General features: G+C 41.0%; 3 protein-coding genes and 1 pseudogene across 4 annotated transcripts; 2 read left to right on the forward strand and 2 right to left on the reverse strand.

Moving 5' to 3' along the window:
• Positions 1 to 6,071: 6,071 nt before the first annotated feature.
• On the forward strand, positions 6,072 to 6,190 carry LOC116690421 (uncharacterized; annotated as a pseudogene).
• A 371-nt stretch (positions 6,191 to 6,561) lies between these two features.
• On the reverse strand, positions 6,562 to 68,490 carry pdzd2 (PDZ domain containing 2). The gene is given in 29 exon segments (XM_032516005.1): positions 6,562 to 7,010; positions 8,207 to 8,341; positions 8,452 to 8,722; positions 9,887 to 9,988; positions 10,708 to 10,825; positions 12,412 to 13,900; positions 13,903 to 15,141; positions 18,922 to 19,066; positions 19,345 to 19,865; positions 19,868 to 20,224; positions 20,227 to 20,253; positions 20,543 to 20,708; positions 21,337 to 21,440; positions 21,655 to 21,742; positions 22,603 to 22,735; positions 23,173 to 23,290; positions 24,375 to 24,597; positions 25,818 to 25,891; positions 26,019 to 26,133; positions 26,938 to 27,057; positions 28,914 to 29,062; positions 30,573 to 30,672; positions 32,795 to 32,935; positions 33,952 to 34,084; positions 35,520 to 35,665; positions 43,456 to 43,972; positions 44,685 to 45,160; positions 47,617 to 47,961; positions 68,123 to 68,490. Coding segments are annotated over 28 exon segments (7,494 nt in total). The 5' UTR covers positions 47,737 to 47,961; positions 68,123 to 68,490; the 3' UTR covers positions 6,562 to 6,843.
• On the reverse strand, positions 66,856 to 88,063 carry si:dkey-3h3.3 (E3 ubiquitin-protein ligase DTX3L). Of its 2 annotated transcripts, none has more exons than XM_032516024.1 (5): positions 87,757 to 88,063; positions 85,902 to 86,903; positions 85,085 to 85,302; positions 84,370 to 84,450; positions 66,856 to 66,866 (listed from the first exon to the last, which is right to left on the reverse strand). In XM_032516024.1, the coding sequence occupies exons 1-4, from the start codon at positions 87,760 to 87,762 to the stop codon at positions 84,381 to 84,383; spliced, it is 1,296 nt and encodes a 431-aa protein (XP_032371915.1). In that variant the 5' UTR covers positions 87,763 to 88,063; the 3' UTR covers positions 66,856 to 66,866; positions 84,370 to 84,380. The 2 variants fall into 2 exon arrangements, with proteins under 2 accessions (XP_032371915.1, XP_032371914.1); XM_032516023.1 differs by lacking the exon at positions 66,856 to 66,866 and adding an exon at positions 79,509 to 82,799.
• golph3a (golgi phosphoprotein 3a) lies at positions 70,660 to 81,110 on the forward strand. The gene is made up of 4 exons (XM_032516025.1): positions 70,660 to 71,460; positions 74,416 to 74,547; positions 75,683 to 75,797; positions 78,096 to 81,110. The coding sequence occupies exons 1-4, from the start codon at positions 71,251 to 71,253 to the stop codon at positions 78,518 to 78,520; spliced, it is 882 nt and encodes a 293-aa protein (XP_032371916.1). The 5' UTR covers positions 70,660 to 71,250; the 3' UTR covers positions 78,521 to 81,110.
• Positions 88,064 to 144,179: the final 56,116 nt, after the last annotated feature.

The raw sequence follows: 144,179 nt of genomic DNA on the forward strand, positions 1-144,179 counted from the left end.
ATTTTGGGGTCCTATAACACTTTGGACAATCCTTGAGATTTCAGTAATGTAGTAACATCAAGTTGTATTTAATACTAGGCTGCAGCCAACACTCCTTGAGCAGCTACTTTATCAGAAGTATCTGTTTACTGCGTTGTAGGTAATTTAAATCCCGATCAGGAATGGTGGACTCACTGACATTAAAAACAGCTGGTAGCCTAATTACAGAATGGAAATACATGATGGCAATGCAGAGAAAGGCATTACAAGCTTCTCTGTCCAACGACTGTTAAACTGCAACCAAGCAAATACGATGGTCAACAATTTGCCTCAGACACACGAGACCAACCAGAAGTTCTGGGCCCAAATCTGGTTCCCACACCATGCGTTTTGCATTCCTACTCACAAATCTGTTTTAATAAAGACACACACACACAAACGCAGAGATGGATGATGGCAGCCATTATTTTTTTTAAGAATTGCTAAGTCTGGGGTTTATTTTACAAAATGTCAAGTACTTCAAGCAGGATGAGGAAAAATGGCCTCCCTGGTGGAAAAAGCTTCATTCAAGGTATTTCACACAACCACTGTTACATGTTATCCCACACCATGGTGTTGGTGTATGAATTGATTCTATAATGGTTTTTGGTGCCCCCCCTGGCAACACCATACAGTGTTCTCAGTCCACACAAAGTTAACCCGATCTGTGCTGTCCACCTGCCCACTCTCTATGTTCCAGGCACTTGTGCTTTTCCGGAATATTTCTATAATCCTTGCTTCTACACACACTGTAGTTTATGTTGATTCAATATCACACCAACACAACACACACACACACACACACACACACACACACACACACACACACACACACACACACACACACACACACACACACAAGTTTGTCTCACTATCTTTGTGGGGACCAGTCATTGACATAATGCATTCCCTAGCCCCTTACCCTAACCTTAACCATCAAACCTAAATGCCTAACCCTAACCCTCACCCTAACCCTAACCATAACCTAACTCTAACCCTAATCCTAAAACCAAGTCTTATTCCTCAAACAGCCCTTTAAAGTTGTGGGGACCAGCATTTTGTCCCCACAAAGCTGTCAGGACCCCATAAGTATACTGTATTCCCAGTTTTTGGTCCCCACAAATGTTGTTAAACCTAATACACACACACACACACACACACCACACCACACACACACACACACACACACACACACACACACACACACACACACACACACACACACACACACACACACACACACACACACACACACTAGATGTGGTTTAACCCTCCTGTTGTCCTCTGGTCATATTTGACCCATTTTCAAAAAGTTTCTAAATCCGAAATGTGGGTTTTCTTTAACCAAATTGTAAAAAGAAATAACGTGGATGGTTCCATACGACGCTCCTCACAAGTGAAATAACCGATCAGTTCACTATTTCCGTTGAATTTGGGTGTTTTCTTAATTTTTTTTAGCATTTTAAGAAAAAAAGACTTTGACAGAAAAGTGACAGAAATGTAGAGAAAAAACTTGGTTAAGTAGGTCCATTTTTACTGTACTGACATTACAGAAGTCTCACGTTCGCATCTTGTATGCTACTTGTCGCAAAGTGACGCATGGGCAAATCAAATCTGCACTCGCCTCACATTGGGGAGGGACATGTGACTGGTTGTCATGACAACAGCTTGTCATGCTGCCCCCAAGTGGCCGGAACATCAACTATCGCAGCTTTAGTCTTTTCAACAAGGTGTATGTGCTGTTATATTGTACTTATATGTTTATTTATGTTTTTGTTCAGCATTTATTTTTTCCCATTATAGTGTCCTTTACATTTATTGTTTATTATAATGATATTTGATAATTAATATGTTTTTGTAAGCACCATCCACCATCCTTTTCTGATTCTGATTCAGTGTAGCGGGGAGTTATTTTGCACTACTTTGTAAATCTTAATTTGAGTAGTTTAATCTATAATAATGTGTTATATTTTATAGGTTTTGAGTGTAAGTGTGTCTGAATTGTCAAAGTAGCTAGAAACCACAGCTGTTGAACAAGAGTATGCAGTTAAAAGTAAGAGTAGAAGTGTAAAGTAGCATACAATAGAAATATTAAAGTAAAGTATGAGAACTGTACTCATGTGCAGTACTTGATTAAATGTGTCCTACTCAGTTACATTATACCTGGTCTCTCTCTATGTCTTGCACCTACAGTACCTTACAGCACCGAGGACTAACCCTGCAGAGTGACTGATTTGTGTGCAGTTCCACAATGAAAAAATAACATTCACTTCAGCTCAAATCCTCCGCTCCAGCAGCAGCCTTGCAGTTATCGTGGCTCATTAGCATGTGTCACTAATGACTCACCGACCAAGACTCAGAAGACACATTTTGTTTGCTGGCCAGTGGATTGGAATTTGCTGACGTGCATGCCAATGGTTTCCACAGCTCTCATTACACTTAAAAATCATTAAATCATTACATGAAAAGGTAAAGTATTGTACTGAATGTAAAGCACAATTGTGTGCTATCTCATCTGAAATGTCCAAATTACACCAATGAGCACCGCTAGCACATATTCCACAATTATGGTCATTAAGCTGAAACCAACACCTTGTCATGTAATGACATCTTTCAGCTTAGTCAGTGGGAGAATTTTCCAGGATATGAGATGACATCCTGCTGCACAAATACCTGCAGGCTCTGCTCTATTTGTGTATACTGCCGTGTTTTTCTGGCTACAAATGTTTTTTTTTTTTTGGCGTAACGACTACACCATTTAAATGTTAAGTGCAGTCTGCATGTCACATATGGCCAAAAGTATATTGCCAGGTGAAATGGTTTTCCCAGTTTGGTGTGGCACCAAAGCATCACTCAGCATCAGCGTTGGACCTCACTAATGCTCTGGTGTCAGCATCCAACATCTAATGTTATAAGCAGCAAATTGATACACATCAGGACTGAACAATTTGGAGAAAACAAATGCGATTGCGATTTTTCTGACAGATATTGCAATTACGATTGCGTTTTTTTTTACTTAAAGGGTCATATTATGCCTCATGATATAATTTTTTTTCTGTGGCTGAAATGTCCACCGACTTCCAGCCATGTAGTATAGTTGAGGTCCTCCTTTGGTTTTTAAGAACTACTTATTAAGCTGGTACAAGTTGCAATTTAAGATGATGAACTACTTTAATTCTGATCATTGATATTTCAATTTAAATATTAGATATTTTGCTCATCAATCAGATACAAATATTGCTTGTTACAGTCTGAAAAAGGTGAGATCCCTGGCAATCTTCTGTAGATATGTCCAGAGAGCCAGCATTTGTTTTTATTTTTTTATTCTTAACTTATTTGTATGATATGATCGTATATACTTGTTATCTAATTATCCCTGCACGTCTTGATATTTAAATCTTTTCTTTTCTTATTTTCATTTGATTGTATTTTTGTTTGATTTTGCACCTTGTAAGGAGGTGAGATCTTGAAATGAGATGCCGATCTCAATCGGATTTACTGATAAAATAAAGTATATATACATTGCATTCAGAGGGACATCTGATTATGTGGCTGGTGGTCAGAAACTTTCCCCATCCACACGATAAACAATTCCTCTGTAGGGTTGAGGAAGGCAGAGTAAGGTGGAAGGTAACATGAGCTGTAACCCACTCTGTGGCTGGAAGAGATGCTGAAATACCACATCTTCCCCTAAAATGTCTCCTTTCCTCACCTGGCGCTAGTGTTTCCTATAGAGGTCATCAATGAATGAAAACAGGTGCTCAGTGTGGTATGTCCCAATCAGGAGTTATCAAAAACTATTTCTATGTAGATGTTAGTGTTGTTCCAGAGCAGTGCTGTGAATCTATCTATCTATCTATCTATCTATCTATCTATCTATCTATCTGTCTGTCTAGCAGAATGTTTACTGTGGTTTTCTATCTGTTTGGTTTTGCAAATTAATATATGTTTTTTACCATAGTATGTAATCATGTGCAAACTGGACTATAAGTACACAGAGGTTTGGTGATGGTTGATGAATTTTAAAAGACGTGCTCATTGAATGCATTTTGTCTCAAAGCAATAAAAAGTGGTCCACAGTTTGCTCAGCTGTGCTGAATGAGTGACATTTGGAACACATGAGACTTATTATTTACTTACTCATTGATACAGTGATGCATGTTACCAATTAAAGTAGAAAACTGTGACATGTAATAGTGGGTGCCTGCAGAAACAGTGACACTGACATCCAGAAGTTGGAGCGGTTCCTCAGCTGTCTGTGTGCTTTTACTGACATCTGGTGGTCATGTCTCACACTTGGACACTGTCATTTCGTCTGCTCTAATGTGTTTGATACGTGTTATTTATGGTGATTGTATAGAAAGAAGCTTTCTATGGGAAAAGTAAAGACAGAGAATGAATGCGCAATCCCATCAATGCAAATTCAGGGGATGTTTGGAGTCAGATTGATGATGATCGAGATAATGATGGGATCTCAGGTGGTGTATCCCAAAAGTATCTATCAGAAAGAAACCAGTACGCTGTAAAGACTGGATCATGTGTATAGCAATTGGTTAATTTATCAATTTGTGTCAAAGTCTTGCAGAGTGCTTACAGTGGGAAAAAAGCGCCAGTATATACTCCTATTATCTATAGTTACCTTACCTAAACCAATCTGGTGTTCTAGTGAGGATTTGTGGCAGCAGGACGGTGGTGTGTGTGTGTGTGGTGTGTGTGTGTGTGTGTGTGTGTGTCAGCAGGTGTCAGAATAACGAATCATCCATTATGTTATTTTATCATTCTAATAACTGTCTGCCAATTATTCACAACATCTTGCTGAGAAAGGTGTGTGTCATTGCAGCAAAATTATGTACAGTTTATTTTACTTCAATCTGAACATTTCATCAACAAAAGTGACTTCTTTAAAAAAAAAAAAACTGGTGCAAACCATGCTCAACCAAGTCTCAAGCTTTAAAGGGTTATTTTACTTCAACTTGGAAAATCAGCCGATATACCTCTCTAAAGGCCTCTCCTGTCCCTGTGGTCCGCCGTCAACACCCCCATTCCTCCCAGCTGTCCGGATCCCCATTCACTTCCATTCATTTTGAGGACCAAGTCTAAATTTAATTCGACTGAATTATAAACAAACAATACAACAATATCATTCTGTGTCTTTTCCGGAGGCAAATGCACTTGATTTCATCAGCTAATATTGCCATTTTCAAATTAAGAGTACACACTGTAAACAAATAAACGCATGAATTATTTTAGCAATAAATACGGAACAAAATAAATGAATAAAGGAATAAATAAATGCTGAAATACAGAAGTTAGCAAGACCCAAACAAGCAATTCCACTTGCATCAGGATGAATGAGCCTCTACAACCTGTAGAACACACTAGGCTACTAGTGTAATTACTGTACCGTATGTACTTTGTAGTCCAGTATTCTCCAACCCCAAACTGCGTATATTCAGCAGTTTTGAGAACCCTTAGGTTTAACCATCTATAAATCGCTTGTGGGCATAACTTACAATTGCTTCCAGACCTGCCATACCACCCTGAACACGTCCAGTCCCGTCTGAGCTGAGCCGGGTCAGTACTTGCTTGGGTGGGAGACCACCTGGTAATACCTGGTGTTGTAAGCTTTTCATTCTCATCAGCAGAGGGCAATGCTCCTTCTGTAAAGGAGACAAGCAAACCGAATGGAGGATGCACATTTACAAGTTTCAACAAAACAGAAGCAGTAAATAAATACAGGAGTACCAACTACATGAGAAAAAGTATTAATGAAAATACAGTAGCTATAAATAAATGAACAAATAGCTTACAGAACAGAATAAATAAAGGATTATATAAATGCTGAAATACAGAAGGTCAATAGAAAAGATTCAACCTAGGCTAGTTGAATCACTATGCAAAAGATAAATGTAGTTGAACTACCAGCAAGCTACTGCAAAAGGATACACTAGTGTAATGACATGTACTCTCCAACCCCAAACTGTATATTCTACAGTTCTGAGACCCCTTGGGTTTAACCATCTACAAATATCTTGGGTGCAATGTGTATAATGGCTTACAGCCATACCACCTTGAACGCACCCGATCTCGTCCGATCTCGGAAGCTAAGCAGGGTCGGGCCGGGTTCAGTACCTGGATGGAAAACCTCCTGGGACACCCGGTGCTGTAAGTTTTTTATTCTCATCTTTCATCAGCAGGGGGCGCTGCTTTTTCTGGAGTTCTAAAAAGTCAGTTTCACAGGAACTCCTTCAGTGATGTATACTTTATTAATCCTGCAAGGGGAAATTACAATGTTTTCCCTCTGTGGTTATTACATACATTACACACACATGCTCAGTACCTATACATGCACTAAATGGAGAGAGGTCAGAGGGGAGGCGCCCCTGGGGGTTTTGGTGCTTTGCTCAAGAGCACATTGACAGTGCCCAGGAGGTGACCTGGCATCTCTCCAGCTAGTAGATGTCCTATAACACTTTTTTATGAAAATTTGTTATGGACCCAAGTTAGCACGAATGATAGTGTATAACCACAACCAGCCGTAGATCTTTTCACATACTGACTTTATTTAAAAAAAAAACAGTTTTATTTAGTATTCCAAAGTTAATCTATTGTAAACAAACTGCACTTCCCATCTGAAATAAATCATAATACAGCAATGTACACCCCAATCGTTAGTGGTCCATCCAATCTGACCTGTTTCTAAGTAGAAAACACATGTAACACAAAAAACTCCAATGAAGTCTGTCAGAAAATCCTCGTTTCCACTGTTGACCACACCCTGTTTTCACATTGGTCCTTGTCAGGAGTTTTCTTTTTCCTCGTTGGTTAAAGTCGGGTCCTGGGCTTGCGGATGAGGAGGTGGTTCGGCCCCTCGTTAGAGGCTTTGATGATTTTCCAGGCGTCGTGGTGCATGAGGCCCTCCAGAGAACAGCCGTTGATGGACAGAACTTCATCGCCAACGTGGACACAGCCGGACAGCTCCGCCGCTCCTCCTGTCGTACGCAGTTCAAGATAAAGATCCTTTAGCCATGTTTCCATCCTAACATTTTAATGCAAATTAAGTAATATAGAATGAAAAAAGGCCTTTAGAAACAGTCAAATGTGATTCAATTTCATGACTATCGACACAAAGTTTGCATGTTCGATCTCATCCGATTTCCTCCTAATTGGTAAACGGCTTATATGTTAAAGTTGATGCAAACCAAATATATCATGATTTGCAATAAGGTTATAGATAATTTTATGGTTGTAACCTGCCATAAAACGAAGAAGAAGAAGATTAATCCTTGTGTTGTCTTCCTGTCAACCATGAAAAAAAACAGTTATGGTCACTTTTTTCAACATTATTATCACTTTTCCAAGATTTTGGTCCCTTTTTCAATGTTGTGGGGCTTTTTTATGTTTTTGCCAAAGTTTTAAAAATATTTCTATTGTTGACAATTTCAGCGCTTATCTTGACGGCGCATTTTTTGTGCAAAAAAAAACAACCAAAAACTGAAAACAGGTCAAATTTGACCCAAGGACAACATAAGTGTTAAGGTAAGGTCCGTTTTCTTTGCAGACATGGCGGATGTCAACAAAGACAGAAGTGGACAAACGGGGAGACGACAGACTTTTAAAATTGAATTTAGGAGCAAAGTATAACGGCTAATTTAGATAGTTGTTGTCTGGCATTTATGTGCATCTGCATCATCACAGCGATGTGATAGGGTCATTGTTGTCTGATTAGAGCCTGATATGTCATCGGCTGGCACATAAGCACTATTACAACTTGTGCAGTATTCATTTGTAGGTGATGACGTCATCCATTTTGGCTAGCAAATGTTAGCTTGAATGTTGTGCGATTCTGTGCGAAAACAAATGGAAACACTTTGAAATGTCTGAAATCAATTCCAAATACCAATCTGATTGGTATCTGAATTTTTGATTGCTTAAAAGCCGTAGGATGGAAACACACATTCACCGGTTTCATTGGTATGAATGATTTTAGCAATGTTTTTAAATATACAGTACATCCATTATTAACATTTTGGCGAGTGTTATGCTTTAAGTGGTGATTAATCCCCTGGACTAGATTGCTAATAGACTGTGAATAGGCATACACCATTACAATGTCCCTTCATTAGATTTTAGATGAATATTCAGCTTTAACACTATACTTTATGAGAGACTTATAAATAAATGTCACCTTTAAAGATGCGTTTGACAATAAGAGGCCTGTCTCCGTGGCTTGAGGACTTCCCCCCTTCCAGACTGAACCCCAGGCCAGCAGAGGACTTGTGGAGCTCCACCGTTACAGCCCCGTCTGGACCCACATCCAGCACTGAGAAATAGCCAACACTTAAACTTAAAACAGTATCTTATTAAATATTTATAATAAGAGTGTACTCTTTTGAACCACACTACTGCCGCCATGAAGACGAGGAACCTTACCTGCTCCAGCTTCCATAGACTTCTGTCTGGCAGAACACATCCTCATTGGCTGGCCAAGTGAATCATGCATATCAGAGACACTCGGCCCACTGTCCTTGTCTCTCCAAATGACTACCAAGGCTTGTTTGGACAGCCTGGCTTGATGAAGGCAAGACACAGCCTCTCCATGGGTTTTACCCCCTAGACTTGTGCCATTTATGGATAAAATGTTGTCACCTCTCTGGATTGTGCCTTCGAGGCTAGCTGCTCCTTTGGTGAAGACCCGATGGACCTGAAAAGAAAAGGTATATGTTACAGTGCTACCATCTGCTGCAAGTAAGCAATATTGGCAAGAACTAGACTATTCAAACAAGCCCGTACTTTTTTTTTTTTCAACCTGGACTCTATTTTCCTGTTTTTGTGTCGTAGTGACTGATGGGAACAACGATCTTTGACATTGGTCCAGTGCAGACGGCAGCGGTGAAACAAGCTACAATGTAAGTTAACCCTCATGTTTTCCTACATCAATGTTCTTTTTAATTCCCCAAAATAACATTATTAATTCCCCACAATGCTCTTTGCCAAGTACAAATCTCTACTTTCATTAATTATGGGGCATCTTATTCAATTTTATAGCATTTGAAAAATAATTAAAGTGTTTTTGAAATAGTATAGAGTAATAGTTGACATATTCCAGTCTGGGATTATCCATCAACATCCATTATTATCCCTTTTTCTGACATTGTTGTCACTTTTTCAATGTTGTGGGTGCTTTTTTTTTGATGTTATTGCCAAAGTTTTTTGATATTTTTATTGTTGAGAATTTCAGCGCTTATTATGACGGCCCATTGTTTGTGCCAAATTGTTTTACTGAAAATGGGTCAAATTTGACCCAAGGACAACATGAGGGTTAATTTTAGTCTAGATAATTCCTAATTGCTACTTTTCTAACTCAAACATTAGGTATAATTTCTTATAAATGAGGTTTATTGACCATGAATTCCAAAAAAAACTGTAAAACTAGTTAATAAGTTAGTATTACGTAGTGTTGAACATTGAAAAAAGGGTCAAAAGTGATGAAAAAAGGACAAAAACATAAGAAAAAGTTAAAAACAATGATGAGCATCAACAGAAGACAACACGAGGGTTAATAGAGCAATTGTGCAAAAGTGCTCGTTTTGCAGGTACAGGTTCGGATTAATATTCTAAGTGTCATTATTGCCAAACATCTTATGCCAGACCGTACAAACAAAAGGACAAATATAGCTTGTGTGTGAATTATGAGTTAAAGATCCTACAGTGTGTCTATGATTTGAAATTCCCCCCGGTGATAGGATCAAATAAGACGATAGCAGCTTGCAATGCACATCAAGATTCAACGCTGAATGATGCCCAGCGCTGCATTTGAATTTGAAGTAAGCAAGCAAGTTCCTGAGCCTCTACATCCGGTACGTACAGTGATCGCCTTCTGCTCCAGGTCGACTCCACCAGCGATACTGAACCCCAGCCCTGAGCCTTCCTCTTTGCTCAGGAACACCAGCTGGGTGTTATCGTTAACCTGCAGAGAGAAGAAACCGAGTCAATGTGACAAAAAAAGAACCCAGACAGCAGGACTGACACAATGTAGCCCACAACAGGAAGCAGCAACCTTATAGTGCAAGCGTAGCTCAACCAATGGCGCACGAGCACCAGGTCTGTAAAGAAAATTAGTTTTGAAATTCTAATTAGGTAATTCATGGCAAGAGATAAAGTATATAACAAAAAGAGTCAGCTAATCATTCTCTGAAATTAAAGAAAATCACAACCCAGAATTCCATGTCTTTGTTATCTTCCATTTGTTTGGATCAAATTCTTCAGCTTTACAGTACATCACGATGATTATTTCCTGTAAATAATAATGCCTAAAATTAGAACAACAAATGGATTTACTAGCAATGTCTTTAGCACGGCCTGTAATTTGCTGCAGTTTGATTGACTTTTTCCCCATCCGCCAAGACCCGCCCTACTCTGCCTCTGATTGGCTAGCAGTCAGAGAAAAAACACACTGCATGAGCGGGCTCCACTGGTGGAATGTAACTAAGTACATTTACTCAAGTACTGCACCTAAGGACACATTTTAGGAACTTTACTTGAGTCTTTTCTTTTCACACTGATTAAAAAGACCATTTTAAAATGGATCTTACTATTTGAAAGGTTGCCGAGCCTTGTGCATTAGATAATAAACTACATGTAAAATAGTTTCCTGCAAACGTCTGTTGGTCAGCAGCATAGAGTTACCTCTGAGAGGGCCTGGGCCTCCTGCAGCAGGGCCGACACGTAGGATTTCACCGGCGGGAAGGTCAGCAGAGTCTGCAGCTTATGCCGAGCCTCAGGAGACGCAGCCAGCTCCTTTAAACTGTCCACAAAAGGAGTCAATGTGTTTCCTCCACTGATTACCATTTCAGAGAACTTTTTTTCATCAAACATGGTTTTAATAGAAAGGAACACAATGAAATTAAAAGATGCTTGTTATGCTATTGGTTGTCTTGTCTATTTTATACATGCAAGAAAATAATCTATCAGTCTTGAGTGTTATCAGACAAAATGGGAATGAAAAAATCAAGGGAGGACGCAAGCTTACTTGAAACCGAGGGGTAGCGATATACATTGTGCAACAGGCAACAATGGCTGCCGCACTGACCAGAGAGACCCGTAAATGTAAGTATTATCGGCTTAAATAATTGATTTAAAAATTACGACAGTCTTGTTTTGTGGTCTATGCAGTCCTGTGCATATATACTTGCAACCATGTTCTTAACCATGTTTGCTACTGGATGCCTAAAATTTCCTTTGGAATGAATAAAGTATCTATCTATCTATCTATCTATCTATCTATCTATCTATCTATCTATCTATCTATCTATCTATCTACTATCTATCATCTATCTATCTATCTATCTATCTATCTATCTATCACTTTTGCTTAATAATATTCTTAGTCTTGTAAAACCAAACATTTTTTAGCATGTCATGAATTATTTCTAGGATTTTGTTTTGGTTCCTCTAATCCAGGGGTGGGCAATTCATTTTTACCGGGGGCCGCATGAGCAACCCGAGCATTGCTGGAGGGCCACATCGACAATATTTCAATTAAATTTTGCTCAATATTATTTTTGATCAAACGTAAGATAAATATTAATAAAAATAATAATTTAATTTAACCTAACTTAACTTTATACAAAAGCAGATTGCTTTTGATGGTTTTATTTAAACTCTTAATCCTTAAATAATTATATTAGGCTATGTGAAATTAAAATAAGAAAACAAAAACAATCATTGAATCACTGCAGTTTATTTTTAACTTGTTCAAACTCCTCCCTTGCGTGCTCTTCACCAGACGGATTCCGTTATTTATCCTCGTGCTTCGTCGTGTAGCGGCGATTCAAATTATAATCTTTAAACACAGCAACCTGTGAACCACAAATTAAGCACACGGCTTTACCTCTAATGTTTCTGTAAAGAAATACTTGGCAGTCCATAGGCTCGTTCGAAAACACGGCATTCATCATCAACTTTTCTTTTTTTAGCGTAAGCGGACATCTCGGGGGGGGGGTAACCGAGCATCACTTGTCGCTGTGCACCTTCACTCACAGGTTACGCACGGACATACGTCCATAAATAACACTTTTCAAAATAAAAGCAGGACATTTGTATTGCACACTCGACATAGATATATATATATTTTTTTCATTTATTTTGTAACTTATGATTAGCCTCACGCGGGCCGGACAGGGACGCACAAAGGGCCGGATGTGGCCCGCGGGCCGTAAAATGCCCAGGTCTGCTCTAATCTCTCATATTCTGACTTCAGTCTGCTACAGTGTCTTGATACCACCACTGGGGGCACCAAAGTCAAACATGTTCAATTCCTAGACATAGTGGCGTCAATGTGCTTTGAACATAACAGTTTTTAACTGAGCCAGTTTTAATCAAACTCCCTACCTGATTGACCAGCCAGGCTCATGTCCATGGCTCTCTGCGGTTCCTTGAGGAGTCTTTTCCGTGGATCCAGGATCCCCTCGGCTCACCCTCTTCACACCAACTGTTACGTCCAGGGTTGCAGCAGGTGGACAGCTCTTAGTCACTGGGGTTCCTGTGAGTAGAGCGGGATAGCTGCCAGGCTCAGTTGTATCTACAGCTGTCCCATGGTCTCTGGTAAAGTCCTCTGTGCATAGGTTTTCCAGTTCTGGCATGCTGACAGCCCTGAGCTGCCGCATCCTGCAGTGGGCAAGTTTCCCGTGTTTCCTACGCAGCACCTGAGGGGTCTGTGGTGCTGTCCCATCTAGACCTTTTTGAACTTGAACATCCCTATTACCATCAGTCAGGGGAGCTGTGTCACAGCTTGAATGTGGAAGCTCAAGGTTTATCAGTGTAATGCTAGATGGAGATTTACCAAGAAGAGGTGAGCAGGGTGTGGTAGGGAGTAGATTCTCCACATAAGAACTGAAGCTCTTTTGCCGTGCCCGGGAGTCAATAGAATTAACCAACCCCATATAACCAGCAATCCTTTGGTTAAGTGAGGCTCTATATGCCAGAGCATAAGACTGAATGTCACTGTTTTTAGCCACTGGCTTATCAAAGTGAGCCAGGTTTTCAAAGGACTTTATCTTATGTCGTACAGAGAAGGGATTGTAGTCTGCAGACAAGGCAGTGTCCGTGGAGAAGCTTTGCCTTTCCATTGTCTTAATGTACATTCTGGATGCGCTGGACTGTAGGGTTTTACTTGTCTCCGCAATACTACTGGGTTTTGAGACGTTACTTGTAGTTGAATTAGTTTCATATTTAGGAGAACACAGTGAATTAAATACTGTGGTACTGGCCATGCCATTAGTTTTTTCTACAGTGGGGTTGGCAGGAGAAAGCATCGGTGCTAATCTTGCATAAGTGCCTCTTAGAGGGGATTTAGAGTCTTTTGAATTCACTGCTTCATTGTGTGCCATAACTGGCGGTGATGTAGCAGATAACGAAGCCAGTCGAACTTCTATAAATGTTCTCTGAGTAGCAGGGGGGTGGGATTGGCTCTGTGATTTGGCTGGGGCTTTGGAGCCCAAATGGATGTCCTTCTCTTTGGCCAGTTGTACAGTTTTTAATGTGCTACCTGAAGGGAACGGCTCAGATGTAACTTGCCATATGTCAACTTCTCTGTGCATGTCAAGACAGCTGTTGGTATCAGGCTGGTTATTGGTCTTCAAAAAGCTGGACACGGTTGCCGTTGGTGGTAATTTTGTTGACGGGTTCAAGGAAGCATTGATGTTTAAAGGAAGTGGACTTCCACTCCTGGCAATTTTTTGGAGATGCTCCTCCGGTGGTTTCTTCTTACTCTTAATACTTGGACCCTTTAATTTGGGAGAACTATTGTTTGGTCCGATATGAGTTTCAACCTGGAGTTTAACGTTACTATTCCACATAGCATGGTCTAAATTATCAAGAGTTGTAGCCCAGAGGTCTTCTTAAGCAAAGAGATAGCATGTGGGGTTAAATTTGTTCTACACTCCAAGACTTCATCTTTGTTTGTCATTGGTGCTGACACTCTTTTATCCAATCTGCTGATGTTTGAACCCAAGGTCTCTGATTCCATTGAAAAATGAGGTGTTGGTATATCCAAATGTTTCAATAAAGCTGAGGTCAGTGAGGCATCTGCATGCACATTTTCAGTAGTCCCTTGTGTGGCACTGCGGCTAACTGGAGGGGAGGGGCTGCTGTAAGTGCTTAGACTTCCAGGACTGGATTCCACACATGCTTGAACTTTGTCACAGGGTTCAGTGGCATTATTATTGGGGCACTTTATAGAAGACATAGGTTTTGCATTATTGAAAGATTGGCATAGTTGCTCTGTAGAGGAGAGCGCTAACACCTGAGAGAGCTGCGAGTACTGGGAAGTTGTAACTAAGTTTTCTTTGTTTGTCAGTGTGACATCAGCAGAGACACGCAACACACCAAAGCTCTGGTCCAGGTTTGCGTCCAAACTGCTAGCATGCTGAAAAGATGAAGACCCATTTGATGACTGGCTTAAATTTGAGAGTCCACCAGCATCAGGTTGCTTGGCATCAAATGAACAAAGCTCCACTACTTCCTCATCTGAGAAGGGCTCATGAAGACTACCACCACCGGCTACCGTGGTGACCATTACACTGCTGTCAGTGGTGGAGTTACTGTCATCATCACTTTCATCTTCTATGGGGTACATACACTTAGAACCAGCATCATCAGGACTTTTGGGACGTGATTCATTGAAAACAGCTGAGCTGCTTTCCTTTAGTTGGTTCGCAGGATGTGCTGTCTCCACAGGAGACATGGCACCTTTTTCACTTCCTGGATTCAAGATGGAACAGTCCAGGGGACCAGACTGTATTGGAACCTGAATGCCAGCTTTCTCAGACAGGGTTACTGTCTCTTGGCTTGAACAGGACGACACCAGCTCATTAGATAATGTTGTGAAGGGGGATTTGGTTTGTGTGTTATCACTGCTCACTTCTGATAAAATGTCATCTATGTTGGTGATGGGTATTTGGAAGTTGTGAACTGTTTGGCTTGTGTGGTTGGATTTCCCAGGACTTGCACTTGTAATTTGTCCAACATTAGAAGTCCCCTGAACAGATCTGGCTGGGTTCAGTCTAGTGGCTCCATCACTGCTCCCTGATGACATTATCAAACTGGACAGTCGCTCTACAGCTGGGACCAGAAATGAAAAAGTAAGCTTTTTAGTTAGAACTGAATGACAGAGAAGCGTTAATCATTTGACATAACATATGCATGTTTTTCCAACATGGTAAATGACTGAACTTATATAAGGCGCTTTTGTACCTTAACGAACAAAGCGCTTTACACTCGGCCTCTCGTTCACACACAGACACCCCTACGACAAAAAACACTCTAAAAACTAACAACGCTATTTTATCTTGCAGGATATTGAGGTTACATAAATGTTTTGGCATAGAACAAAATTATTCAAGAATGTCCAGGGAGATGGTTTTTCAGTAATGCTGTGTCAATGTGATCTTCATCTACAAGGTCCATAGCACTGAGCCATTCTCCACTGAATAATTCTTATGCTACATTTATATTGCTACGTTTTGGATTAAAACTCTACGTTTCCCCCTCTCATTCCTCCCACTCTGGCATTTCCAAGCCCCTAACCTGGAGACATTTGGAAACACTTCTGCGGGTTGTGTTTTAGTCTCAACGGGCGCAAACGGAGACTTTTGTCAACACCAACACGAACGCAGACGTTTCTCCTCTTGATTTGTTCTTATCGGACACAAATTCTCGTTCTCTGAGACTAAGCTACTAATTTTACAATGGCAACATGGCAACGCTGCCTCCTGTTCATGCCCGGTACACCAGAATGTTGAGTTATGAGATTTGGACGCGTTAGTTTAAACGGAGATTAGTTCTTCTACTCACTTTTGGCTCAAAACTCAGCTTAAAATCCAAAACGTAGTGGTGTAAATGTAGCCTTAGTTTACGCCCTACAATACCCAGAGCATTTAGAATCCCCAAATCTGGATGTCCTATACTATAGTTATGTAAACCTTAAGGTCAGTCACAACATTTAATTATTAATAATTTCATTTTAATGTATCGGTTTACCAGAGGCCATGAAAGCCTCACAAGCTCTGTGAGATATCTTGATGATGAAATAAAACATAAACCGAGGCAAACACTAAACCTCTTCAAAGACAGGGTTGATTACACATTTTCAACTTTTCAAAAGATTTTATATTTTTACACCAGAACAATAACATCTGCACATTTCAACTCAGAGCTAGAAACACTTCAGGTTGAATGGAAGCTTTGGCACTACAGATGTTTTCCCCTAGCAATGTAACTATAGTTAAGCTAAGACCAAACGTGACAAAGACGTTATTTATAATTGTTATGGTTATTATAAATGATAAATTATGCATAAGATTGTAACATTTGGGGATTCAAAAATAAAGAGAGGCTATTCATGCAGGCACATAGTAACAACAGACTCTACGTTGCATCAGAGATGTTAGATTGCGTCAGCCAAGACACAAAGTTGGTGTGTACAGTATATGTCTATGTTTGGGTCGACAGAAATTAATTTATTGATTAGTTCACAACATTTAGGTACTAGAGACATTGCTGTGGTTGCTCCAGGCTCTCACCGAGTCGTTCTTCTACTAATACAGTAGCCAACCATAAAATAAAGGATTTACAGGAGTCCTAAATCTTCAGTTTGTAAAAAATGTTAAAGGACTTCTTTTTTTCTTTTATGATATAAATCTGTAAATGGATCGCTGTTCCTTCAACAGCAATCCAACAAGTTGGTATTTGATGGGTAGATGTTGAAAATGCTAATAATAAATAATAACCCCCATTTGAAGATCATTTAATTAATTAAACACTCTTTTGGTGACCAAGAAACAGCGATCCACAGCAATGTCTATGCTACAATAAATTAAGATTTACACTACTCCACTATAAAATTCTTCATTCTCGAACTAAGACACAGACAGCGTACAGGGAGTTAAGCTACGGGATAGTAGGGCATTGGTAAGAAAAGGTTAAATATACTGTAAAAGGTAGTCACCATGGATAGAAAGCCAGATGCTTGCAGGTTGCTTTGGGGAAGTACATGAGGGAGGTTTGATCCTACATCTTTGGTCGGCAAAAAAAGGAAAGAGATTGCGCTCTATTTAACGGCAAACTGAGTAACATTCTGGTACTAATGGCTTGTGAACACTAATCTGACGAAGCTTAATGCACCTTTAATAAATACACCAACACATCACGTGTGGAATCTCAACGCTGGAGGTTGCAAGTGCAAAGTTGACACAAGCCATTGAGTCACATTAGTCATATCAATGGGAAATATCTGTGTATCTGTGTGTGTAGTGTGCAGTCACTACTGATTGGCTAATGAAGGGCATTGCTGGACGACATTACATAACATTGCGTCAAGACTTAAGCCAGATTCAACTATTTTTGATGGACCTCCTTGCAGTTATTTTCTCCCTCTGGCCCTGTTCTTACCTGGAATTAACATACATTTCCACATGTATCCACTTTGATCAGGTTTCATTTCCCTGTCGTTGTGTGTGTATAAATGTCACTTGTTACACTCATAAACATAAATCACAAACCGGCGGTGACTAATGAAAAAGCGTTGCCTACAGTCTTTGCCTGAGTGCCGATGGGCTGCCCTTTCTCTGTATTTTATAAACCTAAAAACAAATGTATTGTTTCAACATCCAACACAGAAGATTCACTCGCAGTGGTTTCTGTGACATGAGAAATAAATTTTTTTTTAAAATACTAACGTTTAAAAATACAAAAAAACACAAAAAAATACAGAGCTATGTATAGCTGGGACGAAGACAGCAAATGAGTGTGTAGTTTCGTAGTTGAGTAGGTTGTCCATATGTGGCCTAGAACACATATGTGTCCACTCTGCCATAAGAATGTGGACCAAACAACCTCCACATGTGGTCCGAGCGATCCAAACTTAATGTGGGTGTGTTCACACCTGTACTTAGAGCTGTTGACGTGTAGTCTGTATCGACGATTTAATTTCCGGGATTGTTCAGGTGCCGCTGGAAATTCCGCCGTATGTCCCTCATTGTACGTCCCCGTCCTCTGTCTCTGTGTTGGCGTTCTAACCTCTGGTGGATTTCTGAGGACTATGGTTACCTGGTCCTCAGATCTTTGCAGGGTGAATCCAGACAGCTAGCTAGACTATCTGTCCAATCTGAGGACTATGGTTACCTGGTCCTCAGATCTCTGCAGGGTAAATCCAGACAGCTAGCTAGACTATCTGTCCAATCTGAGGACTATGGTTACCTGGTCCTCAGATCTCTGCAGGGTAAATCCAGACAGCTAGCTAGACTATCTGTCCAATCGGAGTTTCTGTTGCATACTAAAACACAATACTGCACTAAGGGCAAACTGCACAATTGGTTTATTTACATATTTATCATACTATTTAAGCAGTTGCACATTTTTGTGTTCCTGACTTATATATATTCAAATATTTGTTCTTGTATTTTATTCCTATTATTATTTCATGCATATTTTATGTATGTATATTGTATCCTAGTATTTCATTTGTATTCTGTGCTGTGTGACTGATTTTGCTGCTGTAACACTCTAATTTCCCATTTTATTGAGATCAATAAATATCTATCTATCTATCTATCTATCTCTATCTAACTTTTAAACGTAAACGTTTAACCAAAACCAGTTCCTTCCTGAGACTATTTTGCAGCGGTTAGCGGCAAGACCTTCCTCCGCAGCACTGTTGAGGAAGGTCTGGCAGACTATGCCAGGTGTGAACAGGGCCTCTGTCTCTGCATCAGGAACCTGCTACTTAAAAAGATCTAATGTGGAGTCTTAAGGTTAATGAACAACGGGATCACACTGATGCTGAATGACCTATACCTCAAAAATAATAAGAAATCATTCATCATCATCAAGCCAAGGTCCTACCTGAAACTGGTCTCTTGATTTCCAAGGACAATGTAATGGGAAGGTTGTACATGAGCTCACAGATTTCCTCGTAAGAAGACGAGCGCACAGACTTTTCTCCAATTTTTACAATCTCATCTCCACGACACAGCTTGCCGGTAGATTCCTAGATGTTCAATTAAACAAAGAAGAGATCAAATTGAGCTTTTCCCTGAGCGACAGAATCTCAAGCCACAAATACCATAAAATGTCAAATGATTTCTTTCTTTATATAACTCAGAGAGGTTTTTCATCAAATCTGAAGTATCCATTCACTGTCGGAATTTTTGGGTCTTTGTAAGTTAGAGTGTGTTCTAGACCTACTCTGTTGTGATTTGACATTATAAATACATTTGATCTGAATTGATATTAGGTTGATTTAAGGATGAAACCGATCAGACATACCTTTTCTGCTGCACCTCCAGGCTTCAGCCCAGCAACGACAACTTTCAGAGGGGACGACATAATCTCCAGGTCGAGACCAAAGCACTCGTCCTCGCTTCTCTTCAGGGTCACAGTGTCGATGGTGCAAACACCCACAAGCTCACTTGCATCGCCCTTCTTACAGTGCTGATGGGGTACCAACCCACCCGCAGACTTGGGGTTTCTCCCACCCGGTGTGACATGGGAAGGGGACTGATATGGCCCAGAGCTTGGAGAAGGCTCATCCACTTTGGGCTTTTGCTGCTGGGGCAAGTTTGGTGCTTCAATGCTCATCATACTTTTGACCCGTGTCACTGCTTTATGCTCAAGCTTTGGGGAGCGCTTTGTCTCCAACTGGCAATCATCTTGATTAGTATAGTTGTCACTATTGATGGCCAAATTACTGGGCCCGGAGCCCATACTGCTTGCCCCTCCTGCGTTGCGAATAGGCATGAAGGGTGAATTTGACCCAGGTGCCTCAGACTTATTGGTTATACCTTCCCACACTGTGAGAAGCTACCATAGAGTGGTGTCGTCACATCGTCGCTTCCACACCTCTGCAAATCCCTGCCATCGTCACGGTTTCCATTTATATCCAACGACGATGCAGCACTCACAACTGCTGAACCACTTTTGGACATTTCGGATGCTTGGGCATCACTGAAGTTGACACAGTCAGATTTTGTTGGGGTGTTCCTAGCGTTGTCGGAGTTCTCGCCCTCGCTGAGCTCGTCCTCGAAGCACATGAGGCGGCGCTGACGGAGCAGTGGGCTTCGAACAGAGGTGGGGCTGGAGACAGCGATGGGCTGGCAGACTGCCTCTGCATGGGGAAGGAGAGGAACAGGGGTCTTGTCTTGCGGGTGACTCGCCCTTCTGTTACAGAGGTAAATGCTGAAAATAAGGCGCAGGTTACAAAAATGATCAGGGTAATAAATTGACAAATAAAATATACAAATATGACACGGTGCCACAAAGCGTTAAAGCTTCTTTTTTAAATTGTGGGCCCTAGTCCCAGATGGGGGTTTAAATTACATTAAGAGTAGACCCTAGTCGAGGACAGTTAACTCAGTCTTAGAATTGGATTTCTGAAACACATTAAATTTGGATCGGTGCCCATTTTGAGATTTACCATATTGATGTTATTTGCATTCCATGGTATTTAAATGGGTGAATTTGTTACCAGGTGGCTGTGATGAGTTGTCATCCATGGAAGTATTGCAGCTCTGCTGGTGGAGCGCCTCATCACTGTTGGAGCCCCCCAGAATGGATTCAGACAAGAAGGAGTGGTTGGAAGAGTCCTGGGAGAAGTACTGAGACAACTCCGTCTCTGAGCTCAGAGACCCCTGCTACAGAAGTGGGAACATGAAAGAAGAACAAATCAAGGGAAAGGAGGATGAAAAACACAACCACACCATACACAAGTTTAAGTGCAGTGGTTCTCCACAATAAGCCATGTAAACGTACATTTGTGGACAAACAGCCAATGAAAATGAACTGCCAAACTTAAAATATGCAGCAGAGATGGGACCAAGTCACTGTTTTGCAAATCTCAAGTCTCTGCACTGAAGTCCCAAGTCAAGACTAACAGGTCCCAAGTCAAGACTAGCAAGTCCCAAGTCAAGATGCAGTCCAAGTAAGACAAGTCCCAAGTCAAGACTAGCTCACAAGATAGTCCAAGTCAAGACTACAAGCCAAGTCCAACTAGCAGTCAAGTAGATAACAAGTCACAAGTCAAGACTAGCAAGTCCCAGTCAAGACTAGCAAGTCTCAAGTCAAGACTAGCAAATCCTAAAGCAGCCGTTGGCAGCACCAGGAGCAGGCAGAGGAACATGATTTTCACAGATTATAGTTTTGGGCAAATGTAACAAAATGTTATTTTTCCATAAAAACTGCAGGTTAGAGAAGAATGAAATTGAACCTAGCAATGTGTGTGTACTGCACAAACTAATACATGAATATTGAATGAAGACGTACTCTACTGGCAGGCTCAAGGAATCTCTTCATGGTCCAGCTGAGAGTGGGGGAGCCGTCTCCCTGCCTGTCCTTCATCGCTGGGGAGGGGCTCTTACAGGACACACCTACAGGTTACAATGATCACAGATGGGATGAGATACCCAGAGCACCTGAGCCATGCTTCAGAACTTTAACCCTTTAACCCTTAGATGTCAAACTTCCTCTGTAAAATATCTACAGGCGTTTTCTATGGAGCTAGAATGTTTCTTCATTACATGTGGAGAAAATACAAGACGATACAAGAAGAGGAGAAGACAAATGTCACTGTAGGTATCAGACCTTGGGAGTGAGATGATTGTCTGTTTTTGCTCATTTTGTCCCTGTGTGTGGATCGAGAGATCATGTGATCCATCTCCTGTTCTGATACCTGAGGATGACAAGGAGATGACATTGTATTAGACATACTGTATGTACTGTATGTTGACACGCGGTGACAGATGAGAGGTTGTGTCTTAGTTCCTGTGACGTCTTCTGCAAATATGGCCAACACTCTTGGAACAAAAACCCTTTAAAGGCAACAGTGTGCTTCAAATGAAGTGCATGTGAGCATCTGAAATGTTTTTTCTGATATTACGAGGGACTGTGCCCAACACACAATGTGACAATCAGTGTGGGCTGTGAAATGAAGTTCTATTTTTGTATTCGTCATTCAGGAGAATCTTAAACAAAGTGAAAGAAATCTCTATGACCGGCTCAGACTTTGACTTTGACCAATTACCCCCATGGTGACTGGCAGTATAGGTCATTATCTATGATGTAGACACAATGACTCTGGGAAAATGCACTAGTAAAGACATAGTTAGTCTGGTTAGTTCAGAAAATGACATTACTTTTATAACCAGGAAAAGACTTGTGTTATATCATGATATTACAATATCCAAACTTTAAAGCAACACCAAAGCAATTTTCCTCTTTGGTCCCCCTACAGGTTGGAAGCAGAATTGTCCCATTAAGTCTCATTATGTCTCACTGGAACTACAGATCCCCTACCCGATCTGGTAAACTTGCATAGTGCGCTTACAGAGGACCACAAAGGGAACGCAGGAGTGCCGTTCATCCTGTTATGAGTTGATGAGCCACTGAAACCATTTTGGAAACCTTATTTTAAGGTACAAAACAATCTTTGGTGTTGCTTTAAGACAATATCTAGCCTCATATATCCAAATAGATGGATATATTGCCCAGCCCTAGATCAATCTATATAACCGGAGACAGACTCGCTCTCACCTTGGGGTTTGGATGCCGGCTGATGATGAGACTGACCGGTCCGGGACCACATTCACTGAGGATGGCGTAGGCCTCGCTGAGAGCAGCATGACGCAGACTGACCGAGTCCACCTCCAGGATCTGATCTCCACGGCTGCACGGAGGAGCACAACACACATTCAAGTACCTCTTTTTGTGCACACTTAAACACACATTTACAAGTACAGTATGAATAAGAAATCAGAAAACAAGATTTATTGCCAGGTAAGAAACTAGAAATTTGCTTAGGTTTGGTGCAGGCATTAAACACATTTAAAAATGATTATGAAATAAACAAACAATAAATACAGGAACATATAACACATACATATTACTATATAATGTAACAACAAAACTAACAAAGAAAGAAAGAGGCTGTATGGATTAGAGCAGTAATGTTACATTTTATGAACAATAAATGACTAATGACCACACTTTTCAGTCAATGAGCTCATATGAAAGGGCTCATTTGGTGTATTTGCATCAGTGCTGCTACAGATTAGCTTCACCTGCGTCCATCAGTCCAACTCAAAGGGGACCTAAGGTTTTTACCTGAGCCTGCCGTCCATCTTGGCCACAGATCCCAGCGCCAGGCTGTGGATGTAGATGCCAGGAGCAGAGTTCTCCAGGGTCAAACAGCAAACTCCAATCCCAAGACCAACACCAGGCTCTGAAGAAAATCAACATTTACTATGAGAAAACAAGTTAGCCATCACTGCACAAAAAGCACAAGTATCACAGCTAGCCCAAATATGTAGGCCAATTCAAAAGGAGATATTATAGCAGTCGCAGAATGCCTTCAAGGAAAGTAGGAAGACATGCTGTCCCGTTACTTTAGTTTTGGTCTGGGTCCGTGTTTCCTGGTCTAAGCCCCTTAGTTGCAAAGAAGAGAAATCTCCATTCTACATCTTACAATGATATTTTAGACAATAGTGTTCATCCAGCTGTGTTGATTCTCTTTTAACATGCTGATGCTCCCAAACACAAACCCAGCTCCATACAGAAATTATTTCTTAGTGTGGTATGGAAGAACTTGACTGCACGCCGTCCGACACCTTCAGGATCAACTGGATCGCTGACTTTGAGCCAGACCTGATCACCCAGTCTCAGTGTTTTTCAGCCGTCCCCAGTCTTTACGTCTCTGATCGATATGAGCTGTTTGCTCGGGGCGGAGTCGGCTGATTTTTTTATTTTGCAGGTTTCAGCAGTAATACAAAATGATAAATTTGCAGAATTTCCTATTTTTGAAAGGTTATTTTTGGCGCATATCCCTTTTATTTGATAGTGACAGTGGATCGGGAGGAGGGAAAGGTGGGAAAGAGATCGGGGACGACGCGCAGCAAAGGGTCGGATTTGAACCCGGGCCGCTGCAAAGGACTCAGCCTACATGGGGCGCACGCTCTTATTGGGGGAGTAGAGGTCGCCTTAATCTGCACAATTTAGCAGATTGTTTTTCTGCTCTTGGTTAGCTATGTACTAACATTTAGACTTTTTTAAAATTATTTTTAAATTCATTTAAAATTTGTGAAAAATCTGTAAAAAATCTGTGTATTTCGGCATCATATTCTGTGTGTCCTTGGTGGTAAAGTTTGTTTTTACTTTGATCTATGAATAAAGTATATATCGAAAACAATATGATGCAAATGTACTCTGCTTCTAAGTGTCAGACCAAGACCCCATCAGGAGATCTCCTATCAGGAAATGAAAACCAAAGGGTGGTGTCTAAATGTGTTTGGGGGGGGTTCTCCATCAACCTTTGTTAAGTGTGACCTCCATGATGATGCAGTCTTTTGGACCCGGCCCGGGGCCCTTGTGGCTGTCAGCCTCTTCAAACCCTGAGGGGACGGGTGTTCCCCCGCTGGTGTTGGAGTTGGGTGAGCTGGAGCGGCTGAGCAGGGTGGGGGTTGGGCAGGGCGTCAGGCTGGGACTGCGCAGACGGGTCCGGATTGTTAGTGTCACTACACCTTTTTTCAGTTGCTGTCGGAAGAAAATATGAGGTTCAGCATTATGGAAGTAGAGATGAAACTTGTTTTAACTTTTGCTTGCTGACTGAGCTTCAAACAATTACAAAAATATATTTTTTTCCGCTCGCCCAAAACGAGAATACAGTAAATCTGAAAAGTGTCTATTCGGTCCTAGTTATGCTTTTAAATGAAAGTTTGAGTCAAGTGCATTAACAAAAAGTCCCTAAGTTGCATTTTGGTGAGAGTTATGTTTTAAGTGACTGATGTGACTGAACAATATTTCAAATTGGTCCAATATCAGGCAAGACCGCTGCAGCCAAACAAGCCTCAATGAAACGTTAATGGGCAAATGCGGGCATTCGATTAGTGTCCACTAAAAGTTATATTTTTACCGCTTAACCTGTGCACAGGCTCAGATTAATTAAGTGTCAGACAACATTATGGAAAGGATCCATACAGAGATAATCTTTTTTGTTTAACATACCCAAACCCACCAGACTCCATGTAAATAAACACTAATCCTATTATCGTTAAATGCGCTGCCTTCAAAGTCAACAAAATCAAAATATAACTACTAAAAGCCTTCTTGGTTTGTCCTTCCACTGTTCCATCAATCACCACTCTGGTGTGGTTGAAATAAACTCTTCACTCTTCAAACTTCTTCACCCATTTAGATGTGGAAATATGCTGTCTCTATACACGCTAAAAGTACTGATTATTTACATGGGGTCTGGTGGGTTTGGCGATGTAGATTTTGGGTCTGTTTCTGGTTAATCAAAAAGGATCTTACTCTTTAAAAAAAAAGTTCCACCTATGTAGGGATCCTTTCCATAATGTTGACCTATAGTAATATCAGAATAATAATCTGAGTCTGTCAGTGGCAAAAAACGAGTGGATGAAATTGACAGGTACAGCGCAGCCCGGTTTGTAGCTGCCACTCTTTACTGGACCAATTTCAAAGATTTCAATTGTATTCATAAGATACCAATGGATGGGAAAACACTGAAATTCCCCTTTAACAAATCATTGGTCTGTGATCAAGTCAGTTTACTTGCTAGCCTTGGGAGCATAAAAAGACAGTAAAATAAATGATTTAAAGCCATTCTTTTGTCTGAAAGGAAACCTTTCTTCACAAACATTGTAGAAAATGTAAAAATTTGACTTTCTTTGGCTTTTCATGTCTGATTTAACACTGTTAGATTGTGATCATGCCGCTGTAATCATGCAGGGCACCTTGAAGGTCTGGATGGCCTGTTGGTGTGTGAGTCCTTGGAGAGACTCTCCATTCACTTCCAGAATCTCATCTCCTACACAGAGAAGCATACAATTAGCCTGAGATGGGTGCGAGAGTAGATCACCGTTTCGCTCATAGCATACACTTTACTGTCCTCTAAATTCTCGATTCAGCACCACAGAATGAAAAGGAATGGTTACCCTCTTTCAGCCGTCCATCAGCTGCTGCAGCTCCATGAGGGAAAATGGTTTTGACAAAAATCCCCATCTGACCACGTGCAGAGTCCTGCCCACCGACAATACTGAATCCTAGGCCCTGTGAAAGTCAGATCCCCATGAATGTTACTTACAAAGACACAGTCGTCAGTGTTCACTGGTTTGTAAGAATATTATTTTTGGCATTTTGATTTATAGTGGTGACACGAGAGAGAAGGGGATAACAAAGAACAGATGTAGAAAGCTGAATGGTAAGCTGCATACGACATAATCAAAAGGCAAAAATGCCACAAAAGTATGTTACCAACTGTTATGTTCATAAGTATGCAAAATTAAAGGCATGACAATATGAATCTTTTTTTGGCAATAATATGATGCTGCAGGTTATATTTGGTAAGCAAAGCATTTTACCACTATGTAATTACAAAGCAAACACATGATTATAGTAGAAGTTATTAGATCACGCCAGTATACATTAGAACCAGACTGTGGTTGTACGCACGCACGCACCCCCCACCCCCACATACACACATACACACACTCCTGTTTCTTCCTCTGCAAAAACACACAGTTTGAGATATACAATGCAGTCTGTATGTAGAAAAGAAATATGTAATATGTGCGCATCACATATTGGATTTAAAATAAAAAGAATTCATTGCTAAAACTAAATTTCTATGAGATTAAAATGCTGAATGAGCCCTTATGTAACGATGTAAATTCCGATATAAAAAAGGGTATTCAAATAACAATCTGGCAAAAAAAGAAAAGCACAAGCACAGACAAGATGCACTAACCTTTGTTGCACAGATATACACAGATATACTACATGTAGTACTTGGAGTAGATTCTCTGAGCTTTATCCATGCATACTGTAGTGTACATGTCAGAGGAGTGCACTCACCTTGCCCTGGCCTTTCATCAGCACTATACTGGAGATAATGGACGGCTGTGCCAGTCGCCATGGAGACTCCACTTGAATGGTGCTCAGGGAGCGGGCTGATTTCTTAATGATCTGATATTCCTAAAAAGGGATATTATTACAAAACCAAAAACAGTCATTCAAATCTGGTAGAAACAACATAGTTATGTATACTGTACAGTGATGAGATTGTTCTCTCTTCACTGTGTTTTTGTATTATTATACTGTGTGTTCCTGTCTTTTCCCCTGTAGTGCAGATGCTGTAGCCTCTGGTACAAATTGTGTTAATTGATGACTTAACCCCGCTCTGCAGGGTCTGTAGGGATATACAGTAGTTTTAGACTGCCGGGGGACTTCCTTTGACACACTCCTCTCTCCTCTCTCTCTCCACAATGTGTGCATTTATATCCCAAAATGCTTGTTAATAATTTATCTGCAGGGAGCTTGCTCCTGGGAGTCTGTATGTTTTCTTGCCTCGCAGTTTTCCTTGGATTAGGGTGGCACCTAAATCATGGTTGCAGCTGTTGCTGAGGTCCCGCTCGGCGCCCTGCTACGCCCTGCTATGCCCTACTACGCCCTGCTACACCCTGCTATACCCTACTATGCCCTGCTACGCCCTGCTATGCCCTACTACGCCCTGCTACACCCTGCTATGCCCTACTATGCCCTGCTATGCCCTACTATGCCCTACTACGCCCTGCTATGCCCTACTACGCCGTGCTATGCCCTACTACGCCGTGCTATGCCCTATGACGCCCTGCTACGCCGTGCAGTGCCCTGCTATGCCCTAATACGCCCTGGTACGCCCTATGATGCCCTGCTATGTCCTGATACGCCCTAATACGGCGTGCTATGCCCCCTTTTCATCACCCCTCCACCCCCCCCAATCGGCACCATCAGACACCGCCCACCAAGAGTCTGGGTCTGTCCGAGGTTTCTTCCTAAAAGGGAGGTTTTCCTCGCCACTGTTGCACTAAATGCTTGCTCTTGGGGGAATTACTACAATTTCTGGGTCTTTGTAAATTATAGTGTGGTCTAGACCTACTCTATCTGTAAAGGGTCTTGAGATAAATCTTGTTATGATTTGACGCCATAAATAAAATTGAATTGAATAACCACAGCCAGTGAGAGGCTTAATGTTGTCCTCTTTGATTTCATTTTCTTGTCCAAAGCCAATTCTTGGTAAGTGCTTCTTACCTGGCAATACATCTTTTCAGATTCAGATTTTCTCAATGAAGCTTTCATTAATACAGCAGTGAGTGCAGCTCTCCTTGTCATTGTTGTCATGGCAGTCAGGACATAGTAAGCAACCAGGCTTTGATCTGGATCTGTGTAAGTGTGTGTCTGGGGTGGGGGGTCATTGAAATAGAGTACCTACCACACTGCTTGCGTGTATATCCATCGGCCTCTATCTTTTTATGCTGCTTATTTTCTATAGAGGCTTCAAGTACCGAGCAGGTCATCCGTAGAGACTGGAGTTTTCAGTTTCCTTTTCCATCTCTTCTTTTGATCCTTTCATTGTGCCACACTTAATGCAAGAACTGGATGTGTCATAATTTGTACTAACATTGCCTTTTAAAGCCCAACTCATCTGTCTTCTATATTATGTCATGATAAAAAATATATAATTCAGGGGACGGGGTATCTGCTCTTTATGTAGATCAACAGACCGGTGCAGGACAAGAAGACTATGGGAACGCAGTTAGTCTGATGTTCAGAGAGACACTTTGGGTTCACACCTGTGTGTGTGTGTGTACCCACGATTATCTTCCTTGTTCAATAATTGAAGAAAGCTGCATTTAATCTAAATGTATTGGACTTGTCATGTGTGCAGTCTTCTCCATCATTTCTGGTCTTGATATCCAGATATCACCCAGATATCAACATTACATTATGCAACTTTGCCAGATTGCATAGATCTCTTAACAGAGGAAGAATGTGGTGAGGCATTCACTGACCTGTCTCAGTCCAGCAGTATCTAGTTGATGAGGTAAGGAGTGTTTACGTCGGCCGGGCAGAGGCTTCTCCACCACGTCCCCGCTGCTCACACCATTCTCCACAAACAGCTCATCGTCCTCGCCCACTGACTCCAGGCGACTGTTTCCCCCTGAGCAAGGAAAGAAATCATTTCATTCCTCTGCAGAGAAGCAGTGGTTCCACTTTTTTACTCTATTCTCTCTTTATTTTATACTTAATCACTTGGGCTATATTTACATTGCTACGTTTTGGTTGGAAACAAATGTCTTTTGCTCATTCCCCCTGCTCTGGTGTCTCCCCCTCTCATTCCCCCTGCTCTGGTGTCTCCCCCTCTTATTCCCCCTGCTCTGGTGTTTCCCCTTCTCATTCCCCCTGCTCTGGTGTTCTCCCCTCTCATTCCACCTGCACTGTCTTTCTTCCCTCTCATTCTCCCTGCTCTGTCGTTTCCCCCTCTCATACCCCCTGCTCTGTCATTTCTCCCTCTCATTCCACCTGCTCTAGTATTTCCCTTTCTCATTCCCCCTGCTCTGGCGTCTTTTCCCCTCTCATTCCCCCTGCTCTGTCGTTTCTCCTTCTCATTCCCCATGCTCTGGTGTTTCCCCCCCTCATTCCCCCTGCTCTGGCATTTCCCCCTCTGCAGGTAGGGGGACGTCCAGGTCAAAAATTGCAAAGAAACTCTTTCACATTGTCTAATAGGGATCAACCAAATATCGTCCCTGGACGATTATCAGAGCTGATATTTGGAAAAATGCAGATTATCTGCATCAGTGTTTATTTTTTTACAGATAACCAAAAAAGTTAATGAATTAAAAAGTGCAGCTCTGTGTCTCTAGTTTATCTGATGAGCAGGTGGCACCTGCTTAGTTAGAACCAACTCAATCCCACAGCTGAGAATAGTTTGGAATGTGTAAAACTAGTAGAAGGTAACCATGTTTCCCAGAAATAGATCAACTGAAATAGATAAACAGACCGGTGCAGGACAAGAAGACTATGGGAACGCAGTTAGTCTGACGTTCAGAGAGAAACTTTGGGTACACACCTGTGTGTGTGTGTGTGTACCCACGGTTACCTTCCTTGTTCAATAATTGAAGAAAGCTGCATTTAATCTAATTGTATTGGACTTGTCATGTGTGCAGTCTTCTCCATCATTTCTGGTCTTGATACCCAGATATCACCCAGATATCAACATTACATTATGCAACTTTGCCGGATTAAGTAGTTGTTATGATTATACTGTAAAAAAAGCTGATGTTGCAACCATTTCAGTGTTACGCTATGATATTTTTAGTTAATGTGTATAGTACTTAGTGGTCCATCCCACATGGAATTACATGACACCAATACAAAAGATATTTCATCCACAGCTTCCTGTCCCAATGTCCACACACAACATACTCTGCATAAAATAAAGAACAAAAGAAAACATCTAACAGCAGCCATAACACGGTTGTCCAACTTGAACTACACCTTCACACATAAAACCAAAGTGCTGCCACAGAAAAATAAATAAATGAATAAATAAGCAGCAAATGTCCCTTCCACACAGAGAATCATCGACCCAAAGCCATCTTTCTTTTCAGCCCAAGCTGGTTCTAAAAAGTCTACAAATAAAAAAAATCTTCTGTTAATGTAAGACCAACCCTGGGATCGACTGCAGTTCTTCATAGGTGTGGGGCTGGCGCAGGATCCTTTGGGGGCCTCTACCGGACTTTGTCCTTCTAGTTTCTCCAAGTTAGTCAACTGTAAGGACAAAAAAACACAGGGACGTTCAGCTGGACTGCCTGACATCTGTACTTCCACATTTAAACCACACAATAATATTAATTTTATTTTCATGAATACATTACCACTGTTTAATGCCATTCTCCTTATGTTGTGTACACACTGCATATACTGTATGTATATTGTATACAGTGGCTTGAATAAGTTTAAACACCCATAATAAAGGTGATTAAAAAGAGGAATATTCTCTATGGTATCTATATAAAACCTGTATATGTTCACTAACTAGTCTAAAAAAAGACACCTGCTTAAGCTTTCAGCTAAAATTACAATCAGCAGAGTTTGATAGGCACCAGGCTGAGATCTATTCTGTCTGAGTGTGAGGTTGTGACAGCAGTGTGTTAGCATCGGAACAGAGTGCTGTGGGTCCACAGTGTTGTGCATGTTGTGGTTATAGTCATGGGATAAATGTGTAGAGTTCTGAAAACTGTGTTCAAGCGATAAAAAAAGAACTAGAGTCTGGTCTACATGACCTGCTGCTGTGTAGACTGGAGTTAGAGTCTGGTCTACATGAACTGCTGCTGTGTAGACTGGAGTTAGAGTCTGGTCTACATGAACTGCTGCTGTGTAGACTGGGTTGGAGTCTGGTCTACATGACCTGCTGATGTGTAGACTGGAGTTAGAGTCTGGTCTACATGAACTGCTGCTGTGTAGACTGGAGTTAGAGTCTGGTCTACATGACCTGCTGCTGAGTAGACTGGTGTTAGAGTCTGGTCTACATGACCTGCTGCTGTGTGGACTGGAGTTAGAGTCTGGTCTACATGAACTGCTGCTGTGTAGACTGGAGTTAGAGTCTGGTCTACATGAACTGCTGCTGTGTAGACTGGAGTTAGAGTCTGGTCGACATGAACTGCTGCTGTGTAGACTGGAGTTAGAGTCTGGTCTACATGAACTGCTGCTGAGTAGACTGGAGTTAGAGTCTGGTCTACATGACCTGCTGCTGAGTAGACTTGAGTTAGAGTCTGGTCTACATGAACTGCTGCTGAGTAGACTGGAGTTAGAGTCTGGTCTACATGACCTGCTGCTGTGTAGACTTGAGTTAGAGTCTGGTCTACATGAACTGCTGCTGTGTAGACTGGGTTGGAGTCTGGTCTACATGACCTGCTGCTGTGTAAACTGGAGTTAGAGTCTGGTCTACATGACCTGCTGCTGTGTAGACTGGAGTTGGGGTCTGGTCTATATGAACTGCTGCTGTGTAGACTGGAGTTAGAGTCTGGTCTACATGACCTGCTGCTGAGTAGACTGGTGTTAGAGTCTGGTCTACATGACCTGCTGCTGTGTAGACTGGAGTTAGAGTCTGGTCTACATGAACTGCTGCTGAGTAGACTGGAGTTAGAGTCTGGTCTACATGACCTGCTGCTGTGTAGACTTGAGTTAGAGTCTGGTCTACATGAACTGCTGCTGTGTAGACTGGAGTTGGAGTCTGGTCTACATGACCTGCTGCTGTGTAAACTGGAGTTAGAGTCTGGTCTACATGACCTGCTGCTGTGTAGACTGGAGTTGGGGTCTGGTCTATATGAACTGCTGCTGTGTAGACTGGAGTTAGAGTCTGGTCTACATGACCTGCTGCTGAGTAGACTGGTGTTAGAGTCTGGTCTACATGACCTGCTGCTGTGTAGACTGGAGTTAGAGTCTGGTCTACATGAACTGCTGCTGAGTAGACTGGAGTTAGAGTCTGGTCTACATGACCTGCTGCTGTGTAGACTGGAGTTGGAGTCTGGTCTACATGACCTGCTGCTGTGTAAACTGGAGTTAGAGTCTGGTCTACATGACCTGCTGCTGTGTAAACTGGAGTTAGAGTCTGGTCTACATGACCTGCTGCTGTGTAGACTGGAGTTAGAGTCTGGTCTACATGACCTGCTGCTGTGTAGACAGGAGTTATGTAGCATGTAGGAACAATATGTTAATTAATGCACCAATTAAGGTATATGAATAATCATGATTTCTGATTTACTAATGATGTCTACATTACTGATAGTTCATGAAGTAGTACATGAATGAATTTATGCTTGTTCGTATATGAATTCATGATAACTCATGTACCATTATTATACAGTGTTATCATATTATCTGTGTGTACCAGGTAGGGGTTGCTGGAGTTGGAGGTCTGGGGAGAGCGAGAGGGGGCCATCTGAGACAGGGAGGACAAGGAGTTGCAGGTGCTGACCAGATCCGGCAGACTGGTGGATGGGAATCGCTCAAAACCCACATCTGACTCCTCCTGCAGGGCACAGACAGAGAGTTACTGTGAATTAGTGTGTGGGTGTTATTTTCAGTTATGTGTACTTGGTATACGATGTTCTGTAAAAAACACATGGTTAGGTTTGTGTTGCCAGAAGCATTTACACTGGATCATGTTACAGCAGGAGCTTCTATGTGGGCTTCACACTGTGTAGAATGAAAAAGTCAAATTATTTTCCCTTTTTAAAAAGGTATAGTAAGTAATGTGAATCCAATAAACTTTTTGTTTCATTCAGTGAATATCTCCTCCCGGTCACCTAGCTTTTGGTCTGCACTGAGAAAATAATCTGTTTTCTATCTACACAGCCATTGCTGTGTATCATTACCACCAAACAGAAGGGAGTGCATGAGCCACAAAACACTGTTCCAGTCAATCAGCAACAGGCAGCAACACTTGATGGTAAGGGCAGGAGGGGGGGGGGGAGTCAGCATCTGAATGTGTCAGCCAGTTGTTAACTTGGTGGAGGAGCTTCTGAAGGCGGAGGCAGATGAGTTCAAATAGCAACAATCTTTGCCCAAAATCACCACTTACTGCACCTTTAAGAGATAAGGATGTGTGTTTGTGTCTGTCTTCAGTGAGTCCAGTACTGTCCTGACCGCTGTCCACCCCAGGGTGCTGATTCTGGAGCTGTCTGGAGATTTCCACTGACCCCACCCCCCCAGGCAGGGACTGCTGCATATCTACAATTACTTTGAGTCTGAAATTGCACATGTAGCAGGTTCTCTGCACTTGGGTGCAGCTTTTCAGCTTCCTAAAATTCTTCCTGTATTTTGTACAAGAGTGCAAAAAGTTGTACAAGAGTGAAAAAAAAAAATTGGCATCTTACCAAGAGGAGGCTACTCAGCTTCTTTTCCACTCTCTCCTATTTGTGTTGTGTCCACTGTTCTGAACTTTGCACCTTAGGGCTATGGTAATATGTATTTTGAAGAAGCCACATATATGTGTGTGTGTGTGTGTGTGTGTGTGTGTGTGTGTGTGTGTGTGTGTGTACTGACCCTGCTGGCCACCACCAGCTGGACCAGACCAGAAGTGGAGCGGAGGATGTTAACAGCCTCCTGGTGAGTGAGACCCACCAGAGACTGACCGTTAATCATCAGCAACTCATCCCCAGCCTGAAGACGACCGTCCCTGCGACACACACATACACATTAAGATTTGCTCATACTGTACATTTACACACAAACACAACTACACACAGACAACTATCCATCAACACGTCCGTCATGTCAGATGTCACATATTGTATCCGCCACTTTCAATCTTTATAATACCCAAATAAAAAAAATTATTTTCAAAAAATGGAACCTGTATCTGGACAAGCATTAAAAAACAAATACATAGTGAGAAGACAATCATGGCATACATATTCCAGGTTTGTTGGGTAGTACTACAAATTAGGCCTGCACAATTCGGGGAAAAATATGAATCACAATTCTTTAGCTTAGAATTGATATCAAGATTCTCTGACACCATGTTCTTCTCACGAAGTGTAATGCTTATTTCACACATGAACCATGACAAAACAAAACAAATTGGCAGTACCAAATATAGATTTGTTTTGGCACCTATAGTACATTACTCATCCCCACAAGCCTGAAACACAGAGGCTTCAATGAAGAGAAGGGAGAGCATTAAAATCTATTTTATACAGTCTATGTTCATAACTCACATAGGAAAGTAGTTTGTGATGCAGTCAACTCGTAAAATTAAATGAGAATGGAAGTCATTAAAAAAAAGTTATTTAAAAAATAAATCGTGAACAGGGTGAATTGAGATCGCGATTTAATAACGATAAATCGTGCAGGCCTACTACAAATATTGCAACAACAAAAAAATCCAAAACTGACACAAAATCACACCAAATATCTGTTAATACATTTTGAGAAATTCAGCTATCCGAAAAACAAATTTACAACCAGACTGAACACATGAGCTTCTTGGTGAGGGATTGGGTAAAAATTTGACAAAAAAAAACAAAATAACACTTCATAACTAAACCAATAGCACATATTATCATTATTGTGCTGTAGGGAGGTCCTCATAAAATGTAAACCTTCATCCGCTTATCCGGTATCGGGTCGCGGGGGCAGCAGCTCCAGTAGGGGACCCCAAACTTCCCTTTCCCGAGCCACATCAACCAGCTCCGACTGGGGGATCCCGAGGCGTTCCCAGGCCAGGTTGGAGATATAATCTCTCCACCTAGTCCTGGGTCTTCCCCGAGGCCTCCTCCCAGCTGGACGTGCCTGGAACACCTCCCTAGGGAGGCGCCCAGGAGGCATCCTTACCAGATGCCCGAACCACCTCAACTGGCTCCTTTCGACGCGAAGGAGCAGCGGCTCTACTCCGAGCTCCTCTCGGATGACTGAGCTTCTCACCCTATCTCTAAGGGAGATGCCAGCCACCCTCCTGAGGAAACCCATTTCGGCCGCTTGTACCCTAAAATGTAAACCTCGATAATATTATATAGTATAGTAATAGTACTAAAGATTATTTAGGGAGTTAGAGCAAGAACCAGAAGCCAGAGCAAGAACATTTCCCTGGCCTTTGTTAGTAGTAGCTGTACCTGTGAATGGCGCCCTCCTTCTCTACATGAGTTATGATGATGCCGTGCGGAGAGCGCCTGGAGCCACGCCCCCCCGTTATCTGTATGCCCAGGCCCTCCTCGCCCTTCACCATGTGCATCTTCCAGATGTGGCTGCCCTCTCTGGGCTGCAAAGGAGCACAAAACAAACACACATCGAACGATGTATCCCTTTGTAGAGATACAAATAATATACATGGATCATGAAGCTGATATGATTTTTTACGTGATTATGGCATTTGAGAGCAGGCAAGAGGCTTTAAGCAGTGCATGGACTCTTTCCGTGAATATGTTAATATGTGAACATGATTAGGTAGTGATGTTTGATTCAGAGGGTTGTCATTATGGCTCCTCTTGATAGACTCCAGGGTGTCCAGAACTCTGCAATCTGCCGTCTCTCCAGGACCTGTACGCCTCCAAGACGCTGAGGCGGGCAGGAAATAGATCAGCCAAGCCCTCTCACCTGAACCCTTGAACCCTTCCCCTCTGCAGTCAGCCTCGCTGTAACAAGGCCCTGGACCCCCACCGACAGACTCTTAATCCTACATCCTGGACTGTGTACTTGTCCTCTGCACATTCTACATATCCTGAACTGTTGCACATCCCTCAACCTTTTTGGTATGTGATGATGTAAGGGGGGGGGGGGGGGGGGGGGTACTTTAATTCCAAAGGCCAAGGGAACTTTATCAAAATGCATAGTATCCTGATCCATGAAATAACTGGCCTTTAATAATAAAACTCTTTTTGCTTCTATGGGGATTTAACATAAGGGGGTGTATACTTATGCTTCCTGTATTTTAACATAGGGGGTGTATACTTATGCCCCTGTATTTTAACATAGGGGGGTGTATACTTATGCCCCCTGTATTTTAACATAGGGGGTGTATACTTATGCCCCCTGTATTTTAACATAGGGGGGTGTATACTTATGCCCCTGTATTTTAACATAGGGGTTGTATACTTATGCCCCTGTATTTTAACATAGGGGGGTGTATACTTATGCCCCCTGTATTTTAACATAGGGGGGTGTATACTTATGCCCCCTGTATTTTAACATAGGGGGGTGTGTACTTATGCCCCCTGTATTTTAACATAGGGGGGTGTATACATATGCCCCCTGTATTTTAAGGAAGAACATTTATTTATTTTTATTTTTATATTTATTTATTCATTCACAAAGAAAGTTGGTGTCCTTAAAGGTTGGATTTTCCTTTTTTTTTTAATTAAGGCATTAAGATCAATCCAAGATGGTTTTTTTATTCCTCTTTTTAATCAGCTTTAGCCTGGGCGTGTAAACTTTTGCAAGCCACTGTATATATTTCTTTCTGTATTTATAGTTTGTCTATTTCATATTAATGTTTAAGTATAAGTATGCACCAACAGCCAAGGCATATTCCCTGTGTTCCTTACTTATAAATCCTTTTCAGATTCGGATTCAGATTTACACTGGCTCCCTGTTTGTTTTAGAATGGACTTTAAAGATGTAAGTGATGGCTTTAATAACTTCATGGACCCTGACATGACTCTGACCTCCTTTCTGAGGCTGGTACGTACTTTGAGATCCTCATGCAGAAAACTGAAGTTGACAGCGTTTTGCAGTCAGAGCCCCAAGGACCTGGGACAGTCCGCCCAATGAAAACCAGGTCAGCTGAGTCATCTTCTCCTTTAAGTCCCTTCTTTAAACACACTTTTATCGGACAGCCTTCCCTAATTATTTGAGTTTTAAAAACTTTTGAACTGTCTTGTATTTTCTTGTTTTACCTACTCTTACCTTTTCCTACTTGTTTTTATACACCAAGTAGTTTTTTAAACCTGAGGATTTTATGACTTGCCGGTTATATTTCTGTTGTTTTGTATCGTGGGTTTTAACAAAATGCTATATAAATGAAGATTACTATTATTATATTATTGTTTATACATGTGCTTAAACCTTGTGTTGTCTTCCCGTCAAAAGTGAATGTCTTTTGTTGACGCTTTTTATCAATGTTTTTAACTTTTTCTTACGTCTTTGTCCCTGTTTACAACACTTTTGATGCTTTTATTTATTTTATTTTTTTTACAATTAACTCTACATAACACTAAGTTATTAACTTTAGTTTTACAATTATTGTTGGAATTTATGGTCAATAAACTTAATTTATAGAAAATTATACCTAATGTTTGAGTTAGAAAAGCAGAAATTTGGAATTATTTCGGCTAAAATTAAAGGAACGGATGTTGATGGATAATCACAGACTGGAATATGTCAACTTTTACTCAATAATATTTCAAATACACTTCAATTTTTTTCTCCAAATACTATAAAATTAAGTAAGACACCCCAAAATTAATGAAAGTAGAGATGTGTACTTGCCAAAGAGAGTTGTGTGGAATCAATCATGTTATTTTGGGGAATTAAAAAGAACATTGATATAGGAAAACGGGGCAATTTGACCTGAGGACAACATGAGGGTTAAATCTTCTTATGTGGTAATTATGAAATACTAATAAAACAGGAAATTGCCAGCATCTCTTTATAACTACTGAACCTTGGTTTACTCTGTATTTTATCAGCAGATGATGGTCGGTCCATCCTCATCTCAATAACTACATTTGTAACATTTTGTTATTATGAGCTCATTCTCAATGGCAAAACACTGCTCCAACAGCCACTAGTAGACCATAATCTCAAAAAGAACTACTTCCTGTCCCTGTTCTACTTCCTGTCCCTGTTGTGCAGGTATTCCACAAGTGGCCCTGGTCTAGAAGAAGTCTTCCAGCTAATCCTGCCTTGGACTGACCAAAACTGGAGAAAGAGTTATCTAGCAGATGGGATCTTACCGAGCTACTGAGCATGTGCAGCTCCCAACAAAAATAGTATGGAAGGGAGATGTCTCACTGTGGAGCTAAAACAAGTAAAGTGAACAAGTGAGTGAGTACAACCTTGAAATACAATTAGGAACCTGAAAATGAGCAGAATATGGGCGCTTTAACCACTGCACTGCCTGCGTTCCCAGCTTATTCAGCCATTTAGACGATGTGAGGACCTTAAATGATTTATTTAAAAGAGGTCACAATCATCTAGGGCACACACATGTACATTATACTTCATTTACAATCCCCCAGATGTGGTGGGATGATACGCCAGCTGTCCATCTCAATCCTCTGACGCATGGTAAACAACTCTCCCATCACTCTGGTTTCCTCTGACCAGGTGGTGCAGGGTGGTGATCCTGTTTATCCTCTCAGACATCTGTACACAGATCTGTGGACCATTGAACATCTGGCTGCTGGACTTGCACCACAGACTCCAAGTATGAAAACTCATTAATTTGGAAAAGGATTGGTTTTTTTTTCCCAACCAGAAGTCATTTGGTTTCCAGAGCTCTACACTGATCTGGTCTCAGTACTGAAATGGGTTTCTCTGGGTTCATCAACACAATATTCATCATTCAGGACACTGAGTGGATTGCTATTTTGCAAGTCATGAAAGCTTGACCCCTTTGACCCCACAGCTGTTTTAGGTTAATCTATGGTTGCCATTTCTGGCATGGACTCCAGTCTAACATTCTGAATTACTTTGAACATTCAACAATGACCAAATAAAAGTTATGTTTCTTCTTCTTTACCATACAAGTATTAACTGAGCTGGAAACGTTGGGGTCAAGGATTGACTTTATTAAAGACGAGGATATAAAAAAGGGTTTCCTCAAACGGAAGTTATTGCAATTATTTTAAACCATGAAAACTTATAAATGCACAACATTCCTAGGGCCTAGAAGCTATATTTAAGTGTGTTCCTTTGTCTTAAAGTGTTTGCTTTATGGACAATAGACTGGTCACCTGGAGCACCGGGGGGTTTCCCAATGGGCCGCATGACAATTAACAAACGTATCACTTTCACTGTGCTTGATGAGAGTGAGGCGTGCCGAATTACCTTACATATATTTCAACAACGCTGCAAATTATTGGTCCAGTTTGTGACGGAGTGCGCTCTAACTATAGTGACTATTTACAAACGCACTAGAGAGCGAGAGCGGGGCGCATAGCTCCATAAATTAAAAATCAATATGCTCAATCCCAGAGTTCAACTGTTAGTCAGGGTTCTGCAGCTGAAGAGGTAAGAGAGAAGAAAATAGTGATTTCTCCACTTGGCGTAGCTTAGTAGCGTTGCTTTTCCTCCGACTCATTTTCTGCTTCTCCTTCTTCATAAACAACATGAAATCACAGAGAGGGTTAACTTTTCTTGCTACAGAGTCCCACTCTGGTCAGAAAGCCCAGGGGAGACACTGTGTTTCTCTCACTATAACTCTAGAGTCACCACTCGCTCCAAAGCTAATCACCCTCACTCTCTCACTCGCTCTACCACACACTCCCCAGCACACACACATACCTGCTCTGCTATTCTCTTAAAGAGATCAACGCATTAATAGTATAAAACCTTTACAGAAGAGCAGGCCACTTACGTAGGCATCGGTACAAGCATAAATCATTATAGTGAGTTCCATTTACCTCAGAACTCATAAGCCAAAGCTGGGTACGACGTCACAAGTCTGATTTTCAATGTTTTCATTATAGCCAGGTTAGCCATTGTTAGCAATGCCAGTTTATAACAATGCATTATGCTGTTTTTTTTACTTATGTTACTGTATGTGGCTACAGCTCTCACAACTGTTGATGCACAGGGCAGCCATGTTGGAATTTAAGCTTGGGGTACTCTGTGGTTTCCTGAACTCCGAGGTCAGGGGGGGTGTTTCCCACTTTGACCTTGGAAAATCTGACTATAAATTACAAATGGAACGTACTATTAGTCTTCCACGTTGTACTGGATGTACTGCAACGTTCCCATTGATGCAAAATATTTTTCATTTGATTAGCTGTGTTTTGTGGTTTGGTTCTTATTTGCAGTTGCATGGTAATTGCTTGTTGCATGGTTGTTCTATGCAGGGCTGTGCATACTTTTTATGTCATTTTTTATTTTTCTTGGCATTAGATGTGATATAGGAAGTGTTGCATTCCAGTCAGTTTACTAAAAGACTGAACACACTCAATATATAGAATGTTACCAAAAAAAAAACATGGTTCAAATCGTGTCTTAAAATAAATCCATGGTTATTGAATACGTGGATCTTGGAACCACAACAGAAAGTTGCTTTTAGTGTGATAAACAGTTCATGACTAGTGTCTGTCCCTGTGAGTCTCGCTGCTAATTTAGTCACACTCATAATCCCACTCCACCTCCTACTGCACACCTCCATCCACAATGCTACTGACCACTCAGCATTTGTTCTTAAAAGAAATGAAAGAGCAACCCTCTTTTCTCATGCTAATCAATTCCAAGTGTCAAACAAGACTGAGAAAGTCTTGATGCCTTGTCTTATTCTCTCTAGATCTGCTTCATTACCAATTTGCCTTGAAGGTAGAAGAGTTATTAGTATAACAGGAGAAGATGTTAAAAGAACAGAATGTTAGATTTCTTTTAAAGAGAAATTTGTTAAGAACTGCATTGAATATTTATGATCACTATGGGGCAGAAAAACATTAAATTTATTGTCTACTGAAAATTATATCCATACACAACTAACGTACACCAGCAAATATGTTTTCAAGTATCCTTCTTTTCAGTCATGAATTGGATAAATAGATACTGAACGTATCTGCAAAACATTCACTGCCAAAGTATGTCTGTTGAAAATCTGCCCCTGACTAAAGTATAATTAATGCTTTCAGTTATCTGTTTGGACAACCCAAGACCCAATAACATCATCTTTACCCCTGAACATTAATCAAGTGTTTTAGTAGTCTAAATATAACTGCATGCGAGACGCTGGACAGTGACTTTACTCGCCGATGTCAAAGTCTGGATCTTTGTCCACCATGACTTCCTCCCTGCGACTTTTTTGAAGACTCCAGCCCTCCTGGATTGGAAATATTATCATAAGCAGAAAAAAGGCTCTGCAGAGCAGTAGAATTACACAACAATTATTTGGTCCACCACTGGACGTGACCTGTATGCCCCCTCTGACTATGCTCCAAGGACAACAAACACTCAGAGTCCTCGTTATAAGAAAAAACCTGCAGTAGAGAGTTTATTGGCATTCTTTAAACCAATCACAATTTCTAATTGCGGTGCTAAGCGCCGGACGGAGCCACGGTGCCGCTGCTAAATAGTCTCAGGAAGGAACTTGTTTTGATGGAACATGTGTACAACAGAAACCTCAGATAGTCCAGCTAGCTGTCTGGATTTACCCTGCAGAGATCTGAGGACCAGGTAACCATAGTCCTCAGATTGGACAGATAGTCTAGCTAGCTGTCTGGATTTACCCTGCAGAGATCTGAGGACCAGGTAACCATAGTCCTCAGATTGGACAGATGGTCTAGCTAGCTGTCTGGATTTACCCTGCAGAGATCTGAACCAGGTCACCATAGTCCTCAGATTGGACAGATAGTCTAGCTAGCTGTCTGGATTTACCCTGCAGAGATCTGAGGACCAGGTAACCATAGTCCTCAGATTGGACAGATAGTCTAGCTAGCTGTCTGGATTTACCCTGCAGAGATCTGAGGAACAGGTCACCATAGTCCTCAGATTGGACATATAGTCTAGCTAGCTGTCTGGATTTACCCTGTAGAGATCTGAGGACCAGGTAACTATAGTCCTCAGATTGGACAGATAGTCTAGCTAGCTGTCTGGATTTACCCTGCAGAGATCTGAGGACCAGGTAACCATAGTCCTCAGATTGGACAGATAGTCTAGCTAGCTGTCTGGATTTACCCTGCAGAGATCTGAGGACCAGGTAACCATAGTCCTCAGATTGGACAGATGGTCTAGCTAGCTGTCTGGATTTACCCTGCAGAGATCTGAACCAGGTCACCATAGTCCTCAGATTGGACAGATAGTCTAGCTAGCTGTCTGGATTTACCCTGCAGAGATCTGAGGACCAGGTAACCATAGTCCTCAGATTGGACAGATAGTCTAGCTAGCTGTCTGGATTTACCCTGCAGAGATCTGAGGAACAGGTCACCATAGTCCTCAGATTGGACATATAGTCTAGCTAGCTGTCTGGATTTACCCTGTAGAGATCTGAGGACCAGGTAACTATAGTCCTCAGATTGGACAGATAGTCTAGCTAGCTGTCTGGATTTACCCTGCAGAGATCTGAGGACCAGGTACCCATAGTCCTCAGATTGGACATATAGTCTAGCTAGCTGTCCGGATTTACCTTGCAAAGATCTGAGGACCAGGTAACCATAGTCCTCAGAAATCCACCGCAGGTTAAAATGTCAGCTTAAACAAAGAGGAAGTTGAAGGATATCATGCCAAAAATGAAGGACTAGGTTACTAATTTTGTTTTATTACTCTATGAAAATAATTCATAGAGGCTTTGTTAAAGGAGAATTCCGGTCGATTTCAACACGTCGCTCTGTTGTTTGTAAATCTGGAGGTCAGTCAGTAGAGAGAAAAATGAATCAACCAATCGGTGCTGTCTACACCGAGTTATCCTCCTGCTAGAGTTAGCACCAAACACACTTACACAGGGCAAGTTTTAAACATGCCCGGCGCACAGGTCCTTTTTTCTGCCAACAAACTAGCAAAAGTGGATTTGGACAAACCCTAATCGCACCTGCACCAGGCGTATGCTTAGAACAGTAAAAATAGGGCTCATTGTATCAATATAAGATCAGATAAGAAAACCTTTATTTGTCCCACAGTGGGGAAATTCCGGAAAATTATTTGGTCAAAACTGTTATTGGCACTACCTTTCCTAACTAAATGCATTTTATTGGTCAACTTCACAACAATATGATTAACATTTTTATATTCTTAGCCTGACTCATTAGTTTAGAATACCAAATTCAGAATAAAGTCTGTTGTCTGTGTGTGAGGTGTGAATGTTCCCTGTGTTAAATCAGAGTTCTGTATGTCAGCAGCGTGTCTTACCTGGCTTGAAGTTTCACTGCTGAAAGAATTCATTTTGCATTCCAACAGCTGACTGTGACTCCGAGCAGGCAGGGTGGCAGTGCCTCCACCGTGAAGACGTTGGGGAGGAGTTCTGGCCTGAGGACAGGCGTCTGGGCTTTCCTCTGTGGATGTGGATGAGGACAGGATGCAGCCGGAGTCCTCTCCCGGAGGACTGACTGCTGCATCAGTGGGGACAGAAGAGCCATTGTAGCCGTTGTAACAGCTCTGGAGTCCTGAGTCAGTCGTGTCCATTTGGTCTCGGTTAAAGGACGATCGGGATATGACACCAAACTTGCGTGTGCGTTTGCAGTTTGCGGAGTTGTCAGAGGACTCAGAGGTAGCTCTGGCCTGCTGCTGGTCTTCACAGCTGTCACTGCTGACAGGGGTGGTGCCGCTGCCATTCACGGAGCCGGGAGGGGGAGGAGCCTTTCGCTTTACTCGCCGCAGCATGATCAGGTAGATACAGCCTCCATTCCAGCACTGGTCAGCCAGGTAACTGTAAAAAAGAATTGACGGGATCCAGGTTCAAAGATCATAAGGAAAAACCACAGTCCTACATTTCCACCATCTCTTTATGCATTCTGTATAGCATTTCTATTAAATTATTTTTTTTGTATCACCCAAGTGGACTTAGGTGATACATGAAAGACAGAAATATGTGACTTAATGAGTTGTTGGCTCAACAGTTCAGTCCTAGAAATTTTCTCATCTGCTTCTTCATTGGAGCTGCTTTAGACCCATACAATTCCTTCCTTCCGCTGTGAGAGCGTAGCCATCGAAGTGGAGCATTATGGTACGAGTTGTATAATATTTCAAACTTTATGAATTTAAAATAACCAAAATGCCACCAGAAGTGCCAGAAATAGGGAGCATGTCACAGTCACTTAGGTCAGTGTTTTACAGTAGCATCCTTCCATCCAAAGTTATCTGAAATGTGACAGTGATTTTAGATTTAAAACCTATAAATCACCTGTCATTATGTTGGTTTGAGTGTCGTCATCTGTCTCCAAGTACACAGATATACAGTGTGTATATATATATATATTATATATATATATATAATATGAACCTGGGAGGGGCAAATACAGCCCTTTTGGTGGGCCAAATTGACGATTCACATTTTTTCCCATAGGGTTACATTGCATTAAAAGTTGTAGTAGCAATGCAAAATCAATGACATTAAAAAAAAAGGAAAAAAATTGTCTTACCTGGCTCCACTGACATCTACTCCCACCATCAGCTGTCCGTTCAGTGACAGCAGTTCGTCTCTCAGTTTGATCCCCCCACAGCGGGCTGCTGGGCTCTTCTTCCTCACCTCTGTCACCCAGATGCAGCCCACATCCATGATGGGGCCCTGGTCCCTCCTTCTCCTCGGGCCTCCCTTCTTTCTCCCATCAGGGTCCCCGAAAATAGGGATGTTCCCGAAGCTAAGGCCAAACTCGGCGCTATCCCCCTCGTCCTTACTGAGAGAAACGGCATGAACCTCAACGTCTAGCCCCTCCCTGCAGGAGGAAGGGCTGGCTGACGGAGCTGTGTCACCCTCCATGAAGTTGAACCTAATGTACTCCATCAACTTGTGAATGGCAGCCAGACACAGGGACATGTCCTCCACATTAACACTGTTAACACTGCTACTACTGCACACGCTATCCCCTTCCCCATTCTGGTAGGAGTCCTGATCCACCTGTTGGAAGAAGAAGATGAACCAATCAGGGAACGAAGCAGGAAGACAGCATCTGAGGAAAAATCTTTAACGCTGAAACACTGCATGGTTATATATGTCCAGAAAAATTATTTACTAGCACAGTGGCACACAACAAAATCTGACAGAACAACTTGTCACCGACATATCATATTCGACACAGCTGACAGAGGATAAAAAACATATTGTCGCTGACAGGCAGAAACCATGGATCTCCATATTTCATTATTCCTTTTTTCCATAAATCAATGCTTTTGGTCTTCCTTTATGTCTGAAAAGCAATGGTTTTGGACACCCAAGGTTTTTCCCTGACAGCGTCGATGTGCTTTAACTTAAAGGATAAGGTGGTGATATTCTATATTGCTGTTATCATCAACAGATCCAAAGAAAAGACCAAAACCAGGGATTTTTCCTGATTTCCCTATGTGGTTCTTAGCCCCAAGCCCGTTGGTTCCGACCGATGTGCATCTTTAGAAACAGCCCACAAATATATACAACTGAATTACATTTACATTTACACAAGTGTCATTGAGAGCCCAGTTACACCAAGTTCACCATCAAGGGTTTCTTTCTTTCACTTTGAGTTCATATTCTGTGTTCTTTCATAAGCGAATTTGCACGCTACACCAAACCATCTAAGCAGTGTTGAGGGGGTGGAGAGCCACCGAGTCCAACAGGGCGGAAGCTATCACATTAGCAGCTTTATATAACCCGCCTCTGCAGGAGGATAAACTGCAATTTGATCTGCAATCAGTCATCAGACAGGAATGGGTGGCACAAATCCATTCTCTTGAATTAACTGGGTTGACTTACTGCCCTGTCAGCTACCGAGAGAGCAAGTAGTCACTACGTCACCGAGCTTTCAGCAACGCTTTCTTCACCAGGACACACAAATGAATATCACTGTGCCACTTTCCCACAATAATCGTGTATTCCTTCTCCACTAAAAGTACCATAAACATAGTTACACTGGCCTTAACCCTTGGGTTGGTCTTCCCGTCAAAATTGAAAATTAACAATTTTGTTGACGCTTTATCAATGTCTTTTGTACTTTTTCTTATGTTTTTGTCCCTTTTTCAACACGTTTGACGCTTTTTTTCAATGTTTGTCACTTTTTTGACATTGCCAACACTACGTAACACTAGCTTATTAACTTTAGTTGTACAGTCATTTTGGAATCTATGGTCAATAAAGCTCATTTATGGGACATTATACCTAATGTTTGAGATAGAAAAGCAGAAATTAGGAATTATTTAAAATTAAAGGAATGTATGTTGTAGGATGATCACAGACTGGAATAGGTCTTTAAAAAATAACTTTTACTCAACACTATTTCAAAACCACTTCAATTCTTTTTTCCAAATGCTATAAAATTGAATAAGACACCCCAAAATGAATGAAAGTTGAGATTTGTACTTGGCACAAGAGCGTTATGTGGAATCAATCATGTTATTTTGGGGAATTAAAATGAACATTGATATAGGAAAACAGGTCAATTTGACCCGAGGACAACATCAGGGTTAAGTCCCTTCAAGCCTACAGTGCTTGTCTACAGGAGTGTCTGATACTTAAAACTGATTTTAGTGGAGTATTCTTGTGTAGAATTAATTTTGCCCATTTTAAAGTACACAGTACTGGAGGTTCTGTCAGATGTCCCTCACTTTGGTCAGGATGTCCGTTACCTTCTGCTTTGTTTGTGTTGCCATTTTTATTGAGTACAATTCTCATCACACTCAATAGACATTTTTTTCCAGTTTCACAGTATTTCAACACTCAAAACTACTGATAAGAGGATATGCGTACTTTTATGAAGTAAAGGAAAATTATTTTTCTAACGCGGTAGAGTGTAGAAACTGTCCTTCAGACAACCACATGGCCATTGTCACTGAGACATTGCCTGACACCTGTTTCCGACAGCATTTGTCCGCAGGTCCGTTTTCCATAGATAGAACTCATTGACAATGACACTTCCTGTTTACAATACTGAGCTATGAATAGGGGCCGGTTTAGTGAGGTGGGGGCCCTAAGTACACTTTGATATGGGGCCTTATCTGGCCTTATTTCACCATTCCTTTAACAGAATGGTGGTAGTGGCAGTGGAAGAAATATATCTTTTAATTTAGTAAAATTATTGACACCTTACTGTTAAAATAATTGGTTAAAAGTACAATAGCATTATCAACAAAATAACTACTTAACAACAAACCCTACATGTTTAATATATAATACAGTATGTTAGTTGATGTTATGTTATGTATGTGTGCACAGTAACCAGGAACATGCAGTGAGATACATGTGGTTCAATGTTTTCCTCTAGCAAAGAAGGGACTGAATCCCTCCCAGTACAGACAGTAAGTAATATGCACCGCATAACTGCAAGTATGCATATAACTTGAATGTACTTTAAATTAGTTTGGGGGATGAAGGGCATAAAGTACCTTGCAGCCAGAATTGTCTTGATTCAGATTGTGGTCCTGCTGTGATCTTGTGGTCTGAGCCCCGTGCCAGATCTCCAGCAGTGGGAGGATGCTGAGGGCGTTGTCCTGAGTGATGGGCATCCTGGCATCCTGGGCCTGTTGGGGGTCCCTCACCAACAGCCACTCTGACGCTTCCAATAGTTAGTGCAGGCACAGGAACCAGCGTGGGCTGACAGCCCAAAATCCATCTCTGAGAGAGGGGGGCTGCAGAAAAACTGCTCAAACTCTAGTCAGAGATTTGTAGATGAGCCAGGTTGGAAAGTATTGGATCAATGGTGGGATATGTCTGCAGCATCAGGCCATTTCCTAAAGAGAAAACAAAAATGTAAACAAAAAATGCAAATTTAGCCAGGAACACTCTCGTCATATAGAACCATCGATTGCAACACATGGAAACACAGTTGTGCTTGATGGCTCCACTCTTGATAAAGCTCCCTGGACCAGCCAAGGAGCATGTTAAGCTGAAACAGGGAGCGCTTTGCAGAAACCCGCCGTGTACACAAGAGTGAGCCAAAAGAAAGACTTTGATAACCCTTTAAACTTTGAGTTATGTTAATCTGAACTAGGAAGGTGGAGGCTAGGGAGATGGAGGCAAAGCGCAGGGTGTCACATTTGAAAGGACCACCTTGATGTGAGAATGGCTGGGATTGGTGTGTGTCTAAGAGTAGTAGTTAATCAATCAGCGGGCAAATTACTTTTGTGTCCTGCATGAATTAACACTAAGTTTAATTTAAAAGATTCATGAAACCTTACCAGTTCACATGGCAAAAGATGTGACCACATTTTAAATGATTTCATTTATAGATGTCACTATGAGGTATATAGATAGAATCATGTGAGTCACGTTAGGTACTCATGACTCTATCTATCTAGAATCATGAGTACCTTTTAGTACTATTACGCACAGTGAACATGTTGACTGGAGAATCTTCAACATGTCCAAAAAAAGCTCTTTAGTGTGAAAGGTGTGCCCTGTAGAGGTCGTCAGGGGCGCGCCAAACTCACTTTTGATAATTTCACAGCCAGGCTTGACTTAACTGTCAAGTCGCTGTTTTATAGGGGTGGGGAAAAAATTGATACAACATTGCAATATTTTCAGTGGCAATACTGTATTGGTACACAGGCGCCAAGTATGGATCTATTATTATATATGTGTTGGTCAGTTTGTCCCCTTTTGCAGCAATAAAATTGAAGTGATATGATCAAACAGAAAAATCTATCTTTTTTAGATACAACAGATGTTGATAAAGTTTCCTTTTGGGGACATCATTAGAAAAATTAGAAGTTGTAAAAAAGGTTATAAATTGCAATATATCGCAGAGTATTGCAATGAGTTTAAAATCGCAATATTATTGTATTATGGTATAAGTATCGTGATAATATCGTATCGGGAGGCATCTCTATGCCTCTTCATAGGTTTTCGTACAATATCACACAAACCCATTCATGACAATACGTTGGTGTATTGGGCAGTTTTGGGTTACTGTTATTCTTCATAATTGGAATGATAAGGAATGATGCAAAGGATGTATTTCCTCATTCAAACACGGATAATACTAAGACATCAATGAGTATGGCACCTGCACAAACAAGAAATTAAGTCTGAATTAAGTCTAGTCGAACCTTGTTTAGGCTCCTCATAATAACAGCGTAGAATAAAAACATACACTTGAAAAAAACAGATTTTGTAGATTAAATCACATGCTATAATGTAAAGCCAAATTCCCAATAATAAATGGGGTGAAAGATTTTTCAGGGTGCTTATTTACACATATCTTACAATTTACATCTTGTAGAACTTTTAGTGTGTTAAAAGCAACAAATTGGATGCCCATGACAAAACATTTCTCTTTGGTTGAGGGCCAGTGAACACCTCTTGCTGATTATTTTTCTTGGTTTAGCTGGATTCATGAAAACATTTCAACACTGAGTATCCTAGATGGGTGTTATCTTTATCTGAGGAAGGATGAGCCATGACACCACTTTTTAATCACTGTTTTTTAAACTTTTTCACTCCTCAAAACTAAAACTTGTCTTGTCTCACCTGTACAAAACAAGATCTCACCCCATTTCTTCTGCTGAAACCACTGCCTGGATGATAAAAATCTGTCTATAAATATATGCTTCACTTCTATAACTTCTAAAGTTGTGCTTTTGTAAATGGCTGACAGCGATGTTATGTTTGTTGTAAATGGTCTGAAACCAGCTGAGTCCTTCAGGGGCCCCGTTCACAACGCAGGGTTCCTATGCGAAGTGAGGAATCTGAGTTGACCCTTCATCTACACGCTTAACTACAGACAGAGAGCTGAGTGCAGCCACATCTGTGGCAGATATAGACAAAAACGCAGGCTAGCATGAGACCACACTGTAATGACTATGCAGAGCTCTGGCTTCAAATAAACTGGTGGGCTTTGTGGTGCCATCTGCCTCTACTATTCCTGTACTCTCCAACTGAAGGCAAACAGGGCCTGCCCTTTTTCTGGCCTGTGCTGAACCACGGACTGGAATAGGAGGACGTCTACAAGGAAGTAGTGGAGCTGATAGTCTCGTAGAACATCAAGGAGATGAAACTTTCAAAATGTAATATCCGGAGGCAAATAAAGCTGTTGTTTAATTTCTGGGATTCCAGGTGCCGCTGGAAATTCCTTCCGAATCTCTCATTTTCGAACAGATGTCCGTCCCCGTCCTCTGTCTCTGTGTTGGCGTTCTAACCTCTGGTGGATTTCTGAGGACTATGGTTACCTGGTCCTCAGATCTCTGCAGGGTAAATCCAGACAGCTAGCTAGACTATCTGTCCAATCTGAGTTTTCTGTTTTCTGACTAAAACTACTTCTGAACGTGCACATGTTCCACCAAAACAAGTTCCTTCCTGAGACTATTTTGCAGAGGCACCAGGGCTCCGTCCGGCGCTTAGTGTCGCCCAAGACGTTTGTGATTGGTTTAAAGAAATGCCAAGAAATTAATTCATCTCCCATCCCGGAATGCTATGTGGACTAGCCAGAACTTCCTCCGCAGCACTGTGGAGCAAAGCAGGACTCGTGTCCTGTGTGTCACTTTTTGTAAACCCAACTGTCCTGTTCTGACATCGCATGTCAGAGAAACGTACCTTTTAAAGACCACCCACCATCTTTTCCTTAACCTATCTGCGTCAAAAGTGACCAATAGTCCCAACCAATCGCATTTTTATCTGACACTAAAGGAGACTTGAAGCGTCGCTTTTTGGCGCGATGGGAGTGAGAATGTGTCGATACAACATCTGTATAGTTACATCTGTAGTTGGAGTCAAAGTTTAGTGCAATGGCATGGTGTTATTTCAGTTAGCTTAGTATGGGAAAAGTACATGTACGTAATAGAGTGTGGATCGGGCCGGATTTTTCTGTCCGAGCCCGGCCCGCGTCCGACAGAGCAGTAACCGATCCCGACCCGAGCCCGACAGGCATTAAGATATTTATGTCCGAGCCCGACCTGAGCCCGACACAGTTAAAATCGCATTTGTTTCTCATACTAATGACACATGTACGTTTGTTTGTGTGGAAAGCCGCTTTTATTAAGCAATTGTAGGAAGGCATTCGGAAATGTCAACAGATGAGCGCATCAATGCACACGGGGCAACAAGCGCCATTACCTACATAACAAGCTGTTTTAAATTCAAAATGTTCAACGCCTTATTGCGCTGATGTGACCGAGCCCGACCCGAACCCGAGCATCCTTTCTAAAAATCTGTTCAAACCCGGCCCAGCCCGTCGGGTACCGTCGGGTCCCGTCGGGTCCCGTCGGGCTCGGGTCGGGTATCCATCCTCTAGTACAGGGGTTTTCAAAGTATGAAAGGGTGAGCCCCCCTCCAAGGAGCACAATGCCTGCTGTGCCCCCCCTCCTCAATAATCAACCCACATACAAACAAATGCCACTCCAAAACACCTTCTAATTGCTTTTATTTTAGAATCATCACATCTTTTAAAATGACATTTTATCTGAATGAAATTCAACACATGAACATTTTAAAACATTTCCTCCCATTTTATTTATTTTATCAGGGCCTTTGTATGGCAAATACGCACTTTTTTCATTTTTCTAATAAGAGCAACCCAAAACTCATTTTTCAACCGTTTTCTCAAACAAACATTACATACCAACAGTGTTTTCATATCTTAACAAAAACATTTTGATCAGATATTTGGAACATATCTGTATATGTTGCACATTTCCTTGAAATTAAAAAAATAAATCAAAAACCTAAACAGTTGCAAAATCGTGGAGCTCTTAGTTTTAGTGGGAACAATGTGCTTGTGCTTTTGATGCGCAAATCTGGGTAATGCGGGGTTGCACTGATGAGAGGTATAACCGCAGATCATCTTCAACCAGCCTTGACCGGTATTTGCTTTTTATCTTTGCGAGTGCTTCTTCTCCGGTTTATTTTTTCCCCTCGCACCGCGCCTCCCCTAAAGTGCTCTAGCGCCCCCCCGGGAAGGCGCGCCTCACACTTTGAAAACCCCTGCTCTAGTACATAATGGGAATCATTTTTTTAATTGAGAATCTCTTTTGGATTGAAAATCAATTTTGAATCGAATCGTGACATCCCTAATATTTCCTTAGAATCAGGATTTGGCATATAAATCTTTTCTGATGAAAAGACCATGCTTGCATGAATTCATAGGAAATGGGACTTGATAATCTCTACACAAAGTCTCATATCTCACATAGTATAATTCCTTGAAGATACTGTAAGCACATTAAGTGTCTTGCCAGATGTTCCTTTGGCTGCATTCAGCATGCCTTATTATTTCTCTGAGTCCAGATGTGAAAGTCATGCAAGCTTGCACAGAAAGCAATTCAAAAGGAAATGTGACATGCTTATGCCAATTTATCCTACCAAATTACCTCCTTATTATAGTACAAAAAAATGTCTTCAAATTTCAACACCTAAGGAGAGAATCTCATCAGCGTCAGTGAGCCAATCAGCACGCAGGATGCTACCAAGATCTAATAGTGTCTGTGATTGGCTGTCTAATGTTACACGTCGTAGAGAAACTACGCTACACAGAGAAAGGACTCATGTAGTAGAAGCTGGAAAATAAGATTGTGAGAAAGGGGATTTTTTTTAAATTGGTATTAAAAAATTGAATTATTCAGGAACCTCTATCCTAGTCAGAGTATTGGCATTGGACCTGGTATCACCACTTTTGAGCGATACCCAGCCCTAATTGCCACTCATAATTTCCACTCCTACTTACTGCAAATTCACTTATAGTCACCAATTTAAATCCATTGGTATCGCGGTACACCAGCAGTGCATCTTGACTGATGTCCATTATAACATACTCAGTTGAGCAACTGATGAGCTCATGCAACATGTTTCTCATTAGAATTTCATAGGTTTTGGGTTTCCTCTAATGTCCTCGACTAGCACTCCATTTAGATTAGTTTCATTACTACAGTCAGGATGTGATTTATGAAAAAACAGAGGGTTAGATGCACAAAAAAACATGCAAGACTTTCATCCCCCATCCATCCTGACTTCAACATTCAATGGAAAATATCAAAATGAAATAACGCAATGTGGTGTCAACATAAAACACTCCCTGGCAAGACAAAATACTTTCACCCAGATAAGCGTGTTTTTGCTCTTCAGGAGTGTTTTGATCCAAACCCCAGATCTTTTATTTCTAACTAGTCATTTTGGTGCCTAAACTTAACTGGCATAGCCACATGACACTGCCTTTTTCTCTGCAAAATTCAACTACCGTGTCCCCTGAAAGGACCATCATCTGGGGGTGCTTGTAGCCGGCTCACAGTCACCTACTATATTCAAGAAATAATAAATAAGATAGATAGATAGATAGATAGATAGATAGATAGATAGATAGATAGGACAACAAAAAGTTCAAGTGTCAATGCAACCAGGACACATTTGGGACATACAGAAATTTGAGTGCACTGTCTGTGGAAACAGCCTCTGGTCTGTCTCCTGTGATAATGGCAGCTAAATTACACTGACAGTAATTATATTTCTCCCTGCAAACGGGAAGATAACAACAACCCATTCAGTCATATAGAAGACATGACTTAATGCCAGAGCTGTAATCTGTATGGGGAAGGGAACAGCGGGAGTGAGAGCCTGTGAAGACAAGCCAAAGGTTCTCTTTCTCTCACTCTTAGTCCATTCAAAGGAGTCATTCTTGTTTTTGTGTTAGCTAAAGGATAGTTGATAGCTAGCTTACAAAACTGTGAGTGTTGTAACTAAACTGCTTAATTGCAGGGTTTAGGTTTAGTTTTTTTTGGCAGTAACCAAAATGGTGCGTTTTCTGGACTGAAGTATAGAGGACCCTGGTTTGCATAAGGCCCGGGGCAACCAAGACTGAGGCGATCAGATGTGTGATCTAGCACAAGTGTGAATCAGTGTCTTAAATCACATCTGGAATTCTGTCAAGATACGACACACTTGAACTCAAAGTATGTTAATGAGGCCTTTTCATAAAGGCTTTAAATTGTAATCTTCAGACAGACAGAGGAGACAGACAGAAGCAGAATCAGTTCAACTGTTGACACACATCAGCTAAGTAACAGCAGTATTAACATGACATTTCCAATAATGACCTAAATCTCTCGAAATGGAGCACTACCCCCTCTGCACGTAATCTCCAGCTCATTGCTCAACAATTCTAGCAGAAATAAAGACCTACAGGCTCCAGTGATACAGGTTTACAGCAGCAGGACCCAAGCACTGTCTCTTATCCAGGGGGAGATTTTCAGGGGGGTGAATGGGATTTCCCCCTTTCTGGTCTACATATCCCTGCCTCTGCTGAATTATTTTATATGGGGATAAAATGAACTCCCCCCCCCTCAAAGTGATCAATTCCACTTCACTGATAGACCTATAAAAGAAGTATTTTAAACTAAGTAACATGAACAGTATACAGTGCCATAGAACAATGCAATCAGAGCAGCAGTTGCTGGTTGTACCGTATTTAGCCGCTACAGAGCGCCGCGACGCCGGGTACCAGCGGCAGTTGTTCAGCCGCCAACCGGTGACAGTGAGGCTACAGGCAGCGCCAGGTGGCGCTCCTTTCAGGGGCCGTGATAGTGGAGATTTTCCTGAAAAAGTGAGCGTCATGGGGCAATTGGCTAAACAGAGCAGCAACAGAGTTGTATCTAATCACAGAAACATCCACCACCAAAGACAGAGCTGAGATGGTCCAGGTCTAAATCCAGATTATTAATATTTTATTAATTTATTTTGGCCAAGAGGAGTATAGATCACCCAGCTCACCTGCTTTGTGAAGTGCCTGTACATGTATAGTTTTCCACACTGTGGGAATAACACCTGCTAAAAAGTGAAAAATATGTGCAACCAGTGTCACGTAGGCTGCTTCTTACATACAAGGGGCTGTCTTGGTATAGGAATGTTAATATATGTGAGATAATACCAACCATTAAGTTGACTTTGAACAATTATAAGACACAAAGATACTGAACAGCAGTTATACTCAATGTTTTAGAACTTTGGAAAGTTATCGCAGTAGCAATACAGTCAGACATAAATGCAAAAGTAGGTCTCCCCAATCTCTGATATTGTCCATCAGATTTATGGAGTGGCTTCCAGAACTCCCTAAATTATCCCTGAATTTATATTCACTAATGGACAGCTACCTATGGAGTCTCGCTGTGTGTTCCCCAGGGTGTACACATTCTGTGTTTTATTGTTCGGTACACAAATTTCTCTACTTTACAGTTTGACAACAAGGATTAGTTCCCTACTTATTGTTCCGTGTTTCAGGCTCTGACCTAAATGTCTCATCCCACCCCTCCCCCTACCGTGCTCTTCTCCAAGGCGCCATATGGTAAAGGATTATGAAAAGCCCATTTTCAGTATATCCGAAAATGTCACATTGTTCCAGAATAAAAGGAAACAACATGAACGTGGTTCACTGTAGTCCAGAGACTTCAATACGCTGGTAAAACTGACTTTCAAAACATGTTTTGAACCGTCATAAACCCACCATAACAGGATTGTCTCCTTTATAAAAGAAACATAAAGCATAATTCCCTTCAAAGATTGTTTTTCCTGTTATTATTGCTATGAATGACTGATTTAGCTCCTCTTCTTTCAGGAGCTGTTTTGTGTTATTTTCCATTAAATTGACCTCATGCAAGTAAAAGAACAAATACTTATGAAGTAAATGAGAGCAGTAGGTGAGCACTTCTGTAATATTCAGTGTCACCTTAATGAGATGGAGGGGTTATTGGGGGTAACAGCTCCTGGTAGGGTCTATGGAGGAAATAAGGCAGCCAAAGAAGCAAAAACCCGAGTGTGGGTGGTCAACATGGAGCCTATGGAGAAGGACTTTCAATTGACCTCTAGGAGCTTCCGGCAAACCGTTTCTTGATTCAGAAGGAGAACATAGGGTTAGGCTCATGCTGTGTTCAGCAGGGGAGGAGAACTGCTGACCCAGACTGGGGATGTTCTCACTTTAGGAAAATCCTGAACCTAACCAACAAATGCTCTGTGGAGAAGGCAAAGTTTGAAAAATCTGGGGAGGCCTCGCCCATGTTCCCGGCAGAGGTCTCTGAGGTGGTTAAGAAGCTACGGAGCAGCAAGGCAACAACAGTGAAGGAGGTTCGCCCTGAGATGCTAAAGGCTCTGGACATTGTTGGGATGTCGCGTGGAGGTCTGGGACATTTAGAAAAAGAGGGACCAGAGGGTGTGCTCAAATCATCAGGCTCTGAAACTGCTCAGCCTCCCTGGGAAAAGCCTGGGAAGAAGGCTCCAACGGATTGTCAAACCTCAGATCTAGGAGGAGCACTGGACCAGCTATTTACCCGTGCATTGATGATAGAGGGGTCATGGGAGTTCGCCCATCCAGTCTAAATGTGTTTTGTGAACTTGGAGAAGGCTTACGACAGAGTCTCTCAAGCAGTCTTGTGGGGAGTATCACTTCTAGGCCCAATGGAGGGTCTTCTCCTTTGTGTCAGAAGGCGCCATTTCAGCCAGTAGGAGACCCCGGGGTAGACCCAGAACATGCTGGAGATACATAGATCTCATCTGTCTTGGTAACGCCACATCATTTTATCCAGGAGGAGCTGGGAAATGTTGCTGGGGAGAGGGGTTTCTGGTCTACCTTCCTTAGCCTTCTGCCACCGTGACCCAGCCCTGGATAGATAGATGGACAGTCTGTCCAGGTGATAGCCAGGAAATTAGATGTAAATTAAGGTAGTGTTTCCTTTGAGGCCATAACACTTCATAACTCAAATTCTTACAATGCAGTAGGTTCAAAATGGCCTATTAGTGCTCCAAACACTGGTCTTGACCCCCAATTTTTACATCCAAAATGTGGGCAAAACCAACAATAGTTGGCCCCATGACACATTCTTTATAATATTATACAGTTGTTATTTATCTTAAATTCTTAACTAAAGACTAAATTGGTATTAAAAGACTCTAGCTGCCTTATCAAATGTTAGAAACCCTTCACTAACACAAAGACGGTGCACTATATTCTGTCTAAAATGTAAAGTAATCCGGCTTTGATTGGGTTATTTTGCAGTAAGATGTGGTAACTCCCAGAACTTGCCGTTAAGTAAAGAATTTGACTGCTTGGTGAGCAGTTGTTGGTGAGCAACCAGAGCGTTGGATGATTCTGAGGTGCTTGTGGATGGGCTCGGTTAGAGGAACTAGATGAAATAAGAAATTGAATTCATACGTCCAAGGGGTATAGACCTAACCAGTAACTAGAAGTAATTTTGATTAGATGAGAAGTAAAAAGACTATAAACAAAGATTAGTAAGTACCTTAGTAGTGACTTAAGATACAGCCCTAACTATTGGAACCATTTCAATGCCAACCACCTGATGGTGGTTGATGGTTGGTTCTTCTATGCAGTGTTTCCTCTACAGAGAGTCCTCTGTGGTGCACCACCACAGTTTTACCACACCAGGCACACAATCAAAACTGTGGACCTGTTCCAAAATGGACCTGGGGAATACCTACACAAATCCAATATGGATGACACAAACTAGACCCAAGGACTTAATGTGAACACACCCATGGTAGTGATCTAAATGTAGTGGACTTAAACAGACCAATACAGAAAGGAAACACAGCATGATGCCCTATCAATTACCAAGCAGCTGTGGTCCAACAATACATGCAATGTGTCCAGCCGTTCACAGTTCACACGCTCTGTCTGCCTCAAAACCACACTTTTCTCTACTTGTCCTGAAATAGACACTACCATCACTATTGAGGTGCATCAGGATCTGTCTGAATCAGCTCAGCGGGTGACAAGGATTGATCAGTCACATTTTACGTTCACTTTATCAAATAATTAAAAAGCAGCACATTGCAATGTAAGGGACTAATAACAAAAGAAAGTAACAGAAATGAATTAAAATCAAATTACTGAGAAAAAACTAACACATAAGCAGAGAAGAGCAGTCAGCCCTGCAGGTCAAACAGGCTGGAGTACAGTGGCTTGAGGAATTTTACACACCCATGCTAAAGTTGATTAAAAAGAGGAATGGAACACCATCTTTTGGAAATTGATCTTAATGCCTTAATTAAAAGAAATCCAACCTTTTAAGGACACCAATTTTCTTTGTGAATAAATAATGTATTGTATAAATAGATGTTCTTCCTTAAAATATAGGGGGCATAAGTACACCCCCCCCCCATATTATCACACCCTTCACCATAGAGATAGGCATGGTGTTATTTCAGTTAGCTTAATAGCAGGTTTGATTTGCATTGAGAGATGATCTTATGGAATGTTCCCCATGCCGATCTCTATGTATGGTGAAGGGTATGTGATGATGTGTGTGTGTGTGTGTGTCTGTGTGTGTCGGTGTGTGTGTCAGAAAAATGTGCCTGCTTCTACGGGAATTTAACATAGGGGTGTGTACATTTATGCCCCCTGTATTTTAAGGAAGAACATTTATTTATTTAAGATACATTATTCATTCTCAAAGAAAATTGGTGTCCTTAAAAGGTTGGATTTTCTTAAATTATTTGAATTAAGGCATTAAGATGAATTTCCAAAAGATGTTTTTTTATTCCTCTTTTTAATCAACTTTAGCATGGGTGTGTAAACGTATTCAAGCCACTGTAAGTCGGATGCAGCAAGAGGAAGTTAGTTTGAATTTGTTTAAATTCATTCATCAGCAATTCCTTTATTTTGTTTAACAAGTTGTCAACTGTGTTAAAAACCATGCACAAAAGGTTTGTTTGGGGGTGAAACTGATTCAGGGCTCTGAGGCTGGACGGGGGAACTGGAACATGCCAGGGATTAGATATATTTATTGTTTCAGGCTGTGGTGGGCTGCTGTCAGCAGTTTATGGGGGCGGTGTGCAGATACAGCAGGGCAGGTTGATTCTGTCTTGGACCGGAGTGGACCTCGCTGGATTCATGGAACTATGACTACATCAGTTTTTCTGCACACACCCACTGTCATTGTGACATCTCAATGGCTGTGGCCATCGCCAATCAGCCCTATGTGAATGCATGTGTTTACTTTGAATTTCTGGTTGTGTTAACTGATGTGAATGTTTAACCTTCCTGGGTATATTTGACCCATTTTCAAAAGATTTCTAAATCAGAAATTTGGGTTTCCTTTTCCTAAATTGTAAAACGATAAATAAAAAGATAACGTTGATGGTTCCATACAACACTTCTCACAAGTTGCATGACTGATCAGTTCAATATTTGCATTGAATTTGGCTATTTTATTTAAGAATATAGCATTTGAAGAAAAAACAAGAATTAAGCACACTGAAAAAAAGTGATAGAAATGTAGGGAAAAAAAGAAAACATCCCAAAAAATCCAAAAAGACATTGTAAAAAGTGAGAAAGAACTTCGGTAAAAGTGAGAAAACGTGAAAAATGTCGGAGAAAGCTTCAAAAACTTGGTCAAAACGACAACAAAAATGTCCAAAAAATCAACAAAGAACTTTGGGAAACGTGGCAAAAGTGTCTGGAGGTTTGGACTTAAAATTTTGACGCAGAAAAACTAAATCTTGCACGGTCTACAGGAGGACAACACAAGGGTTAAATTAACGTTAAATCAAAAGTGACACACACACACACACAATCTCTTTAAAAACAGATATCTTTCTATGAATGAACATGGGACAAAATGTGCGTACCAGAGGCGTTCTGGTTTCAGCTTCTAGGCAAAGTAATATTGACCAATCCTGTTTGCTTTGGTTGCATGTAGTTTACAGTCCGTGTAGAGAGAAAAAGAGAAACAAATGCAAGGAAGCCATTGGCTATCATCTGACTAGGACTTTTTTTTATTCATCTATCTATCTATCTGCACATATGCATATCTCTGTTTAGAGAGACATCGTCCCTCAACTCCAACTCCATCCAACAGGGACACAAAATATTCACTGGCTACACCAGAACCCCCGACATATTGTCCTTTGCCCCCAGAAGCTTAATGCTTGTCAGACTGATAGCCGACATTGGTGTCAGGCAGGCCGTATCATTTCAAAACTACACCCCAGGTGTTTCCATTATTTTCCTCCAGTCGTTGTTTTGCTCCCTATTCTGTTCATACAGCTCAGGAATTGAAACAAGTTGAATCAAGTTCAAATTCTAACAATTTCCCCTTAAGCCACCTTTATTTCTGTAAGCAAATCTGTATGTATTTCCATTCAGAACGGCTACAGAAACTCTTGGAACCAACATGTAGGTGGGATTCCTTGAATCTGTAGACTCGCATTGCCAGACCTTCCTCCACAGCGTTGCGTAGGAGGGTCTGGCCAGTCAACACAGCATTGGCATTTCTTTTAACCTGTGCACCTGCAAGTACTATAATTAAAATGTCTGTCGAGTGTGTGATGAGAATTTTACTCAAACGGAAGATAAATATAATTTGTTTGTCAGTTCTAGCTCGGAGGATGTTTCCCGAGAGTTTAGAATGCCGACATAAAGAAAGCAGAAGGTGACGGACGTCCGGGGGGACATCCAACGGAACCTGTGGCGGCACCGGAACTATCCCGTAAACGAAACGAACTACAGAATCCGTAAGGCAAGGCAAGGCAAGGCAAGGCAGCTTTATTTGTAGAGCACATTTCAGCAACAGGGCAATTCAAAGTGCTTTACACGAAATCAGTTAAACAGATAAAACACAAGTACAAACAGTTAAAACTAATTCTATAAAGCATTAAAAAAAACAAAATAAAACAGATAAGAGTGCAGCATAAGAAATTTAAAGAAATGAGCAGTCATTTAAAGAAAGGCAGCATCAAAAAGAAAGGTCTTCAGCCTTGATTTAAAAGAACTGAGAGTAGCAGCGGATCTGCAGGTTTCTGGGAGTTTGTTCCAGATATGAGGAGCATAGAAACTGAAAGCTGCTTCACCCTGTTTAGTTCTGACTCTGGGGACAGAAAGTAGACCTGTCCCAGATGACCTGAGAGGTCTGGGGGGGTCATAGTGTAGTAGCAGATCAGAAATGTATTTTGGACCAAAACCGATAAAGGAATTTATAAACTAGCAAGAGTACTTTGAAATCAATTCTTTGAGACACAGGAAGCCAGTGTAAAGACTTCAGAACTGGAGTGATGTGATCCAGTCTCTTGGTCTTAGTGAGGACTCGAGCAGGAGCGTTCTGAATCAGCTGCAGCTGTCTGATTGATTTTTTAGGGAGACCTGTAAAGACCCCGTTACAGTAGTCAAGTCTACTGAAGATGAAAGCATTTGCCAGTTTTTCCAAGTCCTGTTTACACATAAGTCCTTTAACCCTTGATATATTCTTTAGGTGATAGTAGGCTGACTTTGTTATTGTCTTAATGTGGCTGTTAAAATTCAGGTCTGAGTCCATGACTACACCCAGATTCCTGGCTTTGTCTGTTGTTTTTAAAGTTGTTTGAAGCTGACATTGGTAACTTCTATTGAGGCCGGGATTCCCCCAAAAAAGTTGTTAGGCCCGGTGGTAAGTGTCTTTTCTCAACAAGGGTCCGGTTGGGGCCAGTCCCAGACTGATGGCAGCATTAAAGGTGCTGTAGGTAGGATTGTGAAGATCCAGGATTTAGACATTGACAACTTCTCATTCCCTCCCCCCTTTCTGCTAAAGCCCAAATGGTCCCCTAAGCTCCTCCCCCCACAAGGGAGAATGAAATGAAAGCATGTGCCTAAGCAGTGATTGAGACGCAGTTAGTTTTTTTTAAATTGCTTCATGTAGTAATATTCAATCATAGGGTAAGTTTCAGTAAATATGACAGAAAGTTAGTTTTATAAGTCTATTGCATCTTTAATGTAGAGCCACATAGTTTGTGGGATTCAAAATAATGGACAGAATCGCAAAATTGAGAATCTGAAAAAAAAGCTATAAGACATACTCCATAGAGCCCTACAATAATTAAAAATAAATTTACATTTTTTTCCCCCAATGGCTTACAATGCACTGGTAAAAACCCTGGAGGCCATAGTCAGAAATACAGGATCCTCTTTAGTGTTCAATAGAATGCTCCAGACAACAGATATTACTCATTGTTTATGAATTAATGAAGAATAATTTAAGGAATATGCTAAAATCTGCTGGGGAAAGGATTGGGGCATGCGCCAATGTTGATGTGAAATATATAATCTGCTCAGACATGACTACCCTTAAATCACTGTGTACTTGTAAGAGCTTGCATTCTGACAGTAAGCTAGAATCAGAAGTGTCCCTCCCTCTAAGCCCTACTGTCTCTATCTGAACAAGAGTACTGCCCACGCCTCAGATTTAAAGAATAGGTTCACATTTTCTCACGTCTGGCTTAAAAAAATAGTCACATGCGATCTGCATGTTGAAACAGGTTTTGTTTGCTGTATCATTCCTCTTGTTGTTCAAACTGGTTGCAAATGCAATTTCAGCGTTGGTAATGGGGGACAACGTAAAGAAAGAGTTATGCAAAATATTCTGAAGCCAGTGTGATGCTTCAGTGTAAGTACAGCAAAGCAAGTGCAACTGGAACTTTGAAAGATTTCGCTGGATTCGTCTAAACTCAGACAGCCGAAGTTCAGGTGAACTTTAGAATGCATTCATGCACAAAATGAGGACTTTGGATATTGTTCGCCATGCCTTCCATCGGAAACATTTTAGGAAGGGATGTCCTAATGATCAGCATGAACAGGAGGGAGGACTACAGCGTGCAAGCAAAACCACTTTCACTGTTTACTGTGTATACTGACACCTGACCGTTGGTTTTACATTAAAAAAATATCTAATCCTTAAAGCCACCAACCAGTCTCGCAGCCTCCTCTCTGAGTCTCGCTCTTCCTCGCTCTCGCTCTCTCTCTCTCTCTCTTCTCTCTCTCTCTCTCTCTCTTCTCTACAATTGACAGGGGCTGTATTGGCATGAAGTTTCAATAACAATATTGCCAAAGCATAAAAAAACAATTTGTCTGGACAGAACACAATAAACAGTATGAACATAAACAAACACACACACACACACACACACACACATACAAACTCTCTCTCACTCTCTCTCTCTCTCTCTCTCTCTCTCTCTCTCACACAGACACACAGACACACACACACACACCACACACACACACGCAGACACACACACACACACACAGACACACAACTTTTTATTTATGCCATTTATGTAATTCAAGCCTGTGTGTAATGTTTGTAATAACAACAGTGTAAATTACAATTTCCCCTTGTGGAATTAATAAAGTATACATTATTAATATTATTATTATTTATTACAATTGTAGTGTGTGTATAAACAGTTGCGAGAAGAAGAAAAAAATATATTGAATGAAGATGACTCTGACTGAAAGGGATCACTCACAGTGACGGACACTCAGAAAATGATCAACATTGCGGCCATTTCCAGCCTGCTGTAGAGCTTTTCGGGCCCAGACACATCATCAGCCTTGTTTTCAGCTGCAGCAGCAACAGCTGTTTGTAGAAAACAAGCTCTGATAAACACTAGCGGCCCTGCAGCGACCTGCAGACACACAGTTAGACACGAGTTGGAGAACAGATCCGAGCATTTAGCAGCTAAACAGACAGATATGTTTCTCCGGCGTCGGTGGAGACCAAAGTGGAGGAAAAACTTTTCAGATCCTTTACGTCAGTAAAAAGTACTAAAACCACACTGTGAAAATGCCCTGTTACAGTAAAAGACCTGCACTGAATGTTACTTAACCCTTGTGTTTTCTTCCATTGGACCACGCACGTGGGTCCTCCCTGGTCAAAACTGAAAATCAACACTTTTTCTGACGTTTTTGTCTCTTTTTTTCTACACTTTTGGCGTTTTTTTTTTACGTTTAACGCTTCTTTAAACACCACTACAAACTTGTTTCCACTAGTTTTACACTTATGTTTGGAATTCATGGTCAATAAACCTCATTTATAGGAAATTACCTAATTCTTGATTTTAAAAAAAGCTAAAATTATTTAGACTAATATTATAATATATTAAGAAAGGATAATCACAATATTGTATAGGTAAACGGATATTGTTTCAAAACATTGACTAAAACACCCACAATTCAATTAAAGTAGAGATTTGATATTTTGTTGTACTTGCAAAGCCTGTTGTAAGGAATCATTCATGTTATTTTGGGGTAATTAAAATTAGGTAGATAAAGAGAAACCCATATTTCTGATATAGATATTTTGAAAACAGGTCAAATTTGACCCAAAGACAACACAAGGGTTAAGTAAAAGTGTGTGAGTATCATCAGGGAAATGTAGTATTAATAACAAAGTATTAAAAGTAAAGAACTCTCCTCCCATTGTAGAAAATGTAAAGATCCAACCAGCTGTGTGTTTAATGACATCATCATCTCAGCTGGACCTGTAGGGCGTTATATTGTTGCTATGGTTACTTTATAATAAAACATCAGATTTATAAACTACATGTGTGCAGAAATCTTAATGTGTAAAGTAACTTTTAGGGCTTAACGATGAATCGTTTTCATATGGAAATCGAGATTTGAAAGAATGCCATTAGCTAATCGTGATGACTGCAATGAATCAAATGTGAATGTTTGATTTAACATTTTTAATTCCTTTTTCATTGTTTTTTACTGTTTTTTTACCAAATTATGTTTTTCATTAAAAGAAAAATACTTTGCACATCACGTCAGAGAAAGGGATAGGTAGGACAAAAGTTGCAGAGAAACTCCATGTATGACTTCTCACTAATATAATATGATAAGAATTTGTTTTATTGTCACAGAACAGAGGAACACTAAAATACATTAATGTTCTGATAAAGAAAATGTTTAAAAATACAAACTTAAGATATGAAACTTAATGTCCTTTGAAGAAAAACACAAAGTGTTGCCAGCAGGGACGTAGTAGAGCGTCCTCTGGTGGACAGACTATGCAACACCATCACTAACAGGGACGTTGTATAGCGTCCTCTGGTGGACAGACTATGCAACGCCATCACTAACAGGGACGCTGTAGAGCGTCCTCTGGTGGACAGACTATGCAACGCCATCACTAACAGGGACGTTGTAGAGCGTCCTCTGGTGGACAGACTATGCAACGCCATCACTAACAGGGACGTTGTAGAGCGTCCTCTGGTGGACAGACTGTGCAACGCCATCACTAACAGGGACGTTGTAGAGCGTCCTCTGGTGGACAGACTATGCAACGCCATCACTAACAGGGACGTTGTAGAGCGTCCTCTGGTGGACAGACTATGCAACGCCATCGCTAACAGTGACGTTGTAGAGCGTCCTCTGGTGGACAGACTGTGCAACGCCATCACTAACAGGGACGTTGTAGAGCGTCCTCTGGTGGACAGACTATGCAACGCCATCACTAACAGGGACGTTGTAGAGCGTCCTCTGGTGGACAGACTATACAACGCCATCACTAACAGGGACGCTGTAGAGCGTCCTCTGGTGGACAGACCATGCAACGCCATCACTAACAGGGACGTTGTAGAGCGTCCTCTGGTGGACAGACTATGCAACGCCATCACTAACAGGGACGTTGTAGAGCGTCCTCTGGTGGACAGACTATACAACGCCATCACTAACAGGGACGCTGTAGAGCGTCCTCTGGTGGACAGACCATGCAACGCCAACACTCAGAACATTGTTGACAGTCCATTTTTATTTTATTTTAACCATTCATTTTTTATGGGCCATTATAAATGCCGATACCAACAGCTTGGGAAATAGATAGATAGATAGATAGATAGAAAGATAGATAGATAGATAGATAGATAGATAGATAGATATTTATTGATCCCAAAAAAATGGGAAATTACAGTGTTACAGCAGCACACAAAATATACATACATACAATATACATGAAATAATAATTATAATAACAAAATATAAGAATAAAAATATAAGAATATAAGAATATAAGAACAAATATTTAAATATATACAAGATGGGAAAAAAACAGAATGTGCAACTATTAAAATGTAAATGAACCAATCGATCCGTCTTTTTGGTTTAAAAACATTAAAGACCCCTGATCTACAATGGTCGAACAGTATGCACATCTTTTCTTTTTTTAAATTTCCTATTGGATCCCATGATTTGTCCAAACTGGTTGACAGAAAACATGAGCAACAAACTTATGTATGAATGTGCTCCAGGCTTTAGTGAGTCCCTATCCACTATGTTAAGCAACATAGGCCAACATGTCCAGAAGTTCTGTTAAACCGTCTGGTTCCTGTAGGTGGTAGGCTGGGAATGATCAGCGCGGCCTGGATGGCAGCCTCGAGATGTAAAAGCTATCACATTATTTCACAGTGAAGTCATTTTGAAGCCGTGGCCAAGAGCTTGAGAAAAACACTGAATGGAGTTACAGAGAACAGAGATTTTCCTCAGCAGGAATGCAGAGGGCCTAACAGCAATATTCACCTATATTAGAATCATGACACAGAAACTTAGGGGAAATCAAACTGCTGAAGTGGGCACCATAGATTTGTAGGCACCAGAGAAGAGGGATAAAAATAAAAGGATTTTTCTATCTTTAAATGTCTATCAAATTGGTGCACAATTATTCCATTGTTGTTGTGTGCTGTGTTGTGCTATACCTCATTTTACCTTCAGTAATTTGCCTTTATCTATCTACTTACACCATAATCTGAATATCTGAATACATGCATTAATACAAAGCAGCTTATCTTGAATCTATTACACAAGAGAAACACAGATGTGGCCCCTGGCTGAAGGCTGACAATACTACTGCAACTAATGAGTATACTCTGGATGAATGGATTAGTTGTCTGGTCTCTAAAATGTCAAAGAAATTGTGAAAAATGTGGAAAAATCAGTGTTTCCCAAAAAGCCCGAGAGGACGTCCTCAAATGTCTCGTTTTGTCCACAACTGAAAGATATTCAGTTCACTGTCCCAGAGGAGAGAAGGAACTAGAAGATATTCACATTCAACAAGATGACATCAGAGAGGACTTAACGATATGGGGGGAAGAAAATGTAATTGTGATTTTTCGGCCAGATATTGCGATTACGATTCGATTTGCGATTACAAAAAAACAAAAAGTTTAGCTGAAGTTCAGTACTCAGTGTGTGACAGATACAGAATGTGATGGAGCATTATAACACAGAATGCTTATCACAAACGTTGCAGTGATAATAATGAGAAAAAACTATTCCAATAGAAGATATCAGATCTAACAACAATCTGTGAAATGTGACATCCCCCCCCCCCCCCCCCCCCCACACACACACACACACTCTGACATCTCTCCATTAGTGCATGTATAGGCACTGAGCCTGTGTGTGTAGTTCAGGCCTGTGTGTGATGTGTGTAATAACAACAGAGTGTAAATTGTGATTTCCCCTTGTGGGACTAATAAAGGACACATTATTTATGTATTATTCCAGCATTTCTTGTCTTATCTTGTGAAAAAAAGGTTTTTACAGCAAAATTCAACTAAATATTCACATTCGCTTAGCTTATCGCATTCTTTCAAATCTCGATGTGAACAAGATGAATCGTTCAGATCACTCTTTTTTTCCATTAAAAATGACTCAAACCGATTGCCAAAATAGTCGATTGTTAAATGAAAAGGCTAGTTGACAACTAATCAATTAATCGATGAGTCTATGCAGCTCTTAACACAACTTATTATAGTTCAAATAGGGATCTCAAGCTATAAAGTAGGCTATATGGAATATATGGGTTATAGTATAAAGGCTATAGCCTATTCTCCCTCGAAATATATGTTAATTAATTTTATTCAGCAGTCACATTTGAACAGCCTACAGATGATTTAGAGCCAGCAGTAGTTAAAGCTCAACGCTGATTGGACTGATGTGCCCTATGTCTTTTTAGTAGTCTTCTCATATTGTATAATCCATAAGTGTGTTCCCTGTGCAAGGCACGCACTTCTAAATGAGCACACTCCTATAGGAAGCACGGTAACTTAAGCTGCTTCACAGTTAACCCAATATGGTCAGACTCAGGACGCATAATAAAGTCTCAGTGCATTTATTGAAATATGAAGCAGGGTCCACTGCAGGCCTACCTTCGGGCTACATGGCCGTGCACTTCACAGGCTCCAGATCCCGGCTCCAAACACTGGCGATGAGACGTTCACAGCTTGGGAAAAAAAAGCTTCTCAACGGTTAAATCCGTGCAAGAATAAAGTAGCTGCGCTCAGCTTGAAAAAAAAAAGAGAGGAAAAAAAAAAAGTGGCTTCAGAGTCCGAAACTCCATTCAACAGATATCCACTGAAGGAAAGCCATCCAAGAAGCGGGAAAAAAATATGAAATGTGTTGAATAACAGTTATTAACGCACTGCGTTTCTCTTTTTCAGCAGGTATGGGTATTATATGCTTTGGGGGGTTGATGAGCTTTCATTCGGCCGCCCAGTCTCGGATGCAGACGGGAGGGCGGAGTCTAGGGCCATATTTTTGTTGAGACGGCTGTTTTGGCCTGAAGACCCCGCCTCCCCGGCACCACTTCCTGCCAAAGTTAGGCTACTGCATGCTGATGCGTGGAGCAGGGGTTCCCAAAACTTTCAGCCCACGACCCCCAAAGTAACGGTGCAAGTGACTTGCGACCCCCCCCCCCCCCACTATAAACGTATAAAAGCATTGCGCGCAACCACGCACGCACTAAAGGCGTATCCAAACACGAGCATATCGACAACACAAAATAACACACAAAATAACACAACAGTTTTATTTTGCGTTAAAATCATGGCTAACGTATGCTATTTCTAATCGGTTTTAATTTTTATTTAATTTCTGGAAATCAACCCCCCTGTGGGTCCCGACCCCCACTTTGGGAATCACTGGTGTAGAGGACCACAGTGGATCCCCACTCACTTTTTTTCTTCTTTTTTTTTTTCTAATTCATTCAGACTGCAAATAAACGACAAAAAAACAAAACCCCTTTTAAAAAAAAAAGGAACTTTTACCTCAGGTTGGTGGCCAGGTTTGAATATTTTCCCCCATGGTACAGTAGACTGAAGCATACAGCATCCACCAAAGTAAAGAATAGCTAAAAAAAAATAGCTGTTCCTTCTGGAGCAGAAAACCAGTAGTATCTGATATAAATCTAAGCTGATATTACAATAAAGTAAGTTAAAAAAGATTACAGCGACAATATATCCAAAATTCATAATAAGGGCACCAGAATACTGTACAACACCTGAGCTTGTAATTTTCAAACCTTTTCTCATGATTCTGAGATCCCAATCCTGTGTTTATGAGATCTTTTCTGACCCGAAATCTCGTAATGATGACATAGTAAGTTATAATTATGACATACAGAAGGCACAGAACAGACGTTTTTTTCTTTTTTTTTTGGGGTGAATGCAATGCACTTTTGCAAAAGTACCAGGTAATGTTTCCCAAGATGCTGGTGGAGGTGGATGTCTCCTGTAGATACACAGTCCCCAGTATCGTGGACGTATCAGCTGGTTAGATTTCCGTAGAAATTAGACCGGTAGCAGTCAGACAGATGATGAGAAGAAGCATTTGGCAGTCCAACCTATGATATATGACATTGCAGGGCCTAGGAAGACAAATCCAATCCTAAGGTGATGGTTTCTCACTTCAAAACACTTTTTTGTACATGTTTTATGTTATAGAGCAGGTTCACTAAGGGCCACATTGGAAAAAAAAAGAATCACATCAAGGGCCAGACTTGTTTGGTTTATATTTGACATGCTTTTATTCGAGGAAAAAAAGTGTCTCATTTTCTCACTTACAGTTTGGCTGACATAACGCCCTCAAAAAGCCAAAAAGGGTCCTTGGCCATCATAAAATACAGCAACCAGATCCCTATGTGCAAGGGGCTGGATTATGCCCAGGGGCCTTGAGTTTGACACGTGTCCTAGAGCAGGGGTTCCCAAATCTTTCAGCCCACGACCCCCAAAGTAAAAGACTCGCGACCCCCCCACTATAAACGTATATAAACATTGCGCGATCTTGGACCTAGACTTTCCACAGGTTGTGCAGTACCAGTCCCTATATGCAAGCCTCTCATCCAACCCACTCCAGCACCATGGACCTTGGGGGCTGGTAGCAGTTTAGTCCTTATGGACTTGGCTTGGAAACCAGAGGGTTGCAGATTCAAGTCACAGTACAGTACCAGGTATGGTGGTGGACTGGTCGGTGGAGAGCTGCCAAGGTGCCTTTAAAAAAGGCTTTTAATGGACAGCCCCCTTTTCTCTGACATATCTCCAATTAGCCAATGTATAGGTCCTGTTTGTGCATGTGTACAGTATGTGTGTGTATTCCAGAGCTGTGTGTAAGGTGTAACAAAAGAGTGTAAAGTGTAAATTCTCCTTGGGGATTAATAAAAAGATGTAGGCTACAATTTGTATGTAGTCTCTGAGTCACAATCTGATTATGGCGCAATAGATGTACATATATTCACTCATAAGGTGCAAGGGCGCCAATTATTGGTCCTTTTAGAGTACTACAGGACATCTCTAAAGAGATGGCTTATTTAAATGTTGTAGTTTTCAAATTCCGAAAGAAATTCCAGGGGTGAGTGACGGTTGGCCAACATCTCAGAGAGAGAGAGAGAGAGAGAGAGATTCTAAAAAAAATCTTTTTAGGAGATTTTTAATGACCTAAGCAGGTAATGATAATAGCCAATGACATGATCAGCTGGCCTATATTTGAAGTGTGAATACCAAGATATTTGGCTTTAGCCTATTGTAAAATTATAAGATGGAGTTTATTGGGGAAGTAGGAGTAAGGAAGTAGGAGAAGAAGCAATAGCTATCTAATAAGAATAAAGTGTGACTGCGCTGTTGGGTAACATGCAGAATAAAAGTATTACAGTGTAACGTTATAGTTATTGTACAACCAATAATTTGAATTTAACTTAAAGTTACTTGGATGCTGGTTGGTGGATTCGGGTTATCTCGGCCTCTTCCTGCTGGATAAGTTCGGTACCACAGCACCACACGGCGCCATATTAGACAGACATAATACTGGTGCGGAATACGGACGAAGTCAAGGAAGGGGAGCGGTATTCCAGATGACAAGGGTACAAAGGCCGCAGTAGTCTATTCGCAAAACACTCGAGGTAACTGCTATATGGTTGACAACGAATAATTGAGATAAGCATCTCGGGCATCGCAGTCCGAGGCGTGTGGTTTTCGTCGTTGTTTAGCTAAGTTGCTGGGCAGACATGACTTCCTTGGTTCAGCGGAGTTCGGGCCTCGTGCAAAGGCGGACCGAAGCCTCGCGCAACGCCGCTGACAAAGACCGTCCGTCCGGCGAGGAGGACCATGAGCCCCGACGGGGAGACGAGCAGGACGAGGACGATACCGGAGACTCCAAAGAAACACGTCTCACCTTGATGGAAGAAGTGCTGTTGTTAGGGCTGAAGGACCGAGAGGTAATAGCAGATACACCCTGGTCTCTAACGCTGTAAAATAAAGGTAAATCTTAATGTTAAACGACGCTAAAGTTAGCCATATGTTCCTACCCAACGTAGCTAGCTAGCTAGCTAGCTAGTTTCGTTAACGTTAGCGCCCTTGTTTGCTTTAACGCTAGCTATAGCTAACAACAATAATGGGCCTCAGAGTTGCCGACAGACTTGGTCAGTGGGTTTTGCCAAAACACGGTTATGTCGAGAAGGGGTCTTTTATATTTAATCAAATGGGTATGGTTAGTGAATTGGACATGGTCTTGTGACAGATAGCTAGTCTTTTTTTGCGACGTTTGTGCCTCTTGGTACACCAACGCTAGCGAGTTAGCTTCACAGGAGACACAGTAACCTTACAAGATAACTAGCTAGCAAACCGAGTTCCTTGGAATCTAAACGGACGGATCTGTTGGTATATTTTAATGTAAATATTTCAGGAATGCTGCATGTCGCACAGTGGAACTATTAATCTACTGCTATGGGGTTATCTGCAATGCCACTTAAACACTGATTAAACAGTAACGTTAGACTACTAAGAGATGAGGGGCCACAGTCGGTGCTAATTAGAAAATATTGGCATCCCCTTGAACTACTTCCGGTCTTATTTTTTTTACCACATCGCATCCCAGTGGCGTTAACCAGAATGTGTTGGCACTGATTAACAGAAACAAATGTTTCAAGCCCAAGTAAAAACCTACGTTTACAAATCCATCTAAAACACATCTTAATCATCACGAGCGCACCCAGTTATTTGTCACGGTGTCTAACCAAGATGAGAGTTGCATACGTGTCTGGAGGCTTCAACAGGTTGTAGTCCATTTCCTTTCCAAAACTGTAAAACATAAAACAACAACGACATCACGAAGATGCACATTACACATCTGTTTAAAGTTAACACAATACATTTTTGGATCGATGTAGCAATGATGGGATTTATTCATCTATTTAACATTTTGACTGACACTTTATAATCTTACAACCAACAGTGAGTATGTTTACATGTACACTTATACTCCACTGTTATTCTGAATATGACAGGTCATGTAAACAGCGTATTCTGTTTTGATATTCCAAAATAGGCCTTTTTCCGAATTTAGCATTTTCTGATTAAGACGTGGGAAATGCCGGTATTATTCAGGTTTTAGAAGCATTCTTTGGACATGTAGGCATATACATTTGGAATATGCGTCACAATCTTGCAATGATGGAACCCACTGCAGTTCGAGGCGAGACCCACTCTATTAAGCAACCTGATTAAGGTTAAGGTTAGTATAGCCAATTGGTCAGGGGACAGGACCTGAACAAATCAGGTTCTGTTACCTTGCGTGCCTGGCCAATCATGGCACCCGAATACTATCGAAGGCCAAGTCTTGTCTAAACCTGCTGTGGGTTCCATAATAACGCGTCTCAAGCAGGGTTTTTAGCGCAGTTTGTACCAGTATAGGGCCTGTTACAGCTTACGGTCTGTGTGTTGCTATGGTTGTGCACAAACCAACCAGCTAACCGTTTCAGTGAGTACGGCTTTTGGTAGAGCTGCATGCTCAACAGAAAAGAAACAGTTACTTTTAACCATTATGAAAGACTTGGATGGAACAGGTTTTTGGATATGAGCTGACCTTTTCAAGAAACTGGTTTAGGGACAACATGTAAACGGGAATATTAGTGGACTATTCACTTTCATTAGCCACGGAAACCGCATAGTCGGAATATTGTCAGTTCTCCAGAAAGAGAACCTGATGCGGCACATACCTTACCACCAGCATTTTTGCATTTTACCCCAATACGTCTTGTCCCCTTCTACTACAAACTGACTGAAACGGTTTGATCAATATCAGTTAAATCTTAAGTTAGATTGCATTTAAAGGTTAATTTACTGCTTTCTGCTTGGACAACAATGCACAATCTTAGCATTGCTGCATGTTTAAGCACAGACGGAGTGCAATACTGTGGTGGGCTCGTGTTTGTTTTGCTGCATCAACACAAAACTTGTTAGATTGGTTAGAAGGTTGCTTTCCTTTCTACGTCTGTGATGCTGAGTCTGCATCAGTCTTTGCTGTTCAGATGTCTTGTGCTTTATTTACATCTGTTTCTGTAAAGAAAACCTTTACTTTGACTTAAGCCAGACATGGCCTCACAGGTACTGAGGCATTGCTTCAAGATTTCGGTACAAAATGACTAACTCAGTCATGATACTATCTATTGTAATATAAGACCTGTTAGCATTTGGTCAGTATCAAAATTTAAAAACCATCAATTAAAGGCCTTGACTTGCCTTCTAACTTGCAGTTGTGTGTCCCCATTTTATATATTATTAACACTGGAGGCACATACAAAGGTGATGTTGTCAAGCTAATGCCAGCTGTAATGATTGGGCCAGTAAGTGCAGATTCTGTACCATACTATACCATAATAATTTCATCTAAGGGTGCTTCAGATATTTGCTACTGACAGGAACTGTAGCCTAAAGTGTTGTTTAAGGTTATCTGTTTACTCATTGCGCTTATCAGCTACACCAACAGGAATTCTTCTGACGATCTGTTTTGCCCAGGGTTTTTCCTGCATAGGGGTGTTTAGCCCCCCCCCCCCCCCCCAATAGAAATTGACCAGCACCAAAATGACAAGAATTGAGTGTTTTTTTTTTACCGGTTTTGTTAATTGGGGTTTTATTTACTCAAGCATAATATACATTTTTGGTTATCAAATTGTCAGAAATAACAGGAAATTGCTCACATCTATCTAATAAGGTAACAGACTCATTGCCTTTACTGTACAAGGACCGATCATGCTTACTGCCAATCATAGCACCCCCCATTCAGAGCCAGGAAACACCCTGAGTGAGCCCTCATGTCCTATGTACTGTACTGTTGTGATTGCATAGTAACCTTTTGACTAACCAGTATTGTGATGTGTGTTGCAATGATTTAGGGCTACACCTCGTTCTGGAATGACTGCATTTCATCAGGGCTGCGAGGCTGCATGCTGATAGAACTGGCTCTGCGAGGACGGCTTCAGCTAGAGGCTTGTGGCATGCGGAGGAAAGGTCTGCTGGCCAGAAAGGTAGGATATGTGTCCCTGCTTGCACTTTTACTACAAAAATGGTTCTGCTGGTGCCCTTGCGTTGCCTTCTCTTAACTGATTTACGTGTAGCATCAACCTGCACAGTTATTTCTAAATAGGCATGACCAAGTCCAAGGAAAGTTTACTCTAGGAATGCAAAAAGCAATGCTAGACCTTAAGGCCTGTTTTGGTTAAACGTCTGCACATTTAAATGAATTGTAACCTGCATTGAGCAGCACTCCTCCCTCACGTTAGTAGATCATTTAGTATCCCATTAAACCGGATTTTGGTAAGATTTGCAAACCCTCTGCATGCACAGTGTGTTCTCCCATTACATGTGCAGCCCACACTACTGCAAACACTATTGTCAATGAAACTGTTGTTCTTAAACTGCCCAACAATGCACAAGTAGACCAGATTTCTCACTTCCAGTTTTCTGTCAGATTTTTTTTGTTGATTTCAACATTTCCGACTAAAGGCAGCTTTATTTCACAGGGGAGAGAGAAGGAAAAGAGACGAGTGAGACATAGTGAGTGCTCTGTTGTTACAGGAAATTCAGCTATTCCACAAACTTCAGAGTTTGCATGACCACAGCAGCATGAAGTGGGGTTGCCTTTCTCCAAAGGTTGAGTGGTAACCCCCGCCGCAGCCTAAACACACTACCTTCATTCAAAATGAATGGAAAGAGCTGAGTTTTTGACAGACTGTCCTGTGCATGTATAGCCGTTGCGACAAAGCTGGATAGCGCCAAGAAAACGCTGGATATGACATGGTAACTACAGCTGGAGCAAACAACCCCTAATAATACAATTGTATTCCAGTTAATTCCAATGGAAAGTTTCCAGGAATTGTGCAACTCTTCACTCTTAACGGTTTCATATTCCATCATCATTATGGCCTAAGTGAGTGAGGGAATTAGTTTTGGGGCAAAGTAGTTTTCCATTTATTTTTATAACGTCCACCAGTCACCATATCAATAAATCAATCGACAACAAGTGAACGTCACTCAGCAATATACGCAGAGGCTCGAGGAATTAAAAAAAAAAAAAAAAGGACATGTTGTGTCTATTTCTGCGACTGTCCTCTGATTATTACACCTCGTAACTGGCGGCCATCATTCTGAATGATTTTGCAGGTGATTTGTAAGTCGGACGCTCCAACAGGTGACGTGCTCCTGGATGAAGCCCTAAAACACATCAAAGACACACAGCCACCGGAGAGCGTGCAGAGCTGGATCGAACTGCTCAGCGGTGAGTTAAGCTGCTTTGTCGGCCCCCCCGCCCAACACTGGTTGTACGCGTGGATAGAAATCTACAACAATGGTGTCGAACTTCGTGGTGATTTTCAACTTGAGGCAAAAACAACAATAGAACCCTTCTGTGGCTAAATAATACCTCACTGATGAAGGATCAAAACCCTTACATTTAATCACTGGTGGTGGTCTGCTTTGGCTACACGGAGGCTTTGTCATTGGTATACATTTATATATAAGGCTATTCTTGGTGCGCTTCCATCTTATTTATGTTCACTTCTTATGAAGAAAAGTACTGGTCATTACTCTCTCCGTTCTCAGGCTGTTGTCTTGTTTTCTGTCCCACGTGTCAGTACTGAGCTTTGCTTACTCTGCTCCCTTTACATGGAATTTGCTGCAGAAGAACTTGAAACTTAGTAAATTGGTTCCTTTGAGTATTTTTAAGCTGAGAATGAGAAGCTTTGAGTTGGACTCCCTCACACGTCAATGTTTTAATTGAGATTTTATTGTAAGTGCATATTTGGCTTTCATGTGTGTGTCTTTGTACGTATGTGATGATGTGATGTAATTTTGATGCCTATCTTGGCCAGGTCTCCCTTGCAAAAGAGATTTTTAATCTCAATGGGTATTACCTGGTTAAATAAAGGATAAATAAAATAATAAAATAAATCACAACAAAGCAGACTTCAAACTTCAAAGATGTTATGATGCTGTGTGAAGAAATGATCTGCTGAGTCATTTTATGGTTATTTATTTCTGGTTTAGTCCTTAATACTTTTTTAAGTATTAAGACTTAAAATGAGATTACTTCACTTTAACCGGGAGATGGCAAAACACACATACTGCTACGTACATAGCTATAACCTTACTGCTAACTTCATACTTGACGTCATACACACTCTTTATCTCTCTCACACGAAAGCATGCACATTCACGCACACAGAAGTCTCTTTGCTTCGAGGTCCCCTTAACACATTTTAGTTTAAAACATCTGTTTCAACTTTTTTTTTCTTTTTCTGCTGCTTGAGTGGCAGGGAGTCAACTTAGGCCCAGCGGGCTGTACACTGGTGGAAACCCTGGCTTGATTTGATATGCAGCTAAGTTTCTGTAAAAAAGATTTTGTGATTGAGATTAATTTTCAACTGCTAGACTGTATTGCAGTACCATCTTTTCATAGCAGCTTTATTGAGTATGTTATGGTATTACACTACGCAGGCTTATGCAGTGTCAATGCCACTATAGGCATGTCAATGTTACACGTTCTGTCCAAATTACATTGGCCACGACCCCCACTGACCCCCATTGTGTTAGCCACAATGCTAACGGCATTGATAACTATTTTAGTGATTTATAAGCAACCTGTTTCTAGCAGATTTTCATATTACTGAGAATACAGCTATTAAGAGGTAATACTGTATATGAAGTCAAAGCTGACTCTGACAGCTGTAGGGCAGCTAACATTGACTATAGCTCTCACCATGAAGCTCCCAGCTAAGCTAGCGTTACTATAACTTGCGACGCAGTTAGAAAAACCGGAACAAACTAACTTTTGAAAACATAAGCCTTTTGGCTTGGTGAGTGTCGATTTTTTTAAAGTCGTTAAAACTATTTCCCATCCTTCTGATTTCCTGTCACTCCCCTCTGTGCGAACGTTACTCGGTACGTAACGTTGGCTCACAATGCCTTGTGCTTCTCCCTCCCGGAAATTACTGTTTAGCTGACATGAAGAGGAGGATTAGCTAACATTAGCCAACCTATTTATGAAATATTATTGATTTAAAAGAGATTTTTTACTATTTCAATTATATTCGACTTTGGGAATTAACCCTTGTGTTCTTTAGAGAAGACAACCTTTTACTCCAATCCTTTCCCTGTTTGCAGAGTCTGAGCTGGTACTGCTTCTGTTTTTTGTTTGTTTTCACAACACCTCGTCATAGATGATAGGGCTGCACGATATCGTTCATTTTTTTTTTATCATCATAATATCAACTTGCACAATAAACATCGCAAAAGATTTTTTTTTGTTGGTTTGAAGAAAATATCAGCTGAAAGCTGCACTTTTAAATGTAACCGTCAAAGTGCTGCCTTTTTATATTCAATTCATGTTCAATAAAAGTGTTGGGAAATATTTAATTTGTTTAAAATTCAACAATCAATTTGTGGTATATTAACAGAATGCTGAACTGAGTACCCTTTAATATCTGTTTATCATGTCATATTGTGCAGCCCTTGTAGATTAGCACGTCCCCTCTTGTTCGAGCATTAACTGTCCTATGTTTTATCGGCCGGTGTTTAGGAGAGACGTGGAACCCCCTGAAGCTCCATTACCAGCTGCGGAACGTCCGCGAACGGCTGGCCAAAAACCTGGTGGAGAAAGGCGTCCTCACCACCGAAAAGCAGAACTTTCTGCTTTTTGACATGACCACGCATCCTCTCACCAACAACAACATCAAGCAGCGCCTCATCAAGAGGGTGCAGGAGGCCGTGCTGGACAAGTGGGTTAACGACCCCCAGCGTATGGACAAGCGTCTGCTGGCGCTTATCTTCCTGGCCCACTCCTCGGACGTCCTGGAGAACGCCTTCGCCCCGCTGCTGGACGACCAGTATGACCTGGCCATGAAGAGAGTGCGGCAGTTGCTGGAACTGGAGCCCGAGGGGGAGAGCCTGAAGGCCAACGCCAACGAGCTGCTATGGGCCGTGGTGGCCGCCTTCACCAAATGAGGCCGCCACAGCGGGGACAGCGAGCGCTCATGGCATTCAAGTGGCATTGTGCTTTGGGGCAGGAATCCGTAGTACTGACCCCAACGTGGTGACTAGACTGAATTACAGTTTACCCCATGCCTGGACTTTTGGAATGGGCTTCCCTCTTTTTCTTTTTTTTTCCTCATCCCTCTTGTTTTCTACTCCGCACCCACCCCATCATTTATGTTCACTTTTGCTAAAAATAATAACTCACATGATTGGGGATGATATGGTTGAGGCCAAATGAAGATGTTGGTTATATCCTCTTTTATTTTCTATCGGGTATGTCTTTCTATGGAACTGTTTTCTTAGAGGTACGGCACAGGTTACTCATGGTAGGATCCTGACACGCCCGAGAATAAAATAACCCACCGCGATGTACATGCACGGATCCATGTACAGGGCAGTGATGCCGTATAGAAACGAAAGGTAAGCTGATACTAATGTCAAGTTTCTCCAAGTCCAAAAGGATACCCTCTACCACATGTGATTCAAGTGTATGGATGTGACGTTTATGGTGTCGCAGCATTCTTTGACTTTCAAATCAAGTACTGGGAGAAAACTAATGCGATCAGAATCCATCCATTACAATCACACATATAGATATATAGATAGATATATATGTACTTGTTTATCCTGTTCAGGGATGCCAGGGGGCTCGAGACTGTCCCAGCTCTCACTGGCCAGGGGAGGGGAAGGGCTCACACCCTGGACACGTCGCCAGTATATCACAGGCCTGATACAGAGACAGACGGCCATTCAGTTTCCAGTTCACCTGACCTGCATGTCTTTGGACTGCGAGGGAAGCCCATGCAGGCACTTGAAAAAAAATATCCTAGCTCCACACAACTGCCTGCTGGATTCGGACTGGAAGATTTCCATGGTGCAACAGCGTCAACCGTTGAGCCACCGTGCTGGCTTACATTCCATCCTTTCTGGCCTAGAGTTGTGGGGAAGATCATTTGTTTGTACAACAGGACTATAAGCCTGCACGTGCATGGACACATACGTTCCCTGCGATGTGGAGTGGGACATATCAGTTTACTTAGACTTCTACCCTGTTGAATATTCTGGGTAAAAACATTTCAAATGAAAGAACATTATTAGACAGACTTGTTTGGTGCATTGGGTAAAATAGTGCTGGAATAATATAAATCCTAAAGTTAACGTAGACTGGATGGGGCTGATAGAAGTACAGATAGGTGATACTCTTTTACAGTAGTTTTATTTGCAGTAAAACATCATTTTTGGTTTGTATTTCATCTCTGTGCACTGTCAAACTGTGTGCATGTCAAATAGAACCCAGGTTACATTCAGAATTCCAGTATGTAATATCTGAATGGTAACTGTTGAGAGCAAGCGCCTCTAGGTACGTCATCTCCTTGAAAACAAATGGCTCTAAAATGTGTAATTAATAAGATTTGGTAGTATCAGCTAGCACAGCATTAGTGGCTGCTGAAGATCAAATTGAAATATTTAGTGGCAGAATCAAACTCAGGAAAGCAGACCAAATTAATGCCAGCTGCCTTTGTTAGCAAAATTAATCATTTTCACTTACGAGTGAATGCCAATATAATAATCACATATGAAATGATCCCCATATCCTAAAGCAGAAGAAATACATTAAAGATGATGATCTTCTGCTCAGCTTTTGGGTTTGTGTATGCTACCCAGACTTGATTACACAACTACGCGCATGTGAAGATAAATGTGAATTTCAACTTTTCTCCAGTACAAGGATAGGTCTAGTACGTGTACATGATTTCATATGATTTATTGTCTGTATTTAAAAATACAGAAAACAAGACCTATTTTTAGAGAACTTTGGAGCTATTGTGGATGTTAGCGCTCGGTCTACTGCAGACAACAAATCCAGTTTTTGAGTCAACTAGTGGACCAGCCAGCACACACTAGATCATATGGAAATCAGACAACTTCACAGAGTTGTTGGATGGTGTAGTTTCCCCCTGCCTCCAGACTTTAAGCTTGGCTGAACGTATTCCAGACCTATCACTGTCTTGGATGCAAAGATCTGAAACCGATCTTGATCTTCTCATGTGAGTGTTGGCTTGTGGCAAACGAGAGCATTTCCTAACCGTGTCAGCGAAGCTTAAATGTACAGATCGTTTGCTTAACGTTGCAGCAACTTGTAAAATAAATCCATTGTACTCAATTTAACTTTGAAAACAATCTGGATTATCTAACAACCTTACCAAAGTCTAATCTGAAGAATCAAAAGATGGGCTCACATTCCAGATGTTGTGTGTAATTGTATTAGGCACAAATTCAAAGGACGTCTTGTAGCCGTATGATTCACGGTTCAGATGCTGGTCGTACTCTAAATCCATCAAAGCCTTTTCACCATCAACCATACCTTGCTCTTAATTTCATACTGCCTCAATTTTATGAATTTTGTTTTCACGCTTGTTTAGCTGTTCTCTGTTTTAATACAACTTTTGCTACTCCGCCTCATGAATCTGGTGAAAGACATTGCTTTATGACGGACAGTCTCCCTCTAGTATCTAATGTAGCAAAGGGTTGGGAGTGATCAGTCAGGCATCCTGGGAGACGAGAGCTGATCAGGAAGAGGTTTATGCATCAGAAAACACCTCAAACTGCAGAGTGAATATGAGAGATTATATGTTATCTAAATAAAGGGACCTGTAGTCTGTGTACTTTCTTTCACCCTAGAAAATAAACCAAGAGCTTGGAAGTGCCTAATCATATAACTGATTTTAAGTTTTTTTTGATGCTTGTGAACACAACTTCTTTGAGAGAAATATTCTACTTTTTACTCCTCTACGTTCATCTGACAGCTTTAGTTACTTTACACATTAAGATTTCTGCTCACAAAACGTAGTTTATAAAGTCTGTTCTTTATTTTGTAACCTAGCAACAATTTACCGGCCTACAGGTCCAGCTGAGATGATGATGTCATTAAACACACAGCTGGTTGGATCCTTTACACTTCCTGGATCGCTTTACTTTCAATACTTTACTTAACTACATTTTCCTGATGATACTTACATATTTAACATTGTCAATGCAGGACTTTTACTTTTAACAGTATTTCCACAGTGTACTATACTTCCCTCTGTTTGATTGGTTTACAGGGTGAGTAGGTCTGTAGAGGACGCTGTCTCTGCTCCATTCAGAAGCGCCTGCCACTGAACTGCTATAGCTATGCTTTTAGTATGATTTTACAGACAAAACTTTTCAGAAGTTATTGCAAATAAGAGTCAATCACTCTTTACTAGCACCATGTCCGTTAAAAGCGTGCCTGTGATATTGCTGAGTCAGCACTCGGCTTCTCGGTCGCTCCATGTCAGACTAAGTAAGACTTTTAAAGACCTTTTTAATACCATTTAGAATTAAATTGAATACCAACTTAATTAACATACTGGCAATGGTATGTAGGATATAATGGAATATCAGAAAGGATTTTAGACTGGAAAAATAAAGGTTTACCAAGTACCCTGAACTTAATACTACATTTTATTGTAATACTCAATACATAAATGCTTCGTGACAAAAAAGTTATTTTATGAAAGGACAATACAAGTGTTGGACCTTTGTGAACAAAGTGTAAGACTTTTAAGGCCTTACTTTTCAAATATACATTATTTAAGAAACTTTTAAGAACCTAACGCATTGTACCTGGAAATAACTTACAGAAGGCATTTAATAACCCAGCTATGCTACCGACCTACAGTGTACTTGTACTTCAGAGGAAAACATTGTACTACATGTACCTGACAGAGAAGTGTTACCGGTTACAGTGCAGATTCAGGTTTTACTCACAAAATATCCCTATTAAAATACAATGGATTATTATTCATTCATTTATCCAGCAAGATATTAGAGTTAAAAGCTTCACCTTGAACAGAAGTTAAGTAAACTGAAGTACGTTTGAAGGTCTGGTCTCAGAATCGAGCGCATTTTTACTCGCTCTGGTCTTGGTCTCGGATAAAGAGCACTCTGGATTTTATTTCAAGACCACACCTGCAGGGACTCCACTCAATAACCTGTCCATTGTCTGATTTATGCCTATGTGTTAAAACTTGCAAATGCAACCAATAACTGGACTCATATCTAATTCTAAAAGGAAATGTCCCGCCCACTTTACACGCACTCCCAAGAAAGTGGATGCAGGAGACAGGAGAGGAAGCTCTGGCTAACACATATCTGGTCTTGGTCTTTGTCCTGGTCTTGATCTTGACGCGGTCTCAAACCCTCGAAGAGTCGGTCTTGTCTCAGTCTCTGTGTTTTGAAAAAAGAAAAAAGATATTTTTGACCATCTACATCAATGGTGATATCGTGGTGATATGGTAGGGTTGACTATAGGCATGGGCCGGTTACCGGCTTCAACGTATACCACAGTTAAAAAAGGTCACCATTTTAAAACCTCTAAAAAATGTTGTCATAACGTTCCTAAAGCTTTTTTTGGAGTCTACAAGACAGAAAGGACAGAAAGTGCAGTTTAGAAATCCCTCTCCCTGCCACTGTGCAGTGTGTTTCAAAATAAAATACATTGTGCTCAATGGAAACAAGACACCCAGACATTTCAAAAAGAATACATGTATAGCTGTAATTGCAATACCGTGAAAACTGAATAGTGGTGCTTTAACAAAATATTAACACAATAAGGATTTTGATGAATAATCATCAATAATATTGATATGAGTAAGTGGGTAGATGCAAATAAAAGAACAGCTAGTAAGTCTGGTAGGTAGGGCGATATGGAGAAAATCAGATATCAGGATGTATTGGTAGGGTGACGTTATTATAGGGTTGGTTCAAAATATGTTGAAATTTTAGATAAATAATCATTAATACCACTTTCAAGTGAAACTATAGAGAAAAAGCAGAGGCTCTGTCTCCTTTTTTAGTTTGATTGTGGGACATACAAGAGAGATCTACACTACTACGTTTTCATTTTTAAGCTGCGTCCACACAGGAGTTCAAGCTCCCAAAGCGGAACTAATCTGCGTCCGTAGTAACACGTCTGACAACGCTTATCACATGACCGGCATGCAAGAGCAAACAGGAAACAGATTGTCTGACGTTGCTCTGCAGATGAATATCGTGGATGCATGTGTTGAAAATACAGAAAATCCTTTGGAGAAATAACAATGGTGAGAAGTAAGAGCAGGGATTTATTATGTTGGAGCGACGACGAGTTGGAACTGTTACTGAAAGGTCTGTAGGCTACCTTAGTGATAAGACTGACGTATGTCCTCGGTTCACCCAGACTACAGAACAACCCCAGAGTTTTCAAACCAGAAGTGGGGCAGCAGTGTCCAAATGTCTCTCTTTTAGGGGTTAGGAAACAGCAGTAGCGTGGACGCGAGGTGTTATTGTAGTAAAACGCATTGTTTTTCAAACCAAAACGTAAATGTGTAGATGCCTGTCTATGTAATGAAGGCGTGAGGGAATGTCCACAATGACACTAAAAAATAAAAGTTTGTTAACTGTCCATGCTTCAAAAAGGTGAATCTTATCTAATATGATCCTGATGAATTAAAGGGATACCATGCAGTTTCTGTAACGTTACTGACGTATGCAGAGCCGTCTCTGCACTCACAGCTTGATCCCTGCCCCCTTCTCACAAGATTTGGCGGGGCACCACATCTCAAACCTGCATTGCTGGTTTTGCAAAGATCATTTTAAACATAATTTTTTTTTACAAAAGACAGTGGAAGCTATGGCTGACTAAGGCGAGTTGGTATCATCAAAGTACATTACAATAACATTCATTGTCCCATAGCCATAACCTGTGTAATTGAATATGTCATGTTAGCTCTACATGTACAGGATGTGTGACCAACCTTAAAGGGACTCATTCTATTCCCTTGGCTTTGAGTTCATCTCCAACTCGGCTGAGATAATCAGGGTCTGGGTATCCATAGCTGCCAACACAACAACAGAAACTCAGTGACTTCCTGTGGACTAGCAGTGTTCATTAGTTAGAGCTGTTTCAAACGTTGCTTCACAATTAATTGTCTCAGAAATAGTTGCAATTAACAATAATATAGTTTAAAGTAAACGTAAAAAGGCCTTATATCACTGTCATGTGACCCAGATAATGTAGTAACACAAGTACACGGCCTATGAAGTAAACAATGCCTCTTTATTATCTGGATAATAGAAATAACTTTATCTTGCCATGAATACAAAGAAGTACAAATAAAAAGTTTTGCATGCCGTACAGGGAAGGACTCCATGAGAGGCGCTGCAGCTACATTTATCATAAGATGTGATGTAGGAAATATCTAACTGCAATCATTTTGACTGACACTGCAATATGATTCACAATGTTGGAGGGAACAATCCTTTTTGTGTCATTATTTATATATAAACAAAGATTTTTTTCTTTAGTCTGTAGGATAGGATTTGTCCCTGCAGCATCACAATACTTCATCCACCATGGTTTGACACATATTTTGCCTTTAACAAAATATTGTTATTGTACCAGTGCAAATTGTGCAGCCCTAATGTAAAGTACATCAATAAAATGTCATGTTGGCCAAAAAGAGTCCTTACCAAGTCGGTCCCCCATGGGTGGAGGTTTTGTGGTGAATATCGTTCCATGTGACCATGTTGTTCCTGCCGGTGGTGGTGGAGCGACCCACGGTGAAGACCAGTCTCTGATCAAAGGCCCGCCTCAGCAGCGTCAGGATCCGTCGGCCCTCTGGGGAGTCTGGGAGATAGGCCGTACGGGACGCACCTTCATATGGCTGCCCGGGGCTGGGGTGCTCCTCCTGCAGACACACAGGGGAGCTCGCTCCGCTTAATGATGGGAGTTGGTTTTCATGTGACTGGGTCCAGGGCTTTTCTCGGACCAATTCTCGGTTTGATTTTAAAAGTAGATATTGCGGCGACATTGTAGGGTTGACTATTGGTGCTTTCACAAAATAGTAGTAACACAATGAGAGTTTTGCTAAATAATCAACAATAAAGCGGATACAATGAATAAGTCGGTAAAGAGGTAAATAAGAGAAGAGCTGAAACAGTTTGGTGAGTTCAGAAAATCACTTAAAAAACAGGAAAAGACCACACAACACGATATTACCATATCCAAAATGTCAGACAATATCTAGCCTCATATATTGATGTCGATATAATCGATATGATAGCCATCCCTACTTTATACTCTGACAGTTCAGCAATGTAAGAGTCTCAAATAAAGCTCCTTTGTTCAGTGATGACGACTGAGACCACTCCATTCATACACTTTGAGATGATCTGAATATTCCTGGAAAAGCTAGTAGGTACCTTAAGTTTTTTTTTTTTTTTGTCAAATGCTGTTTAAGGTGAAAAGTGGAAATTAGAATTAAAAGAGTTTTATCGGTAGTCCTACCTTTTGGATGCCACTTGGAATGTAATAACGGATGGTTATTGTTCCATATTTCTCGTATCCAGGCAGAGATGCGGAGCTCGTGGTGGGCCTCATCTCGCCTCCCTCGGGCTGCGTCCCTGTCAACGTGCCGTACATCTCTCCACACGTCGGACACACAGGCTTGTATTGGAAGGCCGTTTCCACACAGTTTCTGCAGAACGAGTGCTTGCACGGCAGAGTCTTTTTCTCGGCGGTTGCTATCGGTTCCATACAGATTGGACATGGTTCTTCTTCGGGATCTTTTAAGTGTGGGGATGAAGGACCCGAGGTTTTGCTGCTTGGGGCCTCTGCTGGACCTTCGTTCACTGGACTCTTGCTAGAGCTCGGCCTGTTTTGTGAAAGGTACTCTTTTAATTTAGCAATGTGCACAAAAGGCCCGATCGCAGTGACTTCAGATCTTCTGTGGTTGTGCTTCAAGACGAGGCCGGGAAATCTCCTCTCCAGTTCTTGGTGGTCCTGCGGACCCACGGGGACACATGTGACCTGCAGGTCAGCGGCAGTCCGCTGGTAAAATGTGATGAATTGCTGTCTGACGAAGTCGGCACGGACACGGTGCAGGGACCCATGGGGCGATGTGAAAGTCACCCGTACTGTGTCACTGGGTTGACTGTGTACTGTTCTGGGGTCAGGCTGAGTTTCAATGACAACGCTCTTCCCTTGAATCTTCGCAAGTTCTTTCGCACATTTTAGCTCAATGTAGGACATGACAGCCCCGGATACGTCCACAGGTTTGACATGAGGTGAAGCATGCATGTCCTGCGGACGGGTTGGTCCGTGGGTGACGGGACTGAAGCTATGTCTCCGGGACAGTTTGGTGGACAGCTGCTCCAGCTCCTCATAGGTTCCTTTCACTACATAGCAGGAAGCCTTTTTCTCAAAACGGTATGGTTGAAGAATCCTCATCAAGCTTCCAGAGTCGTCGTAAGCGATTTTATCAATGATGAGACTGATGTCTGTGATAATCTGCAAAAAGAAAACTGAAGTTAGCCATTAGCTGCATACATATACATTACATTACATACATCCGAATGCAGTGTGCAACATAGTTTTTTCACTGATGGTGATGCAACAATGTGATACGGACCACCACATTATGAATAGGCTGAAATAGAGCTGGGTAATATATTGATGTTGTATCGATATCGCAATATGAGACTAGATATCATCTTTGATTTTGGATATTGTAATATCTTAATATATATATATATATTGCAAAAGTGAACAGTACAGTAGATCATGATAAAATATTAACTATGACTATAAAATATAAACATAATAACCTATAAACTGACTGGCTGAATAAGAATACTATGTAAACAGGGAATAAGTTATAAAATGTAACATGTAGATGTTTTGACCACAGTCCAGATTATGTATGAGGGCTAATATAGCTTATAAGAAAGTGATATGATTGGGGTTAATAACAATAACAGTAAATAATAGTAAATACGGGTTTTTACCACGTTGTGAGGCATTGGGCAACAAGCGAGGGAAAAGGTTAACGTTACTGGCGTCTTCATTTGAATTTGCGGGCTTTTATTTTGAAAGGTAGACTCCGAAAACAAGGAACGAGTAACCTTATTTCATAGTTTTATGGCCAACTTTTAGAACACTCTTCCAGGTAGAGAACATGGTGGTTTGTTTTGAGACTGAAATCAAAAAGGGCGAGATAAATTCCCAGGATATGTCTACGTATTCTTCACAAAAACAACATGGCTAGAACCAACCCTTCACCTACTTTGAAATCGGTTTCTGCTTTCACGTTCCACCTCCCTTTAGCCTGCTTAAGCTATCTACATGTAAACATGGGACCTACCTCCATATTGCAGAGCTCTTGTGAAGCTGTAGCGACGCCGTGTTGTCTCTCTGAACGAAGTGCTGACCTCCTGCTGCTGCTTTCTGCTTTCACTTTCAGGTCTGTCCGTTAGCGAGCCCTGTCACTCCCATACACGGTTACTTCCATAGACAGTTAACTCCTCGATGTAAGTCGAGTGAAGATGTGAGTTGCGCATGCGCCACTTGGCGAAAAGTAGTGGTAGAGCAGGCGCGCATGCACCTTGAGGTCCTGCTTCGACGCAGATGTCTAGGGTTCGAGTCCGACCTGTGGCGATTTCCTGCATGTCTCCCCCCTCTCTCCCCCCTTTCTCACCTAACTGTCCAGTGAAAAATTAAAGGCGGAAAAAGCCCCCCCCCCCCCCCAAAAAAAACTTCTGTAATTTCTGTCACTGCCCAATGTTGTGAGGCGAGTGCAGATTTGAGTCGCGCATGTGTCACTTTCCGACGAGTGAAGCTGTGAATTGCGCATGCGTCACTTTGCGACAAGTAGCATACAAGATGCTAACGAGAGACTATTGTAATATCAATAAAGAATAAAAATGGACCTACTTAACGAAGTTCGTCCGCTGCTGGCTACAAGTTGTCACTCGAATGGTGTCTTGAGCTAACGTTAGCAACCAAACAGCGATAGCTAGCTAAAACGTTTTTGAAATGATTGCTAGCTTAGCTACAAGTTAGCATCATAGCGCCATTGCTCTAGCCCCGCCCTTATCCATGACGTCAGCGGTGCTGCATTCATAGCGAGTGAGAACTTCAGGTGATTCCCGTCGTCCTGTGCATTTAAAGTGCTGCAACCAATAACTTGACTCACATCTATCTATCTATCTATCTATCTATCTATCTATCTATCTATCTATCTATCTATCTATCTATCTATCTATCTATCTATCCATCTAGCTATCATTTGGGGATTTAAAGGCATGACATTCATATAGCCAGACCTACAGTGGCTTGAATACATTTACACACCCATGTTAAAGTTGATTAAAAAGAGGAATAAAAAAAAATCTTTTGGAAATTGATCTTAATGCCTTAATTCAATTTTTTTTAGGAAAATCCAACATTTTAAGGACAGCAATTTTCTTTATGAATGAGTAATGTATTGTAAATAAAAAAATGTTCTTCCTTAAAATACAGGGGGCATAAGTATACACCCCCCTATGTTAAATTCCCATAGAAGCTGGCGCATTTTTATTTTTAAAGGCCAGTTATTTCATGGATCAGGATACTATGCATCCTGATAAAGTTCCCTTGGCACTTTGGAATTAAAATTCATATCCTCCTATCATTGTTTTATATCTACCTGTAATTGTTCTCCAAGTGTCTTCATCATTCTGAGATCCCACAAAAAAAGGTTTAACAGAGGCAAACCTATCTGATATTACTATATTTTTTCCAGAAATTTGGCTTAGACAGCATTGCTTATCTTGAAACCTTTTTTCTTATAGCCAACTATTTTGGAGTGACGTTCACAGAATGAACATTTTATGGTGATTTTACACTTTAAAACCACCCTTGTGTTGTCCTCCCGGGGTCCAAAACTGACAACAATTTGACATTTTCATCCATTTTTCACACTTTTAAAAAAGTTTTTTTAAAGGGTCACATGGGGGTCAGACGCAAGGAAATTGAAATTTCCAGCAACAGTTTTAGCAAGAAAAGAAAAAATGACAGTATAAAGATGACAAAATAACAGCAATATGAATAACAATAATAATAAGAAGAAGAAGAAAAATAAGAACATTCATCAATAAAAAGACATAAAAAAAGACAATAACCATAAATTATAAGTCAAAGTGTCATTGTTGAATCTAGTGTTAAAGTGTATATGTATAGTATGTGTGTATGTGTGTATGTATTTTACCTTTCACACGTGTCTGTGTCCAACTGCAGCTGAACAATTCCCCCTGAGGGCATTGATAAAGTATTGAGATTCTGATTCCGAGGGGCCCGTGAAGGCAGCATCCCTGCTCATGCTGCAGTGCCAGTGTTTGTCCAGCAGATGTCAGTGCTGCTCCACACAGCCGGCGCACTGACGCCACAGCCACGGCCACCACGTGACCGCCCGTCCCCGACACACCAACAGCAGCTTTGGAAACACGGTGCCCCATTGCCACACAGCGTCTTTTCATTCATTCGGCCCTCATCTGGAAGAATACCGTGCTATCCTGCAGGGAGGGAGCGGGATGGCTCCCGTGCTCCTGTTGCTGTCTCTCCGCGACTTCCCCCTCCCCGGTTTCAGCCGAGCCGGGCCAGACTCTCGGGCGTCCCGGTCTCAGCACAGCATGTACGGACAGAGGACAGCGACCCCATCGTCCACACAGCCTTTAACAGATGGTTGGCTCAACAATTGTTGTAATTTGTCTCTCCTGCTGTGTACAGGCCTGCTTCTATGTTCTATAGATTTTTAATATATTGGCCATGTTGGTGTAGAACACAGTGCCCATAGGTCTTATTAATAGCCTATGTAAATTGAAATACTCTTTTTTTTTGAACAATTAATTGTTGCATGTTTTGTTGGTTTACTGGTGGATTAGACCTACTATGAATTTGTATGAGAAACGAGTATGGGGTTGGTATTATTGTAGCACGTGCAGGCTTTTTAAAGAGGCTGAAACAAAAGACTTTGTCATTTAAAAAATGTTAACAATCAATGATAAAATAGGATTGAAATAAATGAATATTGTTTCATTTTGGAAAATGTCTTAACATGCAGTTTATTAACCAGAATTTCACCCTTTCACCCCTTTTTTTTACATCACCAGCCGGCGGGGACTATGACACGGATTTGTCACCGTTTTACAGTTCAGGATCTCGGTCTAGGCTAATACCAGGTGGACGGATGGGCGAGGAGACTGTCAAAAAAAAAAGAAAAATCAGCCAATAGAATAGCCAAATATAGGCATGCATTTATAATAATGGAAATCGGGGCAGCGGAGATTAAATCCAGTTTATAATCTGATCCCACAAGTCAGATAGGCCTAGAATGGGGGGGGGGGGAGACCCGCGTGTACGTGGCGCTTTTTCACACTCGCGATTTAAGGAGAGGGATCCAGTTTTTATCTGATTTTTTATTTATTTTGCATTTGGTTTTATTTGAGTCCAATTGTAATTCAAATTAGGCTACAGTGCGTTTCTGACAGCCGGGCCCGGTTCGTGACGCTGTCAGACTTCGTCGTCCTCGGATCGGAAGCGCGTGCGCGTGTCTCTGCTGTCCCGTGAAAAGCACGCAGGCCTGTGTCCAGCTTCGGCCGTCCGTTCCTCTCTTTTCTCTCTGTTTTCAGGTCAGTGGAAGATTACAGCTGCAGGATTAATTGCCTGCGGTTAACAGCTGACCTGGGCTATGTGTTGGGATATTATGTCACGTTCACGAACCCCGGCACTTTCTGTAAAAATCACAACCATCAAGTCTAACAAAAAGAAAACGAGAAGATTTCATCTCGTTCCTTTCCGCCTTGCAAACGCAAAATCAGCTGATCTGTCCCTCACAGATCCCAGATTAGGCCATCATTAAGTCATTAAACACCTGGAAAGGCCTGTAGTTATGTTTATGTAATATCTATTTATGTTTCTATAAATCATGAACTCCATTTAGATTCGTCTGTGTGTGATAAGAGAATTTTAATTTTGTCTTTATTAGGCTACTGTTTGACTATTTCAGCCAAAATATTTGAGCTTAATATCAATTATGAGACATAATGCACCGATAATTATTAGTAGTCTATAGTAGTATTATATTGTATCATATAGATATTATTAATGTTATCCATTTTGCACACTAAATGGAATAAAGCCTATACTCGTGTTGTCAGGCCTCTGCTCCAAATGCTGTTTAGTAGTTTATAATATTGATTTATTATTTGCTATTTCCATCCTTTCCTTATTATACCTTAGATGGCTCTAGGAGGAGTGGAATTTATTGCAAACCTATTTAACTAATAATAATGTCAACATTGTTTCAGTTTTTTAAATATTGGACAGTTATTTCTAGGCATGTCCATTTTTCTTTTATCTTGTCATTTGACCATGTTGTAGTATTATTATTGGTCCTTCCTAATTATGATCACACACACACACACACACACACACACACACACACACAACACACACACACACACACACACACACACACACACACAGCAAGTGTCATTAAACATTATAGAATAAGTGTGATATACATTATTCAGGTTTGTAGGTTATATATTTCTTTCTTCTTGAATTATTGAATTATTGATCCAAACAAGACTTTTCCAGCATCAGCAAGAAGAATATATCCACATGTAATTCCCCCCCCCCCACACACACACACACATTTGAATTGGCCTGTATTACAATAAGATGTGTTACCCCAGTATATGAATATTCCTTCAGCTCATCTGAAAAAGGCAAAACACAAAAAGTTGAAGATGATGATGATGGTTGTCACCGGGCAGTGATGAAGATGAATTGCAGGAGATTTCTAAGATTGATTAATTCATATTAATTCTCAATCATAGACATGAAGGGACTAACACAAAGAAGAGACGCAGGGATACATGGACCTATCTCAACCATTGATGTGATGACACACACACACACACACACACACACACACACACACACACACACGCTGCCATATTGACGTATGTGTTATAAAACAGTATTAAAGCAGTGTGAGCTGTGATATTTTTTCCCAAAGAAATTCTGCATTATTTAGGGTTGTAGGTTATGTATTTCTCAATGTTTTGGCTTGTTTTACGTCTTGCATTATTAATCTAAACAAGACTTTTCCAACATCAGCAAGAAGAATATGTCCACATGTCACACACTGCAACATGCTGCTGTTTCATAAGGATCATAGAGATCATAATGATGGATGTAACACTATTCTTTGTTGGAAATGCAGCTTTCATACTAGCAATTATGTAAACTACTTTCTTTTCCGGTCAGTACCAGAGACAGGGGACTGACGGGCTGCAGCCATTATTCTCAAGTGTGGCCGGGCTCTTTCTCCCAGAGCGCCTCATTAACTCATATTCATAGAGCACTAATTGGTGTTGTATGGCTATTTGCTTTGCCGTGTGGGCCACATGCACGGTACGAATCAGAAGGGGACGCGTTAGTGACCGAGGCTGATGCCAGGTGTGCCGTGTGAGGTGAAGCTCAGTGGGAAGCTGGGTTGGGAACCGGAAGGACGCCGGTTCAAGTCCCCGTACGGACCAAAGCATGGTGGTGGACTGGTAGCTGGAGAGGTGGCAGTTCACCTCCTGGACACTGCCAAGGTGCTCTTGAGCAAGGCCCCAACCCCCCCCCCCCACCACACATTCTGACATCTCTCCATTAGTGCATGTTTAAGTACTGAGCGCGTGTGTGTAGTTCAGGCCTGTGTAATAACAACAGAATGTAATTTGTAATTTCCCCTTGTGGGATTAATAAAGTATACATTATTATTAATATGTGCTGAAGAAATGGAGCATCTGTCCTCGTAGAGACATATAATCCTGAACTTGTTTCATCTGCAATGGACATTTGCTGGGTTTAAAGTGGAGAGGGTCCCACACCATTTTCTCCTTTCTGATACAGATTGATACCTGAATTTAGGCAAACCCAATCTGAAGCCCAATCCTGGATTCGTTGCATTAACTATTTGATTTAGAATCTAACAGTGTGACCTGGGGCTTCTGCTGGATTTTCATTGGGCTGAGATCTAAGTTGATGGAGTTTTTTTTTTTTGTTTTTTTATTATACGCAGAACTCTGCAGCAGGAAGCGGAGCACTGAAGTCAGCAGCTGCAGTGGAAGTGGGCGGGCCGAGTGGGTTGAACTCACTGGGCTTGTTGGAGTTCCACTGAAAGGTGGGAGCTAAGAGATTGCCTCTCCTCCTGTTAATGAGTCAACATGGTGTTAATTAACAGCCTCTGTCTGGCTGGCTGTTCTTCTAATGAAGCAGAGCAGTTATTACTCCGTCTACACAAACACATCACACACACGTGTAGAACAGCAGCATTTCCCCCACTGCGATGGGGTTGTACAATATTCATGGTGCACTGAATGCAACACAGTGAGAGATGTAGTAGATGTATGACTTAATGGGTTGAAATGCATAATATCTAGATAGCAAAGAAAAAAATAAATATAAAATGGTTTTTAACCCTAGTGTTGTCTTCCCGTCGACCTGCAATTTTGTGTTTGTCTGGTTCCAAATTGTGACATTTTGATGTTTTTTTCTGCACTTTTCTCAGCGTTTTTGTAGATTTTTCCATTTTTTTTGTCACTTTTATTAAGTTTTTTTTTTTTTTTTTAACAAGTGTTTTTCACATTTACCTATTTTTTTTCCCGTCACTTCTTTTTAACAGGTTTTTGTCACCTTTGGCGATTTTTCCAATTCTGTTTGGTCCCTTTTTTCAGCGTTTTGTTGAATTTTTCCTGCGTTTTTGAAGCATTTTCCAACATTTGTCACTTTTTTCAACGTTCTTTGGTCATATTTCTGATATGTAATTCTTTTGTAAACGGGCCAATTTGACCCCCGGGACAACAGGAGGGTTAAAACCGCGCCATGGAATGTTCAAAGTATGGATTACACATATGAGCAGGAGTGAAGAATATTCACGCACATTTTGAATAATGTGAATATGAATGGAAATTTTTTTTTTTTTAATGTTGTGACGTTGAAATGACATTAGGGTTCTGTAGCCAACTACTCAGCTAGTCTGAAGAAGACAAGTCCTCCAAACTAAATGACAAAACAGGTAGTTTAACATTTCCTTTCAACAAGATGAAATTAGTTTCCAGTGCCTTTCAAAACTGTTGGATCTGAAGGAACTGAAGGATCCATGTATGTTTTCTGATCTAGGGTCAGCATTCAGTCAGGTTAAGGCAACTAAGGCTACAGTTGCATTGCCAAGTTTAGGTTTTGGAGGGGAAACAACAGAGCAGGGGGAATGAGAGGGGGAAACAACAGAGCAGGGGGAATGAGAGGGGGAAACAACAGAGCAGGGGAATGAGAGGGGGAAACAACAGAGCAGGGGGAATGAGAGGGGGAAACAACAGAGCAGGGGGAATGAGAGGGGGAAACAACAGAGCAGGGGGATGAGAGGGGGAAACAACAGAGCAGGGAGAATGAGAGGGGGAAACAACAGAGCAGGGAGAATGAGAGGGGGAAACAACAGAGCAGGGAGAATGAGAGGGGGAAACAACAGAACAGGGGGAATGAGGGGTGGAAACAACGGAGCAGGGGGAATGAGAGGAGGAAACACCAGAGCAGGGGGAATGAGAGGGGAAACACCAGAGCAGGGGGAATGAGAGGGGGAAACACCAGAGCAGGGGGAATGAGAGGGGAAACACCAGAGCAGGGGGAATGAGAGGGAAACACCAGAGCAGGGGAATGAGAGGGGGGAAACACTAGAGCAAGAAGAATGAGAGGGGGAAACAACAGCAGGGAGAATGAGAGGGGGAAACACCAGAGCAGGGGAATGAGAGGGGGAAACAACAGAGCAGGGGGAATGAGAGGGGAAACAACAGAGCAGGGGGAATGAGAGGGGGAAACACCAGAGCAGGGGAATGAGAGGGGAAACACCAGAGCAGGGGGAATGAGAGGGGGAAACACCAGAGCAGGGGGAATGAGAGGGGAAACACCAGAGCAGGGGAATGAGAGGGGAAACACCAGAGCAGGGGAATGAGAGGGGGGAAACACTAGAGCAAGAAGAATGAGAGGGGGAAACAACAGCAGGGAGAATGAGAGGGGGAAACACCAGAGCAGGGGAATGAGAGGGGAAACAACAGAGCAGGGGGAATGAGAGGGGAAACAACAGAGCAGGGGAATGAGAGGGGGAAACAACAGAGCAGGGGAATGAGAGGGAAAAACACCAGAGCAGGGGAATGAGAGGGGGAAACAACAGAGCAGGGGGAATGAGAGGGAAAAACACCAGAGCAGGGGGAATGACAGTGTTTTTTTCAAATGTTATAAAAGTGAATCAGACGCCCCAAAATGAATGAAAGTAGAGATGTGTACTTGCCAAAGAGCGTTGTGTGGAATCAATCATTTCATTTTGGGGAATTAAAAAGAACATTGATAAAGGACAACGGGTCAATTTGACCCGAGGACGACACAAGGGTTAAACATCCCATAATGCCCATGTGCAGACCCTAACCCTAGCTTGCAGACTCCATCTCGTTCTGACACTAAACAGACTTGTCATCACTTACTCCAGGGTCTCCCCCAGCCTAAAGAGAAGCCATTCTTCACGAGCACTAAGCCTCTGCCTGAGGAAACTTGAAGGCATCACTTAAAGGTGGCAAAATGACAATCTGACAGATGTCCTGTTTAGACTACCGGCCCGTATGCACTGATACACAGGCCGAAGACACACTTACTAATGGACCTCTGTGAGGTGACTGCCTTCGCAAAAGACCAAGGAGATAGTTACCATGGAAACAGGCATAAATTAAACCCCTCAAACAAGCAGGGGGGGTGTCCTTGTCCTTTATGCTCGAGTTGCTTCCCCTCTAAAAGGAACCCAATTTATGACGGTCAAACAGAGGAAGTAACTTTTTAAGCAGCATTTGACGTGTGGGGCTCGGATCGTGTATAAAGACGCCAAGCTTGACAAATGGAGACAGCAGCCAGCGCGGACCTTGAGGAAGGCCTCGAACACGGCGGAGCACTCTGGGCCATTTTTCATCTTGGCAAACACTGGGAGAGCTCAAGAGCCCTTTAGAAGCTGCAACAGATTAAAAAAAAAAAAGGAAGTTTTGAGACGAGTGTAAATAGCGCTCATTATCACGTCCCTGCCAAAGGGCAAACAGCGTTTAGTGTGAGAGGAGAGAAGCGTTGTTCACATGGAAGCTGTCGGCTGGAGGCAGCGGGATGTGGACGGAGCTGGAATCAGTTCTTTATTACATTAGAGAAAGAAAAAAAGATCTGAGAGAATAAAAAGTTTTTTCCCCAACAGGAACGGAGCCCTGCCCATGATACTATTTTCACACCGAGAGAAAAATCCGGAATCGAGAGCAAAGACTTAGGTTTTGAGAGATTTATTTTCAGGCTGCTAGCAAAGAATATATATTTGAGAGTTTAAAAAAGTATTTTGAGAGAGATTTTATGTTTTTAGAGACACACTTTTTTTTGAGAGAATTTTTTCACACTGATACCAAAAGAAATACATATGTCTATATCTGAAATATGAGTTTTTTTTCAACCAAATTACCACAAAAAATGGATAGGATTCCACACAACGCTCTTTGCAAACACAACTGATCACTTTCATTCCTCTGATCTTAACTACTAGTCAAAATAATTCTCAATTTCTGCTTTTTTAACTCAAATATTTGGTATAATTCTATATAAATGAGAGTTATTGACCATGAATTCCAAAAAGTAGTAAAACTAGTAAGGTGGTGTTAGTTGAAAACAGAAAAAAAGTCTGAAAAAAGGACGGAAATGTCAGATTTTTGTCCCTTTTTGTCTCGGGAGGACTTGTTGTTCTTAAAAAAACACATTTTCAGACATTTTTGTCTCTTTTTTTCAATATTTTGTCTCCTTTTTTTTACATTGAACGCTTCTTTTCACTACCACGTGTAACCTTCGTGTTGCGACTTTTTGTTTTTTTTGGACATTTTGGTTGATAGAGACACCGTTTTTTAATATGGAAACTTTTAGAAAATGGATCAAATGAGAATAATTACCCATGGACCACGGTATGAATGACAGTTATTGACCATGAATTCCAAAAAGTAGTAAAACTAGTAAGGTGGTGTTCGTGAAAAAAATCGGAAAAAGGGACAAAAAATGTCAAATCTTTGTCCGTTTTTGACCCAGAAGGACAACACAAGGGTTAAAGTAGTTCATTTAAGTTATGACTGAGTGTCAAACTGGATATTAAAAGAAAATTCTAGGCAATTATTGTTTGTTCATATTTGACAAAGAGTTTAACCTGAGCCAGGCCAACAACAATCTCTCACTAGTACCTCAACATTTATACTTAGGTACAGTACTGGAGTAAATGTACTTAGTTACATTCCACCCCCCCCTCTCTATCACAGCATGTCAAAGAACGGAAACACGTATACAGGTAGTAATGGAGGGACAACTTGTCGTCTTCTTTTCAGTTGTTGCACATTTGTATTTGTGATTTCAAATTTTGGGATGGAATTTGTACGCATATGTATCTTTTCCAGACTTAACAAGAAAGCCACTTATTATTAACTTGTTATTTTTTCTCTCCAAGTAATCCCTAATTTCCTTTGTTTGCCATCCACATTTTGTTATCCACGTTTAACCAGGAACTACACGGTGCCAGACCCCCCCCCCCCCGGCCTCTTTGACGGCCACGTCTGGCCCATGTATTTGAAACACAAGAAACCCTTGCACGGTTTGCCATGTTGCTACCCCAATATCACGGTCCATAACTCTATATGATAAATCTCGATAAAGTGAGTAAAGTGCTTTTCTAATGGAATTCCCTCCATATGTCTGAGCCCATTTTGTACACATCTTTTGGAACAGATAATGTGTAAAATAGTTCCAGTCATAGTTTCAGTCTCCTCTGCTAATTCCAATACACGGTGGTGGCTTTTGTAAATTATTGCATTAAAAAACATCACCTGCTATCACCAGGACAAAACCCATCTGTCCTCCAAATATGGGAAGCTGGATATGACTATTGCCGCTCCTCGTGCAGTGTGTTTCTAAATCCCAGGTTTTTGAGGGGTAAGTTTCCTGTCAGAAGATCAAATGTTGACCCCGTTTATCGCTTTTGATGGAATTTGAGACCCATTGCCGTTAAGTGTAATTCTATACTCTTGTAACAATTATCCCAAAACATGTGGATGCTTACACTTGGGGTGGGGCTAGAAGGGGGGGCACAGGTGCTTTCAATCGGACCATTGTGATTTCCATTAGATCAGAGCTGCCTGTCCTGTCAATCTTCCCAGCCTTGTCACATGACCAGTTTCCATGACAACCATCTGACATTGTGATACCATGAAACCAGCACTGGATTTTTATTTTTTTATTTTAAAGTAGCAGACTGAGCCTGTAGAAAATGTGTATGGTGTTCAGATACATAGATCAGATAGATGTAAATTTAATAAATCTTACACTTCATTTCACTGTAAGAAATAAATCCGTAAAATAACAGAAAAACAGAAAGAATTTTCTCTTATTAACAAACTGAAATGATGTGTGTAGCTACAGTAAAAATAAAGAATTTTCTGTCAAACCTATTACATAATATTCTATCAACCAAAGCTGCTTAGTTGTGAAACTTCTGAAAACGTTGAAAAAAGCAAAAGCACAAATCAAAAAATGTGTCAAAGCCATGGGGCATTTCCCCTACATCCCCCCCCCCCCCAAAAAAAAATCTACACCTATGCATATGACCCAAACCAAGAAACTAAATTCAAGATTCAAGCAGACGCAAACTCTCAAAAACCCTGATAACACTTCTCTGTGAGGCTGTGGACTGAAACACAAACATGCACTTTTCCATTCAGTTGACTTACTTATTTTACTTAGAGTAACAAGTGATTTCAGGATGATCAGGATATCCCTAGAAACATTCTCAGTGTCAGCCATATTTGACCCGGGATACAGTTACAATCATATAAAAACCATAGACTGTATAATATTAATGGACAGGGCATCCGGTTTGGTGAAGTGCTGCAAAAAGAGTGCTTTTAACCTGCATTCAATCTGATCTCCAGCAGGGGGAGACTCCTTAGACCTGCTTTCTATCTGAATTCCTGCAGGGGGAGACTCCTTAGACCTGCTTTCTATCTGAATTCCTGCAGGGGGAGGCTCCTTAAACCTGCATTCTATCTGATCTCCTGCAGGGGGACACTCCTTAAACCTGCATTCTATCTGAATTCCTGCAGGGGGAGACTCCTTAGACCTGCTTTCTATCTGAATTCCTGCAGGGGGAGACTCCTCAGACCTGCTTTCTATCTGAATTCCTGCAGGGGGAGACTCCTTAGACCTGCTTTCTATCTGAATTCCTGCAGGGGGAGACTCCTTAGACCTGCTTTCTATCTGAATTCCTGCAGGGGGAGACTCCTCAGACCTGCTTTCTATCTGAATTCCTGCAGGGGGAGACTCCTTAAAGCTGCATTCTATCTGAATTCCTGCAGGGGGAGACTCCTCAGACCTACTTTCTATCTGAATTCCTGCAGGGGGAGACTCCTTAAAGCTGCTTTCTATCTGAATTCCTGCAGGGGGAGACTCCTCAGACCTGCTTTCTATCTGAATTCCTGCAGGGGGAGACTCCTTAAAGCTGCATTCTATCTGAATTCCTGCAGGGGGAGACTCCTTAGACCTGCTTTCTATCTGAATTCCTGCAGGGGGAGACTCCTCAGACCTACTTTCTATCTGAATTCCTGCAGGGGGAGACTCCTTAAGCTGCTTTCTATCTGATCTCCTGCAGGGGGAACTCCTTAGACCTGCTTTTATCTGAACTTCCTGCAGGGGGGATTCCTTAGACCTGCTTTCTATCTGAATTCCTGCAGGGGAGACTCCTCAACCTGCTTTCTATCTGATTCCGCAGGGGGAGACTCGTTAAAGCTGCATCTATCTGAATTCTCGGAAAACCCTCACACCTACTTTCTATCTGAATTCCTGCAGGGGAACTCCTTATAGGTCTCTTTCTATTGAATTCCTGCCAGGGAGAGTCCTCAACTGCTTTCTATGAATTCCCGCGGGAGACTCCTTAAAGCTGCATTCATCTGAATTCTGCAGGGGATGACTCCTTAGACCTGCTTTCTATCTGTAATGTCCTGCAGGGGAACTCCTCAACCTTTTTTAATGAAATTCCTGCAGGGATCCTTAAGCGCTGTTCTATCTGAATTCCTGAAGGGGGAGACCTTAGACGTTCATCTATTCCTCATGGGAGCGACTCCTTAAACCTGCTTCTATGCTGACCTCCTGCAGGGGCACTCCTTAAACCTGCCTTTTATCTGAACTCCTGCAAGGGGGGGGGGTTCTTAAACCTGCATTTTATCTGATTCCTGCATGGGAGACTCCTTAAACCTGCTTTCTCTCTGATCTCCAGCAGGGGGCGACACATGCGGTTGCAAAAGGAGGTCGGTTTCTGTAGAAGTCTACGAGAAAGTAACCCACTTCTCACTTGATTTATTACCTCAGTGAACATTTTCATAATGTGCTTATGGTCTCAATCGCTAGTTTTAAGTCCTCAGCAACACAGGATGATGTCCATTTTTTAAATGATGGTCTCGTTGACTTTAAAACTGGCAATAAAGCAGGGAGTGTTTTAGGGCATGGCTAAGATGTAAGTGCCAGTGAAAGTGTGTAATGTAACATAGAGTGTAAGGACTCCTCCCTCAACTTTTTTTTAAAGATAACTTTATGGGCATTTTAGGCCTGTATTGGACAGGACAGATGAAGACATGAAAGGGGAGAGAGAGGAGGAGTAAACCTCCATATATGGACGCCTGCTCTACCAACTGGGCTAACTGGGCGACCAACCTCGATGTCTCCTAGCACACATGCTCTGTCCATTCATTTACAGTCTATGGTAAAAACACTGTTGAATCAGGACATTGACTGGTGTTGTGCGACTGACTCTTTAGTTTTGTTCTGGGATCTGTGCTTCTTTGATTTCAAAGGTCTTTCCTGTAGATAACATGAGAACATAAATATGTGTATGCATGAATTACACTTATTGTTTCCTCTTCGTTTACCTTTGCTTTTATTGCTCTGCTGTTTTATCCCGTAACCTGTTCTGCTTGTGCTTTGTCTTGTTTTGTGCTCAGTTCTGCTTTGCTTGCTTTCTTTTTTGTTTCTTTGTGATTTAAAAGCTTTTTTTTTTTCTTAACACAGAGGCCAGAGGACTATACAGATGAAAAATAGCCTTTGGGCTAATTCTGGCATTTTATAACCCGTGTTGGCCACTAGAGGAGAATGAAGTACTCCCATTCGCAAGACTTTGTTTTGCAAATCATTCATTTCATTTATGGCCATAAGTCAGTGGAATACCCCCCCAACACACCTTATTGCTTGTTAAAAACCCTCAAACCGGTTAATGCTTTGATATTGTCACAACAAACTTGTACACACTTATGACTTGTGAATTGCGTGTGTGTGTATATATATGTGTTTGTGTATGTGTGTAAGGGGTTACGATTGTAATTGCATAACCTTTGTTCGGGAAGGGTGGGGGGGGGGGGGACTGGTTTTAGGAAGTGGGAACGATTGAGCCCTTGATAATTTTATTGATGCAACATATTTGTATTATTGTAAAGTAGGTGTAAATGTGTTTGTGAAATTGTATTTTCTGATTTTTTTGTACTTGAATATGTCGTGTTGTACCTACCTGCCCAAGGACTGTGGTCGGAAAATAGCAATTTTGCTACAACCTGGTGCAAAGCATCTCTCATTACATACCAATCATGTGTTTTTATTAATTTGCACTGCCCCCCTTCATAAATGAACTGAACTGGATTGAACAGATGACGTGTATTTCCCAGTCCCAGTGGAACATGGTGACATGCATAGGCAGTATTAGGGCAGAATGTGTCCCAGCCAACAGGAGCCCCTCGCCGGCTCCTCGGCTTTGTTCCCCAGCTTTGACTTGTCCCGGCTCGTGAATAAGCTTGCCCTCAGCCTGCTGCGGAGGAGAGGGAAAGCAGCCTTGGCCGGGGCCGCCCTCAGCCTTTCACATGGACGTGTTGCGCTGATCCCTACCTGGAGGCGGCAGAGCAACACACTGCATCCATTCAGCACGGACAGCACGGAGCCGGGCTTTTTTTGATTTGGTTCATGGGGATCACTTCTAACTGCAGACAAGCATTAACACTGAGTGGGTCGTCATCTTTGACTTGATCAACCAATGATAGGGGAGCAGCGGCGCCCGGGCTTTAAAATGAGCTGAAGTAAAAAGGGTCTCTGTGCCACCAGCGCCTGGCTGAATCAAAATGTTGTCTTTTATTCCAAACCCATTAGCAACCTCCCGACACACGCCATAATAAAAATACGCATTTATTTTGGTCGAAATGGGATAAAAACAGCACTTCAAAGCTCTTGGAGATTGAAGTAGCAATTTGGATGTTTCATTTTGTTCCTCTTTCATTGCATCAGCGCGGTTTTGGTCATGAGGAGACCTATTCACAAAGCCTGGGATTGTCCATTCAGAAAGACGATTCTTTAATGAAGAGATATCATTTCTTCCAGTAATGTAAAGACGTGTGCTCCTCTGTGTGTGTGTGTGTGTGTGTGTGTGTGTGTGTGTGTGTGTGTGTGTGTGTGTCTAAAAGTAGGCTAATGGAGATTCAGGGTGCCAGACTGTCATTATGAACTCATTTCACCAACAAAAACTTTGTTCCAAAAGGAGTACTTTACTAACTTGTAGAAGTGATTTTCACAATAAAATTAATACCTAAATCATTTAGTCACAACTAACTTTGCATGTGTGAAACATGCTATTAACATTCTCTTATGAAGGTATAAAACTGCGTCCAGTACCCCCCATCTACCTTTCTTCAGTAATCCCAAAGCATATGTTACTGATTGCTCTGTGTCACAATAATACATTGTAGACAGAAGTTCCAGATCACTGTTTGAAGAAATTATAATAACTGCAAAATGTCCTCATCCCCCTCCCAGTTAAACACATTTCACAGTTTCATTCTATTGTCACATTTGTAGCTTCAGTCCTAGATTTTTATTCAAGATATTCATGATGATAATGAACAAGGACTGGCCTCTCCTTAAATATTGATGCATTCTTTTATTAAGAATTCATATGCCATCATTGTATCTTTAAAATGAGGTACGGTATGTACAGTTCTGTCTGCAGGGCCAGTATTGTAGAGGGCTCTGTGATCAAGGAGGTCAACCCTCCAAGGTCTAAGGGCATTTTTATTTCGTCTTAAATTGACCTTTTTAGGGTATTTGTATATATCTGCTTTCATATGAAAATGATCCGAACAAACTCAGCTTTCTGTTTAGTGACACCCACATTTATTCTAGGGTAGTGTGTAAAGAGTCATGTGAGTCGTGAGTGTGTCATTTGGCGCTAAGGCTGAATCCTTGATGTTGATGTTGGCTTTTTTTTTAAAGAAACCTGGTGTTATGATGTATTGTCCCAATTGGTTTGTTGCTTAAAACTAATAATAATTATAATGTATACTTATTACACTTATACTTATATTACACACAGGCCTGAACTACACACACATGCTCAGTTCCTACAGTATACATCCACTAATGGAGAGATGGCAGAGTGTGTGTGTGTGTGTGTGTGTTGTGTGTGTGGTGTGTGTGTGTGTGTGTGTGTGTGTGTGTGTGTGTGTGTGTGTTGTGTGTGTGTTGTGTGTGTGGGGGGGGGGGTTAAATCCTTTTATAATTCCATTTGTACTACTTTTATTTTTGTGCTTTTTCATTTGATTGTCTTCTATTCTATTCTATTAATATGTATATTGTTTTCTAGTGAGACACTAATCTGTTCTCTTACACATGCATGTGTTGTGAATTTGGCTGAAAACCTTCAATAAGGTCTGTAAGTACGGCTTATTTCATTGCTCATAACCTTTTTTTTCATGGAATTGAACTTACTGGTTATCAACCTTTATTGTACCCACAGTGCTCGATGAATGCAATGTCTACTGTGCAGTTTGCGTCCGTGGTTAGAACATAAACACATGGAGTTGTGGGTTTTTCTTTGACAGCAGATATACTGTATATGCATGCGCGTATCTCCTCAGAGTCACACTTAGCAGTTGAAGGCCCTGCTATGTGCATACCTTTGAGTCCTGGTGTAAAGCCCTTTTAACAGCATCGGGGTGATGTTAGCGTATGTAGGTTCAAATCCCAGCGGGTCTAATTCAACACTTGTTTGTGGCACCGTGGCACCTGGAGACCAGCAGTCAGATGTCTGACATGCTGTTGCCCATGGCTGCTTTCCAGCTCAGCATCAATCAGGGATCAGCAGCCGTGTAAAACAGGCCCACGCGACCTGAAACTTTAATGCCGACACAAAGGCTACCAGGACGCTGCTCATCCCCCATCCTGATGTGCTGTGGGACCTCCTTATGTCGGTAACAGTAATCAGCATCCCGGACCAGTGTTACAAGTCATGATGTATGTGTGTGTTTCTGTGTGTGTGTGTGTGTGTGTTTGTGTGTGCGGGGGTGTCCCACTCCAGCTTTCATCAGAGGGACATGGTAATGAACACAAGGGACTCATTTTCAGATGTCGCAACAAGTAAGCCACGTGAGGGGTGGATTCAATGGTTCCACCTCCCATACATACACACACACTCACACACACACACACACACACACACACACACACACACACACACACACACACACACACACACTCAGACGCACACACGCACCGCGTTTCTGCCTGACTTCCTCCACCACAGCAGCAGCACTCTGCGAGCAGTATGCAGTTAATTATTGAGCACCTGAAGAGCAGCACAGCTCTCAGCCTGCTGCTGCTGTCTGGTTGTTTAAAATAGCTCTCCACACAGCACACACTGCGCCGAGCTCACACACACACACAAACACTGTTTACATAAAATCACACACAATGCTGTATTTTCACTATAAGTCACTTGGTTCTTTGTTGGCCGGAGGAGAAGCAGCGGCTTCTTTTCAACTGGCCTAATCACAGCAATGATCAACACACATCGTCATTTGTGACTCTCCATATCTGCAGTGAGAAGCAGTAGTCGAATGCACGTGAAATATTGAATCCCAAATTTCATCATTTTCACTCTACATGCCAAGCAAGTGGAGTATGGCTGTCAGGTGTCCAGAGTACAGGGCTTTAGCGTGGATGGGGACGTTCTGCATTGATCTGTTGTTGAGCAGTAGACACATGAAGCAACATCGGGATATAATTCGGTCCATGCCTGGACACACACCCTGACAAACAGATCAATTTCGCCCTTTTTGTAAAGGTAATACCAGTTTTTTTTTCGGTTTTTGGTTTGCCTCAAGGTTCAATGGGACAAGCCTACTGATCATTTGGCCGTTCTTACGAAGATACCAGGGGTGTTGCTAAAATCATATTTTACCCACTTGGCAGCATAAACATGCCTTGCAGATTCACTTATGTAGTGGAAATGTTGCTGCGATGGGGGCTATGCATGCTGGGTACTGAGGCTGGTCTTACATAGTGCTTGATCCCAATTCTTCAAATATTACTCCGATATTGAGTTTTTTTCTCCCATTTATGTCCAGCGATTGTAGTCCGTGTTGCTGCCATTTGGAAATGTAATATAGCAAAGTGTGTTGTTACACAAAATCCCCCGTCTGTTTTTCTAGCTATCCCGACGAGTTTTTTTAATTGAAAATTATTTAAATTGAACAATATATGTTCAATGTTTTAAAGTACGTAAATATATAATAATTCACCTAACACACAACAACAACAACAGTTACAGTTAACCCGTTTTTTTTAATTACCCAAGTGTAACTACCCAAAATAACATGATTGATTCCACCCAACGCTCTTTGCCAAGTAGAAATCTCTATTTTCATTCATTTTGGTGCGTCTTATTCAATTTTATAGCATTTGAAAAAAGAAAATTGAAGTGGTTCTGAACTAGTATTGAGTAAAAGTTGACATATTCCAGTCTGTAATTATCTATCAACATACATTCCTTTAATTTTAGTTTAAATAATTCCTAATTTCTGCTTTTCTAACTCAAACATTAGGTATAATTTCCTATAAATGAGCTTTATGGACCATAAATTCCCAAAAATAACTGTAAAACTAAAATGAATACGTTTGTTACATAGTGACAAACGTTTGAAAAAGGGTCTTACAAAATCGTAGGAAAAGTTGATTAAAAAACATCAATAAAAGTGTTGCTTTTCAATTTTGACAGGAAGACAACACCAGGGTTGACAAGTAACAACAAAATAAGAGTTGAGTTGGTCCGGTAACCAGAGGCCAGGGGGACAACAAGGCATTTTAAAAGTAGCCTACATTTAGAGTAGCGAGCTAACGGTAGACTACAGAGAACGTGTGATATTCTCACGTGTGGTTTGGAGCGACAGAGGGAAAATATTTCCGTCGACACATTAAATGGAACCGAAATGAAGAACCGAAATTTACGTTCTCATCTGGTCAGATCTGGTACTCAACCCTGTATAATACTGAAGCTTGTCCACTGTCTCTCAGCGTCAGATACAACGCAAAAAGCACCGTGCTTTTTGCGTTGTATCTGACGCTGAGAGATAATGACCAAGTGTCTGTACTTTTACGAGTTGGGAGTAACTACAGTGATTAGATCCCTATTTCAGCTTAGATCTATGTATTAACCCTCATTACTAACCCTCTCAGGACAAGAAGACGCACTGGCGAGTCTCAACGACATCTCTGCTACTCAAAAAAAAGCCATCCAAAATTTCATTTCAGACATTTATTTACTAATTTAATTGTACATACCCTAAGACTTTGGTAAATTCATTGTAAACACCGAAAAAAATTGATACAACGACGTCAACGTTTCAGCTTTAGAGAAAAAAAAATCTGGGCACCATTTCATGGAAGGCTTAATTGGATCTATTGGTTGTCACATTTGATGACTACTAAAAAAATTTAAATAAATAAATAGAGCTGATGGCGATCTGCTCCGATCCCATAGATCCACTCTGACACCTAAAAATAAATTGTAATTGCAATAAAAAATATTCGGCAGGGACTGAATCAGAGCTTGATGTGTGAGGCTGTCTCACCTGTCTATGGCACTATAGTTTTGACATTTGAGATTGTGTATATAGCCTAATTATGATAACATTTCAAAAAACACAAGCCCAAACTGCCCAGGACGTTCTCTTCTACTTCCCCTGCAGCAGACTCAATCTTGTGCCTATTGTGCAACAAGCGTATGACATACTAGAACTTGCTGTTTGTCTTATTTTTTTAAGGGAATTTGTGTTTTTATTTTTTGCCCTTTTTTCCCCCATCACTGTGATCACTCTGAGAGACCACTGAGTTTATCAGAAAACTGACTTATGAATGTGGACGGGAGCTCAAACACCTTATAGTTATTGTTAGATTGTATTCATTGGTTCATTTAGGAGCAGTTGTCTCTCTCTTCCTTGTCTTTTTTCCATCTTTATTTCATCTTCTGATGTTTGTGAATCGATGGTTAGACTTAGGTCGTGGATTTGTTGTGTTTTTATTTTTTGTTGCGTTTTTGAATGTATAAATTGTTTTGCGGAATTAAAAAAAGGAACAAAGGATTTATGGGTAATCTCAACGACGCGTAGAGCAGACTTTGCCTCAGGCAAGTTGATTGGTCGATTCAAATCCTGTGGGAGTTCCGTCAGTCCCAGGACCCACAGGGGGTCACGAGACCTTCTCGCAAAGAAAAAGTGACATAAGAAATAGGCTGTATGGGTAAAAAGGTTAAAATACTAGAAAATGAAAATAGGACTGGGAAGAAATGAACCAAAAGTCGTTCAGAACCCTGCGAAGCATAAGTTCAGCTTGTGCATGTCTAAAGACAGACGCACCTGTTTGTCTTCGCTACATGCTCTTTTGTGTTTTCTTGTTTGTTTCCAGGAACATTTGTGTGTGTGTGTGTGTGTGTGTGCTTGTATTTGTTTGTGTGTTTGTGTGCACGTGCACGTGTTTGCCTCTGAGGGCAGCGCTGTCTGTTCATGTTTTAACCAGATATGACACCCAGTCTATTCCAATCAGTGTTTTCATGAGCTACTGAGGTCTGAGCAGATTCCTTAGACAACACAATGATTCTGCTGTTGATGATGCATACACACTATATATATTGAATGTGATCCAAAAAAATTTTTTTTGCAAAAAAGTGAATCAGATTACACAGTCCCGACTGTATAAAACTGAAGGGAAAGCATGCCGCCTATTATTACAGTTAACCCTGATTTAAAATGCTTTTTTGTATTTTAGGTACAAAACAACCACTGATATTATGTGCATATATATATGTAAATGGGAGTGTACACACATATATATATACAGCACACACACATACGCATCTATATTGATAGAATGTGAACAAACAGCATCCTGGATGCAGCCTCCAAAAGCAAAGAGGATCTTTAATGTTGCATTTAGAGTAAATCAAGCAGGCAGAGAAACAGACAGACGCTCCCCTGTGACCTGAATGGGGAGTCACGAGAGAATACCCATATGAGCTCCTCCCCGCTAAATGCACTCTCGTATTAACATTTTATAAACCACCCATAATGCTGCTGGAGGGAAAAAAAAGAAAAAAGAAAAAGTGGAGCGATCCAGAACGAGGAGGAGACATACATCAATTTGCCCGAGGTCCTCACTCCAGGAACTTGAAATGGAGGACTACGTTGCCGTTAGATAGCAGAGCCACGCATTATCTGCCACGCCTTGTTGTGAGGAGGACAACACTGGCCTGGCCGTCGGAGCACAGGCACATCCTGGCTCAAGCTCTTTCTATGCTGTGTATTGTCGGTGTTTTTTTATGTATTTATGTGACTGTTGATTGTCAGCTTTTAACCATCTCGGTTGCTGGCTCGGTCTGCTGTGTCGTTGTTCTTTATGCATGTACTGCACGTGGCTGCTGGTCCATGTTTGCGTTTCTGGTAGTTTTCATCCACATGTGGTCTGCTTCAAATGAGTTTGTACAGTGTTTTACCATGTGTGCCATTTCTAAAAGCATGGAGCCTAAAAAAAAAACTAAAAACAGGGTCAAGGACTGCAAACCAGCCTATGGCTAGTTTAACTTTAGATATAACAAGGCCTATATATGTATAAAAAACTGATAAAATAAAAAAAGTTGTTTTTTACGATCAGCAAATGTTATCTACATACACAGTATTTATCTACATATTTATCATACTATTTAAGCAGTTGCATATTTTTGTATTCCCAGCTTGTATGTATTCAAATATTTGTTCTTGTATTTTATCCAGTTATTATTTCATGTACAGTATATTGTATATATGTATATTGTATCCTAGTATTTCATTTATATTTATATTCTGTGCTGTGTGTAATTTCCCATTTTATTGGATCAATTCTATCTATCTATCTATCTATCTATCTATCTATCTATCTATCTTCTATCTATCTACTATCTATCTATCTATCTATCTTCTATCTTCTCTTCTTTCTATCTATCTATCTATCTATCTTCTTCTATTTTCTATCTATCTATCTATCTATCTACTATCTATCTATCTATCTATCTATCTATCTATCTATCTATCTTTTTATCTATCTATCTATCTATCTATCTATCTATCTATCTACTATCTATCTATCTATCTATCTATCTTCTATCTATCTATCTATCTATCTATTTTCTTCTATCTATCTATCTATCTATCTATCTCTATCCCAACATACCTTACTGATTTCCTGTGATCATTAGAAGAATATGGTTTTTCATGGGGTCATCTGCATATGATCAGCTGATCACATTACTGTAACACCAGCAGATGTAACAAGCGACTGCAGCTGCAGATATAGTTCCTGTCATATTTTTATGATATTTCAATAACACAAGGGCTGATTGGGATCTTGTTGGCGTTGCGATTCCAGCCATTAATCAGCTGTCAACACGTCCTGTGAATACTTTAGTATGCCCTTTCATTTTTTTTAATAAAAGTAGGAATAAAAGCTGTGTTTGGATTAAATATTCTTGCATTACAGTACATCTGCAACGCCACAGTTGACAAACTCCGGATACAGTGTCAAAAACGAGACAAATTAGACACGGCTCTGCAAACCCTGTCTAAAAACAAGATTTTTTTTCTTAATCAAAATGCCAAATTCTCCTTTTCCTGATGTTAAGAGCATCTTATTTCCCAAACCTCAAAAAGTACATTATGCCTGAACAGAACAATAAAAACATAGATCTTGCTTTAGAAAGCAGGAGCCTTGAACATTATATTAGCACTTTCACAGTGGACAATTTGCAGATATGTGAAAATGATTATGTCAAAAAAATGTGTATGTATAAATGTATATCCAGCATGCCAGCTTCTGTCTGAGGTTTCTGCCTGAATTGTTGTGTCTCTCTCTCTCTCTCTCTCTCTCTCTCTCTCTACCTTCTCTATCTGTAGTGTAACTCCTGTCATGGTTTGAAACAATAAATAAAATCTAATTCAAATTGAAATAATCCGTGACGTTAATGTTTGTAAAATTAGAAGTAAAGATATTTTTTTTCCAAGACACAGGACAGTGATATCCTTGTCAACAGTTACTTTAAAAACTTCACTATTCTGATGATATGACAATAACTGTGATCAAACCAAGAACACCTCTTTTTGTTTCAGCCTGTCACCTGCGTCTGAATGCTGGAATAAGCCACTTCATAGAAAAAGCCACTTTAATATTAATGTTAACAACGGTTATTATAGCAACTGCTAATGCTGAAAACAACGTGAGGCTGTTTAATAAGACCCAGGCCAACGAAATAAACCGAGTGTCTGGTCCTCTCGGTGTGTTGGCCCTCCATCCATCACCTTGCTGGATGGTTACTTTTACACATGTTTCATGTGAAAGCCATTAGCATATCATTGACGGTGACCGTAATTGTTTAATGAGTCGTTAATAAGTAACACAGTAATTAGCATCGTGGCTTTTTATGTGTAGTGGGGGGTAGCATTTTGTTTTGGAAAACTTTTTCACCATGACAACCTTTTTCCACAAAAAAGGCCCGAACCCTGAGAGGCAAACACACACACACAAACACCCCAAAACACCCCACACACCCACACACACACCCTCTTTGGGCAAAAATGAACCCCCAACCCAAAAAAAAATAAAAAAACAATCACAGAAATGCGGGGCCCCGTAAAAGCCCCCTTCGGATTTTAAACCGGGTTTCTGAGGTTTAAAGTCCCCAAACCCCCGCACCAGCCCCCCACACCCACCCCCCGCACCCCTCAAACCCCCCCCGGGACCCACACAAGCCCCCTGCATCCCCCCTCAGCACTCTACAAGGTGTAAAAAAGGGGAAAATTTTTTCCCCTACAAAATTGATTCCCGAAACCCCCACCCGCCCCCTACCCCCGCACCCGCACCCCCCACCACCAAAAACACCCAGCATATTTCCTGTACAATTTTGGGGTTTTGTTAAGCAGCAACAAAAAATCAATTTTTTTTGCCCCCCCCCTGTACATTTTCAAAATTTTATTCAAATCAAAAAAAGGAATTTTAAAAAAAAATTATCAGCCTTTTGATTTAAAAGGTAATTTTTCACCCCAAGCCTTGGCCCACCAGCACCCAATGAAAAGCAGCCAGAACCCCGCTGGACCACACAGCCACCCGCACCCCAAAAAACCTCCCCCCCCCCCCCGCACCCACACCCCAAACACACACGCACCCTACAACCGCACCACACCCAACCCACACCCGAAAACAGCAAAAGCACCCTACAACCTCACCCACCCCCACACCCAAAAACAGCACCAGCCCCTAAAACCCACCCAGCCCCACACCCCAAACGCCCCAGCCCCCTAAAAACCTCAACCCAGCACCCACACCCACCCAACGCACGCCCCTAAAACCTCCCAAAACCCCGCACACAGCTATTTTTTATTGGGATTCCTTTTAATCGCAACAAAAAAAACAATTCTTGTCCAGCAGTACATTTTCTTTTATTCAAATTAAAAAATAGTTCAAATTAAAAAAAAATTGTTATCAGCCTTTAGATATAAAAGGCTGTATTTATACTGATATATATTTATTAGGGAATGACATTTATCATAAATATATTTTTGCCATCATATGTAGTTTCCTGGGCTACTGTGTTTTTCTGTATTTATTGTAACCGATTTTACTTTCTCATTTTTATTGGAGCCTTTGTTGATCCATATTAATGGAGGCAACGCTTTGTTTTGAATAGATGCAATAGGAGTTCATTTACATAAAAAGATAAAACATATCTCTCAGTAAAAACGTGTACGCACAACTAAGAAAAGAAATACAGTAACAAATTTTGTCCTTTTGGCCTGAATTGGAAATGCAATATTTGAGATATATATGGCTGAAAGTAACACAGCATTTTGAAGCTTCTATGATTATCGTTTTGGTTGTAATTTCTCTGATGAATTTATTGCATTTAGATTGTATGTGAACAAATTTCCTTGTTATTATTTAGCCTGTTGTGCACTTCTTTCCAATATGTTGAATGTCATATATTATGTATATTGTGTGTATAATTTTGTCTGTTATTGCTGAATTGTGACATGGCGAGGGACTGCAGATGAAAACAAACCGGCATCGCACTTGACTCCATATGAATAAAAGATAACTAAGCCCAATAAAAAATGTTAACCACCTATTACAGACATATGCACGTATTTACAGATGAAATGAAGGAACATATTTATTAATTTGGTATTTGTGTTAGTTTGAGCGAAAACTACACGTACAAATATATACTAAAACATATGCATGCATGGCTACCTGTATAATATATAATGGATATTAAACAGGCATTGATACAATAGATGAAATATTAAACATTTCTGACTCATGTCTAATTGTAGTCTGCTGTACTATGTGTATTAAAGGTTGCAGCAGGTTGTCTTGTGAATGTAGGGCTACTCTTTTTTGTAGTCCTGTGCCTTTAAAGACCCTGGACTCATGTTCCCAATAAAGAAGCTAATGTAGCTGAAACATTGGGGGGAATAAATGTGATAGAAGCCCAGTGTAGCCTGGTTTACTTCAATGGGCCCTGCAGCTCTGGTGAATGTGAAATTTATTGACTGTCCACAAAAGCGATTCTTAAAAAAAAGAAAAAAAAGAAAAGGTGAAGGAAGGCCCGAGTGTAGATGGGTGAATACAAACACCAGGATGTTGGCTGAGCAGACAAAGACATTGGAAACATTCTATAAAACCCCGTAGCACTTCAACTCAGCCTGTCTGCTACCTGCCTCCTCTCCTTTGAAACACAATTATGTGACCATTGGCAAACAGTGGCGCCATTTTCCCTCCTTGCCACCAGATGGTTCCATTGAGAATAGATGCGTGGCCACTGTTTGTCTTCTACTTAGAGCTGCGGTCGTAATGGAGTTGCTAATGATTATAAAACACCTGCTCTGGAAAAAAAACAAATAGAAACACCGGCCGGGGGCCGAGAGCTAAATACCTATGTGATCAGGTTGAAAAGGTGCCCGGCTCGTGCTCGGCGGGTACTTATCCAGGGACACAAACCCTCAGCAGATGTCCCACCTATAGAGGTAAGAGGCTGCAACCTCATCCACATAAAGCAGACACACACACACACACACACACACACACCTATCCTCCCAGTCAGTCTCCATAATAGCTAATTGGCTGTTTGCTCAATGAAGAGAAAGGCTTGTTTCCACAAAGGGGTCATGTCTGTGATGGTCTGTGTTCTCTTCAGATGCCAGGCTAGGGTTTCATGTGGTTTGGAGGTTATCAGTGCCCCCAAAGCCGTCTTACAATGGACATGTTTGTACAGTGGTATGTATGACAGGCACGAGGACGGCTGGCGCGAGACGGGCACACAACTTGTAACAACAAGCAGAAAGGTCGAGCCACAAAGCGACATACAACAACTATTTCACATTCAGCGATCTATTTGCTTTCTCATTTCAAACCGTGTCCTTTCCATTTTGTCCACGTTACAAGTGAAGAGTTGCGCTTTATCTCGGGATACAAACAAGCCCCAAGGCTGGATTTCTAATGGTGATTGGCTGAGAAACATATACTAAATTATTTTCCACCTTTAACGTAATCTCTTCAATTGTACATGTGGGCATACATGTAATTGTGGTAAACAAATACTGTTTATATAGTATCATATACATATATTGTATACTTTAAAGGCAAATCTGTAAATGAAAAAATGAAAACCCAGGTGTGGTTTTAACCAACTGGTTACGTTTAGGCAATATTAATATTGTAGTATAGTAGTATAGATGGTATTATCTGAATGCAAATTAGCCTTAAAACAGGAAAAAGCATTCAGATCACTGCCTCTTATCATAAATGATTTCAAAATTCAAACCCAACATTTGGGGACGAACAAAGACATTTAATAACAAAGGGGACAATGTAGGTATTGGGAGCTTTTTTTTTTTTTTTTTTTAAACTCTAACCCTAACCCTAAATAGGGTTGGTATAGTGGAGAGTATCTCTGCCTTCCTTTAACATTGGGGAACATTTTTATATTGCGACGCCGGGGGTATTTATTTTCCCAATTTTTTAAATTTATTTTGAAAATCTCTCCAGGAGGGGCCAGGGCAGGTGTGGAGGTGACTTGTCCGTCCTGTCCTGGGCTTCTTTGAAACTGCTTTTAACACCTGGCTTTCTTTTGAACAGCTTTTATATAAGCAAACTTAGGTTTTTAAGGAGGTTTTGAAGTGTTTTATTCAAACCAGGGGTCCCCCTTAGAGCCCGTGGCCCTCGCAGAGCTCATCCCAAACCTGACCCTCACCTGGCTTCACTTCCAACAGGTTGGCTAATACACCCGATTATAAATAGATTGAGTAAAAGAATGTGAATGTTAAAATGTTAATATTGCAACAGAGTAACAACACCAAGCGGGAGGGGGTGTTTCACCCAACTTTCTGCTTCAAAGCTTCACATCTGTTGCCCCAGTGACGCCCATCAGTGATGTCACGGACACCCGCTCCGATTTTAAGCTGCTATCAAGTTGCTCTTGTTTACATTGGTAATGATTATAGATATTTTCAGTTATGATTATAACACACACATTGCTCATTTTCCACGTGTTCATTCAGTTCAGGTCTTTGCATATTAACTTCATGGTGTAAAAAGATTTTAGGTTACCTTTTTTTTTTGTTTCCATCCTGGTTTTAGTCTCTTAAGTGTTACAATATTAAAATATTATAATCTCCTGGTTGAACTAGACTGTCTCTTTTTCACACATAAAAACAATCCATTTTCTATAATAATAATAATAATATAAACCGTTATATCCTGAGCCACTTCACATAGGAACAGACAGTGTTTGAAAGTGTATCATAACATATAATAATATTCTTTAAATCATTTCACAAATATTTTAGTTGATTCATATATCTTCTGTAACATATATGTATTTATTTATTTATCTGATAACGTCTTGTTTATTGATTTGGTAATATGTAGATTTTAGATGTCTGTAACATTAACATACTGGAGCAGTGTGGACTTATGATCTCAGAATTTTTTTAAACCTGGCCCTTGATGATATGAGTACATTATTGTGTGATATGTTTTGTAATAGAGTTATAGTTCAATAATAGAATCCTTTTGACCCTACACAGGATCGGCGGGTCCATAAACAGTAGGCTAAAATTATCTTTATCTGACATTTTTCACCCATTAGAATGTCTTTCGCTTGTCGCTTTCTACGATGTAAGTACATTCTTATGAGTTATGTTTTTAAAAAGAGTTATAGTTCTATCAGTTTCGACCCCACACAGGATCAGTGGGTATAGAAACTGGAAGAACAATCCGCCCCCATCAGTATATGACTTTCTTTTTCTTGTACAAAGAGGAAACCTGTCCCCTTTGAATATCTTTTGTGGCTGAAAACAAAGCCTTCCCGGTGTCTCTGACCACCACACACGGCTGCTCTCAGTGATGTAAGTACATTATTGGGTGATATATTTTGTGAAAGAGATACATTTTGAGGGTACAATAGGCTACACCACCATTTAAAATCCTCTCATATTTTGCTCAGAAACTGAGGAAATCCATTCCGTTTGAATATCTTTTGTGACTGAAAAACAAAGCTTTCCGGGTGTCTCTAACCGCGGAGCACACAGATTAGCAGGCTGCGAATCTGCATGTGGAGTGGGGAGGGAAGGGGAGGGGAGGTTGGTGTGTGTGTGTGGAGGGGGGGGTGCTGCTGGAGCTTCCCCTCCCCTCTGTCGTCAACATCTCAATCACGTCGCCCGGGCCCCGCCCCTTTGTATTAAGCCCCCAGAAAAGTGATGGACATCCTTTCACTGGCTGCCTGACCTCTAGTAATCCTGTTTCACAGACCAGCTCCCCGCTGAAGCCCGCACAATGGCAGGCGCTCAGCCTCCTCCCACTCGATACTCCGACAGACTTGATCGAGCAAATTAGTATCCTTTGGTAAGGGGCATGACCAAAGACCTTTCCACCACCCTACCAGAATCAATAAAGAACAGCATGTTTTTTTTCTTTTCTTGTTTTGTGTGTCCTTTCGCCTTCCCTTCCTCGCCACTGTGTGCGACTTCCATCCCCGGGTTCAAGCTCCTGTGTGCGTCTCCTACAAACTGCCTCCGACGCCGGGTGGAGATCAAAGGTTAACATGGCGGACCGCCAGCGTGTAATCAAGATTTCACCCCGGCTTGTTGTGAAAGAGTTGTTACATGATGTATGCCTGGGGCGGGTGGGTGGCCACGAGAAAAAGAGAAAAGAATTGTGAAATTTGAGATGTTTTGGTGAATATACCGTGCATACTAGGGCTGCATTATACGAGGAAAATATGTTGTTGAGTATCGCGATATTATTGCGATAAATAAACAGATACTGAAGACCTCAGTTCTGCTTTTTTGCTGCTTCCAGTATTCTGTAGCACAACAAATTGCTTGTAAAAAAAAAATAAAGGACTGAAATGAAGTGAAACTTGCAATGTTTTGCTTAAAAGGGCTCTTGATTTGAAAACGTCGTTGAATATCGCGATACTGATATTTTTTTAGATACATAAACAGATATTTTAGTGTGCTGCATTTCTGCTGCTTTCAGTATTCTGATAAAACACATCACACACTGCTTGTTGAATGTAAAACAAATGAGAAGAAATCCTTTCCAGCGTTCTTTCCATTCATAAATTCAACATTGAATTGAATATAAAAAAGGCAACATTTAAAAAGAATGAAAATTACGTTTTAAAGTGCCGTTTTCAACTCATATTTTTTTCACCTAATACAAAAAATCTCTGTGTCCATCGCCATGTGTCGCAGCGTTTCACGATATGTTTATTGCGACAGTTGATGTCGTGATGGTGAACGACAAAAAGACGATGTGTTGATGTGTTATTTTGATTCCTGTTCAAATCAAAACACTGAAATCAAAAGTATTACATAATTGCCATCAAGGAGCAACACATCGGCCCAGATGTGCACCACCATGAGCACAATGTCAGCTTCACACTTTTTGCAAAACAATACACACAGTGATACTCTACACACATTTGTATACATTAGATACAGAAAAGGCTTTTAAATGAACACACCCATGACCCTATTGGTTAAACATAGCCACCAGGTGGCTATAGTCAATGTCCCAGGGCGGGGGGTAACATCACCCTTTGTGCTGCCATTACATAGGATGGGGTCCTCCTCCGTCATGCCAATGTGGGCCCTTACAACACACCTCACTAACTCGACTTCTTCCCTTTCCCGTAGTCTTGTGCTCTCTCGCCCCCATGGTGTTATGGTCTATTGCCCTCCTCCTGTCTCCTCCTATCACTTCCTGCAGGTGCTTCTGGCTCTGGATCTGTGGTTGGAGTCACCTGCTGCCTCCATGTTCCTGCTCCACACCCTCTGATACAATTCTCCATGTCTGTCTCTTCTCTCTCTCTCTCTCTCTCTCATTCTCTCTCTCTCTCTCTCTGTCTGTCTCTTCACTGTCTCTGTCTGTCTCTCTCTTTTTCTGTCTCTGTCTGTCTCTTTCTCTCACTCCCAACCGGTCAAGGCTGATGCCCCCCCCCCCCCGAGCCATGGTTCTGCTCGAGGTTTCTGCCTCTTAAAGGAAGTGTTTCCTTGCCTATGTCGCCTAGTGCTTGCTCTTGGTGAATTGTTGGGTTTCTGTAAATAACATCTCAGACCCAGACAGTCTAGACCTGCTCTTTATGAGATAACTGTTGTTGGGATTTGGCTATATAAATAAAATTGAATTAAATTGAATTAAAAACCTCACGTTCTTGCATTTTTGGACCGATTGTACAACATCATCACAGCAGTTAACCAAATGCACCAGATGCAATACATTGTCATCTGGGATACTGTGTCATTCCATAACTCTGCTCTGGTCCAGAACTGGTTTCAACACCATCGGTTTACAGCAGTACACCTTCCACCATACTCTCCCTTACTAAACCCAGTGGAAGAGTTTTTCTCTGCATGGCGGTGGAGGGTTTACCATCTCCGGCCCCAGGCTCAGGTAGCCCTCATTCAGGCCTTGGAGGACGCCTGTGACCAAAGTCCATGCCGCAGATGTGCAAGGATGGATTCGACATTCAAGATTCATGTTGTCGTGTCAATGAGGACATCGCTGTGATGTTGACAAAATTCTCTGGCCAGATCCTGCTAGTCAAAGAGATAATATCTAGTATTTTCTGTACTTTTTCAGAGCTTTGTTTTTTTTGTTATTGTTGTTTTTTTTGTGATTGTAACCTGTACTGATAGTGTATTTTATGTTTGTCTGTGGTTTGCTGAGCTAACAGTGTTACTGTAGTAGCATGGGACACGTTTTGTTGTTAATTCTCCATGTTGACATCTTGACTGATTTGGGTATATGGAGAGAAATAAATAATATTTTCCTCAGTCTGCAAAGCTGGTCTTGTGTAGTGTTTGGTGAACTTATTGTATATTTGCACTTTCTCTGTGTACTTCATTGGCCGTACTCTAATCACTGGGAAGTAGAGTTGCTAAAGTGTTTTAGGTTAGCAACAGCTGGCTCAAACAGAATGAAGTCATGTGGAATGTGTGCGTTTCATACGGTAACAAAATATGTTTTTTATAAAGTAGTGTATGGTGTTTCATTTTGCAAAGGGTCTGAGGTGTTCTGCTGATTGGGTGGGTGTGTGGTTGTGCTAATTGTGTGTAGTGTTTTAAAAAAAACGGTCCCTGCTTTCAAAAAAAAAAAAAAAAAAGTCTGCAAGAAGTCTGCAGCAGTGTGATGAAGCCTCACACTGCTGCCTGCACATCCATTTCCACCTCCCTCTTATCTGTGTGGGCTCTTCCATTTACACCCACACCCGAATCTAACCCTGTATCAGGGGCGGGGCAAGTAGGTGGGCGCGGGGTGGCACCGCCCCCTCCCTGAAATATGATTGCCCCCCCCCTTCCTCCAATCCATTGGGCTAGAGTGCTGTCAATCTGACCAGTGGGATTTCCATTAGCTCAGAGTACGGTCACTTGGCTGCCTGTTCTGCCAATCTTCCCAGCCCTTGTCACATGACCAATTAATGTTTCCATGACGCTATCCAAAATTCCGAATTTTTTATTTAGCAGAATGACATTGTGTTGTTCTAACTTTTCCAGTGTTTTTTTATATTTCTAAGCAGATTTTCTATGCTGCATTCTGATACCCCACCCACCCCAGTTAGGGCCCCCCTGACTGATTTTAGGTCCCCCACCCCCCCCTCCATGCCACCCCACTTAAAAAATCCTGGAATCGCCTCTGCCCTGCATGTGTGAATTAACTCAGCCGGATGTAAATATGTTATTATTTATGAATTCCGCTTATCACAACTGTTTTCCTTGGGAGAGATGTATCTCTCTGCCGTTTTAAGTAACATTAATTACATCCAGCCTGTGTAACCAACACAACCTTTTAAGCATTACCACCGAGCTATAATTGTACATTTTTAAGTGTAGTGCATGCATAATTTTACTCGCTGTAGTAAATGGCACTCCATCAGTGAAGCCACAGCTGTTGTTGCAAAAATGTTTCACTGTTAATTAACACTCTGAACCAGTCAACATGCATCAGTTATCATGTGCATACAAAAGGTCTTCTGCATTTTTATAGAATAGGGTGTGCTGATCCAATGCAGCTAATAGCAAAACCAGTTTTTCCATTGTGGAGATTGCGCAAATCAAATACATTACTGGGAAATGCAACAAACTCCTATAAAGCATAGCTCTTCAGACCAAATCATTATCATTTAATGTGGAAATAAATGACTGTGTGTTTAATATTCAAGTGAGGTTTGTCCATTTTAAAGGACACAATGACTGCATTTGCATGTTGCCGCCCGTTCATTAAACATTTTAAGATTCCTGCCAACCCTTTTCCACAGCATGCTGAGGTGTGTTTTTCATTTAACATCGGCTGCCATTTCTCTCAATATGCTATGATAATAATGCAGAGGCCTAAAATATGCTCGGGATAAGTAATATCAGTTATTCTTAAAATACAACCAACTCTTGTTAAAAAAGTGAACATTTACGTTACTGAAAAAAATTAATTGAAATAAGTCACCTAAATAGGGTTTTATGGATTTTCATTTCTGTTGTTCGAGCAGGACCCAGATTCCTGTCTGGACCCAAATTGACTCCTATTAAAACCGACCATGGTGTGCAATAATATAATTCAATACAATAATTTGAGCTAAAATGTAGAGGGGCTGTGGTAAACCAAGTTTTTCTGAACTAATGATGGTTTTAAGGGGACCAATTACACATACTTGGGGCTCCCTGACACATTTATGACACCAAGATCCGCCCCTGCCCTTGTTCAGCTCTTTTGTCCCTTGAGGAATGTCTCTCAATTGTCAATATTCAATAATTAGCTGCAGGGCCCCGCGGAGGGCTGTCTGTCCAGGCAGATGTTAGGAACCTCCACCCCAGGTCACTAGCTCCCTCTGTCAGTCTATCCTCTGCTGAGCACCATCACCGAGCCGGCAGCTCCACTCAGCCTTGCCCTCCAACGTAATAGGACCCATAGGCGTAGATTTTGTGGACTTTTTACCCCAAATTATTTTTAGAAGAGGTAGATTAGTCCCACCTCAAAAAATATGAAAGACAACCTACTCCCCAAAAGTCGTAAAAATAACCATCCAAGGTGCTCCAAACATGTACGGAAAACCAGAGCTGTCCACTTTGCTATTAAAGAAGTAAAAAATAATATTAGCCTTATGTAGATTTAAACTTTCCAGCTTCTGGCTTAAATAAAGTCTCGTTCTCTAACAGATTTGTTGTTGAGATTAATGAGATTGTTGAGCTAATCTTCTGTCTGTGATTCACTCAACATCCTCTGATCTTATAGTAGTATAATTTTGGCTTTTTAACTCAAAAATGAAGTATAACGTCATATAAAGTGGTAAGTCTACCTTGGATGGTTTAGACTTGACTAAAAATAAATATAATGAACAAAATTGTGATGCAGAATATGAAAGGCATTTTCACTTCTGCAATCACGCTGATCTTTCTATTTATCTATACAATACATATATATATATACATATACATATATATATACATATACATATTATATATATTATATATACAGTATATAATATGTAATATTACTGTACATACACACATTATATTCATCCCTGTTTATAATACAACACATGTTGTGTCAAAACATGACGATGGCTGTTTGAATGCAAAATGAGTCCTAAATAAACAGCTGAGTCTTGTTTAGTGACCTTTAGCCAATGGGCGAGGTGTGTGAGTTATGACGGGGGGGGGGGGGGGGGGGGGGGTTCTAGCACAGAGGTATGTCACGTGTGCATCCTGACTCGGCTGACTCCTGAGCGCGTGATGAATGCCACAGGGTCAGATATTTGTGAAGACAAGCAGCGGGACATTGACAGTGTTTAGTGGCTGCATTTTTTCACAACAGATAAATGACACCTTTCCCTCCGAGCAGCCGGCCTGGGAACTCGTCCGCTCTGATAAAGAATCAATAGTGTTGCTGCTTCTCACAGGAGGCCGCCTATAGACCGATCCCTGTCTGTGTTAGACAGCCATGCTGTTAGCATTCATGCCCGTATTAGGCTCTGCCTTTGTAAACCTGCACAATAACAACCGAGCATCCATCTGTCCATTTAGCTGCTTATTGGGGTCTAGGTCATGGGTGCATCAGGCTAAGCAAGGTAGCCCAGATCCCCCTATTCAGCCCAAGGTTTCCAGTCCAGAATGGATATGTCATCCCTCCGTCGGCCCAAGGGTCCACACTGAGTTGGACATGCCAGGAAAACCTCCTGAGGGAGCACCCCAGGAAGCATTCTATTCAGATGCCGATGGTTTGGAACCGAGACCCCCCAACTCCCAGTCATTTCCTGTCTCTGTGTCCCGTGGGTTTCCACCGTCACGCCTCTCCAGGGAGGCCAGCGGTAGGTCCTGAGTGGATTGATTCCAAGCGGAGAGGGTCATTACTTTGACTTTATCCCTTAATTAAAATCTGACATTTTGTTTGTGTAGCTAGAGCAAAAATACAAAACATTTTCTATCATTTAATACTCTCTCATACAAAGCTGCTCATTCAGTAAATTAACAAATCTATTCTTTATGTAATTGAAAGTTTTTTCAGCACTTGTTTCAATGCTTTTTTGTGTTTGTTTTTTTACACGTTGACACTATGGCGCTTTTTGGAAAGCTTCTGTGGCGCTTTTGACCTCAGCAAATCCAAGTGCTGGTAAATTTCCAATATATCCCATATTCCAATATATTTTGTGAATAGTTCACTATGCTAATTGTCAGAGACAGATCAAGGTCCCATAATGCCATTTCAATCAGGAAAGACTTCATTGCATAAATGCAACGATTTATTGTACAATCTTTGGAGGTTAGACTCTATCGTTACTAAATTATATTTTTTAAAGGGGTAGAAAGCCAAAATATAATCCCCCGATGGGGTCTAGGTACTGTGGGGAGCCTGAAGACCAAACCGAGGACCCGACGGTAGTGGCCCCCTGGAGAAGGGGCCAGGAGCCACGCGTGATGAAGACAGGAGGCGCAAGGAGGGGGGTGAGGAGGGTGAAATGACATCTGAGCAGCAGAGAGAGACAGGTTTAAAACAGGAATGTCGTGCTGTGATTGGCTCGTGAAATTCATGGCCGCTTGTGATTGGTTATAATAAAAGTGAACGCCTGTAACAGCAGTTTAGTTTAGAGAGAGAGAGAGAGAGAGAGAGAGAGAGAGAGAGAAAATTGATTTTTTTAAAGTCTTCCTGAAGGAATTTCCTCTGTGCTCCATTCAACAGAAAAACTGACAAACACAGGGTAAATACAGGTAGGGTACTACATAACATAAAGTTTACATTTCAAAATATATATTCAGAGTACATTAGGGTACAAGTTATTCCTGCATCAGTTTTAGCTGTGTGTACCTAATAGACTGGTAACTGAGTTTATATACAGATTCAAATATCATGCAGATATTTTAAATAAGCATTTGTCTGAGCACAACAATGCACCAGTTTTCCCTTGGCCCCAGCAGCGCAGCTCAGGCCTTCGACTGCTCTATATTTGTCTGTATCGGCTTCATGAATAAAGCTGAAAAGATGATGAGCGAGCGCCCAGGGACCTTCTATATGTGTCAGTGGCAAAGGTCAAGCACCTATTGTTCACTGGCAGCACTGGTAATCACAGACGCAGTACGCTCACCACTGGGAGGCTACGGACCAAAACTACTTAAGCTACTCTACAATCACATGTAATGTGGCAGCGTACTTCAGCATGTGATTTAGTGCATTCAAAAAGAATCAATTCCTCCTTTGCATATGGGAATTTTTGTAAAGGTTATTGACTTATGATCTACAAAGGATCCATTTCTAAAAAAAAAGGCACATGCGGACGGCCATGCACAGGATGTGTACTGTAAACGGGGTTGGGCGTCATTTTTTTGATTTCATTGCTATATGATACCTATGATATGATGTCTGAGTTTTGGTACTAATACCAAACCAATACTATTTTTGATATCTAAAATATTCTATTTATTGAAACAAGAAGCCAACATTGTCAAATGTTGTACAAGACTGCATGAATTCACAATAATACACAATTCACAATACGGATATACAGCATATCATACACTGTAAAACTTTCACCATACATTTACAGTAATATACTGACAGCAGCTTCGCCAGAAAACTACTTTACTGTAAATACACACCGTTAATTACTGTATTATTTGAATTTACAATAATTGCATTGTAATCCTTGCATTGCATTTGTATTACAGTAAATAATCTGTAAACTTCACAGATACTGTGAATTAGTAGCTGTAAATTTACATCAAAGGTTTACAGTGAGTATATGATAGCATATCTTTTTTTTTAGGTTTTTGATGCTCTCTAATGTATATGGACATATTTCAGTTGGTACTAAAACCGTACTGAGCTTTAAAATCCAGCCCTAATTGTAGATAATATACAAAATACACACATTTTCATATTCATCTTCTATAAAAACAAAACAAGTGAAGGTCCTTTTGTAAAATAAATCATTTTATATTTTGATTTAATAACTCCAGTTTTCCTACTCCTACTTTGTTTTGGTTAAAGTTAGGTTACTGTTTGATGTCACTCACTTTAGAGATTCCCTTTTTTATTATATAACTACACTCAACAAAATATACAGGGCTGGCCCCAACCTTTTAGTGCCCTGAATACAATTTAAGTAGCAACTTTAACTTATTCCCATTCAACCCTCGGGAACTGAGAGAATCGCATCCGAGCTAAAACGGTACCTCTGATTCATAATTCAATCATTTAATAACCATAACACACAAAAAACTCACAGATTTTTGCAGGTAAAAGCTAACGAGCTAACGGTCTCGGATGGCCTCTTCGGGGTTTTTCCAGCCTCTACAGGTGATTTTCTATCCAGACTGGAACGTGTGCCTTTTTCAGGGTCGTTGAGCATTAAATTCAAACTGTTACATCCAAGATTTATCCACTTGATGTCCATAATTCATCACTTTTTCGCTCATTTCTGCCGCTAGCTCCGTGCTCCGTGTTTTCTATAGCTCTCCCATGAATCATTGCGAGTTTATTTACGGAAATGAAGGCACACTATATGCCTTATAAGGGCGACAGCGAGAGCAAAGAGTATAGAGAACAATCTGCCAAGTCAGACTAGTCGAATGTGATTGAAGATATTACATATTAGACAAGATAGATAACTACCGTTTTATCGAGGAGAATGGCGTCCCTGGTTTGAGATTTGGTATATATCTGGGACTTTTTTGAAGAAATATAAATAGTTTTTGCTTATATGATTATGTTCAGGCTTATTTTTGCATTTAGGAGAACTGTTCTAGACAACACAAATGCTTGTATAGCATTGCAGTGGGTGTAATATCATTAAATATGACATTATTATGTTGAGTAGTGGCATAAGTAAATATCATGAGGGCAAAAGCGTCTGGAAAATGTATGTATTCCTCCCTGCTTTTCAAAAGAAAAAATATAGCGCAGTTGTGGAGAAAGGAGCCCTGTGCCAAGTCATACCAAGCGAAAAAAACAAATTCCCTGTCATGTCCATAAGCAGCAGTTACAGAAATAAAGGAAGAAAAGAAAGAACCAGAGGAACCCCCTCAGGAGTCTTATCAGAGCCATTCTCTGGACTGGTCTTCTCCCTTAAGAGGGTCAAGAGTGTGGTGAGCATACACTTTCCTTTCTGAAGGAGGGCAGCCAAACAAACTCAGCTCTCCAGGGAGCTGAGAGGGGAACTCTAAAGAGACTCTGGATTTATTGTCACGCACTGAAGAATCACTGTTGCAGCAGTCACAACAATGCAGTGGCTTTCCTTCTGTGTTCAGGACCAGTTTGAACACATCTGTTGACAGAAAAGGATCCAGAGTCTGGGTTCAGGAGCAGCACCATGCCGTTTTGGGCACCTCCTAAGCCAAATTCATGTAAAATCCATGTGAGCATCAAAACTAACTAATTGACTTTTCTCAGATCCCCAAATTGTTCCCCAGTGGACATCTTTAGCAGATTTTACTTTTAACCCTTGTGTTGTCTTTCCGTCCACCATGAAACACTATCATCGCCTTTTCCGACATTTTTGTCACTTTTTCAATGTTTTTTGATTTTATGTGATAATTTTTTGAAGTTATTTGATATTTCTAATGTGGACATTTTCAGCGCTTATTTCAAAGGTCCATTTTTTTGTGATAAAAAAATTGAAAACAAGTCACATTTGACCCGAGGACAACATGAGGGTTACGCTTTTTGAGTTTTATTTACTTATTGTTTGCTTCTCCAATGTCTTAGACATAGATATGGTAGAAATAATCCAAAATGATGTGAAAAATGCAAGATTTCCTTGAAGGAGGACCCCTTAACTCTCCGCCAGATATGTGCACCTACGCCTTCCACAAAGATAGGGAAAACACTGAAGATATTAACATTTCACAACTTTTATGGTTTGCATTCACAAATGTTGGCCGTGGTGAACGGGTTTGTATGATATCCTACAGAAAACGATTTCACATGATATCTGACAAAATGATGGCAAGCGCCGGCTGGCAATACACCCGGTCACATGACAGTCAAGTTTAGCGTTCTTTACAGTTGAATTCAGCAGGCGAAAGGTGACCATCACGCGGTGACGACAGTTAAGTTATACACCAGAACGACTAAGATTAGAAAAAAGATGGTGGTTAGGGTTAAAACACTTTATATAGTACTCCCGGGACAAGAACACGCTCTATAGTTTTCCCCTTAACCCTCATGTTGTCCTCGGGTCCAATGGACCCGTTTTCCTATATCAATGTTCTTTTTAATTCCCCAAAATAACATGATTGATTCCACACAACGCTCTTTGGTTAAGTACAAATCTCTTTCATTAATTTTGGGGCGTCTTATTCAATTTTATAGCATTTGAAAACAAATTGAAGTGGTTTTGAAATAGTATTGAGTAAAAGTTGACATATTCCAGTCTGTGATTATCATCAACACACAGTACATTCCTTTAATTTTAGTCTAATTAACTCCTAATTTCTGCTTTTCTAACTCAAACATTAGGTATAATGTCCTATAAATTAGGTTTATTGACCATAATTTCCAAAAATAACTGTAAACTAAAGTTAATAAGTTAGTGTTACGTAGTGTTGAAAATGTCAAAAAACATTGAAAAATAGCGTCAAAAGTGTAAGGAAAGGAAAAAGTTTTAAAAAATCAATAAAAAGCGTCAACAAAAATGGTGATTGTCAAGACAACACAAGGGTTAACTTCTTCTGGGACACAAACTCTGCAGATCAGGCTCTTATACATCAGCAGTCATTGTGCTGCATACAGATACATAGATGGTTCATTTTCAAATTCTAGTGCATTACTTTTTTCGTAGTTATACGTGCAAATGGTTCTTGAGAAGTGAGCCTGTGATGTTTGGATGTGGCTCCAGGCGGCACTGGGTGTGTATTTATTTAAAACCCTGTAAAGTGGGAGTCTAAAAAAAATCAGGTGGTGACCTTGGGTCCATTTTGCGCAGGGCAGCGTGCGGTGCCAGTGAATGGCCGGACGCAGCGGGGCTTGCAGGCACCTGGCTGGACGGCCCGGGCGCTCCACAATGCTGTCTGGGGGGTAATTACCACAAGGTATTCTTTAAAAAGACCAGATGGGGATGAGGTCCTACCCCACCCCATCATTTACAACAAAACCCCATTCAATGACATACTTAATCCACCCACCGGTTAGCTCTTTCAGTGTCTGCCGTTGTTGTGCTTGTTCCTTTATGCTAATTCAGACTCACCCCACACCTCCCTCACAAATAGGGAGAGGGAGAGAGAGAGAGGGAAAGTGAGAAAGACATAAGTGCCTCAAGGGACTCCAAAAGCATTATTCATTTTCAAATTGTTTCCGCCACAGCAAGTACAGTAACATTTGTGCCTCCCTTCTCCTCCCGGTTCTGTGTCTCTGCCACCCTGAAGTGCTGTGGGGCTCTTTGAGGAAGACTCGCTGGGGCGAGGCTGAGCGACAGCGGGAGGAAAATAAAGGGGAAGGGTGAGAGACCTAGGCGGAGACAGAGAGAGAGGGCCTTTATAGACAAGGTCAAGTCAGAGTCAGGGTTCGCGGTGGCACCAGCTGAGGTTGGGGGAGGGAGGGGGGGGGGGGGGGGGGGGGCACCTGTTTATTTTGTGGGTACGTATCTATTTCGTTTCCAGCTGGACTCCACCCCTCTCCCTCCCCAGTGCTTTCCCAATCCAGTTAACCACGAACCCCCACCCCCCCCAAAACACACACACACAACACACACACACACACACACACACACACACACACACACACACACACACACACACACACACACACACACACACTTCCAGCTTCCCCAAAGAATACATAATCAGATCCTCGCTCCTTTTAGAGCCCCGTATTCTCTCCTGCTCATCGCAGGCTAATGTTTTTTTATCAGACCGGCAGTGTGACATGTTCTCATCATGGTTTCCTATTCAATTTTCAGTTTTTGAATAAGTAATTAGTAATACATGAATTAGTAATTTAAATTTCGCACAACACGTATTTTGTCAAGAGCAGACAACTGCAAGAACAAGAAAAGTCTGGCTAAGACAGAAGAACATTCTCCAACAAACAATTACAGAAAAAGATGATATAAGGAAGCTGCCATCCTCTCTCACACACTTAATTTATTACACTTATGTATCTGGTATATCAGATAATACACCCACTGGTCATAACTAGTAAATGAATTATGCACAATGGTAGATATGGTATGATACATAACAGTGCAAAGAGGTGAAACAATTAGCTCCAGGCCTATCTCCTTTAAAAAAGCAGCAAAATAACTGAACCCGGACGGGACCAGAACATAAACTATAAAACAGTTTGTATATGAATTTTGTCTATAGAAGGACCATGTACCAGACTGTTCTATAAGTCTCTTACAGGGTTGTTGTCAGATCTGCAAAAACACGTTGCTTCAAACCGTAATTTAACACACAAATTCATTGTAAAAAAACTCAAAATTAAAGTTGTAGGCAGCGTTGTAGTTTTTGCCAGGTCTGACCTGTGTGCAAATCTTTGTGCGTTTTCCAGCATGGTAAGTCCCTCAAAAATGCGAGTGACATCGCAGAATAGTAATAATCCTTACAAAAACAGTAGGTTCCTTCGCACTTTCATGCTCGGGTCCTAATGATGGAATTTGAATATCATCACAGGTATTTTGCTATATGTTAGTGTATTACATCTATGACTCTTTCAGTGTTAATGACAACTTTTAAAATGTTGGTATCATATAGGAAGACTTTATCCGCTTGCAACTTTTTGTAAAGAGAGCACTTAGTCTAGGTCCTGGCATTAGCTGTAGCCTTGTTAGCAAAATGATAAATGCATGCCCCCTGTTGAACTGCCTCCCCCCCCCCCCCCCCCCGTCTATCCCATAGTAGCAGAGAGAGATTCTAATTTAGTCTGCGTGACTGACTGAGCTTTTCTCTGAATGAGGTGTGTGCAAGTCTGAATCCATGGCCCCGCCCCTAACATGGCTCTGAAATAACAGTAGCCTGACCATGCTTTGTATGGAGAAATCCATGGTGCTGTCCTTGGTGCTATATCAGCAGACAGATTTGTAATCAAGACTTTTTCTTTGAGTTTGCCCTTTTTTCAGTTTAATATTTCAAATTTGTTTATATTCTCTAACTACATAGCTAGAGACAAAAAGAGCCGTTCATCAAGTGGTTGAGTTATACTAACTATACTATACTATTAAAATATATGCATTATTACAGTGGCTTGAGAAAGTTTACACACCCATGCTAAAGTTGATTAAAAAGAGGAATAAAAAACATCTTTTGGAAATTGATCTTAATGCCTTAATTCAAAAAACAGTAGGAAAAGGCAACCTTTTAAGGACACCAATTTTCTTTGTCAATGAATAATGTGTTGTACATAAATAAATGTGAAAGGTCTGTGATGATGTGGGGGGGTATTTTAATTCCAAATGCCAAGGGAACTTTATCAGGATGCATAGTATCCTGGTCCATGAAATAACTGGCCTTTAAAAGTAAAAATATTGTTCTCTATGGAATTAAACATAGGGGGGTGATACTTGTGCCCCTGTATTTTAACATAAGGGGTGTATACTATAACCCCTGAGTTTAATGTGGGGGGTATTAATTCCATATGCCCATGGGTTTTAGGCATAGGTCGGTATGACTTATGCCCTAAAGTATTTTAAAAATAGGGGGGTGTATACTTATGCCCCTGTATTTTTAACATAGGGGGGTGTATACTTATACCCGTGTATTTTAACATAGGGGGGTGTACTTATGCCCCTGTATTTTAACATTGGGGGATGTATACTTATACCCCGTGTATTTTAACATAGGGGTGTGTTTACTTATGCCCCCTGTATTTTAACATAGGGGGGTGTATACTTATACCCTCTGTGTTTTAACATAGGGGGATGTATACTTATGCCCCCTGTATTTTAACATAGGGGGGTGTAAAAAGTAAAAAACTAACTATCACGTGTTCTTAGATTTGATAAGGACGAAGAGAGGATGGGGGTCCAATTGAGAATCAAGAAAAGGTTTAATGAAAACAGCATGATGAGGATGATGAGACAAAGACAATACGACAGAGACTTAATAACACTGCAGCTGACAGCGGACTGGATCCATGCTTCTCCCTGATGGAGTCACATGAGACCGGTCCGGAATATTTCTACAACACACACATTTATTCCCTGCACCTGGGGGCAGTTCCTTTTCACCTGGTGTATTCAAACTCATCCTCATTGGTTTGCCGTTGGCACGGTAACATATTGAGTGCATCTGTCCAATGAGGAAGGACATGGCTCTAAAACTCTGTCCCATTCGGGTCGTTTTCGGTCCCAGATCAAAATGTTCTATCATGTAAATGAGACATTCTAACAGAAATACAGTTAATCAACATTCTATTGTCTATAGGGCCAGTCTTAAGAGACAAATAATGCATATTTACAGTACAGTACATAAACAGAAATACAGTGTTTTGAATCTTTTATAACTCAACAGTGGGCCATTTGCAAGGAGGAGGGGTGGGGGGTGGTGCGCGATCACGGAAGGCTTGTATCATGTGGATGTGCTGACGGTGTTGTTGTCATTACTTGGAATTCCTCATGGGGGAGACATAAACTACGCACTATAGCTTTAAGAATTATTGGCTAGATTTCTGTGACATGTGTTTGGGAGGGAAACCACATGCACTACATGGCACCAAGTGGTCATTTCCTGCATGTACTCTATATAAAAATGTGTGGATCACTTGTGAGAGCAAAAGTGCACGTACAAAGGAAAGAGAGACCTTCAGCAGTTTGTAAAATAAAATGAAAGCGAACACAAAGATTGCTGCAGCAGTTGACAAGCCTAAGCATCCTCTGTACAGTACAGCTTCTTCTCCAGCCAGCCTATTTGTATTCTGTTGATGAATATTTTATTGTTTTCAAAGTGCTGTTCAAAAAATCAGGCCATAAATGAATATCCATAGTCAGCGCTGCTCTCGACTAGCATTGTATTGTCTGCCAAGTCACTGAGTGCCTCGGAAAAAAAAAGACTTTTATATGAAAATCAGGGAGCTTAGGATGAAAGGCAGAAACACAACAATATCCGGCAAATTTGGTCCTTTGTCTGAGAGGGATTACTCCATTAGGGAAATTTATGGAAATGCAGCCGATTTTACTTTGTTGAACTTTCATTTATGTAGCAATATCATTTTAAAACCTGAACAAAAGTATGTGATTTATTTGGAATTAAGATAAGCAGAGGCAGTTATGCATTTGGACGGGTAATTTTGCGTTCATACAAAGTAGCAAACCTTTTGGCAGCAACTTCCTGCTGTCAGATAACAAGGGTCACCCTCAAATTATCTGCTGCCCCAGCAGCTACTATACGGAAGAGAAACATGAAAAGGAGTGTCCTGAGGACATCAACATGCTGAAATGCAACACTATCTATTAGCTGTAATCAGCCCTTATGTTATTGCACTTATGAGTGGCACAAATGGGATTTCTGTCTGATTTTCCCCCCATTTGTAACATAGCCTTGCACAATAATGTCGTTGCACTACTTACTATTTTTTAAACTGATGTTTTTACCTTGATTTTATGATCTTACCTGTAGCACTGTGAGGTTTGTCTTAAATGTAAAGTGCATTTAGTTCTTTTAATAACAACGTGAACAGAATACTGTTTATAATGGCCAAAACCACAGTTCATACTTTGTACATTTACTATAGATCTACTTAGAAAAGTATATAAGAGGACCGAGCCAGGCTAGTTTCATATAGCTCTTTCACATACAATTTGGTCCACATAAAGCCCTAAAAAAGTCAACAAAAGTCATAGAATATAGCGAAAAATGCATTCTGATTACATTTTCAAACGTAGGGCACAACATAGTCGACTCACAGCAACATGTTTCACAGCTTGTAAAATCTGTAATATGTAACCTCTCGGGTTGTGTGGGAATGTCTGCGTCTCAAAGTCAACAATTTTGCCAAATTCGGCTTTTAATGGCTCATATTTGGAGTTTGCATTTCCCCACATTTTCCCATCTTTTTGGTTTGGTGCACAACTAGATAGGCCAAAATTGATTGTGAACCTCAATTAATCTGGGGGTTGAGTTAAAATGTGAGATAACATATTTGGATATGACATATGTAAATGGAATATATGTACTGATCTATAACCTGACCCCCAGGCTGTTTTGGTCCTAGTGGACCTGCTCAAATTCAAATCATATTTTACAGTTTGACAAACAATCCTAACTCAAACTCAATCTTAGGGGTTAAGGACGCTATCTTGGGACCTGTTCAATCCCCAGAATAAAATCCCATTACCACTACTGTGGTGCCATTTAAACCCACCGCCCCGTGGAGCGGCTCATGGGAGCAGATCCGACGTGGTTATACTGGGCAGCTTCCAGGTAGAAATCACGTGTGTGTCTTTTGTGAATTGGAACTGTGTGAAAGTGGAACTGTGTGAATGTGGACTTTGTGAATGTGGAACTTGTGAAAGTGGACTTTGTGAAAGTGGAACTTTGTGAATGTGGGGAACTGTGGTGAATGTGGAAATGTGTGAATGTGGAACTTTGTGAATGTGGAACTTTGAATGTGGAACTTTGTGAATGTGGACTGTGTGAATGTGGAACTTGTGAATGTGAACTGTGTGAATGTGACTGTTGACATGGGAACTTTGTGAATGTGAACTTGTGGTGAATGGAGTAACTTGTGAATGTGGAACTGTGAATTGGAACTGTGTGAATGTGGAACTGTGGTGAATAGTGCAACTTGTCGAGTGGAACTGTGTGGATCGTGGAACTGTGTGAATGTGGAACTTTGTGAAGTGAACATGTGTGAATGTGGAACTGTGTGAATGTGGAACTGTTGTGAATGTGGAACTTTGTGAATGTGGAACTTGTGAATGTGGAACTGTGTGAATGTGGAACTGTGTGAATGTGGAACTGTGTGAATGTGGAACTGTGTGAATGTGGAACTGTGTGAATGTGGAACTTTGTGAATGTGGAACTGTGTGAATGTGGAACTGTGTGAATGTGGAACTTTGTGAATGTGGAACTGTGTGAATGTGGAACTTTGTGAATGTGGAACTGTGTGAATGTGGAACTTTGTGAATGTGGAACTGTGTGAATGTGGAACTTTGTGAATGTGGAACTTTGTGAATGTGGAACTTTGTGAAAGTGGAACTGTATGAATGTGGAACTGGACCAATGTGGAACTGGATCAATGTGGAACTGGATCAATGTGGAACTGTGTAAATGTGGAACTGTATGAATATGGAACTGTATGAATGTGGAACTGGATCAAACTGTGTGAATGTGGAACTGTTTGAATGTGACAGGTTGTCGTTGCAAATGAGAAATTGTTCACAATCATCTTACCTGTTTTAATAATAGTTAAAAAACTTAAAATAAATAAATAACTTACCGTTTTCTGAACAAAAGCAATAAGTTCTCCAAACCATGCAACAATATAAAGTGACCCCCAGGAGTGTTTTCCTTCCACATACAGAATCTAAACCAGTCACAGTTCAAACAAGCCGTTAACGTTGTAAAATAGTCCCAGTTTGGTTATGTTTATGCACAAAAACTACTTATGTCATGGAGATTTTCGGACCTCTCCAGTGATTCCCTTTTAGGACTCAAGATACAAACACAGAAGCACAGAGAACAAAGAGATGATCAAAGTGATGTATTGCAAAAGTTTACAGTATGTAATTAATTACATTGAAGGTACAGAGGAAAAGTGGCATGGTCTCATCAGATCAGTTGTCCCCAATAACTCCCACAGAAAAGTGTGTGCACATTGATTTTACACAGTCACAGAACACAAGAATGCCATGGAATGCATCCAAATCTCTCCTTGTCCTATGAACTAGTCTCTCTACAATACTCCATTATGATTGAACCAACGGTCCTCAGTGTGTATTTTTCCCCCACTAGTGACGTTGACATTCACTTTCAGTCCACATACATGGTGTTTCCATCCGCTCTAAAACATGACTAGTTCCTGTCACCGGAGGTAATAAAACAACTTGGACCTCTGACTACATCACCACATCACAGCTCAGTGAACAGTGTTCTTTGAACACTATGTATACATACAAATGTTCAAACGATTACCAAAACTCAATTAATCATAATTCATTCAACAGTTAGGTTTAGAAAATGATCGTAGTTTGGGTTATTGACATCAACTGTCATGTTCCAACATGTCCGTCACCTTCCTCTTTCTTTGTGTTGACATTCTAACGGAATATGAGACATGCAACAGTACAGTCAAGTACTGTAAATGTTTTACTTTTTCCAATTAAATAATATAATGTCAATAACCTATACATGTCTGGTCCTTGATGTGATTCTCATTTTCCAGTTTGGCCCTTAGAGAAACTGTGCTTGACACCCTTGGATTAGAGCCTTGTACAGTGGGTCATAAGGGCCGGGATTTATAATGTCCACGGTTAGTCTCGAAAGGTAAATGTAACTAGACATATGGCACTGAGAGGTCAGAGGTCACACAGCAGCCAGATCACTGGTGACCTGAGTCTGGGAGGAAGATGAACACCCAAATAAAATAGGGACCTGCCTTCACAATGATCCGTATGACATTTGGAGAAGTAGGCTGTGTGAAAGACCAACTGAACGATCCCAGTTCATGATCAATAATAATACTAAGTGGTTAGCTGGGCATTATATAGTGGTGGTTCTACAAAGGAGGAGGAGTGTTAATTTTTTTATTTGATTTTGATTTGATCAGGATCCACATTAGCTGATGCGGATTTCTTTCTTTCTCACAAACATATAACTATACATATTCCCCTTATATACACTTATGTATATTACACTGAGTTCATAAGCACTGACTATACCAAAGTAAAACTGTACAACATATTCATATACATGTAAATTTTCCTAGAAATAAAAAAGTACAAAATGTAGTTACAAAAAAAAGGGCCCATAGATTGCATAACTTGTCTTTAAAAGCTTGATTTATTGTGCGGTTTAACAATCTCAGCCGGAAGTGAGTTCCATGTAACCAAGTACAATTCATGTACATTAATGTTTCTAACAAAAGCCAGGAGTGGTGCTGAGAGCACCCCCTCGACTTTCAACCAGGACAGATTGACTTGCATGTTGCTTACAGTAGACCTGATTAATGGCACCATGGTACGTTTTTTTTTCATAGTGATACTCCTATCGGTGAGATGTTAATGCATTTCTATTTAACTCAGTCTTCAGTGGGCTGCCTAACAGCAGCATTGACAATTAAAGACGCTGTCGAGTTCACTTTCTCCATTTTACCATGTCTACCTTCTCTCACTATGTGTCTTCTTGGTTTGATTTTCACACAAAAGAACTCTCGTGGTAACACTGTTCAACAGCCAGCTTTTTCCCATAAACTCAACAAAGAGTTGTGCAGCTGCTCCATGCAAAGACAAGGTAGTCCAAATCTGACAAAAAAACATCAATCCTTGAACAAATGGCATTAGAACACTCAATGAAATAGGAAATAAAATAAAATGAAACCTTTAACTAGTAATTGAAAGAAAAGCTGTGGAATGTATTAGCTCTCTTCGAAGGTTTCCTGTTTCCAACATTGAATGAAAGTAAATAGAAAAAAAAAATTGATATCACGTTGTAGAGATCTGCCTTTTTCTATCAGTGTCAACACATACAGGCAACATTGGCATTTCTAAACATGACTGTCCTCTTTCCCTAACCTTAACCGAGTTGTTTGTGCCCAAGCCTTAACAAATATGAAGCAGAGGTTGAAGAAGATCCTTCTTGTAATGGTCATGTGCATTTTTGGGTGACATTGACAGATGATATTGTCCTGATGATTTTGTAAAAGATGTCAAATAACCTATTTTGTTAGCTTGGAGGATAAATGTGTTCAGCAATCTCCATTGTTGAATCATATTGAACATTTTATACGTCATTTTATGAATTTAAACTTAAGCGTTAGTTCATGCAGGACACAAAGTCTTTTGCCTGCTGATTGTCGCTAATATCAGACCAATCACAGCCTTTCTGACATGAAGGCCTTCCCCTTCTTCTGTCTCTGTGCTGGCACTCTAACCTGCGGCTGGTTTCTGAGGACTATGGTTACCTGGTCCTCAGATCTCTGCAGGGTAAATCCAGACAGCTAGCTAGACTATCTGTCCAATCTGAGGACTATGGTTACCTGGTCCTCAGATCTCTGCAGGGTAAATCCAGACAGCTAGCTAGACGATCTGTCCAATCTGAGTTTTCTGTTGACAACTAAAACTACTTGTGAACGTACACATGTTCCACCAAAATAACTTCCTTCCTGAGACTATTTAGCAGTGGCTCCGTCTGATGTTTAGCCCCGCCCAAGACAACTGGGATTGGTTTAAAGAAATGCCAATAAACCGTTGCCATTTTTCTCACATCCCAGAATGCTGTTTGAACTAGCTATACCCTCCTCCGCAGCGCTGTGGAGGAAGGATTGGTAATATAAGACTAATCTTTGGATAAAATTCAAGACAGATGTGTTTTTTAGTGGATCATAGCTGGGTTGTCATCCCAGGCCCTTCAGGAAGACATGAAACAACATTTGTGCTATGCTGAATATTGTATGTAGGCTGCTCCTTCACACACCACCACCCCCACCCAAAATCGCCAGCAGCCAGGGAGAGCAGAGGGCAGATCTCTAATACCCCTCCATCCTCCCCCCCCATACAACTGCCAGTCCTACACAGCACCCCCACCCCCACCCCCCGCCCCCGTATGTCCAGCCTTCCCAGCAGGGTGTTTACCCTGCCACCTACTTTATCAGTAAATAAATAATGGCAACATAAAGTGCAGTGTGGAGCGGGAGCTGAGATTGGATAACAGTCGGGAAGGCGTGGCGGACTGTAAAATATTAATGATCCTGATTACTTTCTGCAGTGGTGACACGGGCTTCCTGAAATGTTTCATGACGGAGATAGGCTTTGTTATGGATGAGCTGCAAATCAGAATATGGAGTTGTAGCGATCAGAAAGATGTAGCGAAATGTCAGCAATGATATCCGCATAGAAATACAAAATGAACGGGAAGAAGATGTAGTCAGCTGGGATGGTCTCCAGCATGGATGGATGGATGGATGGATAGATGGACAGATGGATGGATAGATGGGTAGATGAATGGACAGATGGATGGATGGATAGATGGATGAATGCCTGTATGTATGGATTGACGGATGGATGGATGATAGACGGATGAATGGATGAATGAATGGCTGTATGGATGGATGGATAGTTGGATGGATGCATGAATAGATGGATAGATAGACAAATGGATGGATGAATGGATAGATAAATCAATGATTGGATCGATGCATGGCTAGACAGACAAATGGATGAATGCATCAATGGATCAATGGATGGATGGATGGATGGATGGATGAATCAATGATTGGATCGATGTATGTCTAGACGGACAAATGGATGAATGCATGAATTCATGAAGGGATAAATGGCTGTATGGATAGTTGGATGAATGGATGAATAGATGGACGAATGGATGGATGGATGGATGGATGAATCAAAGATTGTATTGATGCACGGCTAGACGGACAAATGGATGAATGCATGAATGGATAAATGGCTGTATTGATGAATGGATGGATGGATGGATGGATGGATAAACAGATAGATGAATGGATGGAAGATGGACTTGTCAGTCTAATTGGCTGTAATCGTACCTTAAATGTTCTCTGTTGCTTTTGTTTGTTTTGATGTTCTTCTCTAGTTCAGCCTCAACTGATTGCTTGACATATTTATTGAAGTAGAAATATTTCATAAAATGCGTTTTGCAAAGGCAGGAAAAGACAATTCGGAGAAATCATAATGTAGGCTTGGATTGGGATTACTGGCAGAATTTAGTTGCAATAATGTGACATAAAAGCTCATTTAAACAGAAACACAAAAGGGAAAACTATTACAGCGGCGCAAATACATCAAAGGATGATCAACAGGAGTTGATTTAGTTCAGTAAGTAAGGATGAGACTGTAGTGGTGTGTATATGTGTGTTGGTGTGTAAATGTCCTTGCCACTAGAACATATGAATGATTTGGAACATGAATTGTGTTGTCAAGTTGAGAGGTTCCGAAGACGAGCTTTAGAATGAATGACAATGTGCTTTCAGCCATACTTCTTTACTGTTGTTGGGTAAGGCTACAGAAACAAGCAGTTATACTTTTATTTGCATCTCACCGTATTTGTTGGGGAAAATGTTGGAGGAAAACTACTTGGGTGGATTCCTTGAATGTCAATTGAATCAGAATGTTTCTTAAAAGTTGCGTTAATTTGGAAGAATTCTCACACAATGGTATGCTTTTGAACACAACTGATGATGACCTAAAATATGTGTGACTGGGGTTAATGGGCAGGAACATGCAGGGAAGTCAGCAGTCCCAGATGAGCATTCTCAGTATAAATATCACTTTAGCTGAGGGTGTTAATGTGGAGGAGGTCCCTACATTTCATTGTGTGTCACAAGTAGTTTTATCCTCAGTAGGCCTTGTTCAGAGCCCCGCTGGAGTCTCCAGATGCCTTCTGAAAGGAAAAACACAATGTAGACAAGCCCCCTGACAGAACAGGGCCCCTCTGAATTATCACCCCACTCCTCCTGGCTAATTAAAATTTTGCTTGTAACTTATGTCAGCCATTTGAAGGCTGACAATTCCCTAACCTCCCCCTCATTTTAATTTGTGGCACGTGTGCATAAATTGTTAGAGAGGGGAGTGGCAGCGGTGCTGGGCACAAACTGAATCCTGTTTTTTCTGTAGCCGCTCTGAATGCTCTGCCGCTCCCTCGAGGCGGGTCTGGCTGGGTTTAGAGGTCCTTCACTCTGCTGAGGATGACTTGATTAATAAATGCCAGGGAGGATTTGTCAAAGCAACAAGACTGCCCCCAGTGGGATATCAATATGGTTCATTTAGACACCCACCAGGCATAGGCTGCCTGTAGAGAGGAGATGCTACAGAGACCAGTAGCAAGCTGTGGGTTGAGCCAGGCAGGCACTACTGCTGCTCTGCGTACGGGCAAGAGTGCTACAAGAGAGGAACCGGCTAACTCCTGTATCCAGGGATAAACCAGCAGGGAACAGTTTGCTCTGTGTGTATGTGACTCAGAGAGAGTGAGAGAGAGAAGAAGTAGTGTGTGTGTGTGTGTGTGTGTGTGTGTGTGTGTGTGTGTGTGTGTTGTGTGTGTGTGTGTGTGTGTGTGTGTGTGTTTGTGAGTCTGCAACTGAGAGAGAGAGAGAGAAGAAAAATTACAAGAAAGCCTGTCAATGTGGGAGAGCATGTGTATGTGTGAGTGTATGTGTGTGTGTGTGACAATGAAAGACAGTGGGAAAGCGTGTGTGTGTGTGTGTGCAACTGAGAAAGAGAGAGAGAAGAAAAATTACAAGAAAGCCTGCCAATGTGGGAGAGCATGTGTGTGTCCGGAGTGTATGTGTGTGTGTGACATTGAAAGACAGTGGGAAAGTGTGTGTGTGTGTGTGCGTGTGTGTGTGTGTGTGTGTGTGTGTGTGTGTGTGTGGTGTGTGTGTGTGTGTGTGTGTGTGAGGCTAGAGTGCTCGAGAGCAGGAGTGAGGGTGATCCAGGGTTCAGCATGTGATTGGCTCGTCTCAGCTGGAGGAGCTTTTAGTCTATTTCCCAGCAGCCTCTAGGACAGATGCACTGCCCTGAGCCATAATCTGTGTCTCGCTTCAAATGACAAATGGCACAGTGTAGAATATTGCATTATATATTAAGTACCAGCAGTCACTAAGTTATAGGATGCTGCTGCTGCCTGCAGCACTTGTCGCTCACTAAGCAGACTCTGTTTTACAACAGTCAATTAGATCCAGACCATAACCTGCTACTAAATCCGGTCCTGCTTTGACACCCATTTATCCTGGGATAAGCTGTGAAATAAAAATGTCTGCTTACAAATTCTTGAAGGCTGACCTAGTGTAGTTTTAAGAAATCTCTATGGTAGTAATTATCCAAATATTGTTAGATTTGTATAAAACATTCATGGTAAGAATAACATGTTATCAGGCCAGTAACCATACAATACTGAGGTCGTAGATCAAGTTTTTCAAAAAGTCAAAATCTTGATTTTTCAGCCTTCGCCAAACTGCCAGAATTATTTTTCTAGTTTTTATTAGTTTAGAAAATGAAATACTCCCATTCATCTTAAAAAAATGACTTACCTCTGTCTCCTCGTGTCCTCAATGGGAGCTATCGCACCAAATATCATATAATAAGAATAGGTTGATATATTTATACTGTATATTCTAGTCTATACTATAAATTTAAATCTATAGAATTTCCCAAAAAAAACATGGATGGTTCACTACTCTAATTTCTAATTGATGCTCACTACTTTCATGTATACTCGGGGGGGAAATCTGTGATAATCCATAAAAAAATGTTCCGCTGATCTTAACTATTAGTCGAGATAATTCATAATTTCTGCCAGTTCTACTGAAAAATTAGGCATCGTTTTAATGTAAATGAGTTAATAATGTATGGGCTACTTTATGCTTTATTAACAGGCAAACCAAACTGGAAAACAACAACAAGTGCATGGTCGGGAAGACGGGAAGACAACACCCAGGATATTATATTCTTCATTTTACAAACTGAACCAAAACACTGACAACAATGAAGACCTTGGCCAGATTATGAGAACACGTTGAAATCATCTCTAAACTAAAATCATCAGAGTGAAATTGAAATGAAGCGCTATTTAAAAGCTTGTTGACGAGGTTTTTAGTCAATGCTGAAATATTATAAGTTACCCGGTCGTGTTGTGTGTGTGTGTGTGTGTGTGTGTGTGTGTGTGGGGGGGGGGGGGTGTATGGCCAAACTGTCCCAGTATGTCAGTGTTTCCAATATGAATTCCTAGATATTAAAAAAACATCTTTTGTGGTACCAGTATTTGGCTGTTGTGTACTGAAGTACTTGAAGAATATCACATGACATGGTTTAGCTTTTGAGACAAATACACATTTCAAATTACAGAACCTGAAAAGCTTCTTCCTTCTCCTTTTCAGAAAAGGGTATTTATTTTAGAGTATTAATTAGTGTAATATTTTTTTTTATAATGAAACACGTTGTGTCTTGTATTTCAATGTTTTGTAATGTTGTTCAAAACAAAACCATTCATTCATTCATTCATTCATTCATTCAATAATTGAAGACTGTTTTAATATAAAAAAAACAGCTATCGTATTTTTCAGGTTCATTGTTGTATTTTATGATTCTACTTGAACATGTTTTTTTCATTTCAATTCAATTTTATTTATAGTATTAAATCAGAGTTATCTCGAGACACTTTACTTATAGAGTAGGTCTACACCACACTCTATAATTTACAAAGACCCGACAATTTCAGTAATTTGTGAAGAAAATTAACAACATCTGCATCCATGATTACAGTTTTGCCTAGCGTTAGCATTAGGAATGTCATGATTTCAATTTTAAATAAAAAAATAGCAAAATTGGCAGATCTCCCAGCATTTTTTTTTTTCCATTTTCCACCCCCGCCTACCTGCACGCACATCTGGCTATTTTTCAACTTTTAAGTCCTTTGGCTGGATATTTTCAAACCAACTATTCTCTCTCTCTCTCTCTCTCTCTCTCTCTCTCTCTCTCTCTCTCTCTCTCTCTCTCTCTCTCTCTTCTCTCTTTCTCTCTCTCTCTCTCTCTGACTTACTACAAATGCAAAGAGGTGACTTTGCTGTGTATGTGTGAAGACAAAGACAAATGAACAGCAAAGAAATGAAATTATTTATCTATATATGTATACAGTATATTACTCAATTGCATGCTTCAGAGATGCAAGATGCTTTGAGCTTAAAGCTGGTGTGCAATACAGGTATTATTTCTGGCAGATGGCATATTCCTTTATATAGATTGTACAGATATGTGTATATAGCCTATCATATTGGCCCTGGTGCCATCTGGCCTCTGCAGCCGTGCAGTCTGAGGAGTTAGAACAGTTTTTCAGATGTGTACCTTCAGGGCATGTCTATCAAATAAATCTACTGACAAAAGAGTCTGCTTCATTCATAATTGAATGAAAGTGTTGTTTTTGTTGCTGCTGCCTTTAAAAAAGAAATATGAGCATGCCATTTCCATTTGATGACCAGCCTTTTCAGTACTTGAAACAAACGTGTATTGGGCTAAATACGCTGAAGCTGTTAAATTAAAACTGAATTCAAGAGGATTTAATTATTTATGATTATTTAGTTACTCATAGCATATTACATAGCAGACCACCAGGCACTGTCCACAGGCTAAACATCCTGATTTAAAGTGTACACACAAAGGCAAGGTCACATTCAAAACCATAAATATGTACGTATTTTTACATGATGCATAAATATATGTTTTCTTACTGTATTTATATTTATAGCAGATTTATTAAAAAGCGTGTTCAGTTTTCATTTAAGCTACAGATATTCATTTATAACAACTGTTGTACCCATGGGCCCATTTGCTGACCACTGCTCTACTACTTCTAGTTTTAAAAAGAAGAATATATGAATAAATGTATGAAAATATACGAATATATGAAAACAATTGGTTTATATGTTTTGGGCTGTGGACCCAACATGCTTCTCTTTAAAAGGAGTCTTCTAACATCATGCATAGGCAGCTTTTTTGATCGACCATGTGCAAATTACACACCTCTATTAACAAATGGTAAATGTGTGTAGATGTTTAAAATGTAGCTGTCTGCCCCAATCATTCCCCAAAAGGGAGGGGGGGGGGGGGGGCGGGGGGTTTAGAAAATCTGCTTAGAAATGTAGGAAATATAGGATAAGATAGAAATACACAATGTCATTCTGTTAAATAAAACATCACATAAATTCTTAATTTCATTTCTTTTAATAGAATCTTTAGGCTCAGTCTGCTACTTTTTTACAGAAACTGTTCCAGTGCTGGTTCCATGGTATCAGAATTGTAGATAGTCACCATGGAAACATTAATTGGTCATGTGACAAGGACTGGGCCGATTGGCAGAACAGGCAGCCAAGTGACAGAGCTCTGATCTAATGAAAATCACAGTGGTCAGATTGACAGCACTCTAGCCCAATGGATTTGAGGAAGTGGGGGGAAATCATATTTCTGAGGGGGAGGGCTCTCTGTGGCCCCCTTCTGGTTCCACCCCTGCAAGGTAGATCCCCTGATCCTACCAGGGAGTACGAAGGAGGGCGGGAGCCAGGCTACCAGAGAGGCTCTGGGCAGATCCAATAGTTTTAAACTTCCTT

This window comes from Etheostoma spectabile, chromosome 5, assembly GCF_008692095.1.
Source record: "Etheostoma spectabile isolate EspeVRDwgs_2016 chromosome 5, UIUC_Espe_1.0, whole genome shotgun sequence".
NCBI lineage: Eukaryota > Metazoa > Chordata > Actinopteri > Perciformes > Percidae > Etheostoma > Etheostoma spectabile.

Bases quoted from the DNA above. Each gene is read 5' to 3' on its own strand.
- si:dkey-3h3.3 (XM_032516024.1), bottom strand. The intron at 85,303-85,901 runs GTAGGACTACCG...GTGTGTCTGCAG, and splicing joins TTCCAAGTGGCATCCAAAAG to GAGGAGCACCCCAGCCCCGG. The intron at 84,451-85,084 runs GTAAGGACTCTT...TTGTGTTGGCAG, and splicing joins ACCCATGGGGGACCGACTTG to CTATGGATACCCAGACCCTG.
- golph3a (XM_032516025.1), top strand. From the start codon at position 71,251: ATGACTTCCTTGGTTCAGCGGAGTTCGGGCCTCGTGCAAAGGCGGACC. The intron at 74,548-75,682 runs GTAGGATATGTG...ATGATTTTGCAG, and splicing joins AAGGTCTGCTGGCCAGAAAG to GTGATTTGTAAGTCGGACGC. The intron at 75,798-78,095 runs GTGAGTTAAGCT...GCCGGTGTTTAG, and splicing joins CTGGATCGAACTGCTCAGCG to GAGAGACGTGGAACCCCCTG.